Consider the following 144,179-nt stretch of genomic DNA (forward strand, 5'->3'; position numbering starts at 1 on the left):
TTTCCAAGATGTGATTGTTTGAACCCCTGGTCTGGTTCTGAAATGGAAGATAAAAACAAAGACATATGTTAAATAGTGTCATAGTTAGCCACATCTCACCCCCTATCCTTGTGTTCTCTAGTGTGCTCTCCTCTCCCTGTGTTCCATGTCAGTCCTCTGTTCGTCGCTGTGTGTGTGTGTGTGTGTGTACTGGCCTGGGTGGGGCTACACCTAATTCGCCCGCTCTGGAAGAGTGCTCATCGACCAGTGATTGTTTGCTGTATTACAATAAAGATAAAGATAAAAAACTACAATCCAGTTCTCCACCTCGCTGTGTTCTGCTTTTGGGTCCTTAGATCATGAACTACGACATAAACAGCCAAATGAGGAGGAGATTTACATTGTATTCACAACCATCAGCAAGTAATGAAACATTATGTGCCAAAAGGAATTTGTAGCAGTTGTGCCATAATTGCCTACTCAAAGATGTTTGTTTCTTGTACTTTCCATATAAATAATGATGAAACGACCATAATATTTGTTTTATTTTGTGAATGTTTTTGTTTATTGACATTTGATTTGATATAACTCTCTGAAGAGTTTAATATGACCTAATGTTACCATGTATTGCTGAGGAAGTTTACACTGTTCAGGATACCTGTTTTGCATTCTAACAAAAATCAAACAAATGTTTATACTGAAATTATGACTGCATAAATTCAAATGTAGTAACTTTTAAGGCCTTATATTTGCAAAGTTTTATCTAAGATATTTCAAGACTCAACAATGACTGTTATTTATTTGACTCAAAAGAAATATATGTCAAAGAAAACTCCAGGCCTTGAAAAATGCCAGAATGTATTATTATTTCAGGTTTCCTGTCCCACCCTTGGGCCCAGTAAATAATCAAAGTCACATCTACCTGTGCCAGCATGCACCTCATCGCTGCCACTGTGTCCCCTCGAAATTACGTTCATATACAACTAACCAACATACTAGTAGTGCTAATTGCATAAGCTGCTGATATTGACAACGTATTTCATGTGTATTTTTGTGGGTGGCTGTGGCTTGGTGGTACAGCAGGTTGTCCACCAATCAGAAGGTCAGTGTTTCAATCTCGGCTTCCCCCAGCCCACATGTCGAAGTGTCCTTGGGCAAGACACTGAACCTCAAATTGCTCCTGAGGGCTGTGCCTTTGGTGTGTGAGTGTGAATGATTAGTTAGTTACTTGGGAAGTTAGCATCTTCCATCAGCGCTATGTAGTGTGAAGCATACTGGTTTACCACCATGTTCTGAACAGTAATAATGGGAAAAGCAGGTCTTTTCAGTGTAATAGAATCATTAGAATCGTTCATTAAAAAGATTTGTTCAAAGGATTTGTTCTCCAAATGGTTCAGTGCTTGACCGAAGCATACATCACACGTCAGCATTAAGTTTTTACAGTCAAAATGCTGCTTGCCAATATGAATAAGGATGAACATGATGAAAACAGCGTGGATGTATGTTTACTTGCAGCCAGCTCGCAACAGCAAACATGGAAGCAACAAGGTTGCAGGGTTAATGCTTGTTTGAATGGCGAAATGGTCTGTAGGAGGTGGTGAACTGGTGTGTGTGTGTGTGTGCCTCAACAGACCCAATGTCTTACAATCCCTAAACAATAATGATTGCGTCATCTAGTGTTGTTTTAGATTTTTTTTAAATTTAATTTTATAACTATGATTTTTTTGTGTCATTTTGAGATTGTTTCCTTGTAATTAGGAGATAGTTTTCTCTTAGTTATGAGATGTTAACATGTGTTAGTTAAAATGATAAGAGATGGAAGTCGTAATTACAGTATTTTTCACCTCTCTGTGTAAAAGCACGTTTTTAAGTATACACATTAAATAAATTGACATGACTTCTTAGCCGATGCAGCCAAAACTAAAGGGTCAGATCTCTTACCCAAAGTTCAGCGAGTTGTCTAACTCGATGTTCTGTCTCAGCTCTCCTTCATCGGTCGCCAGCGGGTTGTCCGTTGGGACGAGGCTCGTTAAATATCTAATATTGAAAAATGTAAGTGATTCTTGCAAATAAATCAAATTGGCACCTGTGTGCTTTTGTAGGTCTTCAAGAGCAATAATGAGGACTTTGGTACTCACCTTAAATATAAGGAAGTGAAGCCGGAAACAAGCAACACAAGACAGCAGAAGATTCCAGCACCTCTTGCCTTATGAATAATCCCACTGGAGCAATGCAAAAGCAGACAAACAAAATAGAGAACACTTCTGTTCAACCTATATAAAATAGGGTTATAAATGACATTCAGTGTGTGATGTTATACTAAGCATGCAGCGCTGTGGCTAAGCTGTATGGGGGAGGAAGACTAAAGTGGCTGGTGACTGAAGAACATGGTGAAAGTGATGGTCTTTGATTTAGTTAAATTTACTGTAACTGAAATACCTTAACCTGAAAACTCTCATTTTAATGTACACAGCGTCCATGTTTTGGAGGAGGGCTATTCTACTGATTTATTATTATCTCCTCATCCAATTTACAAATAAAAACAAAACCAAAAAAGAAATCCACTTGTCCCTAGTGGTATCATACCGACAGATACAGAGCATTTAAAATTTAAATTTGAAAAACTGAGCATGCCCAGAAACAATGACCCCAGTCACTCTGGATAATCCACTGACCTCATGATTGATGAAATATTTTTTTTCCAGTACATTTACATGTACCAGTATTCAGTATTTGTTTATTAATTTGCATAAATTACTTCACCAGATCTAAAAAAAAGAAGATTATCTTTGCAAACATCACTGAGCTACTTTTTTCATGAATGTGGCTAATATTATATATTAATATTATAATATTATTGAAAATATTCGGAAACTCCCTGGAAGATGAGTGACAGGATACCTCATAGCTGCGAAAAACTGCCTCCTCTTTTTTCCAGTAAACAAACTCTTGTAGGAAGTGAAGGTATCTGTTGGCTGGTGGATTAAAATGGCACCTTGGAGAAAACAACATTCAGTTTACACACAGCAATGAGACCACAGAAGCCAACCAGTACTCTTTAACCACTGTCAATTATGTTGTTATTAGTTTTCTTTATCAACCACCTATCCGCTTAACTTAGCCAATAGGAGTAAGTATGATGAAAAAGAAAAACTGCATCTCTACAAAAACATTGTCATTGGCTATGATAGATAGATAGATAGATAGATAGATAGATAGATAGATAGATAGATAGATAGATAGATAGATAGATAGATAGATAGATAGATAGATAGATAAACCATCTGTATATAATGTCCATAGTACCTATTGCTCTATCCTGCACACACTTTATATCCTGCACTTGCTTATTGCACTTCTGGTTCGACCTAAACTGAATTTCGTTGCCTTGTACTTGTACATGTGTAATGACAATAAAGTTGAATCGAAGACAGAGTATTAGGAAGTGGGCACATTTTTAAAACTCATATAGATACCTTATAGCAGTGCCATGGACCTGTGCAGCTGATTCTGTATATATTAATCTCAGCACTGTTTTTCCTGCTCTTCACACTGTCAGGCTGGTGCAAGCAGGGTAAGGGGAAGATGAAGGACTGAAATGCAGATGACTGAGGCAGAGCAAGTGCAGTTCAGTGAATTTATTGACACACAAAAGGTACACAAGCTTCGGGAAGGTGAGGCAGGCATAAATCAAATCCAAAGAGCAGTCCAACACAAGCTAACAAATCCAGTAAGGAGCAGGCTTGTATCCACAGTCCAGTAAACAAGCAACAGGTCGGTGAATCCGATGTGTTGTGTATAAATTAAAATCATCACCACTACATTTTCATTCTGATTATGGAAATGATGCAAGTGAGCATATGTTTTGTTGACATTCTATTAAGTTTATTGTGCAATTATTACTTACAGTATTTTCCACCTCTCTGTAAAAGAAATCCACTTGTCCCTAGTGGTATCATACCGACAGATACAGAGCATTTAAAATTTAAATTCGAAAACTGAGCATGCCCAGAAACAATGACCCCAGTCACTCTGGATAATCCACTGACCTCATGATTGATGAAATATTTTTTACCAGTACATTTACATGTACCAGTATTCAGTATTTGTTTATTAATTTGCATGAATTACTTCACCAGATCTAAAAAAAAAGATTATCTTTGCAAACATCATAGCTTTTTTCAGTTGGGATTAAAAATTGGCACCTTGGATGAAACAGGATAACATTCAGTTTACACACAGCAATGGGTTGTGGAGACCACAGAAGCCAACAAACAGTACTCTTTAACCACTGTCAATTATGTTGTTATTAGTTTTCTTTATCAACCACCTATCCGCTTAACTTAGCCAATAGGAGTAAGTATGATGAAAAAGAAAAGGAAAACTCAAATTGAGGTGCAGACAGAAACACGGGATGTGTCCAAAATGACAGCCTATTTAACTTATTCACTACTCCCAGCATAATAGACACTCAAAAGTTTACTCAATAGTGATTTGAGATTTTGGACACTTCTCCACACCGCTGCTACAATTATTTCTCTCTCTGCCCACCCGCCTACCCTGAGCCTATAGGTTCTGCTCGAGGTTTCTGCCTGTTAAGGTAGTTTTTCCTCACCAAGTGCTCTTGGTGTGTGTATATCTATATCTATATATAATATTATAAAGAGTACGGTCTAGACCTGCTCTATACGAGAAGTGCAGTTAGATAACTTCTGTTGTGAATTGGCGCTATATAAATAAAATAGCATTTTCATTTTCCGTCTTCCCTGACAGGTATGAGGTTGCCTGTTCCTGGTTGCCATAGTGAGCTTGTTGGCCCAAAGCTGTGTACTTGTCATGGACATATATTTTTTTCATTCCATCATGAGAATCATTACATCGCTATATCGTGCATACATTTTATAATTCTGAAACCTAATAAAATGGCGGACAGCAAGTACACTGCGCTATTATAGTACATAGGAAGTGATAAAGACTAGTAGGCTATAATTTTCAAAATAAGAGATGGAAAAAGAAATTTTGTCAAACAACAAAAAGTCATTGGGAAAAAGATGTCATATTTATCACAAAGAAGTAAAAATTGTGTTGTTACATGTTTATCGATAAACTGCAACGTATTTCTAAACAGTCAAAGTGAGAGACATTATTTCTGACTTACCTGCGTGCAGGTTGTTCTCAGAGGTATAAATTCACAATACGCCCAGAAAAATAACAGGTTTGACTCACCTCAGTTTCCTTGTTTGGATTTTGCTCTGGTGTAGGTTACTGTTCCAACTTGGCTCACCCTGCTTTTTCCTTCTTCTTTCGTGTGAATTAAAAAATGGAAATCTACGTGCTTCTCCCGTTTTCAAAGCAGTAATTGGAATATAAGTTAAACCACAACCAGAAAAACGTGTTTTCACTTTTATTACTATATTATCTGTCCCTACTGCATCTCTACAAAAGCATTGTCATTGGCTATGATAGATAGATAGATAGATAGATAGATAGATAGATAGATAGATAGATAGATAGATAGATAGATAGATAGATAGATAGATAGATAGATAGATAGATAGATAGATAGATAGATAGATAGATAGATAAACCATCTGTATATAATGTCCATAGTACCTATTGCTCTATCCTGCACACACTTTATATCCTGCACTTGCTTATTGCACTTCTGATTCGACCTAAACTGTATTTCGTTTGCCTTGTACTTGTACATGTGTAATGACAATAAAGTTGAATCGAAGACAGAGTATTAGGAAGTGGGCACATTTTAAAACTCATATAGATACCTTATAGCAGTGCCATGGACCTGTGCAGCTGATTCTGTATATATTAATCTCAGCACTGTTTTCCTGCTCTTCACACTGTCAGGGCTGGTGCAAGCAGGGTAAGGGGAAGATGAAGGACTGAAATGCAGATGACTGAGGCAGAGCAAGTGCAGTTCAGTGAATTTATTGACACACAAAAAGGTACACAAGCTTCGGGAAGGTGAGGCAGGCATAAATCAAATCCAAAGAGCAGTCCAACACAAGCTAACAAATCCAGTAAGGAGCAGGCTTGTATCCACAGTCCAGTAAACAAGCAACAGGTCGGTGAATCCGATGTGTTGTGTATAAATTAAAATCATCACCACTACATTTTCATTCTGATTATGGAAATGATGCAAGTGAGGCATATGTTTTGTTGACATTCTATTAAGTTTATTGTGCAATTATTACTTACAGTATTTTCCACCTCTCTGTAAAAGAAATCCACTTGTCCCTAGTGGTATCATACCGACAGATACAGAGCATTTAAAATTTAAATTCGAAAAACTGAGCATGCCCAGAAACAATGACCCCAGTCACTCTGGATAATCCACTGACCTCATGATTGAAGAAATATTTTTTCCCAGTACATTTACATGTACCAGTATTCAGTATTTGTTTATTAATTTGCATGAATTACTTCACCAGATCTAAAAAAAAGAAGATTATCTTTGCAAACATCACTGAGCTACTTTTTTCATGAATTTGGCTACTGAAAATATTTGGAAACTCCCTGGAAGATGAGTGACAGGATACCTCATAGCTGCGAAAAACTGCCTCCTCTTTTTCCAGTAAACAAACTCTTGTGGGGTGCACGGTGGCAGAGCGGCTAAAGCTCCTGCCTCCCAATAAGGAGATCTTGGGTTCGTGGGATCGATTCCCCGGACCAGACCAACATCACACAATCTCTCTGGGTGGAGTCTGCATGTCCTCCCACTGTGTTACCGTGGGTTCTCTCCGGGTTCTCCGGCTTCCTCCCACCGTCCAAAGACATGCATGTGTAGGTTAATTGATAACTCTAAAATTTTTGCCCGTATTGAATGAATGTGAGAGTGAATGGTTGTCTGTCCTTGTGTCTGTGTCTGTGTTAGCCCTGGCACGAGTTGGCCACTGTCCAGGGTGTACCCTGCCTAAGGCCCAAAGTCACTGGGATAGGCTCCAGTCACCCGCGACCCCTAACGGGACCCGCCAAGCGGTAGAAAATGGATGGATGGATGGATGGACAAACTCTTGTAGGAAGTGAAGGTATCTGTTGGCTGGTGGATTAAAATGGCACCTTGGAGAAAACAACATTCAGTTTACACACAGCAATGAGACCACAGAAGCCAACCAGTACTCTTTAACCACTGTCAATTATGTTGTTATTAGTTTTCTTTATCAACCACCTATCCGCTTAACTTAGCCAATAGGAGTAAGTATGATGAAAAGAAAAGGAAAACTCAAATTGAGGTGCAGACAGAAACACGGGATGTGTCCAAAATGACAGCCTATTTAACTTATTCACTACTCCCAGCATAATAGACACTCAAAAGTTTACTCAATAGTGATTTGAGATTTTGGACACTTCTCCACACCGCTGCTACAATTATTTCTCTCTCTGCCCACCCGCCTACCCTGAGCCTATAGGTTCTGCTCGAGGTTTCTGCCTGTTAAGGTAGTTTTTCCTCACCAAGTGCTCTTGGTGTGTGTATATCTATATCTATATATAATATTATAAAGAGTACGGTCTAGACCTGCTCTATACGAAGAAGTGCAGTTAGATAACTTCTGTTGTGAATTGGCGCTATATAAATAAAATAGCATTTTCATTTTCCGTCTTCCTGACAGGTATGAGGTTGCCTGTTCCTGGTTGCCATAGTGAGCTTGTTGGCCCAAAGCTGTGTACTTGTCATGGACATATATTTTTTTCATTCCATCATGAGAATCATTACATCGCTATATCGTGCATACATTTTATAATTCTGAAACCTAATAAAATGGCGGACAGCAAGTACACTGCGCTATTATAGTACATAGGAAGTGATAAAGACTAGTAGGCTATAATTTTCAAAATAAGAGATGGAAAAAGAAATTTTGTCAAACAACAAAGTCATTGGGGGGAAAAAGATGTCATATTTATCACAAAGAAGTAAAAATTGTGTTGTTACATGTTTATCGATAAACTGCAACGTATTTCTAAACAGTCAAAGTGAGAGACATTATTTCTGACTTACCTGCGTGCAGGTTGTTCTCAGAGGTATAAATTCACAATACGCCCAGAAAAATAACAGGTTTGACTCACCTCAGTTTCCTTGTTTGGATTTTGCTCTGGTGTGAGTTACTGTTCCAACTTGGCTCACCCTGCTTTTTTCCTTCTTCTTTTTCGTGTGAATTAAAAAATGGAAATCTACGTGCTTCTCCCGTTTTCAAAGCAGTAATTGGAATATAAGTTAAACTTCACAACCAGAAAAACGTGTTTTTCACTTTTATTACTATATTATCTAAAACCATAACCAGAAAATGTCCTCTACTGCATCTCTACAAAAAGCATTGTTGTCATTGGCTATGATAGATAGATAGATAGATAGATAGATAGATAGATAGATAGATAGATAGATAGATAGATAGATAGATAGATGATAGATAGATAGATAGATAGATAGATAGATAGATAGATAGATAGATAGATAGATAGATAGATAGATAAACCATCTGTATATAATGTCCATAGTACCTATTGCTCTATCCTGCACACACTTTATATCCTGCACTTGCTTATTGCACTTCTGATTCGACCTAAACTGTATTTCGTTGCCTTGTACTTGTACATGTGTAATGACAATAAAGTTGAATCGAAGACAGAGTATTAGGAAGTGGGCACATTTTTAAAACTCATATAGATACCTTATAGCAGTGCCATGGACCTGTGCAGCTGATTCTGTATATATTAATCTCAGCACTGTTTTCCTGCTCTTCACACTGTCAGGGCTGGTGCAAGCAGGGTAAGGGAAGATGAAGGACTGAAATGCAGATGACTGAGGCAGAGCAAGTGCAGTTCAGTGAATTTATTGACACACAAAAGGTAAGCTGCAAGGTCAGTGCATAAATCAAATCAAAAGAGCAGTCCAACACAAGCTACAAATCAGTAAGGAGCAGGCTTCCACAGTCCAGTAAACAAGCAACAGGTCAGGCCATATGTTGTGTAATTAAAATCCACCCACTACATTTTCATTCTGAGTGCAATGATGCAAGTGAGCATATGTTTTGTTGACATTCTAAAGTTTATTGTGCAAAACTAACAGTAGTAAAAGAAATCCACTTGTCCCTAGTGGTATCACACAGACCAGAGCATTTAAAATTTAAATTCGAAAAACTGAGGCCCAGAAACAATGACCCCAGTCACTCTGGATAATCCACTGACCTCATGATTGAAGAAATATTTTTTCCCAGTACATTTACATGTGTATTCAGTATGTTTATTAATTTGCATAAAATACTTCACCAGATCTAAAAAAAGAAGATTATCTTTGCAAACATCACTGAGCTACTATGGGGCTACTGAAAATATTTGGGTTGGCTGGTGGATTAAAAATGGCACCTTGAGAAAAACAACATTCAGTTTACACACAGCAATGAGACCACAGAAGCCAACCAGTACTCTTTAACCACTGTCAATTATGTTGTTATTAGTTTTCTTTATCAACCACCTATCCGCTTAACTTAGCCAATAGGAGTAAGTATGATGAAAAAGAAAAAGAAAACTCAAATTGAGGTGCAGACAGAAACACGGGATGTGTCCAAAATGACAGCCTATTTAACTTATTCACTACTCCCAGCATAATAGACACTCAAAAGTTTACTCAATAGTGATTTGAGATTTTGGACACTTCTCCACACCGCTGCTACAATTATTTCTCTCTCTGCCCATCCGCCTACCCTGAGCCTATAGGTTCTGCTCGAGGTTTCTGCCTGTTAAGGTAGTTTTTCCTCACCAAGTGCTCTTGGTGTGTGTATATCTATATCTATATATAATATTATAAAGAGTACGGTCTAGACCTGCTCTATACGAGAAGTGCAGTTAGATAACTTCTGTTGTGAATTGGCGCTATATAAATAAAATAGCATTTTCATTTTCCGTCTTCCCTGACAGGTATGAGGTTGCCTGTTCCTGGTTGCCATAGTGAGCTTGTTGGCCCAAAGCTGTGTACTTGTCATGGACATATATTTTTTTCATTCCATCATGAGAATCATTACATCGCTATATTGTGCATACATTTTATAATTCTGAAACCTAATAAAATGGCGGACAGCAAGTACACTGCGCTATTATAGTACATAGGAAGTGATAAAGACTAGTATAATTTTCAAAATAAGAGATGGAAAAAGAAATTTTGTCAAACAACAAAATCATTGGTGTGATATTTATCACAATGAAGTAAAAATTGTGTTGTTACATGTTTATCGATAAACTGCAACGTATTTCTAAACAGTCAAAGTGAGAGACATTATTTCTGACTTACCTGCGTGCAGGTTGTTCTCACAGGTATAAATTCACAATACGCCCAGAACAATAACAGGTTTGACTCACCTCAGTTTCCTTTTTTGGACTTTGCTCTGGTGTAGGTTACTGTTCCAACTGGCCAAATAAATTCCACTGTTGCATAAATTTCCCTTCATGTGCCACACTGACACTACTGGGAGGGGACGAACAGAGAGCAGCTCAGTTGTGATTGGGGTGGGGGTAGTATATTTGTCTGTTTAAATATTATATATAATCCTTGATAGAAGACATTATTGGGCTACATTACCCTATTTCTAGTAGGTTATTTCTTATTTCACCATTTTGGTTTTCTCATAAACTACTTTAATCTGCTCACCCTGCTTTCCCCTTCTTCTTTTGTGTGAATTAAAAAAACGGAAATCTACGTGCTTTTCCCGTTTTCAAATCAGTAATATAATAATAATAAAACTTTATTTATAGAGCACTTATCAAAACAAAGTACAAAGTGCTTCACAACAAGAGAAATAAAATACCACAGTGAATGACAAAATATTAAGAAATAAAATACATAAAAAACACAAAAGCAATAAAATAAACAGCCAGTTCAGGTTAAATCAGGATATGCTTTCAGATAAAAATGTGTTTCGAGAAGAGACTTAAACGAAGACACTGACTCAGACAACCTAATTTTTTCAGGCAGGTTGTTCCAGAGCCTCGGGGCCCTGATAGCAAAAGCTCTGTCCCCCTTAGTTTTCATCCTGGACTCAGGAACAGCCAGAAGACCCCTGCCTGAAGATCTCAAACTACGTGAAGGTTCATAAGGGATTACAAGGTCTAAAATATAGTCTGGAGCCAGGCCATGAAGAGCCTTAAAAGTAATCAACAAGATCTTAAAATCCATCCTAAAACAAACAGGGAGCCGATGTAAAGAGGCTGAAACAGGTGTGATGTGGTCGTACCTCTTGGTCCTGGTTAACAGCCGAGCAGCTGAGTTTTGTACATTCTGCAGTCCTGTCAAAGTTTTTTGATTAAGACAAGTGAAGAGGCTGTTACAATAATCAAGGCGTGAGGAGATAGTAATTGGAATAGCAGTAAAACCATAACCAGAAAATTCAATTTTTCGCTTTTATTACTATATTATCTGTCCCTACTGCATCTCTACAAAAACATTGTCATTGGCTATGATAGATAGATAGATAGATAGATAGATAGATAGATAGATAGATAGATAGATAGATAGATAGATAGATAGATAGATAGATAGATAGATAGATAGATAGATAGATAGATAGATAGATAGATAGATAGATAAACCATCTGTATATAATGTCCATAGTACCTATTGCTCTATCCTGCACACACTTTATATCCTGCACTTGCTTATTGCACTTCTGGTTCGACCTAAACTGAATTTCGTTGCCTTGTACTTGTACATGTGTAATGACAATAAAGTTGAATCGAAGACAGAGTATTAGGAAGTGGGCACATTTTTAAAACTCATATAGATACCTTATAGCAGTGCCATGGACCTGTGCAGCTGATTCTGTATATATTAATCTCAGCACTGTTTTCCTGCTCTTCACACTGTCAGGGCTGGTGCAAGCAGGGTAAGGGGAAGATGAAGGACTGAAATGCAGATGACTGAGGCAGAGCAAGTGCAGTTCAGTGAATTTATTGACACACAAAAGGTACACAAGCTTCGGGAAGGTGAGGCAGGCATAAATCAAATCCAAAGAGCAGTCCAACACAAGCTAACAAATCCAGTAAGGAGCAGGCTTGTATCCACAGTCCAGTAAACAAGCAACAGGTCGGTGAATCCGATGTGTTGTGTATAAATTAAAATCATCACCACTACATTTTCATTCTGATTATGGAAATGATGCAAGTGAGGCATATGTTTTGTTGACATTCTATTAAGTTTATTGTGCAATTATTACTTACAGTATTTTCCACCTCTCTGTAAAAGAAATCCACTTGTCCCTAGTGGTATCATACCGACAGATACAGAGCATTTAAAATTTAAATTCGAAAAACTGAGCATGCCCAGAAACAATGACCCCAGTCACTCTGGATAATCCACTGACCTCATGATTGATGAAATATTTTTTTACCAGTACATTTACATGTACCAGTATTCAGTATTTGTTTATTAATTTGCATGAATTACTTCACCAGATCTAAAAAAAAGAAGATTATCTTTGCAAACATCACTGAGCTACTTTTTTCATGAATTTGGCTACTGAAAAAATTCGGAGACTCCCTGGAAGATGAGTGACAGGATACCTCATAGCTGCGAAAAACTGCCTCCTCTTTTTTTCCAGTAAACAAACTCTTGTGGGGTGCACGGTGGCAGAGCGGCTAAAGCTCCTGCCTCCCAATAAGGAGATCTTGGGTTCGTGGGATCGATTCCCGGACCAGACCAACATCACACAATCTCTCTGGGTGGAGTCTGCATGTCCTCCCGTGTTACCGTGGGTTCTCTCCGGGTTCTCCGGCTTCCTCCCACCGTCCAAAGACATGCATGTGTAGGTTAATTGATAACTCTAAAATTTTTGCCCGTATTGAATGAATGTGAGAGTGAATGGTTGTCTGTCCTTGTCTGTGTCTGTGTTAGCCCTGCGACGAGTTGGCCACTGTCAAGGGTGTACCCTGCCTAAGGCCCAAAGTCACTGGGATAGGCTCCAGTCACCCGCGACCCCTAACGGGACCAAGCGGTAGAAAATGGATGGATGGATGGATGGACAAACTCTTGTAGGAAGTGAAGGTATCTGTTGGCTGGTGGATTAAAATGGCACCTTGGAGAAAACAACATTCAGTTTACACACAGCAATGAGACCACAGAAGCCAACCAGTACTCTTTAACCACTGTCAATTATGTTGTTATTAGTTTTCTTTATCAACCACCTATCCGCTTAACTTAGCCAATAGGAGTAAGTATGATGAAAAAGAAAAGGAAAACTCAAATTGAGGTGCAGACAGAAACACGGGATGTGTCCAAAATGACAGCCTATTTAACTTATTCACTACTCCCAGCATAATAGACACTCAAAAGTTTACTCAATAGTGATTTGAGATTTTGGACACTTCTCCACACCGCTGCTACAATTATTTCTCTCTCTGCCCACCCGCCTACCCTGAGCCTATAGGTTCTGCTCGAGGTTTCTGCCTGTTAAGGTAGTTTTTCCTCACCAAGTGCTCTTGGTGTGTGTATATCTATATCTATATATAATATTATAAAGAGTACGGTCTAGACCTGCTCTATACGAGAAGTGCAGTTAGATAACTTCTGTTGTGAATTGGCGCTATATAAATAAAATAGCATTTTCATTTTCCGTCTTCCTGACAGGTATGAGGTTGCCTGTTCCTGGTTGCCATAGTGAGCTTGTTGGCCCAAAGCTGTGTACTTGTCATGGACATATATTTTTTCATTCCATCATGAGAATCATTACATCGCTATATTGTGCATACATTTTATAATTCTGAAACCTAATAAAATGGCGGACAGCAAGTACACTGCGCTATTATAGTACATAGGAAGTGATAAAGACTAGTAGGCTATAATTTTCAAAATAAGAGATGGAAAAAGAAATTTTGTCAAACAACAAAGTCATTGGGGGGAAAAAGATGTCATATTTATCACAAAGAAGTAAAAATTGTGTTGTTACATGTTTATCGATAAACTGCAACGTATTTCTAAACAGTCAAAGTGAGAGACATTATTTCTGACTTACCTGCGTGCAGGTTGTTCTCAGAGGTATAAATTCACAATACGCCCAGAAAAATAACAGGTTTGACTCACCTCAGTTTCCTTGTTTGGATTTTGCTCTGGTGTAGGTTACTGTTCCAACTTGGCTCACCCTGCTTTTTCCTTCTTCTTTCGTGTGAATTAAAAAAATGGAAATCTACGTGCTTCTCCCGTTTTCAAAGCAGTAATTGGAATATAAGTTAAACCACAACCAGAAAAACGTGTTTTTCACTTTTATTACTATATTATCTGTCCCTACTGCATCTCTACAAAAGCATTGTCATTGGCTATGATAGATAGATAGATAGATAGATAGATAGATAGATAGATAGATAGATAGATAGATAGATAGATAGATAGATAGATAGATAGATAGATAGATAGATAGATAGATAGATAGATAGATAGATAGATAGATAGATAAACCATCTGTATATAATGTCCATAGTACCTATTGCTCTATCCTGCACACACTTTATATCCTGCACTTGCTTATTGCACTTCTGATTCGACCTAAACTGTATTTCGTTGCCTTGTACTTGTACATGTGTAATGACAATAAAGTTGAATCGAAGACAGAGTATTAGGAAGTGGGCACATTTTTAAAACTCATATAGATACCTTATAGCAGTGCCATGGACCTGTGCAGCTGATTCTGTATATATTAATCTCAGCACTGTTTTCCTGCTCTTCACACTGTCAGGGCTGGTGCAAGCAGGGTAAGGGGAAGATGAAGGACTGAAATGCAGATGACTGAGGCAGAGCAAGTGCAGTTCAGTGAATTTATTGACACACAAAAGGTACACAAGCTTCGGGAAGGTGAGGCAGGCATAAATCAAATCCAAAGAGCAGTCCAACACAAGCTAACAAATCCAGTAAGGAGCAGGCTTGTATCCACAGTCCAGTAAACAAGCAACAGGTCGTAACGCTCACAGTAATCGTATTTTCGGCATATAGCTGTTAATTTCATATGGATGAATAATTTTTCAACAAAAAATCATTGTGTATTTTATAATAAAAATTTCTGAATCTTATCGAAAATCGAGATCTAACATAAGTGAAGATATTACTACTTAATTCGTTTCAGAGGTAAAAATTCATTGCCAAGAAAACGGTTTATCACAATAATTGTTGTTGTCGTGGTTACTGTCAACTGCCAATAAATCCATGTGAAATTTTCTCTTCCGCTGCAGATTTGGTCAGGAATCACATATCCGAGTGTAGGTTGATATCAGTTTTTAATTGATATAATCCTTGATAGATACTTTGCTCTACCATTCATGGTATTTATTATTCACCTTTGTTTCTCTACACTACTTAACGCCACTCTTCCTGTTCTGTGGGAATTAATAGATCTATGTTTTCATTTCAATAGAAATATAAGATAAAATTTTTTGAGATTATAAAAATTACAATGTTACAACAAAATTAACCAATGCAAAATTAAATAATATAAAACACAAAACAATAGATAACAGCTTTCAGTAAAGATCCTTAATAAAAATTTTTAAGTTAAAAAGAAAATGTCAACAACAATTTAAGCAGGTGTTCCAAACTGGGCCTATACAAACCTGCCAACATTTTACCTGACTCTAGTAAAAGACCTCTAAGATTCAAATATTGAAGTTAAAGGATTAAAGCTAAAAGCCTACCAGGCCATGAGCCTTCAGAATCAGGTTAAAATCCACCAACAAAGGTTCTTAAAAGGTAAACAGGGAGGTCTATCTGCGTAAAGCTAGAGGATTTTTATTGAATCTAAGTTTTTGATAAACATGAAGAGGCTTTAAATAATCAAGCGTAGAATTAATTGGAACCGAGTAAAGCTAGCCAAAAGTTATGTTCTTTTTCTATTGTTCCTCGCACTATATACATTTCTTGCTTAAGTTTGATAAGAAATAAAGGTGTAATAATAATGTAGTAGATAGAAGAATAGATAATAATAAAAAAATAAACCATTTTATAATTCATGCCTATTGCTCTTCAACATTTATTGCTATTGTTATCATTTGGTTGACTAAAATTTTTGTTAATGAAGTTAGAATAATGAAGAAGAAGATATAGAAGTGGGACATTTTAAAATCAATACCTATTGCTCCTGACCTTACGATTGTTATTATCTCACAGTTTTCCTAACTACTTGTCGGCTTGGTCATGGTAAGAAATAAGTGAAAGAAGAGAGAGAGAGTCATTAGGAATTATGAACCTAAAGGTACCAAGCTTCGGAGGTGGTAAATCAATCTAATTTCCACTCTAACATTCGTAAGGAGCAGCTTGGTCCAGCGTAAACTAAATAGTGTGACCGTGTTTGTATAATAATTATCACACAATTTCATTCGTTTGGAAATGATGCAATGAGAATATTTTTTTTTAATTATAAATTATATCAGTTTTCCACATCGAAAGAAACATCCGTGAATCATACAGAAAACATTTAAAATTAAATAAAACTAATCCAGAAAAAGGATACTCATAGTTTCATGGCTGTGAATTAAAATGACTTATACAAATTCATTCAAGCAAACCACAGTCCCTCAGGACTCTTTACCACTGTCAATTATTTTTTATTTTTTACGAACCCAGAACATGCAAGGATAAGTTCAGTGAGGATAAAAATGAAATTAGGGAACAAACAGATTCCAAAATGAACCATAACTTATCACTACTCAACAATGACATAAGTTTATATGTATTTAACTTTGCTTCACACGGAATATTTTCTGAATACCGCACCTGAGTTAGTTACAGGTTTCTCAAGAGCTTTTACTACAAGGCCTGATTGAACTAACTTATAAATATTTTGAGATTTTGACTCTCATACGTGCTAATACTTCTTTGTATTGGCCTAAAATAAAATAGATTTTATTTCCGCTTCTAAGGTATTAGTGCCGTTCTGGTGCTAGTAATTGTAGTCATAGTATATTAGATGGTAACTTTTTCATTCCATAGCATTAATACTTTTGTGCATACACTTTATAAATGAAATGCATTTGTCGACTCTAACGGATTTGTCTGGTTGCAAGTAGTAATTCAAAATTGATGGAAAATTTTGTCAAAATAAATCATTGTTATATTATCCATGAAGTAAAATTTGTTTAATTTTACATAAATGCAAGATTTAACATAAGGCATTATTCTGGTTAAACGGAGTTTTCAAGGATAAATTAAATTCTCAAAAAACAGGTTGATCTATTTCCTTAGATTAATCGGTGTAGGTTACTGTTCAATGGCAAATAAACATCAAAATCTCATGTATACAACACTACGGGAGGTTAACAAGGAAATGATTGGGTGGGAGAATTTGTTTTAATATATTATTTTGATATAGACATTATTGGTAATTATCCATTTTCTATATTTCTATTTCACATTTGTTTCATAACTACTTAATCTTGCGATTTCCTCTTCTTTGTGAATTAGAAGGAAATACGTTTTCCGTTTTAAATCAAATACTAAAAACTTTATTCACTTTCATAAGTAAAATCTTATACAAAATTAGATTACCAAAATGACAAATATAAGATCAAATCATATTTAAACAATAAATAAACACAGTTCGGTTAAATCAGGATACTTAAAAATATTAATATTAAGACTATACCAAACATTTTTCAGAGTTTTCAACCTCAGGCTGATAATACTTCCCTTATTTTACTTGACCAGAAAGCAAAAACCGCCTGAAATAATCTTTCAGGTTATAAGGGTTAAAGGTTAAAATATATCTGAGCAGCAAAACTTAAGAAAAGATCAACATCATCCATATAACAGAGCCATTAAAGGTAAAAGAGTAGAAGCACCTTTGTCCTGGTAACACAAAGTGAGTTTTTAATTAAGTCTAAAATTTTTTTAGCAGTAGAGGCTTAAAATATAACAGAGTAATCATTGGAAACATTAACACATTAAATGCTGTATTTGTTTTATACTAATTCTTCCCTGCTTACTAAAAACTGTTTGCTTCATAGAGATTTGATTATAATAGACTATAAATATAGTGAGAAATAATGAAAGTATCCAACAAACATTGTATTAATGTCATATACCTATGTTATCCTGCCACATTATATCACATTGTCATTGACTGTATAAAATGATTTTGTATGAAGATAGTAATAAATAGATAATGAAAAGATAGAAATGAATTTAAAACTATATAATACCTATAGCTATGACTCTGCACTGATTTATATTATCTATGTTTTCCTGTCTCAACTGTATCGTGCAGATGTAAGGAATAAGACTAATGATATGAGATAGCAAGTGCGTTTAATTATTGACAAAGTACAGTTCGGAACTGGCAGATTAAATCAATAGCACTATACACTAAAACAGTGAGCAGGTGATCAGGTCCGTAAAAAGACAGGAGGAATCATGGTGGAAGTAGTAAGTATATCATATCAAGAAGAAATGATGCAAGTGAGGCATATACTTTGTTTTAAAATTTAAATTCGAAAAACTGAGCATGCCCAGAAACAATGACCCCAGTCACTCTGGATAATCCACTGACCTCATGATTGATGAAATATTTTTTTACCAGTACATTTACATGTACCAGTATTCAGTATTTGTTTATTAATTTGCATGAATTACTTCACCAGATCTAAAAAAAAGAAGATTATCTTTGCAAACATCACTGAGCTACTTTTTTCATGAATTTGGCTACTGAAAAAATTCGGAGACTCCCTGGAAGATGAGTGACAGGATACCTCATAGCTGCGAAAAACTGCCTCCTCTTTTTTTCCAGTAAACAAACTCTTGTGGGGTGCACGGTGGCAGAGCGGCTAAAGCTCCTGCCTCCCAATAAGGAGATCTTGGGTTCGTGGGATCGATTCCCGGACCAGACCAACATCACACAATCTCTCTGGGTGGAGTCTGCATGTCCTCCCCGTGTTACCGTGGGTTCTCTCCGGGTTCTCCGGCTTCCTCCCACCGTCCAAAGACATGCATGTGTAGGTTAATTGATAACTCTAAAATTTTTGCCCGTATTGAATGAATGTGAGAGTGAATGGTTGTCTGTCCTTGTCTGTGTCTGTGTTAGCCCTGCGACGAGTTGGCCACTGTCCAGGGTGTACCCTGCCTAAGGCCCAAAGTCACTGGGATAGGCTCCAGTCACCCGCGACCCCTAACGGGACCAAGCGGTAGAAAATGGATGGATGGATGGATGGACAAACTCTTGTAGGAAGTGAAGGTATCTGTTGGCTGGTGGATTAAAATGGCACCTTGGAGAAAACAACATTCAGTTTACACACAGCAATGAGACCACAGAAGCCAACCAGTACTCTTTAACCACTGTCAATTATGTTGTTATTAGTTTTCTTTATCAACCACCTATCCGCTTAACTTAGCCAATAGGAGTAAGTATGATGAAAAGAAAAAGAAAACTCAAATTGAGGTGCAGACAGAAACACGGGATGTGTCCAAAATGACAGCCTATTTAACTTATTCACTACTCCCAGCATAATAGACACTCAAAAGTTTACTCAATAGTGATTTGAGATTTTGGACACTTCTCCACACCGCTGCTACAATTATTTCTCTCTCTGCCCACCCGCCTACCCTGAGCCTATAGGTTCTGCTCGAGGTTTCTGCCTGTTAAGGTAGTTTTTCCTCACCAAGTGCTCTTGGTGTGTGTATATCTATATCTATATATAATATTATAAAGAGTACGGTCTAGACCTGCTCTATACGAGAAGTGCAGTTAGATAACTTCTGTTGTGAATTGGCGCTATATAAATAAAATAGCATTTTCATTTTCCGTCTTCCCTGACAGGTATGAGGTTGCCTGTTCCTGGTTGCCATAGTGAGCTTGTTGGCCCAAAGCTGTGTACTTGTCATGGACATATATTTTTTTCATTCCATCATGAGAATCATTACATCGCTATATTGTGCATACATTTTATAATTCTGAAACCTAATAAAATGGCGGACAGCAAGTACACTGCGCTATTATAGTACATAGGGAGTGATAAAGACTAGTATAATTTTCAAAATAAGAGATGGAAAAAGAAATTTTGTCAAACAACAAAATCATTGGTGTGATATTTATCACAAAGAAGTAAAAATTGTGTTGTTACATGTTTATCGATAAACTGCAACGTATTTCTAAACAGTCAAAGTGAGAGACATTATTTCTGACTTACCTGCGTGCAGGTTGTTCTCAGAGGTATAAATTCACAATACGCCCAGAGCAATAACAGGTTTGACTCACCTCAGTTTCCTTGTTTGGATTTTGCTCTGGTGTAGGTTACTGTTCCAACTTGGCTCACCCTGCTTTTTCCTTCTTCTTTCGTGTGAATTAAAAAAATGGAAATCTACGTGCTTCTCCCGTTTTCAAAGCAGTAATTGGAATATAAGTTAAACCACAACCAGAAAAACGTGTTTTTCACTTTTATTACTATATTATCTGTCCCTACTGCATCTCTACAAAAGCATTGTCATTGGCTATGATAGATAGATAGATAGATAGATAGATAGATAGATAGATAGATAGATAGATATAGATAGATAGACCATCTGTATATAATGTCCATAGTACCTATTGCTCTATCCTGCACACACTTTATATCCTGCACTTGCTTATTGCACTTCTGATTCGACCTAAACTGTATTTCATTGCCTTGTACTTGTACATGTGTAATGACAATAAAGTTGAATCGAAGACAGAGTATTAGGAAGTGGGCACATTTTTAAAACTCATATAGATACCTTATAGCAGTGCCATGGACCTGTGCAGCTGATTCTGTATATATTAATCTCAGCACTGTTTTCCTGCTCTTCACACTGTCAGGGCTGGTGCAAGCAGGGTAAGGGGAAGATGAAGGACTGAAATGCAGATGACTGAGGCAGAGCAAGTGCAGTTCAGTGAATTTATTGACACACAAAAGGTACACAAGCTTCGGGAAGATGAGGCAGGCATAAATCAAATCCAAAGAGCAGTCCAACACAAGCTAACAAATCCAGTAAGGAGCAGGCTTGTATCCACAGTCCAGTAAACAAGCAACAGGTCAAACACACAGGTAAGGCAGGCAGAAGCAGGGACCCAAGACAAGAAGCACACGGCAACATAACGAACTGGTCAAAAACAAAGGAAGTGAACTCTTTATACGGCTGAGGAGGGGATTAGATGCAGGTGGGGAGAGTGACTGGTAAGCTCAGGTGACTGCAGGCCTGACTAGAACTGAGAACAAGTGAGTGAATGGGTGGGGCAGTCAGGTGATGAGGAGAGGAGGGAAAGTCTGAGGACATCTGGTGGAAGGCAAGAAGATGGCAGTAGTTTTCTCTTAGTTATGAGATGTTAACATGTGTTAGTTAAAATGATAAGAGATGGAAGTCGTAATTACAAGGTAATGTCTTCTTTTTTTTGTTTTGGTGAATCCAATGTGTTGTGTATAAATTAAAATCATCACCACTACATTTTCATTCTGATTATGGAAATGATGCAAGTGAGGCACATGTTTTGTTGACATTCTATTAAGTTTATTGTGCAATTATTACTTACAGTATTTTCACCTCTCTGTAAAAACACTTTGGTCAACATTTTTAAGTATACACAGTATAAACTGACTTGACTTCTGAACCGATGCAGCCAAAACTAAAGGGTCAGATTTTGGTAGTTTAAGGTTTTTTCATTTCCTGTTTTATTTTGTAGTATTCTCCTTCCCTTGTGTGTCTTGTGGTTTTACTTCCTGGCTTTGTTTTCCCTCCAGTGTTGATTGTTGGCCCTTCCTTAATTGTTTGCACCTGTCTCATTGTCTCGCCTCCCCTAGGGTATTTAGTCCGCGTCTCTGTGTTTGGTCATTGTTGTTATCTCTCATTTTAATGTACACAGCGTCCATGTTTTGGAGGGCTATTCTACTGTTTTATTATTATCTCCTCATCCAATTTACAAATAAAAACAAAACCAAAAAAGAAATCTACTTGTCCCCAGTGACTTTGACAGGACTGCAGAATGTACAAAACTCAGCTGCTCGGCTGTTAACCAGGACCAAGAAGTACGACCACATCACACCTGTTTCAGCCTCTTTACATCGGCTCCCTGTTTGTTTTAGGATGGATTTTAAGATCTTGTTGATTACTTTTAAAGCTCTTCATGGCCTGGCTCCAGACTATATTTTAGACCTTGTAATCCCTTATGAACCTTCACGTAGTTTGAGATCTTCAGGCAGGGGTCTTCTGGCTGTTCCTGAGTCCAGGATGAAAACTAAGGGGGACAGAGCTTTTGCTATCAGGGCCCCGAGGCTCTGGAACAACCTGCCTGAAAAAATGAGGTTGTCTGAGTCAGTGTCTTCGTTTAAGTCTCTTCTCGAAACACATTTTTATCTGAAAGCAGATCCTGATTTAACCTGAACTGGCTGTTTATTTTATTGTTTATTTCTTTTCTTTTGTGGTATTTTATTTCTCTTGTTGTGAAGCACTTTGTACTTTGTTTTGAGAAGTACTCTATAAATAAAGTTTTATTATTATTATATAGTGGTATCATACCGACAGATACAGAGCTTTTAAAATTCAAATTAGAAAACTGAGCATGCCCAGAAACAATGAGCCACTCTGGATAATCCACTGACCTTTAGAATTATTATATATTAATATATTTTTCCACTTTCACCATGTTGTTTTTTTAACCAACATCACTCCTGAACATTACCTTATTTTGTTCTAGAAATAAAACTAAAATACAACTTTACTTTGAACAAGAACAAGATATATTTAATAAAATTCAAGAACATTCTGAACAGAAATAGTAGGTGTGTGTGAGTGTGTGTGCCTGAAAGAGAGAGAGAGAGAGAGAGAGAGAGAGAGAGAGGAGGAGGAGAGTTCAGTTCAGGTGCAGCGGGAGCTGCAAATTGGAAAGGTATGCTCCAAAGAAAAAAATTAATAATTACAAAATATTCTTCCTCATCATACACAATCATTTATTCCTTATAGAAAGGCCATGTGTCCACTTCTCCCAGATGGTCCGTAAGGCAGCGCGCTTGTCTTCCCTATGACGCGGAGGTCGTGTCATCAAACCGCAGGTTGGAGCTGAATAATCTATAGTGTGGCATGGTGGCTCGGAAGATGGCCCGTCCGATGTGGTCATCCCACAGGCTGCGCGTACTCATTCCGTGACCCGTACACACCGATGTACGCCTGCAAGTCAGTTGCATCCATGTCTCTCCAGTCTGCGAAAGAACGTCTCCCAGAACAATCTGGATGATTTCTTCTGTCAAAAACAGATCGAAGCTGGACCCCAGGGTGCTGATCTGGGCAGTGGCATACTGTGTGTGGGTCGTGCAGGAAAATAGCGCAGGAAATTTACTAGACCTGAGGTTTCATTTATTATATTCTATTGCGTTTGAAGGATTGCGAGTGCATGTGTGCGCGCGTGTGCATGTGTGTGTGTGAGTCGGTGGTTGGGTTGTGGTGTGCGTGTGTGTGAGAGAATCAGAGGGAGTGAGAGTGGGAGGGAGTAATTGTCACTGCTCGCAATATAATTGCTATCTCTGGATATTGTCATAGCTGGACATATGCACACACACATTTATTTAAAAAAAACATTTTTACACACACCACTCTCTGACATCCATATCAACACCCACAGCAATTCCATTTCAAACATTTGCTTTATGGGTCCCATTGTACAGGATCAGTGTCCCTACAGGAAACTCGGAAAATAGCATGCATTTTCCCCATAGGCCATATATGGGAAAATGGCGCCATCTGGTGGAAAATAGTAGACTGCATAATGAAAGCCCAACTTAATGGGATGCATTATTTTATATTAAAATGGCCATGGGATCAGCGCTAGGGGTAGTGTTTTGTATACACAGTGTATTATAGACATACTATGGGATCTGAGGTTGAAATATCAAAATTCAAAGAAAAACTCACTCCCTTGCCAAAGTTTAAGCCATATGCATTAACACAGCCAAAATGATCAAAAAATAAAACATGAAAAAGCAATAAAATGTCACTATCAAGCCCTAAGGGTTTTAATTATGGCTATCAGATTTTAAATCCATTTCGATTGATACAGGTCAAATTTGACCCAGAACAGCCTCAATGTACAAACATTTGTAGCACCTGTACAAAAGTTAACACGTACAACACTTTAGGAAAACTCAAATTTCAGGCTAAAAGGCTACTCTAAGAAGAGAGCAAAGTATCCTGTGGATCTTACCTACTGTGGGAGGAAGTGCGTCAGTCGAACCGAGATTAAAGAGAAAGTTACATCCTTTTTTCTTCAAGATGTCAGTCGAATGACGACCAGCCGCAAACAAACAGTCACACGGCTGAAGAAAAAGATGTGGAAGAGGTTGCTTACCGAAACAATGAGGAACTTAGGAAGTTTCTCTCTGAGAACCTTAGCCAGGTGTCATACACATCCTTTTGCTTACACCCTTTTGGGTGGTAACCTCCTCCTCCTCTGACCGTGACACATGTCTATGCAAAATACATGAAAACAATTTATGGCCAATGCCTTGCAGAATCACGGGTTGCTGTCTTCAAGAAATATTAAGGAAATGTTAGAAGCAACCTTGTACAACCCCAAAGCCAAGGTCGGTGCTTATGGTGAGTGCAGGGAATGCCTCCACACTTTTAGGTAGATAGGTAGCTCTTTATTTAACCCAAAGGGGAAATTTGACCCTGAAATTTAAAACTGAAGTCATTATGGCAGGTGTCATTGTGTAATCGAATGGTTGTTAGTACAACACCTTAAACACCTCAGTATGATGAGACGGTTACTGAAGGTGCGTCTTAGGCCGTTCATCTCCTCATGAAGGGGATGAGATGGGTTCTCCAGTATGTTCCTGATTTTGGACCTCATCCTCTCCTCAGCCACCTCCTCCAGGCTGTCAAGGTGCACAACAGAGTCAAACCTGTTCAAGAACTGATTAAACTCATTTGCCGTCTTTACTCCCCACCACACCCAGCCCTTGTTGTTTGAGGCAAGCCATCTTCCTCAGCCCACTCCACACCTCTTTCGAGTTATTCTGCTGAAGTTGACTCTCAGCCTTCTCCCAGTATGCATTCTTTGCCTCCTTAATCTTGCTCTTTAGCCCTCTCTGGATGTGTCGTGCTTCCTCTCTGCTAACAGTGTCTATCAATATGTGGACTACACATCCTAGATTTCATGGTAACATGTCAAGAGTAACACCATCTCGAGTTGATAATGATGCTGAAAACCCCTGGGCAAGAGAGCATTTGTTTATCTCAGTGGATGACAGAGAAGATCGTGAAGGATGACAGTCACAGCAATCACAGTAAGAAAGGAAAATATCAAATAATTCCAGGAGGGGCTTCTCCATTTTAAGTGCCATGTTTTCAACATTAAATGGCAGTTTGATGTCTACAGGGAGCTCAGGAGGAACCTGAAGGGCAATGAGTGCCTCTTGCATGTGGATTTTAGTTAAAATTACTCATGCAAGTACAGTGAAGAAAATCCAGTCTGTGCAATTTGGAGGCTCACACCAGCAGGCCAGTCTGCACACTGGAGTGCTCTACATCGCAGGTGAACAGGCGCCACACACCTTCTGCTCCATATCATGCTCCAGAAGACACAACCCTGTGGCCATCTGGGCCCGCCTTGATACAATTCTAAAGGTCGTGAGAGAAAGACACCCTTAAGTCAGCATACTTAATTTTTTTAGCAACAGGCCAGCGACGCATTTCCTCTCAATGGAACCCTACAAGTATGGCTTCAAAGAAATAACGTGGGATTTCTTTGAGGCTAGTCATGGGAAGGGGGCACCAGACGGCGTGGGTGTGGCCCTCAAGAAGTCAGCAGACTAGATTATGGCCCATGGAGGAGTCATCCCTGATGCCCAGTGCTTATATGACTAACTGAAAAGCCTGGACGCATCTGTCGAGCTGTCCTTCGTCCCAGAGAGGGATATTGAATCAAAGCCTGAGGTAATAGTCAGTTAAAAATACAGTCTGTAATCTGATGTGCCCCCTAGTTCATCTGCCCTGGTTTATTTTGGTTATTGTTTTGGCTGGGAGAGGGGAGCGGGGGGTTGACTCTGATTGGCTTTGCAGAGTCTGGATTACTGACTGTAATTTGTCAAATCTGATCCCTTTTCTTGTGTTGTGGTTAAAAGTAAAGTGTATTAATGTTTTTTTTTATTCTCACTATAGGTAGCTGCAATAGCCGCCATAAAAGGCACTATGAGATCCATCAAGCCAGCAGTTTGACACCTGGCCAGATGAAGTACATTTCATGTCTGTGTAAAAGAAAGGTGGAAAGACACCAGATAACCCTATATTACCAGAAACGATTGAGTTAAACTATGTTGGAGAGTGGTGCATTGTTAATTACGACAATGAAGGCTACCCAGGTGTCATTGTCAGTGTGAAAAATAAATGTTCGCACCGCAATAGCACAAACAAGTTCTTTTGGCCAGGTCCCTGGGAGGACATCCATTGGTACCATGATGGGTAGATACTTTGCCTAATGCCAGAACCACAAGCTCTGAACAGGCGCTCTCTACAGGTTGACCCTTCTATTTGGAAGTATGTGGAAGAGCAATTACAGTGATGTAGAGAATTGATTCTACCCCCAACTTGAAATTGAAAACCACAATGTTTTTTTTTCATCTACTGTTTAGTGACTACTAGTTTGACTTTGTCCATGACAGGGTGGACGTATTTTGCGGTTCGCCCGTACATTGTCTGCTTGTAGTTAATTTATAAAAAGTGCGGGAGCTTGACCAACATGCATTTCTAACAGCCTTAGGTCTAGTTAATACAATGAATATTAACTTAAATGAAAAATCTCAGCTTTGTTTTGAAAATTGTCTCAAAGGCACTTTATGGTGATTTTGACCCATTTGCTAGATCATGGGTCAAACAATTTGTTTTGTGTATTTGTCCCAGTGTTTCTCACTCGTAGACTTTACTTGGGCAGGCCGTCCAGGTATATTAACGGCCGCCAAAGTATATTTGGCGACCCATTTTAGCATTTTTTATTTTTACTTTTTTTATCCGTCTGAGAGAATGAAACCATCCACAATCGTTTAGCTAGTGGACAATCTTCCCTTGCTCTACCCCTCCCGGGCGGTCTGCTGACAATCACACGCTTAAGTTAAAACTATATGTAATGTAACCTGATAGATCCAGACTTGTGCCGATGCTCTGCCATGCGAAAGTCCTGTTTATATCCAGATCCTGAAAATATCCAGATAATATATATATAGTATATATATATATATATATATATATATATATATATATATATATATATATATATATATATATATATATATCGCCACAGGCGACAGTGGTGCCCGTGGTCATCGGAGCACTCGGGGCAGTGACCCCCAAACTGGAGGAGTGGCTACAGCAGATCCCTGGAAGAACACCAGACATCTCGGTCCAGAAGAGTACAGTACTGGGAACAGCAAAGATACTGCGCAGAACCCTCAAGCTCCCAGGCCTCTGGTAGAGGACCCGAGCTCGAAGGATGAGACCACCCGCGGAGGGTGAAGGACAAAGTTTTTTATATATATATATACATATATATTTTAATAGCACATTTCTTCTGTTTATGTACAGTGAGGAAAATAAGTATTTGAACACCCTGCTATTTTGCAAGTTCTCCCACTTAGAAATCATGGAGGGGTCTGAAATTGTCATCGTAGGTGCATGTCCACTGTGAGAGAAAAAAAAAAAAAAAAATCCAGAAATCACAATGTATGATTTTTTAACTATTTATTTGTATGATACAGCTGCAAATAAGTATTCGAACACCTGAGAAAATCAATGTTAATATTTGGTACAGTAGCCTTTGTTTGCAATTACAGAGGTCAAACGTTTCCTGTAGTTTTCCCACCAGGTTTGCACACACTGCAGGAGGGATTTTGGCCCACTCCTCCACACAGATCTTCTCTAGATCAGTCGGGTTTCTGGCCTGTCGCTGAGAAACACGGAGTTTGAGCTCCCTCCAAAGATTCTCTATTGGGTTTAGGTCTGGAGACTGGCTAGGCCACGCCAGAACCTTGATATGCTTCTTACAGAACCACTCCTTGGTTATCCTGGCTGTGTGCTTCAGGTCATTGTCATGTTGGAAGACCCGGCCTCAACCCATCTTCAGTGCTCTAACTGAGGGAAGGAGGTTGTTCCCCAAAATCTCGCAATCCATGGCCCCGGTCATCCTCTCCTTAATACAGTGCAGTCGCCCTGTCCCATGTGCAGAAAAACACCCCCAAAGCATGATGCTACCACCCCCATGCTTCACAGTAGGGATGGTACTCATCATTCTTCTTCCTCCAAACACGTTTAGTGGAATTATGATCAAAAAGTTCTATTTTGGTCTCATCTGACCACATGACTTTCTCCCATGACTCCTCTGGATCATCCAAATGGTCATTGGCAAACTTAAGACGGGCCTGGACATGTGCTGGTTTAAGCAGGGGAACCTTCCGTGCCATGCATGATTTCAAACCATGACATCTTAGTGTATTACCAACAGTAACCTTGGAAACGGTGGTCCCAGCTCTTTTCAGGTCATTGACCAGCTCCTCCCGTGTAGTTCTGGGCTGATTTGTCACCTTTGTTAGGATCATTGAGACCCCACGAGGTGAGATCTTGCATGGAGCCCCAGTCCGAGGGAGATTGACAGTCCTGTTTAGCTTCTTCCATTTTCTAATGATTGCTCCAACAGTGGACCTTTTTTCACCAAGTTGCTTGGCAATTTCCCCGTAGCCCTTTCCAGCCTTGTGGAGGTGTACAATTTTGTCTCTAGTGTCTTTGGACAGCTCTTTGGTCTTGGCCATGTTAGGAGTTGGATTCTTGCTGATTGTATGGGGTGGACAGGTGTTTTTATGCAGCTAACGACCTCAAACAGGTGCATCTAATTTAGGATAATAAATGGAGTGAAGGTGGACATTTTAAAGGCAGACTAACAGGTCTTTGAGGGTCAGAATGCTAGCTGATAGACAGGTGTTCAAATACTTATTTGCAGCTGTATCATACAAATAAATAGTTAAAAAAATCATACATTGTGATTTCTGAATTTTTTGTTTTTTTAGATTATGTCTCTCACAGTGGACATGCACCTACGATGACAATTTCAGACCCCTCCATGATTTCTAAGTGGGAGAACTTGCAAAATAGCAGGGTGTTCAAATACTTATTTTCCTCACTGTATATGTTTTTATTTCACACTTGCTTTGTCAATGTTACTGTCTGTTTCCCATGCCAATAAAACCCATTAAATTGAAATTATTTCAGGGAACTCAAACGGCAAAGATTAGTCTCTCATCCATTGATTTGTGCTGTGTGTAGGGTAGAAAAAAGTTCAAGACAATTAAACTCTGGCAGCTGGCGGGCGTGTGAGCATGACTGTTTCATGGGATTGCGACCACTTGTCGCTCCGCCTGTAAGATTGCCTCTCAGATCACCTCTCTGATGATGCACCTCTTTCCTCTCTCCTTCTCTCCCTCTCCATCTGTATGCATTTTTATCCTATTACTGCATGTTACTTACTCGACATCTTTTCTCTCCCATAGTTCTGTGCTTTCTCGTTTCTCTCTTCTCTCCTTTTGAAAAAATTTAATTGAATTGAATCTTTGAAAATGAATTAATAGGTGCGTCAATTGCTCCCCCTCTGAAAAGACCCTTAAAGCAATGAGCAATGTATTTATTTTGAATGTAAACTATTGGGGTGATGACTGTTTGGTATGCTTCTCTGTAAGGCAAAGGGGTGAATGTAGCTGCTTGCCTTATGGTCCTTTCAGGCAGTCTTACATTGTCTGGCATTAAATTAAATGGTAACACCAAATTACATCTGGTACTAACATACTGTCTGTAAAAAAAAATCATATTAAAAAAAAGATTCACAAATGTATTTCTGATGCACACACAAATATTTCTTCTTTTAAAATAAACAGTAATAGAAATCCACAAATATAAGTATTTAAAAGTATTTGCAGTTTTTATCAAAAACACATTTGGATTTACATTTATATAGTAGGCCTTGTAGACTTTTTGTAGGTTATGCATATAGAAAAGCGTGTGTAAGTCATGTATTTGATACATGCATTGATACTTTTTGATGGGAACATACACTTAGATCTGTGAACGTTTTTAGTGTTCAGTCTTTTTTTTATTCAGTACTGATCTGTACCTATATGCTCAATATGTATTGGGTTTTTTTTTTTTGGATGCGAATATAAATCTGTTGTCTAAACGTTTACTGATTGAATAATATATTACACCACAATATAACAATATTATAAGTTGTTAACTTTGTTGGTAAAATGACACATTGCTTTACTTTATACCTTATTTCTTTAGATGACCTACATAATTAACAACATCATTTCAGAGTTAATTTGACTGGCCCCTCTAAAACAGCCAGCCCCATTCTGACTCCTGTGATTTAAATGGGCTAGAATGGCCACTGATGCTTTCAGATTGGCTTGACCAATCCGGAAGTGGGCCGGCTTACATTGTGATCGGATCTCAGTCAGTTGTAAAAGCAATCTGTTCTCCAAAAAACAAAACACCTTTCATATATGGGATGAGTTCTGCCTCTTTCACTTAGCTCTGCAATTTCCCATCTGTCACACAGGCTATTGTAATGTCTGTCAAAATACAACTACTATGTGATTAAAGCAATGTCTGACTCAGTCACGTATCAGTGAATGTAATCCAGGGTTTTGCAGAAACATTACTAGTGAAGTTGTGCTTTGAGTTCATTAACCACCTGTAGTTGTCATAACAGCAGGATCGATTTTGTTTTTCTCCAAACTGAGAGGTGCTGTGTGCAGTTTCTGTGTTCTGTTCACAATACAGTCAGATAGGATCAATAATCACAATGCGGTCAGACAGGATCAGTAAACACATTATAGCCCTCCTCATTCTTGTCTCTCTTGTGATTAGTGGAGGTTTGTCCACATCTTTGCTGAGCAGGTAGGTCTCCTTTGCTTACTACTTCGTCAGTGTTACATGCATTTTATGGCCCGCAGCACACATAAGCTACCATTCAACTGTCAGGAGCCACACAAGCATGTATGATAATTTTTGATTGTGTTTTGTATTGACGTTTCAGTGGGGAAGAGGAGGGGGGTTCCTTGAAAAATCAAAAACAACAAGTCCCTATTGTTAAGATAAGGGCATGTTTTAAAAGAAAATAATCATGTCAACATGTTGAGGCAGCAGTTGAGACCTCTGACAGTTTGCTGTGCTATTGTGATTTAACTTGGTTTTCTGGAACTTGATGTATTAAGTACACCCTCAAATTCTGCTAGAACCCCCTCTCCCAGCATATTTAAAAAAATGCAACAGAGAAGTGAGGAAGCAACAACTTGTTCTCAGTTTTACATAGATTCCAAAGCACATGACTAGTGATAACCAAGCTGGTGTGTTCATCAGTTTCATCAGTTCATCAGAGTGACATTTGCATCTACAGTCTATCAAATCTTGATCAATGAAGATAGTAACTTGCCACGGTGTGTATGTTGTTTGGTGTGGTGGTAGTCATCGTGACTATCTGTGAAAGTGACAAATCCTTCCTGCAGGCATCTTGTCAGTCGACATGGAAGCGGCAGTAGCGGTTGCTAGCAGTTTATCAAGTCTTGACCATTGAAGATAGTAACTTGCCACAGTGTGTATGTTGTATCTTGCATTACTTTACATTTATTTGGCAGATGCTTCTGTCTAAAGCAACAAATTCTGCTAGAATTCTGCTGCATTTTTTGAAATATGCCGGAAGGGAGAGTCCTAGCAAATTTTGAATGTGTTTCTTATTTGAATCACAACTAAGTGTCTTTAAAAGTTGGATTTTCCCAATATACATTTGTTAATCTAAACACACCTGCTAAACTGTACCTTTTTTCACGGTTTTGCATAAATTCCAGTATAGCAACTTTTCTTCAGTTGCTCCATCTTTTTTGATGACTTAAACTACTTTGTCTATTATTAATAGTTACAAAAGTCAAAACAAAAGCTGGCAAAAGTCTGTAAACTAGGTCCACAAGAAATAGAGCATAAATCCAAAACACAGAAGAGGGTCAGGAAGCTTAACACAAGTACAACGACGATCTGACCCAGAACAAAGGAAGCACACAGACTAAATACACTCAGGTAGGGGAGACAATGAGACACAGGTGGAACCAAATGGCAAAGGTGAAAACAATGAAAGCAATCAAAAACAGGAAGTTCCTTTCTAAGATTATTGTCCATAAGTAAATTATTATTTGCATGTAAACGTACGCATTAGTTTGACTTCCTGATAATGGCCACATATGCAGTGTGATGTATTGTCATTCTATCTAGTGTTGTGTCTTCCTCTAGCAGAGCTGATGAAGGTACAGCAGAGTTAGAGCTGCTCTTTGACCCCGGACTCCTCAAACAGCATGTTAGCCTTACTGATGGTAAGACAGCCACATATCAGTTTACTAAGGTTGTTGATCAACTCATCTTTAAGTATGTGGTGCTTTTCCAAACACAAGTGCTTGTTCATGACAAACTATGAACAATAGCAACACTGATAAAACAGAGAGGACAATGTGGTATTTTACCGGTAAGAGGAAACAGTTCCTGGATACATTCCATCCATTGTGGTAATGTGTTTCTGCAGATTACGGTGAGAGGCCCCTCCCTCCTCCTCTGCCACCCGACACTGAAGATCCGTATCAACCCAACCTGGAGGGTGAATACTACTAACATAAACACTAAACTGATCTGCCCTGCATGGATGATCACCTTCAGCAAAACCAACAGCATGTTCAAATAAAAACATGAAAAAACAATCTTCTTGTTTGTACACGTCTGCTTGTATTTGAACCTGTACTTGAACCTTTTGAGGACAATACAAAAACAAAACAGGCAGCGCTGCCCCTTCTCATACACACATAACGCACTGTGGGCCCCAACCCTTCCAAAGGGCCCTACTGCTGCTGTGCCATGGATATAATTTATAAATAACAACAATAATGTAATTTATAAATGTTGTTGATAATGATAATTTGATGTTATCCCCAACCTGGCGGTATGTGTGTGTGTGTGTTTTTTTTAATGCTACTCGAAGTTCTTCGTATTGTTACATATTTCCCTGAATTTTCCCAGTAAAATGTTCTTTGTTCTTCTGGCAGTCACAATGATTTGATGGAAAAAGAGGCACTACTAGTAAAGATAATAGTATTAATAATAGTAAAAGCAAATATGCACAAGACACAATTCATAGTTGTAAATGCATGAACGCAAGTTTGTTTTTGTATTTCTTTGACGACCATGCAGTGAGTTTTGGTCATACAGTTATATGATCTACACCGTTGGAATCTCTGGAGTCTCGGTGTTAATTTGAGGGACTGTTTGTGTCGATAGCGTGAAATGAAAGATATTAATAGCTATGTTTTCAGACAGACAGAGAATGCTTTTTGCTACATGCTCAGTCAGTTGCTTGCTGTTTGACTTGTGTTTCATTTAGGTAAAAATGGTTAGCTCCTTCCAGTTATGTGGGAGCAGCATGAATAAACATGTTTCTTCATGTTTATCATGCCGTTATATGGTGCTTGTTGTGAGATGTGCTGCTGCCCCCTGGTCCCGGGGGCGCTCTGGTTTATTAAGAGGTTTTAAACATGGTGACCTATAGGGGTCTAATATGCTGAACATGTAAGTGCAACAACCCCAGTATGAGTCCGGCTGGTGACCTGTGGTGCACGTCATCCATCCTCCCTCTTCCCTAATTTCTTGCCACCTCTATACTGTCCACTTCTAAATAAAGGCATAAATGCACAAAAATACTTCATAAAAGTCAGGCGTACACTGCAACACAACCCAAACAAATAAGTGTATCCTAAAATCCTTAACAGAGGAGGTTTGAGTCACCAACTACTGTACAGTAGGCCTTTATCAGTAAGTAACTAGTACTCGTTGAGAAGTACAAATTGTCATAATAACTACAAAAGAGTAATAATGTAACTAAGTAGTGAAAACACAGTGTCAGTAGTGAGTTACTTCATTAACCATACTCACAAGAAAGTCAGATGCCTGTACATTTTACTCACCAACTTAATCGCTGAGATCCAGAGATAACATTACTAGAGTTGGAGTCGGGCAGCAGCATGGCCAGTCAGATGATCCAATGAGAATAAACTCCAAGACCTCGGTACAGTGATATATAAGTGTTTGTGGATATATTTGTGCAAGTGATGCCAAACTTAATGACAGGACACCATGAGTTCTGCATTAAAATTTTTAAATAAAGAATAATTCACACCTAAAAAAAATCCAAAATAAAAGAGAAATTTCACATACTATGTGTTGAATCAATACAATGTAATATTTATAATTACAGATATTAAATTATGTATTTATATCTGGCATGTCTATACACCCTTTGTATAGCCCCCACTACTTTACATTTTCTTCTGTCTGCCTAATTGGCTGTTGAGAAGGGAACTCATATAAAAGTCAGTGTTGATCTCTTGATGTGAACACGATGGCTTTGATCAGCAACAGCAGACGACTCGTTGTTTTTTGAAAGGAACAAACCGTGGGGACAAGTGAGATGGCGGAATTGACAATTTCCACATCCTTCATTAATTAAAATTTGTTTTACAGAAACTTTATCTTCTGATAAATATAGATCACATAAAACAATCTGTCACACATTAGTGTTAGTGATAAATTATGTAGGAAGCTCACTTTCTGTTTGTTTTTTCACTACAGAACAACTGTGCTGTACCCGTGCTGGACCCAGGATGATTTAAAAAAATATGGCAGTCCGTTGGTTTTGTCTAATTGACAAACCCTGAAACCTGAAAATGTTCACTATAAAGTTAACTATAGCACATGACAAAGAAAAGCAGCAAATATCCTTAACTGAGAAGCTGGAACTGGGGAATGTTTGCCATTTTTACTTGAAAAATAACTCAAATGAATGATCGATTATAAAAAGAGTTGCTAATTTCGATCGATTAATCGACTAATTGTTTCAGCTCTACTCAAGTCTCTAGTCAAGTCACAAGTATTCATAAGCAAACTGCAAGTCTTTCAGGTATCTGAATGCTGACCAATAAAATGTCGTTATGGCCTTTAATGGCATTTAACATTTTTCTTTCAAAGCTATGTGTATAGTATTTTACATAGCTGAGACCAAGTCCTTACAATGCCTGGGCTGATTAATAACATATTCATGGTGTGTGGCTTTGCAAAGCCTGCCTGCTTCCCAGGGGCCAGATGTATAAACAATGTGAATGCACAAAAAACATGCATATGCCATTTCCCACACAAACTGGCATTTATAAAAGAAGAATGTGCAGTGAGAATGTGTGCACCTCAAACATGCTTCAGAGCAGGCGTACACATGGTTTTCTAGAGCCTGCTGCCAGTGAATGGATAAGGTGGACATGAAATATAAGGTGAGAGACGTAATCTTATAGTAAAGCAGTTTGTTTAGGTTGTTTGCCAATTTCACTTACTGAAATTTACTGCTGTGTAGACTGCAAAAATAATAAAACAATCAAAAGGTATCGTACATGTATTAAGAGAATGGAATTTGATGTATATATTTTGGACCCATAGCACATGAGCATTATTACCTCCGACATACTTTTATCGTGTTGATTACAGAATTTTCTTGCCTGTTCTGAAACAAATATGACCTGTTACAGCAAAGGTACAGCACAGCACATTTAGTGCAGTGGAAAAATTCACAAGTCACATCAAACATACCCCTACATCACAATTTGCATTCAAACTCTTAAACTCAATATACACTCAATTGCAATCACAATGATTTGATGGAAAAAGAGGCACTACTAGTAAAGATATGAAGACACCAGGGGTTTGATTTTGCTCTCTTATCAGCACCTGTACCTACTGTACTGAGGATCAGCCTTATTATTTTATCACCGCCACACTGAGAGCATTTCATATTTCTGATGCGGAAACTTTGAGGAGCAAATTTCTAGAACACCACAAGAAGAAATTGTGTATGTCGGACCTCGTCTTGCACCACCATATGTACCATGTAGTTGTTTTTTCTGGTATTAAACCTCTTGTCACTGATTTCATACCTAGGTAGTACACACAGTAAAGAAGCACAGTGTGTCTGACATTAGACTAGGATTTAAGTACTAAGGCTTTACTGGGCAAATGGTGGGGGCTGTTTAGCTTAGCACTACAGTACCAAAAGAAGCCGCTAAAAGGTTTGAAAGGAAAAACCCACACTCAGACACCCTCACACTGTTTTTTTTTTATCACGGACAAGTGATGCTGAGTGCATTTCAGGAGTTATTTGTGATTCAGTGTTAAAATGTTTTAGTCTACCCCGCCTTGTTTACTCCTACTAAAGTTAGCAATTACCCTATGATTCTAAGGACCTCTACACATGATTGGCAGCAGAATTGCTTTGCATCTGCGTTAGCTATTGTTTGCCAATGGAGAAAGTTAAGATGCCAGACCTCGCAGCTGTGCTAACTTGGGCATTGTGTGCCACTTATATGTTATGCCTTGCCGCTGCGGTAGACATTCAACCAGTTTCAACTTTGACCTTGTTTGAAAGCATGAAGGAAGAAAAGGTTTCATTCACTCAAATACTTCTTAATCACTGGGTCTAAGGCTAATGATTATTTTCATTAACAATTAATCATTTGTTCCACAAAAAGTCACAAAAAAGCAAAAAATGCCTATAACAATGTATCAAAGCCTAAGTTGACATATTCAACACATTCAACAAATATTCACATTTGAAAAGCAGAGACCAGTGGATTTTTGCCATTTTTGTTTAAAAATGATAGACTCTTTGCTAGACTTGTTTAGTAATTTTTTAATGTCCTGGCACATTCCTGCTACTTGGCGCATTTTGGTGAAAGGCAACACTAACCCATGCTACACTTGTGCCCCTGCACTGTACTCTGAGCCCGACCTTGCAGTGTGCACAGCCCATACCGCAGATCATGTGTAGAGAGCCTTATGGACACCAAACCCTGATGTTTTCTGTTGATGTTCTAGATGGCTACAACATTTTCTGCTGTCAAACAGCTGATGAAATTGTCTGGATTTGACAACAAGGTTTGTCCTTGGGACCCAAAAATGCAAAGAACATCACCTGTAGCTGGTTTTACAACAGTGTTTTAGGGTGGATTTTTTGTTGCCACTGAACAATGTGGATATCAGCTTCATGGTGTGCTTAAAGGGATAAAATGTACTGTTCCTACATTTGTTTCACTTACATTTTCAGTGTGAGGATGTTATTTAGTAAGTATACACCTCCCTCCAGAGCCTAAATATTTAGAGCCAAAGCAAACTTGTGTTCATTTTTCCAAGCCGCTGTTTTTAGTTTGTGAAGTGCAAGAACAAGTTGGTGCAGTTCAGTTCGGCTCCTGGGGTGCTGAGACAACACTGCAGGCTAACTAGCGCTGCCAAGACTGCGGTGATACAATGTTTGTGCTTTCCATGGACAGCCTGTGATCACCACCTCATCACTGACTCCATTTTGCATATTTTCTGTTCTCAAGACATGCCTCCTTTGGCTCATTTTCATCTCTTCTCACTGCACAAAGATTTCACCACAGTTTCAATACTTGATCCTTCTTCTCCTTCTTGTTTGTCAGATGTGGTAATTTTTAAATTTTAAATGTTTATTTTAGATATGTCTGTCCTTCATGCAACATTATGTTATGATACAGTGTGCTGTACAGGGCTGTGGTTGAAGGCAGGGCAGGGCTATTCCAGGTAGATGTCCTCTGTAGGGCACGAGACCTCCACAAACTGTTTATAGTACAACTGGAAGGCTTTCCTGAAAGAGAAAGAACTTATTTATTGTTATTTCTAGACCTCACTAAATAGTACGCACCCTGATTTTCTTATAACGCCCAATTGAGAGCCAAAGTTACACCCCATCTCAAGGTTAGCTTCGGTCCCACTAGCTTACAATTCTCAGTGTATTTTCACATAGATGGCACACAAAACCTGATTGGTGCTGTAGTTTTTGAAGAGCAATTAAAAAGAAACTGAGTGTCTTTACAGTTGGGGCACTTTTGGATGCTATAAGAAAATTGGAGCAGATCTTTGACATTGAAAATAGGGATGCTTCAATTGACCAGATGCCAATCAGAATTGGCCAAAAGTCTTTACAAATTCCTTGAACAGTGATGCTTAAATTTGCTCTTCACAAAAATAATTAAATAAAAAAATGTATTTGGCAAATATATCTTTTGTTCAGTGTTTTTACTACCTGATTCATCATGGTCTGCAAAGGTGTATTAGCATGCTACAAGCTAACAATCAAGTCCATAGAGAAAACCAACATTTGTAGAATTAGATTTAAACACATCTTTCCTTACAGCATCTCATCCAGTTTTGTGACCTCAAAAATGACCGACCACAGCTGCGTTACCATAAATTAGTTGCTAGTCAACAGGATTTCGCATTATCTAACAAACCAAAAATCATGACCTGCTTGGCAGTGTAATGAATCACTATTCCCAGTAATTACTTATCAAATAAGGCGCATTGAGCATAGCATAGCAGCACAGAGGAAAAGTGAGTCTTACTTGGGACAGACAAACCATTTATAGTGATAGTGAAATACTTAGCTTACTTTTATTGTTAGCAAAGTTGTTAACATTGGCCATAAACAATAGATGACATTTGTGAATCCAAGCTAATTATAGCTGCTGTCTCCTTCAAGCCTGCAGGCCATATGTTAAACACTCAAAACAAAGGTTTTCAGTGTCAGCTTTTTATAGAAAAGAAACCTTGTGTTCATCCTTGAGTTTATCTAACAAGGTCTGAAATGGTTTCATAAGTCAGAGACTCACAGATATTCAACTTCTAATATTTCAGCTGAATGTAAAACATGAAACAAGGAACCTAGCTAACCAGCCTGATGCTGGCCAGTCAGATGTGACGCTAACAGCTATAGAAGCACTACAAAAATATAGAATATTATACACATATGGAACACTGTAACAAGCCCCCTGCTTTCGGCTATGCATGGATAATGTGCCGCACCATCACATGATCTGTCAGTGCACAGAGATGCTGCTATTCACATGACTGCATTGCTGTTGTTTTTGTTCCCCTCCCCTTTGCATTTATCAGCCTGAGGTCTTCAACAGCAGCTGTAACTCTACATTGCCAACTGGAGTGTGACTGTTACTGGGGAAACATGAAGAAATGAAGCGTTCTCTGCTCCAACAGCTACAAAAACAAAGAAAAATGACTGATGGGGATGAGCGCGTTAAAGGGTAACTGCACCCTCAAATTCTGCTAGAACCCTCCCTCCCTGCATATTTAAAAAATGCAACACAGTAGTGAGGGAGCAATGACTGTAGGAGGCGTGGCTACATAGTGTGTGACACAGGGGTCAGGGGACACGGGGGACATTGACTGACTGATCACTGTTCAACATATGTAATAAACCTCAGTCACAGTTAGGAAGGGGTGAAATTATTATTAAGTGTTGGGTTTTACAGTGATTTTTTAACACGGGACTTTAGTTTCCAAGAACAAATCTGTGATCTGTAACAGATCAGCTGTTTCTAATCAGCAGAAAAATTCAGATTGGAACAACCAGAGTATGCATCTGTATATGTCAACAGAGATGAAGCAAATGCACAAACCTCATCCATGCAAAGAGTTAATATCTAAGAACTAATGCAAAAGAAAGTCCAACTCACCCTACTGACTCTGCAAGAGGTTTGGTGGAGTTTTCAGACACAAACACATGGCAGGCAAATCTCTGGTCTGCTGGGTGCTTCGTAATGAAACCAAAATACCTGCAGAGAAGAAAGCAGATAAGTCACTCCAAAGAGGGTATTCAGTATTGCCATCATCTTTATTTATTGAATACTTAATTGTTTCTGTCATGTATTAATAATATACTGCTGTTTCACATTTGATCGTTTCACATTTGAACAGTTAGCAGTCAAGAGGTCCAGTCTATGTCTGAAGTCGGGTACATTTGTAGATTTCTAGCGATACCTTGTGGTTAAGTTATTGTTTGGTCTCTGCAGATGAACACAAGCAGAGGGTGAAAACGATACAGTGTTTCTTTTTTTCTAGCCAGACAGTGCAAAAAATAAATGGACTTGGTTCTGTAGTCCTTAATTGAAAGCCCTGCTTTGGGTTTTCTGCCTTTGCTTACTTGCTGTTTTTGGGGTGATAGCCGCAGAAGGAGACATTCTTTAACTGGAAGAAGTGATTGCACTCGTTACTCTGTGAACAAGACACAGAAAAAAGATGAACATCAATTAGGCTGCTTGCTCTACATTTATAACAGGTGACAGTTTTACTCTTCTCAAAATGATACAAAATAAACTTGTTGCATTTGCCCTACTATATACAGTCTGTCTGTAAGGAATGAATGTTAATGTCATTTATAATTATAATATAAGAGAAAGTCCTGCATTCAAAATGCTCCTTGACTAGAAATACAAAATTATTGACAGCACAATGTACAAAAGTATCTCAAGTAAATGTTGAATGTAGAATTGCCCCTTTCTGAGTGTAATATTGTACTATCGTATTATTATTATGCTATTATTAAGCAGTATGCAGCATTGTAAAGTTGTAGATTGTACAGGTAGTGCTACATCAAACTACTATATGATTATGGAGTCAATTTTATGTTTTATTGGTCTTATATATAATTATTTAAGGGTTATACTTTAAATGTCTTTCATCTTGTTTGAGTTTGGGATTGGAGACAAAGTTCTTTGTTTGGAATGTAACTTTTTATATAAAAATCTCTTTTCTGACAAATGTTGCTTCACTAAAACAATACATTTTGTGTCTTATAAGCCTAATGTATGTGGAGTGGGGACTTGCATGTGTGTACATTACATGTTTAGCAGATGTTCAGCATGTAAAACTTTCATCTGCTGTCAAATAAATGTAGTGGAGAAAAGAATAGAATGATTCTCTCTGAAATGTTAAGGAATAGAAGTTTAAAGTTGCTCAAAATGGAAATACTGAAGTAAGATCACCTCCTTTAAGAAAACACTTTTCTTGCGCCCCCTGCCTGCAGTCTCTATTGGCAGCCACATGGGGGAGACATGCCTCAACTGTTTAATGGGATTCTGGTGTGGAGGTGAGCTTTTATTTGACAAACCCTCATGAAGCTGCACTTAATATATTTTACATTAGGCAGACAAAGGCATGGTAAGAGTCTTACTCTGTCACAGGCATAATAATCCTCTTGAACTGCAAGCTTGATGCCTTTCACACTGATCTCCAGGTTGCAGGAGGAAGGTGGGTTGTATTTGACTGTCATCCTTCTGTTGGTGGCAATCTGGAAAACAAATGTAAAAGATGACTCCTAAAATGTAAAAAACTCAAAACCCTTGAAAAATGACCTGTAACCTGTAACCCAATACTACACTAGATGATATTACAAAAGTAATACTAAAGTTTTCACTATGTTGACAGTGCTCTATATTGGAAACAGTCAAACTATGAATTCAAAGTTTGAAAACCTCACAGGAAGCTAGTATAATACTGTTTATCCTATGAGATATTACATTAATTGCTCATTTGAGATGTTGCCAACTGCAAGTACAGTAGCACCCTTATTTTTGTTGTGTGTTGACTGTGGGACAATAACACCAAATTCTTAAAATGCTTTCTGCATTTTTATGCGCTAGATATTAAGTCATTTTGTAATTTTCCCAGTGTAGACACACTTTACACTCTAAAGATAGTTGGAAATGGTTTGTAACATACAAATGGGATACATAACACACTATAGTTCCTCTGTTATTTTTTGCATTATGCCATGTTTTTTACCAAGGTTTTCTGGGACAATAGCTAATGTGTTCCTTAATGTTGCTTTACTATAGTAGTCAAATGCTATGCAAACTCAAACACACACAAATGTGAACAACATGGGCCTTGTACCTTCTGCATAGCTGCACACAGAACATCGTTTCCTTTGTGGAAGGGCACTTGAACTGAGCCCAGGAACTTCAGCCGGTATCTGTCCATCCATTCACTGCTCTTCACTGCACAGTAAGTAAAGAAAGAAAAATGTGAAATAAGAGCAAATACCCAGGAAATAATAATAATAGTAGGCAACAAACAGGTGGCAGTAATTTATTTAAGCACTAAAATCCTGGTGAGATCGTAGTAGCTCCTTTAAAGAGACAAAATAAGTAGTTTTCTTTTGTTTTCCACAACAAGATAAGGATAATAATATCTATTTTAATATCTGTCGGGGGTTGATAGGTTTGTTGATCTGTGCCAATGACTCAGTACTTGGCCACTTGTTTCCTCTCCACTATGACTATCTACATATGCATATTACAATCTGTTATAACTCTGCCTTTGTTTTTTTATCTTTACTCTTATTTACCATTTCATATTTTTACCTTTGTAACCAGCTGCTTAAACCTGACAGAGAGGAGTTTCAGCAGCAGGGCATAATGCTCCCTGGGATTCATGTTTAACCCACAGATCACAGCCCCTTCCGAAAGTGATCCCTCACAGGTGTCTCACCCACAAACATTACTTACTCTGTTTGTGGGAAAGCACAACAAAGTCCAAGGCATTAAGTTTTTGATTGATCAATTAATTTTGAGGTCTATAAAATATCAGAAAATGGTGAAAAATACCCAATTCCTTAAAGCCCAAGATGACTTTTTTTTTCTCTCTTTACTATCACATTGGACAAAGAAAAGCAGCAAATCCTCACGACTGAAATACTTGACAAATGACTGTTTAGTTGCCTATTAATTTTCTGTCACTTGACTAATCGATTAAACAACTGTTTCAACTCTACATCATATCAACCTGCAAGACAATCAGCTTTAGTTCTACCAGATGGAACAGTTGACTTACAAGCATTTCCATTCTTCCTATTCCTTCCCTGTGTCTTGTTTACTCATCATAGCAGATGCATCTCTAAATACAACTGGATGAACAAACAGACGTACACCAGGACTCTTAACTCTCTCTCTCTCTGTTTCCTCTTGTCCTGTATGACTTCTCCTTCTCTCTTTTAAAAAAAATGTTCTGAATATAAATAACTTCTAAATTTAGATTGCTTTCAGCTACACTGGCATGCCATGACTCAAATAAGCATCACTGCATTTGTGTGTAAAGGCTAAAAAAACCTTATTGTCAAACCAAGAAATGAAAAAAATGGCATACCATGTTTACTATTTCAGCATTTAGCCAATACCAATGTTTCCATTGGATCTGTTACAGTGAGCTAGCTTACTTGTGTTCATTCTTTATCTTTTTGTCAATTAAATGCCACTGCAACTCAAACAGTTAAGGGAAGTTCTGCCACACTTCCAGGTGAACGTATGTTCCACTAGATTTCCAAAAATCATAAAAAAAAAAAATCTAAAGAAAAAAGCTAAAACACGATACTGGAGTTTTCTGTCCAAATTGAAAGATAAATGAGAAGCTACGGCTGTAATGATAATTACATTTTTAACACCATTATTTTAACAAATATAAAATATTGTTTTGTTAGCATTCAGTGGGAGCTGTAGTTGTTGAATACTAACAAAAGAAGGCTAGAGGAACACATGCTAGCTTAAATGGAGCAGCACTTTAGCTCTCTTCATAAAAAATTATTAAATTCATTTAAAAAGAAAATACTTGGATTTACTGACTCATTCAATGGTCTTGTGTGCAGTTTCAGTTAGTGTACCCTAAAGAAGGCATTTCAGCATCTTTACTAACACATCCACAGTCAGCCTTCTATTATTAATAAGTGTGGCAGTGGCAGTACCTTTGTAGTTCTCGGGGTCCTTGGTCACCTCTATTGCGTAGTAAGCTGGGAAGATCCCACGAGCACCAGTTCGCATGTTGTAGCCCTCGTACCAGTAATCCTCTGACTGGACCTCCACCAGCAACGGATCGTCCACCTCCAGCTCCAACTCATCGTCATGTCGAGGGACAAACCTGTCGAGACAGATGTAGTCATGTAAAGGATCTGAGGAGACCGTCCTCACCAGAAAAACGTCCATATGAGGGACCTCACAGGCTGGATGACCACCTTATACAGTATCTGCACCACTCATATTTCTGTCTACCTGGACATTTGGTTCATTTTAAAGGAATACTTCTCTTAAAGCCTATGTTTTTAAGTATCAAACATTCACCCAAGTGTTTCTCAAAAATGTGTTGCTTCTTCACGGAGGACACAACTGTAGTTAGATTTGATTCACAAAGTTACAATAGATTCCAATGGCAAACCAGATCATGCCAAATAAAGTATCACCACACACAAACACAAGACACTTCTCAAATGACTCTTTCTCCTCTTTGTTTACTGTCCATTTGCACATTGAGGATGTTCCAAATGCTTACATTTTCACCAAAATATGGCAAAATTCTTAGCTTACTTTTGTTGTTAGCAAAGTTGTTAACATTGGCCATAAACAATAGATGACATTTGTGAATCCAAGCTAATTATACAGTAGCTGCTCGCCTGCAGGCCATATGTTAAACACTCAAAACAAAGGTTTTCAGTGTCAGCTTTTTATAGAAAAGAAACCTCATGTTCAGGTTGACCAATATGCATCCTTGAGTTTATCTAACAAGGTCTGAAATGGTTTCATAAGTCAGAGACTCACAGATATTCTTCTTCTTTTCCTTTCGGCTGTTCCCTTTCAGGGGTCGCCACAGCGAATCATGTGCCTCCATTTAACCCTGTCCTCTGCATCCTCTTCACTCACACCAATTAACTTCATAGAGACTCACAGATATTCAACTTCTAATATTTCAGCTGAATGTAAAACATGAAACAATGAACCTAGCTAACCAGCCTGATGCTGGCCAGTCAGATGTGATGCTAACAGCTATAGAAGCACTACAAAAATATAGAATATTATACACATATGGAACACTGTAACAAGCCCCCTGCTTTCGGTTATGCATGGATAATGTGCCGCACCATCACATGATCTGTCAGTGCACAGAGATGCTGCTATTCACATGACTGCATTGCTGTTGTTTTTGTTCCCCTCCCCTTTGCATTTATCAGCCTGAGGTCTTCAACAGCAGCTGTAACTCTACATTGCCAACTGGAGAGTGACTGTTACTGGGGAAACATGAAGAAATGGAGCGTTTTCTGCTCCAACAGCTACAAAAACAAAGAAAAATGACTGATGGGGATGAGCGCGTTAAAGGGTAACTGCACCCTCAAATTCTGCTAGTGTGTGACACGGGGGTCAGGGGACACAGGGAACATTGACTGACTGATCACTGTTCAACATATGTAATAAACCTCAGTCACGGTTAGGAAGGGGTGATAGAATTCAGCTGAACCAAACTTTTAATCCAAGCAGACAGATACAAGCTCATTTTGAGCAGAAAAGGTTTAAAAATGTAAACAGTTTTTAAATCACCTGTATTAACATATGCCAACAAGAATCTAGAAGATTATGTGTACAGCACAAAAAAAATATAAAACTACACGCCTGTTATTATTGTACTTCTTTTGGCTATCATTCCTGTCAGTTATGGGAAGGCTTTGCTCACTGACTTCATTGCTGAGATCTGGGAAGTTTCCACATCGGCTGTCAGATGATTGGCAGCAACTTTGTAAAAACCTATTCTTAAATTTCTATTGATGATCTATCGCTAATAACATATTGAAATAAAACTTTTCTCTGCCGCATTTCCCCATTAAATGTCTTTAAAGCAGAGCTATTATCCCTGGCAGGTTGGTAGTTAAAAACCTGTGCTGTGTGTAACATCATGGGTCATGCTAAGAAAACAACCTTACAGAAGTTGGTCTATAATTTTAGCATTGTTTGACTGCTGAGTTTTCAACTGATTTCTGCAGATCAGTAACCAAATACAAGACCAACAACATGAAGCATAGCTGTGCGTACAAGATTATAAAGAGGCAGACTTATAGTGATTTTGAGTTGAATGACGAAGAAAAAAAATGGTTGCTTGTGTTGGGTGTAATGACCGCTTTTAGGAGATAACTTAAGGCCAAATTTAATGGTGGTGGAGTTAATTGCTGAGATCTGAGGATGTGGCAACATCCCTAAAAAGAAGACTGGCAGGGCTAGAAAAATGAGCATTCAGACAAACCTTTATGACTTCAGAGACATTATTTGAAGTAGTTATTTGAAAATCCATTATTAAACATGAACACTTAACATTATAATGGACATTTCAGGTGCCCTGACCTTCGTTTTCACATCTAAATAGCTATGTTTAGGCAATATGTCTGAACTGTGTATTTGTTTACAAATATCTGATGGAAGATATAAAGGCCTGGATAGGAATCACAGAGTCTGTAACTTTTGTAATGACAACGGCCTGGAAAATGAGTGTCACATTTCATTTGAATATAAGAATGTAAGTATTATTTAAACCATCCATCTTTAAACTAATTTTATTTATTTAATTATTACAGTTGAATAAGCCAAAATCTATGTGTGAACTAGGTGCCTTTCTGACTAATGTTACCTAATGTCTACCTTTGTGTAAGTAATTTATGTTGTACTTCATTCCTGCCGGGGTCTGTTATGATTGTGTTGTATACGAGCCAGGGGCAGACTGAGATCCGCTGGTATGGCATTGCTAGCCATTCCAAGGTCTAGGCTGAAAACCAAAGGAGACAGGGCCTTTGCTGTCAGGGCCCCTACACTCTGGGACAATATGACAGAGGAGATCGGGCTTGCAGAGTCAATCCCCCTGTTTTATCTCACTTCTATTAAGCTTCTATTGTGTGATGCCTATTTATATTTTTTATTTTGATTTAGTTTGTGTGTTTTATATTGATTGTTGTAAAGCACTTTGTTACCTGTATTGAAAAGTGCTATACAAATAAAGCTATGATTATTATTATTATTTTGTTTGTACTCTATACGAACCATAGTCTTCAGTCAATAAATTGATTCCCTGACTGCTTGTGTGACGAAAATGTTTTCATATTCAATAAGAATGATGCCTAAAACTACATATGTTTTCAGTCATGGTGCAACATTTAGTATGGATGTACTATAGGGATGATGATGTTGATGTTAGTGATGGCGATGATAATGATGATGAAGATGGTGTAGTTCTTCCTCACCTGTAGACGGCTCTGTGGCTCTGATCCCTCTCCTCTCCATTTATGACACAAGAGTATAAGCCAAAGGACTCGGCACCTTGAAAACCAGAGGAGAAGAAAATAGATAAGAAAATGAAATAAGGCCATTATACAGTGTGGAGTGCCGGTCTCTGTATTCGGCTGGCAAAAAGATGAATGACATCGACTTCAAATTGCAACAAAAGTCCATCACACACAAACAGAAAACACAATTAGTGCACAATGTGTTTACTGTAAAGCACATGCGCATTCTTTAGGATCAATGAATCACACTTTAATTAGGCGTGAAACAGATGAGCATTGCGTATTTCTACCTACATCCCCCTGAGAGATCCGTTAGCCCCTCCTGCACTACTCAGATAAACTGCTGTGGTGTTTCTAATGAGCCTGCAAAACATATGGACGGCATCCAAGAGGACAGTGAGGACTAGCGAGGAAATGACCACACATACATTAGAGACGAAACTCTCGCTCTCTGTCTGTCTCTTTCATATGAGTCCTACCTCCTGCCCATTATGGCTGGCAGTTTTACACACACACATACACACACAGTGATCTGGGTCAATATATGACTGATGATATTTCCCATTGATTTCCCCAGGTGAGCCCAGCCTAATGAAGGTAAATCCTACAATCCTCTCCCTCCTCGGCCTTGTTCTTTCTTTTTCTCTTAAGATACAGTCTGGGAAAGCAGCAAATCTTAGAAGAAAACTGACAGAAGCTGTTGCTCTAAGAACATGGACACCAGCGACAGGATATTCAAGGTCCCCAGATGATCTCTAATTTTGGTGACTTGCTGATCTTTCATCTAGCACACACATTAGTCCAAACCTTGCACATCTCTCAAATCTCAAAGCTTATTAGACAGATTTTAATGAAATTCACTGAGAAGCCCCATACCTGTAAGGCTCTTAGGCAATGTTCAGACCGAAATTTGCACTGTACGAAAACTCAGCCCCCTCATGAATGGCATATTTCTGCCGATTCCCCAAAAATTGTCAAGAAGGTGGATAAAATGATTTGCGCTGTGATAACTTTCCTTTGTAAAATCCTGTCTCTTAGTATTACAAACTGCTGTTCAGCATTTAGGCATCTGACAAGCCTGCAAACTACTTAAACTGGACTTCTTGGATCGTATTTTATCTTCTTAACCACATTTTTAGCACGCACACACCAACAAAGCCGCTTGCATATTTTAACTATTTTCCATCTGAACGCCTTCAGTCCTGGTTGATTTGGCGACACCTGTGGTGACTGGTGGTAACAGCAAGTGTGTGTTAAAGGGGGACTCCACAGATTTTACACAGTTGCTTTACATGTCATGGGGACTACCACTGCATTTGTGAAAAAAGTTTGTGGCTTCAGAGGGAGCTGTGCAAAATTTGATTAAGTGCTTCAAGTGACGTCCCTTGAGGCAGCTTCAGTTAGGGATGAGTAGTACAAGTTTGAAAATGAAAAAAAGTGTAGTGTGGAGTTAGAAAGAATTGAGCTTAACAGACCCCTGTAGCCCACTCCTCAGCTCTGCTTGAGGCTAGGGGGTCGAGGCTACATTAGCTGCTACTACTATAACACACCCAAATCTATGACCAAACTGTCGGTGGTCGAGTTGCATTGTGGGTAGGTTTAATAAACACTGTGGGCAGCAAACGCACCTTGAGCTGCTACTCTGTCAAAAATGCAACAGAAGATGAGCAACTTATGTGTCTGTTTACACTACAGTTTTTGAGGATTCATTGGGTCACATTGTTTTAATACAAAATACTAAAGAAGACTAACAAAATGGGGTCTGAAAATCTTCAGGATTACAACTTGAGGCAGCCATGATAGACATGGTGGTGACAAAATATTTAGAAGATTCAGCTGAATACAAATACATGAAAATATAATTTATAAAGCCACTCACTGCTTATGTCATTGCTTATTTTCTTCCTCAGTGCTTTCAAACACCTTCTCTATGACTGCCATTGTTTTAATTCCTAGAAAAAGACTTGTTTTTGAATGTGTGATCGGTCTGGGGGCAAATCCAGCAAACTGCAAGCTGCTTTTGCTCAGTGTCCCTTCACCCAGCAGGCCATCTAATGTCCAGCTGGGTTTCTGCCCTGGACGTGCTGTTGTCAGAATGCTGATAATGATATCAACAAAGCAGCAAAAACTGCAGCTTTCATTTATAAGACTTATAAGCTGAGCTGGGTAATGTGGCCTAAATTAGTATACCTTTCATATAAATCACATGTTCAAACTGTTTATCTTGGCTTGTGGTATAACAAAACAAAATTTTCAAATACTGTTTCTTGACCAGTTTCAGATGTGATTCTACATGATATTTCAACTATACAGTATAGTGCTATGTATTTGGACAAAGGTACCACAAAATCTCTAGTCACAATCATCAATTCCGCCATTTTCAGCATTATCATGAAGTTCAATCAAACTCAGTGCAGACACAGTCACATTATCCAGAGTTACATGTCATGTGGATGATGATCTGTGCTGCACGAGAAAATTCCAGTTCCTGAATATCTCTGTGGCTTTGCTTTATCAGCCACATCGCTTTAAGCCTTTTTCACCATGCTGCCAATTCGGCTAGACAGCATTTACTGCTGTGTTGCTCTATGTTTAAAGGGAACTACACAGAACAACAGCCTGCTGTGCTGATGTTCTTCCTGGTTGTTTCACATCTATCTGGTAAATGGATGAAGGAGGAAATACTGATGTTAAAAGAAACTGTGACGTCACACTGGCATTGTGAGGCTACCCTATATGAAAACAAGGAGTGTCTTAGTTATGCATGTCTCTGCATACTGTATGTTTGTATGGAGTTAAAGAACAAAAACCAAACCAAACCCAAACATTCCATTCTCATCACTTACACTATTGATTATTCTCTCGACCCTGCAAACAAACACAGACAATTTAAATGTACAACTGTCTTATTTAGTTTAATAATTATGGCTAAAAACAAAAATATACCAAATCACAAAAATCATTATAACCAAAAATGTTTTTGTTTTTTTGCATTACACAAAACTTAATACATGAAAGAAAAGCTTCAATTATGCATTTTGTTAACTGCTAATTACAGTTAGGATATAATTATAAATGTAAACAACTGAATTTTGTAAAATGATAACACAATATGAGCATGCCATCATTTCCACTAAAAATCGATACATTATAATATTTAACTATCTGCCAGCTCTAAACATGTGACAGTCCGCACTTAAGAAAATCTAAATTCCTGCGTACATATGCTCATCTTCTCTTATGTGATAATGTTTAATGTGTGTATCCAGATGACAAACCCACAAGTAAACATTGAAGAAAAATAAAACAGAGCATGGATCTTTTCAAAGGGTGTTGAGACTTCCTGCTGATAGGATTAGTATTTACTCCTCTTGGCGAAGCTAAAAAGCACCTACACACTTACGAAAATAAATCACTCTATGTACTGAACATTAAATATTATTGAAAAAACGTTACCATGGCAATGACTTACTGGAGGAGCGAGAGCGTCCATTCATGAAGACGTTGAGGAACTTCTTGGAGAAGTGCAGGTCGACCTCTGGAGTGGAGTCTTCAGACAGACAAGCTGTGGCCTCTCTCCTCACTCCTCCTATCCGAGCGCTGTCCTCCTCCTCCTCCTCCTCCTCATCTTCCTCCTCGTACTCCTCTCCGATGGCCGACTCGTAGGGAGAAGAGACGCAGTTGTCATAGACCGTGGCCGAGTCGCTGTCGTCACTGTAGCCTTGGTAACACTGCCGGAGACTGACCAGTTCTAGCTGAGCATGCTCATCCACCACCAGTGTGTATTTGACAGAGTCATATGAAAGGCCGCTGGCCTCCGAGCTCATGGAAGTCCTTAGTGGGACTCTGCTGCCACCGCCATCCCCCTTTCCACCCCCATTCCTCATCCTTCCGTCCATTATTATCCTGTCCACATCCTCATCCTCCCCGCAGTAGCTTTCATCTGTGGCGTCCACGTACTCCACTGATGATCCAGCTCTCAGCATGACCCCGGCCCCCGTTCCTGCCCCCTTCAGGCTTAGGTCCACCGCGAGGGAGGAGCGAGCTGAGACAGCTATGCTGGGCGGCGTGATGAGGGACTCTACGCAGGAAGCATATGAAGGCGGGGGGACATAGACCTCGTCCTCCTCATAGATGGAGGGGTTTGTCCGGTCTGGGAGGGGCTGGTAGGGAGGCGGGCCCTCTGTGTCGGAGCTGATGGACATGCGGCCCTGCTCAGTCTGCTGAGAGAGGAAAGGCCGGTCCTGTACGTTGCTGGGCTCCAGGGGGTCGGCGGAACGCTGCACAGGAGTCAGATAGATCTCCTCTGTGGGCTCTAGATGAACGTCTGTGTGGTAGCGGATCCTCTCCCGGTGGTGCCCGCCTCCATCCGCCTTCCCTGCCGGGTATAGAGGAGCTGGTGTATAGTTCTGTGGAGGCGGTGGCGCGGGTGGCTTTTCCTGAAGCTTGGAGCGCGTTGCAGCCGCTGTAGATGAGCAATGCGAGTGTCCAGAGGTGTGGCTGTGTCTGCAGGGGGCATCGGTGGAAGTCCCGCGGTCTTTTGTCTGCGCTCCCCCACCCTGCACCTTGTCCTCGTCGCTCAGGCAGCTGTGCTCACGTGGAGGGGTGAGCTCACCTGGAGGAAGAGCAGACGCAAAAAACACGCAGACAGCCGCACAAACACACACGCAGACACACAAGCATGCACAAAGGCCAGACACAGGCACAGAGTTAATATACATGATGCAGAAATGCAAACATAAAGGCAGAGATGGCAGTGAATGCACAGATAGATACAGTAAAGCACAAACAGGAAGAGAGAAAAGTAGAAATAGTTAGGTAACAGATGTCAGGATTACGCAGCTAAATCCGCATTACTCATCAGTGCAGCCAGGAGAAGGTGATTGATGTGTTATGTCATAATCCATTGCCAGGAAATCCAGGCATGATATTTTCACTGTGGATGATGGACCACTGATGTCGGACGCCACAGAGAGCAAACGACAGGTGAGTTCTGAGCGAGTATTTAAATAAACTTAAATTTATAAAGCATTTATGGAGCAGGGAGGCCAATTAAGGACAATACTGAGACACTTCAGTCTTGTCTCTCCTTGAAAGGAATTAAGGTCTGTGATTTTGTCAAATTGTTACTTAGCAATGCATCATCACAGATGGTGTTTTTTGCAAAATTTACTTTACAACAATTAACCATCTTATATTCAAAAAGAAAAAAACAGAAATTCCTTGTGGGGCCGCATAGACCTGTTCTGCACTGATTCACTTTGATCTGCAAATCAAATATAAAACAAACTTCTCTTAACTCAAAATTAGTCTTTGGTGCTTGTGAGGCCATGTGATGTCATTTGCTAGTTTGCATATGAATGGCACCAGTTGTGTTCATTAACAATGAACAATTAACATGTTCTTTCCCATCTCAGCTTTCTTTTATTCCATAGGTATCTCAGTTGGATTTTGAAATGTTGTAGAATGGATATGTCATTAATCCATGACCAGGATAAATATATTGCAGTTGGGACAACTAATGTAATCTGAGATGTGTGGCAGATTGCCATGTCCAAGGTCAATAATATTTTTTTCCCTCTTACTTTCATTCTTGTATTTCATTTTATTGTCATTACATAATGACATACAGATTTACACCACACATGTTAGGGAGGGCTATGTTGTCCTTATATATGGAGGTTGAGAAACAGAAATGTTTAACCTGATGATCAAATGATTAAATAAAATATAATATAAAAATATGATGAATAAGATATATATATATAATATAAAAGCTTTTTCATTGCATTGTTGACATCCTTTAATTTTATTAAAAATATTAACTTTCCCATCTAAATTTTTCTTCATGTTTCAGTTTGACTCTAGCAAACACTAAAGTAGCTTTCTTTAGAAAAAAGGCCAAAGCTTTTCATGGTGGAGCAACATTAGACATTAATGCTATTCAGTTTCCCAGATCATTCTAGTGCAACCTCCATGTTATATTGTACAGACTATAATCACGAGTGGCCAAATGGACAAAACAGTTTACGTCAGCCTCCTAGTTGTAATTCTGAGTCTGAGATATCAAATGGCAAAATGGCTGGCAGTTACATTTAAATAAAATCCAAAATTAATCTATTTAATTTAAATAAAAAATAGCTACACACTGTTTGTATCCTGTTTTATTTTGTTACCAAAGAGAGACAAACATTACAACATAGTAAAAATAGCTCATTTCGGCTAGGCATTCGACTCAATGTCAGTTTATTTGGTGTGAATACAAGGCTAGCAATGGGATAACCATCTCAGAATAATGCATGAACACTTTTATCCTGATTTGTGAAGGTGTTTCTTTAGGTGTGTGTGATTAAGATAACAAGTAATATACTGTATCACTTTGTCCAACAGTGGTGAGTTGTTGGTTAGTCTCGCCTCACATGGTGCTCTGAAAAGAGCTGTAGCAATGAGCTATGACAGCTCCCAGCTAGCTAAGCCTCGAGCTGGCTAACACACACACACACACACACAATCACAGTATATAGCATTGCCTCAGCTAGCTACACTTAGCTCAGCAAAGCTAATCCAAGCCTTAACAACTCCCCTGAGGATCAGAGAGACACACAGCCTGCCAGACTCAATGCAAATCACCCGTTCAGCTGCTGTGTTAGTAGCACAAGGGTGAATAATATCAGACAGCATTCAGGGCTGCACAACCCAGTTATCATCAATGAAATGAGAAAATTCAGACAATTAAACTAAAATATGAGATCCATGGTGTGAAGATCTGGTGGGAAAGAAAAGCTCACCTGTTTTAAGAGGTGAGGACGAGCCTGAAACCTTCTCCTGCCAACTGTATTTCTTCCCAAATGAGTTGTTGTTTAATGTGTCCTGTGGAAATGCAGAAAAAGAGGAAGAGAAGAAGAAGGAGGTGGTGAGAAAGAAAAACAGATGGAGAGTACATAGAGAAGAGAGGGGAAGAGAGAGAGAGAGGTTTGATCACTGAGTTCTGGATCCTGACACTCAATGTACACAACTTTTTGTCTCTCTCTCTCTCTGTCTCTCTCTCTCTCTCTCTCTCTCTCATGCTCTCACTTCACACACGCACACACACACACACACACACACACACACACACACACACACACAAACCTTTTATTCTGTTGAATGAGCAGGGATTCTTTTGTCTGTTCTCCGTGGTGTGCATTTAAAGGGAACCAGACCTTTTACCAACGCTACTGGGAACACACACATGAATACGTGTGCACACACACACACACACAAACAGTGGGAGTCTCATTAGGTTGTCTTGGGGGAGTTGTTGATAGACAGGAGAGAGCCTTTTCTAGAAACCATGATACTTCTCAGGTGCCTTTTTCCTTCTTTCAAATTCTACTTAAAGGGTCAGTTCACCCAACTCACATGCTGAGTGCTGCATCTGTCCTATTCTTATTTTTACAAATACAGATAAGAGAGAAGAAAAATTGCAAATGTTTTCCAGGAATGGATAACAATGGAAAAGACAATAGCTGAATAACATCATTAATGAAAAGAGTGGAATCATTAAATAATGTTATTTAAAGAGCAACTCAGAGTTGAAAAACGAGTTGTTTTTTCCGACCTTCATTGGTTTAACTTTTTACCTTGCTGCATCGATGCAGAAGAGTACTACAGGGTGTGGTCAGTACACAGTGATATAACTGTTGAGTGTGGTTACAGATGCAACCGAGCACACTTCTGACCACACCCAGACTTGAAACTTTCAGCCAGAGAGGGCAGTGAAAAACGTCTTTTCAGCCTGGTGTTAAGTTACTGTTTGATCTTGTACCTTATGATAAAGATCTATTTAATGTTGTGTGTGAGCGACTTACAATCGTCACTTGCAAGGAACAGAAAAATACAACAACTATTAGCACAACACAGCAAACCCTGTCTCATACAAATTACACTTATATAATACTAATTTCAAGTGCTTTGAGGTGCCAAAACATTCTCGTCACTGATTCTCAGAGTGGTAGAATGTTACCTAATGGAGATGCAAAAGGGCCAAAATGCTCAGTAAAGTCACAATTTGAGTAAAAGACTAGGGCTGGATATCGTCTGAAATGATTCCATACTAGTGCCGATACGATATAAGAGTTTAGGTAATACCAAAACATGTACCTTACTTTAAGAAATATATACGTTTTTCTATAAAACAACCAAAGCGGCTATAATTGATATATTCTAATAATGTATCAAATGACAATGTGAATGGGGTTGCTCAGAGTGATGAACCGACTAATCACTCAAATCTGCAACTTCCATCGGCTACGTTCATGTTTTTTCGAATTTTGCCATTACTATCAACCTTTTCTAATGGGATACTTCTAAATGCGCAAAAAAGTACGTTGATGGAAACAAGGCTACTGACTATGAGACCAGAAGAGTATTGAGATTTGATACCGAGCCCTGAATAAGAGAAGACACGGAGTTGGTAGAGGGAGATTTTAACAGATGGAAGGAGAACTGGAAACTCCTGTGACGAAGACATGTCTCCCAAAATAAGATCACGTCCTCCTCCTCTGTCCACCCACCACCATGCATGACTCACTTCCCATCTACGTGTACCAGGCGGAGACAGAGCCGTTGCCGTGGTAACGAGTGAATCAGCAGGTGGGAGACAGCAGCATCGATCTGAGGAGCAAAGGTTTGTTTTACCATAGTTACAAAAAGACCAGCGGTCAGGGCAGTGACTCAGATATCGTGTGAGTGTGTGTAATAATAACTACATGGAAGCGACTCTGATAACACATGACGCTGTCAACTAGACATGTGAGTTGGGCTGTGTGCAAGCACACACACACACACACACACCACACTACACGTACTTAACGAAGCAAACAACAGACTGACAATGAATTTAGAGAAAAAATTTTGCAGAAGATTTTTAAAACCAATATTTAAAAAAAACAAAAAGCTATAAAGAGTTAGTTGTTTCCCTCATGCACCATATTTAATCTAGATGTTTTGGAAATTGTCCTTTTTTAGCTTATGTCCAACAGTTTATTACAACTTGTTATATTCGTAATTTTGGCCATTTCTATCGCTAATGATAACATTATACTAACCAAATAATTGCTGAAATCTGGGAACATGGTGACATTGCTACAGTGAAGTCCAGCAGGGCAATAAACGCGAGCCGTCAGACGATCAGACAGGTTGTAGCCAACAGTTTGTTGGCTGGTTTACTGATGAACGTCAGGAAGTCAATCTGTAAACTGTGATGAATTTCCACCTCAGCTCCACCCTTTGACCAAATTTGGATTTTCATTCTGCAGTAACTGAGAGATGGAGGTGAATGATAAACCCAGACTGAAACTCCCTTCCCTTATTTCTCTGCTCTTTTCCAAAGATAAGGCTAAATGCCCAACAAATAATGTAGAAAAAGCAAATCTGCTGCTTTGAAAGAGCAGATAGAACTTTATATATTTTAAAAGAAATATAAACCAAATGTTACTTATTTATGCATCAAATTCTTGATACTGTCTTCACCCATGTGCATTGCTATATTTGGAGTGTACTTAGAGTGTAGTATGTAGGTACACCTTCCAAATCTCATACTCATATACACACACAGCTGCTTTTGTTCAATCACAGAACTCTGTCACTTCCTGCCAAATGATGCAGGGCCAAATGTATATTTTGCATTTTTACCGATCAGCACTCATCTACCTCATCTCATTTGAGTTTCGTCTGTGCTGCCTGACAAGACCTCAGTTTTCACTGTCAGCTGGAGCTGGTAGAGCTGTTGTAGTGTCTCAATTATAGGTGTGCTGGAGGAAAATTATCCACCATAAAACACAACACTATCTTTGCTGTACATTTCAGGCTCTGTGAGAGGGTGAGTTATTTGGTTATTTTATATTACCATAAGGTCTTCCAAATCTGTGCATTTTGTTTGTATATTTTAGACATGAAGTCGTGGCTTTTTGCACAAAGCAGGTAAAACATCGGGGAAAGTGTGAGGCTGAAAGAAAAAAATCACTTCCTTTGCTTATGTGAGAAAACCATGGAAGAAGAGTAAACAGAGAGACCATTTTCTACACCCACAGGAGCAAGAAATTGACCGGAATACAATGCAGACGTATTGTGTGGATCAGGTGTGTGTTTAGTACAAAGGCTTTGTCAACAGCTTTTTTGTAACGTTTTTTTCTCACTCGTCTTATCTTGACTTACTAAGCTTTGTGTATGTCATCCGCAGCAGAGCGACTTTATGCCCCAGCCATTGGGGTTGTCAAAATGCATTCTGGGAAATGTAGGAAACCACTAACTGAATCACTAACTGAAGTAGCCAAGTCTGGTTGAGAGAAAGCTGGTTCAATATAAAGCAAACTATAACTCTCCATCAGCTGGACTGGGCTGAATCTGCTCGGTACTTTATTTGATTGATTTTATTTGATTATAATACACTATAACTCTGCATTGTGGTCCTCCAACATACCTGATTAACACACATACATACAAAGGTGGAGTGGCTAGGCTTACGTGTTCCAAGTTCTTCATGATAACAGTTTACAGAGCAAACGGCTTTTCTGTCCACCAGGTAGTTCAGTTAGTTTCGGCTTTTGAGCCTGTGAGTGAAAAATTGAAGCTAATGTTTTATAAATGAAGCCATAACACATAGCATACAGCTAGATCCTCACATTAAACAGACAAATTCATTATGAACACTAAATCACCTGTAAATATGGCCAAGTGACACCAGAAGCATTAAAGAACCAGTGTGTAAGATTTAGGGGCATCTATTGGCAGAATATGTCAGAAATGGAATATAATATTCATAGGTATGTTTTTATTAGTGTTTAGTCACCTGAAAATAAGAATTGCTGTGTTTTCCTTATCTTAGAATGAGCCCTTTAGTATTTCATGGCCTTCCAACATGCTTGGAAAGGGAGGGTGAGGCGAACGGTATTCAAATGGTTGCGATCTCCAACCTCACCGCTAGATGCAACTAAATCCTATACACTGGACCTTTAAAGTCCAGAAATCAAAATGACTGCTGCTGATGGATGTTATGTTAATGAGATGTGGTCTGTTGCTTCATGTCTTCACAGTTCATGCAAAGGTCGCTTTCAGGAAAACTTCATCCATTTAACATTGAAATACTTTAAATCTTTTTTTTTCCCTAGTTGAAGAGCGTGAACAATGTCCCAGGAGACAAGAAGCCTTCCCAAGAATAAAAACGTTTCAGAGCAATTATTTTCTTTTATACTTTCCAGTTCTGACAGCTCGAACACACACACACACACACACACACACACACACACACACACACACACACACACACACACACACACACACACACACAAAAACGGCATAGCAGCAAGTATAGTAGGCTTGTTTCCACCTCATGGAAATGGGGCAAAGAACAAAGCACAGACACATATAGAGCTACTTGGTTGATCATGTTGACAGCCTGCACTGTGGAGGAGTGTGTGTATATAGAGACAAAGGCAAACTCACTAACATATACATTACTGTATACATTGCATAACAAGAGTGTCACCATACAGGTGATTACATTTATACAGAATGGGGCATCAAAGAGTACATTTTTTGAAAATTTAAGTACAGAAATGATTATCAAATTTATAATATATACCTGAAAATCACAGTGATGAACTCACAGAGAATTATCACCATCTCTGCAGCTCTACAGAGCTTTTTTAGCCTCTTTTAGAGCATAGTTTTGGTTTTACGGCACATTTACTGTATGGTTTACTCTCACTTCTCTCATGAGTCTAATTTCCAGCAGCTGCAGGCAGCTGTTTTGATCTAACAATTCTGATAAACACACTGCATACCACCTGCCCAGCACCAAACGGCAGACAGACAAAGGTAGCGACTAGCTGGCACTGAAAGTTGAAAATCTAGCTGCTAAGGAGCCAGATATTTTTCTCAGGAGTTGGTGGAGCCCACACCAGGGCTGAGAGTGAATATCTGACTCCAAAAGAATGCTAACGTTGCTCTGTGACTGCTGAATGTGTATGCTTTAAAGTGCAGTTACAAACGACGTGTTTTGTTGTTTAATTTGGAGGACTTGTTGGAACTTGTAGTAGTCTGGGTTTAATACAGACACAGATGCACATACTAGTAGTGTGTCCATTTAGTAAAGGAAAACATGTACCAGAGCCCTGCTGCATTAACAGGAGGTGGACATATGAGATCAACAGACAGTGATCAACATTCACGCATACCTACACTGTCACACGCACACAGCCTCACCCAAACACACATGCTTATGTTTGTATGTCTATACTTCTGAAGACCCTTATTGATACTGTACATTCTGCAGCCCCTAACCTAAACTTCAACCTAATTCTAACCTTAAGCCTTACAGTAAAACCTCAAGCAGCCCTTTGAAGAAAAAAATGTCTTCTCTCGTGAGGTTTAAAGCGTAAATTGGTCCTCACAAAGACTGAAGTACAAGAACACACACACACAGTCACAAGCTCTAGCAGCATTCAAACACAAATAGAGACGGCACCAAGGGAAAAAAAAATCTCTCTGTCAATGTCTCTGTGTCTTGACAATTGAGACTATTGTTCAGTCCAGTAAACACATGCTCTCAGAGAAACAACTGTCGTGAATCCAATGGTGTAGTCACACAGGTTGTCCATTCATATTTCCATTTTTAAATGCCATATTTGTATGTGAGGAGGATACCAGACACGCAGATATACAGACAGACAGAAAAAAATCTTCTCCACTGAAACTCCACTCCTCCTGCTGATCAATCTGATCAATATTCAGTCATGTGCCACGAACTGTGTGTGTGTGTGTGTATGTGTGTCTGTGTGTGTGTGTGGATATGGTTATTTCAGGCTCTACCTGTGTGCGCGGCACAATCGGGAAGAGGTTAAGGGTCGTGGGTCTCTTGGGCCTGTAAGTATCCATGGTAACAGGTGCTGCAGGGTCCTTGGTGACTGGTGGGGGAGCGATGGCAGATGCCTTCGAGGACTCTTTGTCACCGCGGTAACTGTCAGCACCGTCGATGAGTTCCAAATGCAGCATCTCTGCCTGGAGCTGGCCGACGGCGCCCAGCTCCACCCTCCCCGACATGCTATTGGTTCCTCGCCTCACATGGCCCTGCAGGGATTGGAGGAAACACACCGTCAGTCGAGGCGGAGAAAGAGAGAGAGAGAGAGAGAGAGAGAGAGAGAGAGAGAGAGAGAGAGAGAGAGAGAGAGGGGATGGGATGAGGAGACTGAGCCGGCCAATTAGAAGCTGCTCTGTCTTCAGCCTGTAACACTCTCACTGCCAACACTGAGCTGAGACAGAGACTGTTCCAAGCATCAGCTTCTCCACATGACAGCATTTAACTACAGTAATGAAGTGAGAATGAAAACTCCCTGCGCTCTGCTAACTAGTGTTCAGTTTCACAGATTTTTTAATTTAAATTTTTTTCTTTTAATAGACAGCTGTCAAATTTCATTTTGTTTGAGTTCTCACCTAGCCTGATAATCAGACTGAACTGCCATTTCATTTTCACTTCATTGGTCAATCTGACATTGGGTTATTGTTAACCATTTTTCTCTCTTTTCTCTGATTTGTCTCATCAATTCGTTAGACTAGCTTGGCAAGGTTAGACGCATAATTTAAGTGAAGTCAATTTCTCAGCTTTAGGATAACACTAGTCGCCAACAATCACTTAACAAAATGTTATAATGTGCTACAGTAACTTGTGAGCATGTATTCCAGTCAGGGCTAAGATACAAAGAAATTATTTTAGATGACAATCCTCTCTTCAAATATTCCACGAGGCGACTTGTTGGTCAAAAACTAATACAAATCAGAGCAACTGTTTCTTTTTGTGATGAGATTCACTTTGACTGTCTTTTACATTACTGCGGAAATCAAAGCAAGTAACAGACACAAGCGTCATCTGAGAGGCAGTAAGTCAAAGGGCACTGGGACAGTACAGTCTGCTTCACTCACCATCACTATCCCTGCAGCTACACACACACACACACACACACACAGCATATGGTAACTCCTTCTGTCGGCCGATGTAGATGCTTTGGCATGGACACCAGAGTCACTGTTAAGCCTATTAGAGTCTTTAGCTCCCTCTTTGGTCCATATGTATAAACAGACCCATACAAAAACACAAACGTGCAGATACAGTAATGCTTACACACATACAACACCAAAGTCTTAAACTGTCAACCTAATAAGAACTACAACACAAGCAGAATGTAAAATGAAATACAATCTGAGAGAATTATGCATCAGGTTAGAGTCGCTTTGACTTAATAAGCTTCTAAAGCTGAAATGTTTTCACCAGTTTGATTTTAGTGTCACATGACAGTTTATTACTGGTATTACAATAGTAACATTTGCACAAAAATGGTCAAGTATAATCCAAATGTATCAGCATTCCAAAATCCATAACCCAGTATCCAAAACCCAGTACAGATGGGTGGCATACACTAAACCAATTATGTTACATTAGGTAGCATTATCTCTATATCAATATGTTATGATATTAAGTAATGTAATTGAGTAATTAATCACATAGTAAACTTATATTTATCCAATTTTGCCACATCAGTTTTATCATCTTTTCTATAATCCAATAAACACAACCAAAATAACCCCTAAAGAAACCAAAATATACTGTATATGAATAATGTATATAAATCAATAGAAAATATGTATTAATAATATGCAGTATATGTTCCTGAGCCATTTCAAATCTCACACTGGGATATATTGTAGTCAAATTTAGCTTGTTATCATTAATTTAAATATGAGAACTGTGAGCCACAACTTCTTGATATGAGAATTTTGTCCTACACAATTACAAATACAAGGATACAAAATCCTACTTGGGAAATGAATTAGCAATGCTAATGTTTAGCAAAACCTCCATACACAGGAGCTCCAAATCAGTGATGATCAGAGATCAAAGTAATGTTGGAAAAGAAAACCAAAAAGAAAACCAGAGCTGATCCAGAGGCAGGAGGATACACTGTAACAGCTGTGTTAACACTCAGCCGCCATGATAACAACATTCACCATGGTCTATTTCAGGAGAAAGATCAGAGCAGAGCTAGGAGGTAAACTAAACTCCTTTGACATTAAACCACATTTTACATTCATTCACTTAACAGCATTCATATCCTGAGAAATAATAATTTCCAGGAATGAAGCCAAAGTCACATCTACAGTATTTAAACCTTGGTTATAATAGACAGCATGTGTGTTTATTTAAACATGTAATACCCCCATACTGGCTGTACATTGGTGAATGACTCATTAAATGACTTAATAATTATCTGTGTTTTCCTTTGTAAATGAAGCAGAGCGTGTAGTAACGTATGTGTGAGCAGCTGCAGACAGTAAGCTAGCTCACAGTTGGTGAATGGAATGGAGGTTAATCCAATTCCATTGGCTAAGTGTTGCCTTCAAGCACATTTGTATGCAGCGATCACAGATATCCAGAGGTCTCTCTCTCCAAAGAAATAAAGAGGCTTGTGTGTATTTGAGAGAGGCCTGCTGTAATGATTTGCTAAAAAGCCAGAAACCTTTGAATTGGGACTAAAATGGGAAGTGTTTGTGTAGCTGCATTCCTATTCAGGGACGGCCTCCTTGAAAGTCTACATTTTTATACTTAATACAATACAAAACCTGTTCCCTTTCAAATGTTTCTTCAAATGTAGCCAGGAAATGCTGCTGTCTTTTAATGATGCATTCAGGCAGTCTTGTATTTACCAGTTTTCACTGAGATGGTCATTAGTCACAGGTAATAGGGTTGGGCCGATGAACGATGCCATCGCCCATCACGACGGCTAACCGCCATCGACCACTGAGCCCTCTACCATTGTGATTTAAACTCATATGATCTGCTTAATGAGGTAACTTAAGGATAGTGTTAACCGTTCCTGCTGCAGCTTTCGTGGTCGGGAAGCACAGGAAAGACTTTGTTTTCCTCCAGGGCTGAAGTTGATGCTAACCTCGGGGCTAACCACCTTCACTTTTACCCAGCAGCCGGGAATTAAGACATGGGAATGTCTTGGGTATTGAGGAGCTGCAGCCCTGTCCCTTAAAGGTGCCACGCTACTCTTATAACAAATAGGGAGGAAGTAAAGAAAGACCGGGTGAGTAGGTGAGAATGGGCTGTGAATGGGTTCCAATGCCCCCTAGCTACGCATAAACCTAAATGTTTGATTTGAAAGAAAATGTAGCAGAGAAAAGCGCTCTTAAAAATACAGACATAAGCAAAAGTCAATAATTATCCATCCTTCCATCAATTCATCCATCCATTTATTAATCGTCCATTTATCATCATCTATCTATTCTACCTGTCCACTATCTATCCATCCATCTGTCCACCAATCTATCCATCGGTCCAATTATCAATCATCTATCCATCCGTTCTTCCATCCGTCCACCTGTACACCCAGCAATCATCCATCCATCCTATAAGTACACATAAATCATGCTCACATAAAGATGCTCCTGTCACACCTCCTCCTGTATTTTCAGCTCAGTCACATCACACCACTGTCTGTCTCTGTGCCTATAACCATAGCGCAGCCACTCTCCCGCTGTCATTTTCCTCATTTTTTTCTCTCCCCTCTCTCTTTCTGTTCACCTTTTCACCTGCTGAAGATCGATAACTGCTAATGCAGTGGGCTTCTACTCTTACTCTCATGTTTTATTATCTCAAATTATGACTGGTCCCTTTAATAGAGCCCTGGCCCCTGTTGCTAGGATACAAGGGGCTCAATAACGATGAGGAGGCTGTGGAGATACTGCTACCCCGAATATGCTATGATGCTCGGCTCTCGTCCAATCACAGCAGCCTGAGCAGGGCAATAACACAAGACTGAGAATGCTAAATCACTCAAAACCTGCTGCTGAGCTCTGTCCGGTGGTAAAAATTGAAAAACCAGTACAATGAATAAAAAGAAAATTCCAAAAAGACAACATTTGTAGCCAAGATCTGGTGTAGATTTGTTGCAAACAGGACATCAGTATCCAATACGTGAATCATAAATACTTACTTAACTTTGAAAGGAACTGAAAAAATAAATCTTGCTATCATTTGAAGTTTGGTTTTACTCTGCTGTAAAATAAATAATTGGACTTGTTGCTCCAAAATGATTACTAAAATCTAGTGATTCTTATCTTTGCTTTCTGGGACTATGTGCTTTTACTTTGAATATCTAAAACACATCACAAAAATCCAGGTGAAAATCATATTTAAAAATTATAATTTGCAGTGCCAACATTCTGTAGTTTTACTACATAAAATCCAATTTAAAATCAAGTTAAATGCACCTTTTTTTAAAAAGGGTAACCAATCAGCCTTTTTAGAAAGCAAACAACATGGTGACCCACTGCATCTGAAATGACTCTTAAAGCTGCACTAATCACTATTTTTAGTAGATAGCATGACTAGATTTATAGATAAAATGACTATGCGTAATATGAAATGGGCCACTCATAGTGACAAACCCACACAGAATCATCACAAATACTGCAGTTCCCCTCAGTTCTACAGAGTATTTAGCCCATTTCAGCTCAGTGTTTTGATTTCCACATACGCCGGTCTCATCAACATCGTTTCAAGCAGCAACAGGCAGCATTGAAAAAGCTTTGATAAACCCTCTGTATACCCGTCCTGCACCAAACGCCAGACAGACAGAGTTAGCGACTAGCTCGAGAAGAAAGGGAACATCTAGATTTGGTTTCAACTTGTTCTGCTGCCTCCAAGTGGCCACAGAGAAAAAACTCCCTTCACACCAAATCATATAACTAGCGGACAATATTGCGGCTGATCAAACTGATCACTCCAAGTAAACAGGTTGCTGGTGTACATGGAAAGCATGAATATCAGTAAACAACAACATATAGATAGTGGATGATTCTCTAAACAGGACCAGAGACACAAAGGGCTTCTCTTGTTTCTGTTTGTGCAGCTTCCTCTCTGCTGTTACATTGTGTGGAGAAGATGACGTGAGCAGTATCCATGGGGGCAGTGTGTGTGTGTGTGTGTGTGTGTGTGTGTGTGCGTGTGCATGCCAACATTGTATTGCATGTATTTTCAGCTCTGACACATGCAGTAGGTTAGAGAAACACTGTTGCCATGGCAATAGGTCTCCTTCTCCTCTTGTAAGTGTTTTGCTGGACCCTCTCTCTCGCTATGTCTCCCTCTGTCTGTGTCTCAGCTGTCTGTTTCTCATCTCTCTCTCTTTGCTCTCTCTTGCTCTATTGCTTCCCTTCCCTCTTACTTGCTCACTCTCTCTGTATATCCCTCTCCCTCTTCCTCTCTGGGTTAATGAGATCTGTTTTTACTGATGTTAATAAAGTGTTTTAAAGAGTTAAATACAACCAATCATCTTTATTGGCACACATGTTTTAAAACAATATTCTCAAAGCCATAGAGTACATCATCAATAATTTAAGTACCAATAAAACTGACACAAAAAGACCCCCTTCTCCTCAACTTTGAATTCAAATATGATGGCATGACTGTTAAAATATAAAGTTTACATTGGTAAAAACATTAGTCCTGATAAAATTTCTTAATCAAGCTGTATCAATATATCAATATGTACTGACCATATTTTTGTTGGTTTCTACACCTTTTTCAGAATCAGAAGAAATGTTAATGTTTTCAAATGTTTACATATGCCTTTATATTCTGGGCAATAAATTAAAAAGTGTGTTCAATCTTGGACAAAGTTCAGACTGCGCAACGTTGTTTTCTTAACGTTGTTTTGAATGACTTGTATTTATGGCGATATATAACTAAGTCAAACTAAAACTAAATGGTGGACTACAAAAAAAGCAGGAAACAACCTGATATCAGCTTGATCAGCTTGCAAGACAACCGGAAACATTCAGGGAATAAAGCATGGTATGTTGGAGAAGAATTGTGTAATGTGTTTGATTTAAATGGACTCAGACTGCACAGTCAACGAAAAGTCATGCTGGGTTTTATAATCCCCCACACACCTTCATCCAGCGACTGAACATTTGCACAATGACTGTCTCTGCCTCACTGCCTGCTGGCTCATACTTACTTACTACTGCCACTCTACACACACTTAGCTGCACTTTATATGCTTTCACATACTACATACTTAAACTACTGTCCATACTGTATATATCTGTTCTATAGTGTATACACTGCACTCATCATACCTCCAGCTGTCTATTCTGTAAATAATACACTATTTCCATTTTTGTATTTCCACTATATATTTTGCCTACTGTAACTGCACATATTCATACTGTTTATATCTTAATGTATTTAACTACCTCTAACTATCTCTGTATGTAGATACAGCATTGGGGTTATGTGTGTATTTCTCATGTCACTTGTTGCCCATTCTATCTGACCCCATCCCCACAAATGACTTTTTCAACCTTCTGCACATGACAAAATGACTGCTAATCAAATCGATTGACCCTTGCACACATGCATGGAAGCACTCTCCTCTCTCTCCCTCACGCTCACACACACGCACACACACACACACACACACACACACACACACACACACACAGAGACACACATACACACACAGAGTGGTGGTAATGCATGTTGTCATTTCATGTCTCTGAGGAATATCAAATCTCTTATCGTTTCATTCTGGACTTGAGCTGCTCCACATTAACCCTTCATAACTACCGCCATGTGCACACTAATTCAGATACATTTGGAAATCCATCTTTTTCTTTCTGTTTGGAGCTTTTGTCCACAACAAATGAGCCTATTCAAACAGGAACTAAACTCTGGAACTAAAAGTCCCTTTCATGTTTGTGTTTACACCACATCTGAGGATTTGCAAAGATCAGGTAAATTAGACTGATACCGGATCAAAAAACAACAGCTTTGTTTGAGAAGCAAGGTAACATAGAATCAATGTTTAATTTGTTTAGTTTTCATGTTATATTATAATAGATGTTGTACATGGGATTTAAATAGATGGAACTGGAAAAGGAAAATGCCAGAAAGACATTTGTCTGCATAAGTGGTGCTAAGTGTTTTCAGGCTATTTTTCTGCTTAAGTCTATAACATACATTAAACAATTAGCAAATAAAGTTACATTTCATTTCAGTCAATCTTTCTTGCTATTTTTTACTCTTTGGGGGAAGTCTACAACATATCTTCAATAGGCATTGCAAGAAATTCCCATTCCTAGTCCTAATATTGACACTACTGGCAACACGTGCTTGCTAACTTTGTGAATGAATCCTGTACATAAGCTGTTGCATCACTGAGGTTTGTGATCGACCACCCAGTGAAGTGAATTAGCACTGCTAACTCTGTCCCAATAGTTCTTTGGTATAGGACAGTGCTATCCTCGGAGAAGGGACTTTCTTGGGACTACAAACAAAGTTCCCCCATTTGAGATGCAGGTTATGTTCCTTATGTCCTCAAATTATAGTTGTGTTATAGTTTGTACAACATTTAAAACAATCTGAAAATGCTAATATGATTTGAACGTTAACAGCGTTTTCAAATGTCTGCATCAGTTTGAACACGCCCTCTGATCCCCCCCCTGGAGGCAGACACCACGCCTGTCTGGGGTCAATGATGCTCCTTCCATGTGACCGTCCATTATTGATGAGACAAGATGCATCCCAGCTCCCCTGAGATGATGAGCTCACTGATGAGATCACCACTCTTTGTGAGTACATACAGTGAGGGGATCAACAATGAAGAGATCAACAGTTCACAATCCCTTCCACCCCACCCACCCCATTCTGCAGCTGCACCCCCTCCTCCTACATCCTACACACTACAACAGGCCAGGGCGTCCATCAAACACTGTGCACTTTTAAATAGAAAGGAAAGATTAAGCTGTCTCTCTAGGGTCTGTGATGACAAGTGATATATGACAGAGAAGCAGAAAGAACATCCGTCTGTCTGACATTTGCTGGTCCTCACCTGTTTTCCATTTCTAAACAATCTGAGAGTAACTGTGTTTCACATCTTGAATTTGCAAGACAAGACTCAGCCAAGAACCAAGAAAAGAAAAAGAAAAAGAAACTCACAGACACATGTGTTACCAAATACCTGTCTATTTACACATCCAACAGACAGAGAACAATATTGACATCCCACTGATGTTGTGTTTGTGTCCACCTGATGAATTTAAGTCCAATGTTCACTCTCCTTTTAGCTCTGGTTTGATCTCCACCAACTCCTGAGAAAAATATCTAACTATTTTGTCCCAGTCTGCCATTCGGTGCTGAGCAGGGAGCAAACAGTGGGTTTATCAGCTTTATGTGGCAGGGTCCATGAGAAGACAGAACCAGCTATGTGCAGCTAGAGAACCAAACGTACGAGTTAAAAGAGGCTAAAAGCTGAGTACAGCTGCAGAGGATGGTGTAGACCTGCAAATGATACTTTCATGTGACGGGAAATTATTTGATTAAATGTTAATATCTAATATATTGCTAAGTTCAGTGGATGTCAAAATGAATGAAATGGATGGAAATAGCAGCAATTAAAAAATTAACACTGTGATGTAATTTGTTGTGGCCTTTGACTCTTTTACTACAAACTCCACCATCTGGTATGGATTAAATGCTAATCAAACAGTCCTCAGTCCTCATCCTCTTCTATAAAAACAACACAGCCACAATCAATCTCACACACTACTCAGAAATTTATATATTAGATTAAAAGAGCAGCAACACCTTGCAGGAGTGCAGGGGGAACTCACAATCTCGACATTGTTAAAGAACTTCATCACCAATTACAAACAGACAAGAACAAACTAACCTTTATTGTAAATGTGTTTTGCTCGCAGCATGCATAGCTGTGCACCCTCATGCATAGTCAGGGCAGAAGAGATATTGTCTGTGTCTGATGGGAAACAAAACCAACAGAAGGAGACAATCCACAATCAACAAACATGGAAAATGACATGAGTCTGAGAGATGGAGGGAAAACACATAATTGAGACCAACCAGCAGAGCCTGCTCTTTCCCAACAACACAATGCTACAAAAAAAAACCTTAGCTGAAACATTCCCAGCACTCTACATACACAGAAGCCAAACAGTTAGTTTCATGTCCCAAGAGTGATGACACTCAATGACACATGTGGTTTGTTGTTGTTGCCACTGTCAGAACTGTCTCAGGTTTTCCAATCAAGGAGCCATTTTGGATTCTGATCTTTGTGAGGCCCCTGCAAGGGGATGAGTCATCAATGTCCATACACACACATACACACCTCCAGCAGTGAGCTCTCACATTCAGTAATCTGGGCTATAATTAGCTCCCTGGATAGGAAGACAAGAAAAAGCAGAGAGAGAGAAGTGGCTTTTCAACCTAAAAATATTCCCAACACTCTGTAACATTGGAGCGATTTTCTCATCTGTCAGTTCACCAGCTCACTAAAACAATCAAATACTAGTCTCAGAAGAACCAAATCTTTTATCTGCTCATATAAATTACACACACAAAAAAAAAATCCCCTCGACCCTCCTGTTGCCTTGGTTACGATAGCAGAGCTGAATGGAGGAGGAGGAGGTGAAGATGGTTTCACTGGGAACAGAGCTGGAGAGATCTGACAGAATAATAAATTTACCTCTGTTTATTTTCTCCCTCTGTACCACTCCATATCTCTCTCTCTCTCTCATAGTAGCATTTCACATTCGCTCCAGTTTTCATTAATGACCCACTCATTTCTATGTCAATAAACATTGAGAAAACCAGGGTGCTAGTGGGCCAATGTTGCCCTAAACTTTCTTCACAAAAAAAAGTTTCAGAGGACTGGAACAAACAGCTCAGAGTGAATTATTTAGACAACCAGGATGCAGCGGGGCAATCATATGTGATCAGACTCAAGGTTTTTACAGAGCGTCGCTGTCGCCGTCTGTCAGGCCTCTCTGTCTCTGGCCTCTTTCCTCTGCTGGCAGAAAGCTGAATGCAGCAGCTGTTCAGGACAAAATGCCACAGAGAGGAGAGTCCGACCCCTCGCTGAGCTCAAACTTTGTGTGTCGCTGAACGGTGGCGAGACAATCTCATGAAATTTTATGAAATGCATTTGCATTAAGAATGGAGATTATGTCTATGCCTAATTATTTTTTGCTTTTTATTTTTTAAATCGGGGGAATTCATTGATTTTTATTTTAACTATTAACAAATGGGATGAAAAAAATAAAAATGTGTGAAATTGAATTTCAAAAATACCTTCTGCAGCAACACTATAATCTGGTTTTGTTTTTTAAATATTTAAAGGGACTTTGGTGCATAATCAGCAGCTCCTCTGTGTTTTTTCCCTGTTCTCCCACTTTCTATTACTGAAAGTATTTTCTGAGCTGTCAATGAATTGTAAACTGTCGACAGTGTCCTCTTACAGCTGGGAAAAAAAACAATTGTGTGTGTGGGGACATAAAATCTAAGTAAAAATTTGTTTAAAGGGTTCTTTTAAAAAAATCCGACTACTAATGGGTTTAAATTGTGTGTTTTGGACAGGAATTCTTTTGACTTTGAGCAGGAATTGCATGACATTTTAGGGTGAATGGTATAATGTCCATTTTAACCATTTGTGTCCCTCCGAGAGCCATATTATATATTTCCTTTTCATTCATGTGGGCCAGCAGTCAGCCCAGCAGAGCCACAGACAGACACTATGTCCCCATTCACGTGACATGAGTCAAGACCAGCAGCAGCTTTGTGCTGCTGTGAAACACTGTCTTCCTATGGAAAGAGCAAAGATGCTAAACCTTGCTGCAGCACAACCTGGGTTGTTCTGTACCTCTTGCTCCTTACACTTCCCTGCTGCGCTCAACATCAGTATCAGCTTTGAGCCTGTTTGTCAGTGACCTTTCCAAGTGCAACCAATGAGATGACAGCTGTCCGTGACATTACCTGAAAGCAACCCATGAGACTCTGAGACTCAAAACTATACACCACCACCTTAAAATCATACCATAATATCGGTAGGAGGGCTACAGTATGTTTGAATGTCAGCAGTGAAATGGGGCTACCAGATTTGTGAATAGGCAGGTTGTAAACAATGGCACTACCTGGCACACTTTGATGATGTAAACCTATGCTACACCTCTGTGTCTAGACACATTTTAAAAAGAATGAGCCGTCATGTTTGGATACCTCCAGTGTTTAATAGATCCAAGGACACAATCCTTCCTGATAAGGGAAACTATCTGCTCTCCCCTGTCCAGCATGTGAGTGTGCGCTGCACTCTAAAGGGTGTGACAATGTCTAACATTACTGGTGATTTTAGTACACTGAGGTGTGAAATAATATGAGGAATGGATAAGATGGATAAGATGACACCAAATACACTGACTAAAAACACTCAATGTTAAAGTAAACTATGCAGATGTTGCACTTACTTATGTGAAATCAATCAGCTCTAACTGAACTCTCCTTTAGTATTGCTCCCAATCAGAGCAGCAGGTAATTTTGAGAAGCTGCAGATTTTTTCTTTGTTCACAGAAAGAAAAAGCAGTGCGAAATCTACACTAAATCTATATTTGAAGAACTGTTGATTGAAAGAAACTTCACAGATACACACCAGGTCATTAGTTACATGAAACTTCTTGAAAAGTGTAAAACTTCCTTGTAAGAGTATAAAGCTTATTACATGAAATCTGGTGAGAAACAGTTCTTTGTGGAGGCAGCTTACCTTTATATCTGGGCCATTGCAGTTGAGGCTCATCCCGCACTCGTCTGTGATCTCTGTAATCTCTGACAGGTCGTCATCTTCAAACTCATCCAGGCTGATGTCATGGGTCAACCTGGTTGAAGGGGAGGATTATGGTGAGAAGAGGAAGGGGAAAATCAATGTTAATCCCACATTTAATGTAGTTATGCCACTGAATATTTTGGTAACACTTTACTTAAACACCCCTTTGGCTTTTAACATTTTTAGGCAGTATATACACATTTAATGGTTTATTACACCTATAAGGTAGTTGTAAGCAGATTTAAGTGTTTAACAATGGATTAGTCAAAAATATAACTCCTCTTGTGGGTACCCATAAGTGGAGGCTGGTAGCAGATAACAGCATAAATTCCAAAAGTTATTTAATCCATAATTCAAGACTAAATTAGCAGCCTGTAGATGTTACAATGTTCATTCATTCAGAATATAATGCATGGAATAACTCAATAAACATACTGTTGATTTTGCTGCTTTTGGAGCTCTGCATAATGGAACCAAACATAAAGTTTGGCACTAGAAGAAAAGGTCATGGGGTGATTAACATGATCAAAAGTTGGCCATCCTCTGAGGAGCATGAATGTTCAGCAATCTTGCCTAGATTGTGAACTACAGTATCTTGTGGGTAAAGATGATATTTTGTCCTGAGAGTGGCTCTATAGCAAAGCTCATAGCATCCAAAATCAGAGAGGTTCATTCTCTGGGGAGCATGAATGTGCTCAGTAAATTTCAGGGTATGATTCAGTTATTTATTGTGTAAAAGTGGAAATGTTGGCCAGGGTGACCAAAATTTTTGGATTCATTCATCTGGGGACCAGGAGTATCCACTGTAAATGTAATAGCAATTAGGCCCATTGTTGTTGATATATCTGACAAAGTGACTGACCCTATTGGGACTTTTAAGTCAACAAAACAGCTAATCATAAAATTACAAGATACTCAGTATTATGCAAACAAACCTCTCATTACAAAGCATCAGCCTCTGCATCAGTTTCCTACCTATGTCACAATGGGGCAGGCTGTCAAGTGAACATGGAGGCATACATCTGAATATCCATAGACATTAAAAACTATCGGATCAGGAAGAAAACATTTGTATTTTGCAGGGAAGAACATAAGGTCTTGATCGCTCTTACAGCAACCCCGGGGCATCACTCCACTGTCAGGCAGGGAAATGTAAGCTAGTAAGTAAAGCTTTATTTGTAAAGCACTTTTTAAAAACACACAGTTCCAAAGTGCTTCACACACACAAAAAATACAAATGAACAAATAAATAAAGATATATTACAATGCAAAACAAAGCACAATGTCCTGATGTCTGTGGCAGGATTCAATTAGCTTCCAGTAAACAATGCTTCAGTTTTCCCCATCTGTAATTATGTCCGCCTTTTATCTCTTTACCCTGCAGCCTCCTGGGCATAACAGACAGAGTTAGAGAGCAGGGAAATGTTATTAGAGGGAGGAAAGAGAAGATGACAGCTATCACAAGGTGCTGTCAGAGAGACCTGGTGAATTTGGAGAGCTATGACCCCCCTGTTGCTGCATAATGCTAATGTCACTTTGGGCTACATCGACACTGTAGCTGTCTCCTATTGCAAAAGTACGCACAGCTGTGGCCGTCTTTAGCCGTCACATGTCGGAGGATGGGTATGGGAGAGTTAAATAGCCCATGCAGAAGCATCTGTTTGCCTCTATAATGAGGCCCTGAAGGAGGCAGAAGAGAAGGGCTGAAGGATGGAAAGGGAGAAAGAAAAAGAAAGAGAGGAAGGGAGAGAGAGAGAGAGAGAGAGAGAGATTATAGGAATCCAGCAATCTATTGTTAGGGAGTAAAGGATCTCAGATGGGAATATATGTACACATATATGTACACCTGAAAGAAAGAAAGAGACAGAGGCAGAAAGAGATGCTAAGAAATATCCCAGTGGAATCATCCACCTTCACGGAACAATTATCCAATTGGCAAACCTGCTGCATCAGTAACATTTTAGATTTGTTTTTAGTCATCCAGGGTTGATTTTCTAAAATGGCACCTAAATGCAAAGTTGTTAACTTGTGAGGTGGACACATCTGATTACATTTGCTCCTGCTACTCGAATTAAATGGCTTTGTAGTTTCATGAAAGGATAAAGTCATCAATATTCTGTATTTTTCTTGTTGTCAATAATTCCCATAAAAAAAACAACAATTAATTGATCCTACTAAAAAGTATTATCTGTGTTGCCAAATCCTGATGTAGCTGAATTCTCTTTGCCATAGACCTCTCTTGTTGACCAAAAAAATCAGTGAGTCACACTTTTGTACTGGGTGTAATGTTCCTTCATTACCATGAACACAGCTACTGTAGTTTATTTTGGGTCAATGCTACATACTGCATACCATCCTGTTGCTGTAAATATTCACTAGAGTATCAAATGTGTATTAATCCGCAGCTGAAATTAGTTCCCAAAAACGGCTGTATTTACTCCTGATTGACTAGTGTGCTAAAAACTACAGGGCCCAGCTGTTTTAGAAAACTGTATATGTTTGAGTAATGTTTGCTGAGGTCAAAACTCCAGCAACACTTTTAGTATAAAGAACAACTTTATTGTAGGAACAACGTGTTTCAGCTTGGATGACCCTAAGGAGGGCCACTGATTAAGTTTTTTTTATAAATTAAAGTACATTTGTAAGCTATTTTTTTAAATGTATGTCTTCACTAAGAATAGGTGCCACAGACAGGTTAAGGAAGTCAGAAAGAATTTTTAGACAGACTGATGCATTGTTGGTTTTTGCCTTTTTATGGGATTTCTTGTTGGGCAAAATATAGAATGACACCAGCATTATCCTATTTAATATCGCATTTATTTTAAGATGCACTAAATATGTTTGACCACCAGAGGGGGATCAGACTCAGAAATGAGCTAAAACACAACTGATACACTTATATAATAACATGTTATATGTTAGAAAACTTGTTGGGGTTGGTGAGAGCCACAAGACTCAACCATACAGTCCATGTGCAGCCGGAGAACAATTAGCTACAAGAAGCTTAAAGCTGCGTGGAGCTGCAAAGTTGGTGTTAATTTTGATTTCAATCATTTCACATTAGTGTCATTTGACTCAGCGTTAACAATTAAAATATCACTTGATACACGTTTAAGTCGGTTAAATAGATTACTTTGCAATAACATTACAAGTGCTGTTACCTCAATAAATATAATTAACTGAAGCATTAACAGACAGACTCATTGGGGTTCTTTATTTCAATTTTTTCAATTAGAAAATTCATTTTTTTATTCTACAGCACAAGCTACTTATTGTACTTAGGTGAACGTATAATGAAGTGAGTAGGATCCTATAATACTACATGAGATGTGATATTTTTCCAGCAGCACAGAAATGCCTCACACTGAATGATAGCATGGTTATCATTCAAGTAAATCAGTTCTGCCAATATGTCTCCAGCTCTTCTTGTCTTTACCCACTAGACATGATAAGCACTGTGCAACAACGTGTGCCATATGAACTTTTCTTGTCCCAGCCGAATTGCATTGACAGGCTTCGGTCTAGGGACACTGCTCTGCTTTTGAATAACAAAACCTGTAAGCTTATCAGTTCACTACAAATGTAATTTATTACAATACAGACAGATGCCTGGGAAAGGAACAAAAGCATTATGCTCCTGAGTGTCCCTCTGTTACCAGCATCACTTACAGGAAGGTGGAGGAGAGAAAAGGAGAGTAAAGGAAAGAAAAGACTGCAAATATGATGCATGAATGCCAATAAGAGCCGATCAGCCATAAGTATGTCATGTTATTTTGACCCTGAATTGCAGGTTTTGATCTATAATTGGGGCTTTACAAGGACAAAAAGAAGAGGGGAGTCTAAACAGTGGTGAACAAGAGGTGAGAGGAAATGATGTCGTGACTGTAGATCAAACCCAGAGGAAATGTGCAAATAGAGGCAGTGGACAGTGAGAGGATGGAGAGAGTCATCGGGACAAAAATAAATGGAGGGTGGAGAAAATTAAGTGCTGGGAGACAAACCACCTGGACAGGACAGGGTGACCCCTTTGCTGCACTGAATTGTGGGTAAGGAGGGATGCAGACAGCAGAGAAAACCAACAGAGTGTATAATACAGAGCAAATTACATTGTCACACTCAGACATTACAGCGTAGCATGCAGGGCGTACAATGTCGAGCACGCTCACATCAAACAGGCTGAACAGTCACATCATAGTTGCGGTGTGAAAACCGCCACACGGATTTTGGTGATATTTTTCTTCTCAATTTACATAAATTATTACAGGGTTCCTCTGAGGGTCTGATCTCTCAGGTCCATAATAGCAAAAAATTATAGAACATGAAGTAGTAACAACATAGTCAAGCAATACATGTGTATGTGACAAAATTAAAGATGACTTTGTTAGATGATGTCCATATCATAGCAAACACCTGTTTAATAGTAATTGCTACTTAAAATGCTAAATTTATATTTCTTATATTTTCTTTTCAAAAGAAAGACAAAAAAATAAAGTCACAAAGGGCATGTTAATTTGTACAAATCTGAAACATGCAAACTAGCCAACCCTCGTTGTATAAATGGGGTGGACAAAATAATGGAAATACCGGTCAATATATGTCCACTATTTTGATAGTAAACTGACTATCTTTGGACTCCAGGGGTAACAGGGAGTTTAACAGTAGCATCCATACCTATACAAAAGTTCCAAACTCTCAGGAGAAACAGCCTCAGGTGGAAGTGTGAAGATGGATGCCATACATTTCTTTTGAGACTTTACCATTGAAAGGGTATCCTCCTAAAACTCAATTAGTTTTTGGACATTTTCCCTTTATTTGTGGTAGTATACAGTAAAGATATGAACAGGAAATGTGGGAAAAATGCATCTCCCTTGTTAACCTGCCATCCCCCTCTCCATCCCCTAGTAGCAGAGAGAGTGCATGGGGGGGTCACGCACGTCATGAGTCGGTTCGCTAGCCGTGGGTGAACAAAACAAACCAGGAAACCCTCTGTACCCCTTAATTAACAAATCGCCTACTGTGTATACCCATCATTTCACTCATACACTCACAACACCCTCAGTGATCAATGCAGGCTGACTCAGAAGACAGTCAGAAATCCCTGTGACACATCTACTTGGTCATCATCACTAAACGTGAGACGCAGCAAATCATTTGGATCATAGTAACAACAGGCTGACATCGACATCACCACTGTGACACTGTTACCTCACAGGACGCTAAAGACCATCTAGGCACCAGACTTGTGTGACAAAAGTGTTTTGTTATGGCTTGTTGAAATTATGTAATTGAAATTATGTGAAATCCGTAGGACCAGCTAAGTCTTTTTTATTTTTATACTATTAATTTGCTCTGCCAAAAAAATTCTAGAGGAAACTTAGTTGCTGCCTAGATTATCTTCAATGGCAACTTTTTTTCCTGACGGTCTGACGTTCTTATACAGCACAAATGTTACTGGAAGAAGGTTGGAGCAGATGTTTGGGCGCACAAGCTCAGGACCACGTGTTACCTTAACATTGGACACAGGACTAGTGATGCTACATGCTATTGTGCTCTGCTGTTGTACAGCATATAGCTCCAATTTGGAAACTAACAATGCCTCATTTTCTATTTTTTTTTTTTACATCTGTTTAAAACACACATACAGTAAATAAGACAACATAAACCAGTACTGCAGATTATAGTTTTAAAAGTGTTCTAGCAAAGGTTTACACTCAAAGTGACTTTTAATGCAGCATGCATGTGTGCCATAGCTCAATGCTGAAGGCACTGCAGATGTAACTTAGGATGTAGTTCCCTAATAGACACTCAGTACAAGCTCCAGGAAATCTGAGTCAACTGAGAAGACCCCAAACATCTCTTAAAATATAAATTATTTTCAACAAGATGTCTTATTGTTAATTTTACTTCTAAAAGTAAGCCTTGAGTTCACCTCTCCAGGGGTGATTTTAATATTTCATGTACTCATCAGTGATTCTGATCTCATTCTCAGCATGTATGATCTTTCTCCCACTACCCCAGAATAACAGTAACTTTGATTTTTAATTGGGCTCTGTGATCCCCTGATTATGTAAACTCCTGTTCAGGTAGACATCCTGTGTTTTGAGGTGTATCACAGACTTACACTCGGTTTCCTGTATAAAATGGATATAATGATATAAAGGCTTAAAGAGGGGTAAGTATGAGAGTTGATTGTTTGCCTTGAGAGACATGTGTCTTGGGTTTTAAAACTCTGCTGTGGCCATTGCTGCTTGGTCATTTCTCACCTACAATCTGCTGCCCAAATTCAGATTTTCTGGATCCACATAACTAACAAAATAGCAGCAGGTGGATAAAGTCCAGGTTTCAAAACGTCCCTTCATAAACATGACATCACAGAAACAATGTCCACAGCTTATGTTGTAAAATGACATCAGAAGGCAACAACACTGAAGGATTGATTTTTCAGTATATTTTGCAAAGGATTCAGGATAAAATCCTGCATTATTCTGCCAGTGGGGGGAGACGGGGCAGCCTACTGGGGCGTTTGTTCCTCTTCGTTCTCTCTGCTTGTGTTAACGAAGGACAGCATGACCTCACGCTCAGGCCATGATGGGCCCGACCAGCTCATTAGTCTTTATCTGAATCCAGCTATGACCCTGATACCAACTGCACTGTATTTACCTACTGCTTGCTTGCAAATGTTAACTGCGGTTTTTCTTCACAAGTAGCACGCAAGGTCAAATACAGATCATTGTTTTTTGTTTAAACAGATTTTCACAGTAAATTACTAACATTTTCTAAAAAGGAGTAGATTAGTTAATCCTGAATTTCACCAGTATTTTAGATCCCTACAAAACCAAAAGTTGTTATATTTCCTGCAATGGAAAAAGGTCATGCTGTGGTGAATACAGATCAGAAAAATGCTGCCGGTATTAGAAAGTAAAGAGGAAATGTGGAGAAAATGCAAATGTGCTGCTAATCATGGACCAAAATTCCCTTAGTAAAAGGAAGAAATTAATGAAAAATAAAATTGAAACTGAATCTGGTTTCCCAAATATTTGTATTATTTATTTATTACAATATTTGCTAATGCATCAGTGGCAGCAGGACAGTCATGTTACCCATACAACTATGGACATTTTACACTTGCATCTCTTGCAACAGTCTCATAGGACTAGCATCCCTGTTCTGCTTTTATGATTCAATCACCTCACACTCCATACACATTAAGCCCAATGTTTAGTTGTCACAGCAGATGCATGTATACCCTCGCCTGTGTCTTTTTTCCTCAACCCAATGATTCACACGTTTATGCTCCCACTGAGAGATTACAAGGCTGCACGCTGTCAGTCATTCATCAGCTTTGTCCTCTTACAAGGACAGGACCAGGACAAGGATCAGGACCATCCCGTCAGATTCACCACATCCAGATAACCCCCCGCCATCCGCTGTATGAAAACAAACTCTGAAGACACAAATTCATCCACACAGTGCTTCTTCTACATTGCGGTCATAACAGACACACACCAACATAAAGTGTGATGTGTGCTCTCCTCTGTGACTTCTCAGGTCCTATTTTTGGTTAACATAAACCAGCAACCTCTGCTGCACGCTCTACCTCTCTTCTTTAGACACAAACATACACACAGCCATATGCATCCACTCTCCCTCAAGGGCATGCCTGCCCTGAGCTTTAAGATGCAAGGAGATGGCATATAGCAAGAGAAAGGCATATTAGCAGTTACACACTCACAAGGTCACACACAGCCATGTTGCTGCATGCCAGTAAAAAAAAACACACACAGAGAAGGAGAGAGATGCCCTACCATTTCTCCCATTGGTCCTCCATCCAACCCTCTTCTCCTTCCCCTCCCGAGTCCATACTGTAAGTGAGGAGGGCATCCACAGCCGAGAAGAGAGGAGGAGGAGAAGGAGCAAGAGGGTTAGAAAGTGAAGGAAGGAGGGCGGGAGAGAGGGAGGAGCGAGCAAGAAGAGAGCCGGAGGAGAGGGAGGGGTGCAGCTCGTCCGGGTCGATGAGAGAGGCGTCCAATTCAGAGCCCTGCTGCTGCTGCTCCTCCGGAGGGGAGAGAGAGATAGAGGGGGGAATTATTTAAAGCAGAGGAGCTGAATCTGCCACAGAGGAGTAGTGTTATATAATCTACTCCTCTCTCTCTCTCTCTCTCTCTCTCTCTCTCTCTGATGTTTACTCTGTCCTGTGTGCATCAGATTTACTACGCCACAGCAGGAAAGTGCTGGTGTTAGCAGAACATCCAACGCCACAGCAAGCCCAAACAGGAGAAACATCAGCACAAGAGGACACTCTCTCTCTCTCTCTCTCTCTCTCTCTCTCTCTCTCTCTCTCTCTCTGTAAAACACTGTTGTGCTCAATTATTCATGAGGCCCATTGATCATTAGACTTCTTATTTTTTCCTTATCTCTCTTTTTCTCCATTCATCCTCTTAAAAGGACAATTCAGGTTCATTACAACTTGGGTCTTATTCTTGTGCTCACTTGTCATCACTATCAGTCTAAAATAGTATTGCACTCTCCCAACATAATTGCTGAGGTCTGGCAACACAGCGACATTGATAAAAAGATACAATCCAACAGTTCATCCAGATTATGTAAACCACTTATTTTAAGGTAAAACTGAAAATAAATCCACTCAGAATGTAATAATCCGTCATTATGCAGGAAAACTGAATGCTCACAACTACGGTAACTGTGGTGGGTCAAAGTTGAACCAGAAAGTTAGTTGTACACTGTGATGGTAGTAACAGTAACATACACTGTCAGTAATAATTTTCCTGTTTGCCTTTGTTTTCTTTTACAAATAAATTTGGCTTACCTAGGGGTTTGTTTACAACCTGCCTGATCCTCTAACCGCTCATGTTCCTTGCAGTCCAACAGGGCACTGTGTTCCCAGATTTCAGCCATTAACTGGCCAAACCTACAAAAATAAGGTAAAAGTTGTAATAAACCCAAATTATCCTTTAACCTGTGCTGGTCTTTGCTTGTTTGGGCAGGTGGATAAGCTCTCAAAATCAATGTGTGTGTGTGTGTGTGTGGAATTGTGCGCATGCCCACGTGCAGTGAACTGTACAGTCCATTAACCCTGTCAACCCTGCTGACCTTAAAACCTTCTGCCAGTATCTCATAGGCCAAAGCACATGCACTGTATGTCTGCAATAACACTGTATATAGGAGAATCGTGCTGATTTTAACAACCAGAGACTTCAATAAATATATGAAGCAAGGAGGTGTATCTCAGTTTGCTAACGTAGCTGAGCAAGAGAGAGATTACGTTAATAACACTAACACAGCCAATGGGCTTTAAACACAAGGTGCATATTGGCAAAAGTAAGAGGAGGCTTCAAGCATGCCTTCAGAAAAGTCAAAGACACTAAATCCTTGTTTTTCTACAGTCTGAGCTACAAACACGCAGCCATATGGCCATACAGCACGACTTCAGCAGCTGGCCAGAACCAGCCTATGGAGTTCACACACACACACACACACACACCAGAAGAGCTTCAAACATTTCCTACTATACATGTGACATCCCAGTTTAAAAAAAAAAAACACTTGCGGGAGCAACAAGAAAAATATGCTATAAAACATACCCAGACAGAAAGAGAGGTATTCCAGGATTGTGAGTGTGTGTGTGTGACGTTTAATCCCTGTTCAGCTCGTCAGTAGAGGCAAATTAACCCTGTATTGGCCACAAGTGTCAAGAACAAGCTTAATTCATCTCATCTCTCATCAATAAGTTAATAACAAAAGTGCTGAAATTTGTTAATTTTTATCAATTGGTCAGAATTTTTTTTAAATGAAAAAATATTGTTATGAAGAAAATCTAAAGTGAAATTTGAAGGTGACACCTTAGAAACTTTGACCATTTGTCCTCACATTGTGAAACTGATTTGATTAATTGAATGATTAAAGAAAAATCAATAGATTAACCAATAATGAAAATAATCATTGGTTGCAGTCCCACATAATAAAATTACCTTCAAATCAAATGAACAAATGACCCACCACATTTAGATCTTTGTTTTCCTTTACTGTAAATTCTCAAAATCTGGTGCTGATACTTTAGGTATTTCAACTGCCGGGAGAACCAGCCCTATATTTTTAAACAGGCTTATATTAGAGACAGGCCTGTATTCCTAATGTTCCCTATTTTATTTATTTTTTAAATCCTATTTTAGTAGCAAATTAAAATGAGAGTAGATCAGAATATAGGGAAGTGTCTTACAAAAAATATATACCATAATATTAAAAATATTTGTAACAACAAGAAAAAATAGGAATAATGGCCTGTCTCTAATATAGGCCTGTTTCAAATAAAGGCCTGGTAAATGAAGCTAATTTTAGAGAATTAAGGTAAAAATCATAATTCTGTTAAGGCTGGAAATGTACAACTGCTCCATTTTTGGGTTTCAGATTTTACTCTGTACTCTGCAGAGAGAGAAAGAGAGAGAGATTAACTATATAAGCAGAGGAAAGGTGCCATTATGTGGAACGTGCCATGTCAGCAGAACTGAGCGACAGCAGTAAATAATCACAGTGGGGGGAATTGCAACCAGAGCAATAACTGTCCACTCTGTCAGCTTCTACTGTGGGTGAAATTCAAATCTGCTTAATTTAAATTCTCCCCCTGTCTGCTGAAAAAATACAAGCTAATCCTGTTTAAGAACCCTGAAATCAAGTGTTTTCTTTTTCGCAAGAAAACATCAAAGTCCATGAAAGATGGATGCAGTGAATCAGGGAAACTGACACTTCAAAATCTGCTTAACCTCCCTAGTCTCCTCTCTCTCTCTGTTTCTCTATCACATCCCTTTCACATCCCACACCCTGTGAATCCATCTGCCTGAGCAGATCTTGTCTGCAGAGTCACGTCAGTGTGGAAGCTGCAGAGAAAAGATGAAAGAAAAGGAAAAAGGATATGCCAATGAATAAGTGAGTGTAAGAGAGGGAGCGATCATGGACAATTCTGCGCTTTAACTTAGATTATTCAGTGATCTGTATATTTACTGTGACGCCCTCTCGTGCCACAGATGATCAATGCAGTGCGGGAGAATTTAAAAGGTACAGTTCACCTACATATAAATAATAATCAATAATATAACTTTATTTATAGAGCACTTATCAAAACAAAGTACAAAGTGCTTCACAGAGAGAGAAATATAATGCCAGAGTGAAAGATGAAATACATAAAAAACAATAAAATAAACAGACAGCTCAGGTAAAATCAGAATATGCTTTCCGATAAAAATGTGTTTTGAGAAGAGACTCAGTTTTCATCTTGGACTCAGGAACGTGAAACCATGAAACCATGGACTCAGGAACCATGAAATTAGCAAACCACCAAAAACACAGCTCATAGGTTTCAAACTACTGGTTTCAAACACTTACATAAAAAAGCATACAGCAGGGATGTCCTGACCTGAGTCCTTTGATACTAAACATCTGCTGGTACTGAGTCTTTGTCTCATATTAAATATTATAGGATAGCTGCACTGTACACCCCATTTAGTTAAAATTGGTAAAGCTGATCAGTTGAGATATTTTTTTATATATTATATTATTATAATATCTGTGAGGAAATGATTGTCAGTGAGGATCTGTTGTTGTCTGAAGGTTTGAACAGCCTCTCTCCACCATGAACTAAATACTTTTGTTCAAATGCAGTTTTCAGCCTACAGCAGCCCTTTAAAGGTGTGATGAACCTGAGAAATGTCATTAACACAGTATTTTTAACTTTGCTGTCAGTGTGAATATTAACTGCACACTGGCTGCTGTTTGTGCTGCTGTGTGTTCAATGGGTTCAGTGACCAAATGATGAGAGATGAATGAGCATGAGTTATTCAAAGTCCCCCTCCACTCAAAAATGTGTTTTGCTTACTGTTATTTTCTTTGGATGTTTTCAGCTGCAGCCGGCAGCTGTTTTTAGCAAATGGAGCATTTTGCCAGATATTTCCCTCAGGAATTGGTGAAGACTAAAACAGAGCTAAAAGAGAGTGAATATTAGACTTTTGCCAGATGGACACAAACATGCCACCAAATGAATGGTAATGTTTCTCTGTAACTGCTGGATGCTTAAATACAGTACACAATTGTTTGCTAAGTTTGTCATATCAACTTAAAGGGTGATATACGTCAATGTTGTCTTCCCCCCAAGTGACTGGGAAAAAAAGGTTATTACAGGTCAGGACATCGCCAATAAAATACTGATATTTGAGCAACATGACCAAAGTGTTTAATCACTGGTTGAACTGAGGATCAAAATGTGTCACATGTGGTCATTGTTTAACGGAAGAGGACAGAGGAAAAACAGCAGCCATATTGTTTTATTTTCTTTGTTTGTTTGTTTTTTTTTTTAAGTTTTGGACCCTCAGTGCTTCTTACTAAAGAGCAACTTGTGTTATCCTTCATGAGCCGTTTGTAGAAGTCTGATAAAATATAATAGATGTCTTTGCTTTAGATTTAAATAATCTATCACAATGTCTGTAAAATCTTCTGTTTGTTGTTACGTCCAGACTGTTGAAAACAATATAGAAATATGTTTTACTCAGACTCATATGACAACTTGACAACTCTCTATTGACGAGTCATAAATATTTTAGGGGCCTCAAAATGGGGTCACAGGCTTGAAAAGCTAAAGAAACCGTGGACTGAATGCAGATTTGAAGGTGAGCTGCTCCTGTAGCTCCGTCACTGAATATCTCCACACAAATAGCTACACAGACGGTCTGACTGTCCGTTCGCTAACAGCAGCAGGTTGGAGGAGGATTCGACCACAGTGCGTGGAGGCAGGGAGGGTGACGGAGGAAAACATGCCAACATATGGCTGCTCTGGGACTGGGCCAACCCCGAGGTTGTGGATTATCTGGCTTCCTTGCTCTAGTCAACTACAACTATGAAATATCAATGAATACAATTCAGTCTCCTGTAACATGTGATGAGAAAAAACATGTTGTTTAAAGCAAGGAATTTATTATTTTCTTTTAAACAGCTGACATTTTTTTAAAAGGTTTTTATTGCTTTTGTCATCTATAAAACTATAAAACAGTAGCTAAGACAGTTTTTTGTTTTGTTTCCAAACATCCATTCATGAGTAGCCCTTTCAAAAAAGAACTACAGATTTGCTATGATGTAGGCCTTTTATAAAAATATGATTTAAAATGTTTCTGGTAAACTTCAAAGCTCCCTGTTAATAGGCTAAATATAAACAAAGCAGCCTCTATCAGAAAAAAACTAAATAGTGATGAGGTACAACAGCCCTGATAAGGTTGCTGTAAACTCACCAGTGAGTCCTGCACACACAATAACACACAATTAGACTATTAGTTCCTCTAATAGTCTAATTGTGTAGTGATAGCGGATTAATGTGCTGTTAGAATGCTGTTAGAATGCTGTCAATAAAATTAATGTGTGCCACAAACACATTAAGTCACTGCTTGGGTTGCAACGAGTAACTACAGGGATACCACAAACAGTATTTCTGTGGCAAATCAAGCCCACAGTACCATAAAGCAGTCAGTAAGGCTAATATAAATCCATTACTCAAGCTGGAAGTCGTAAAGCCGCTGTACAGGTATTACAGGGTTTTTGGCTGGAGCAGATTACTAAAAAGTATGCGACATGACGTTATTTAAAAATGTATGGTTCCAGTAGATGCAGGGAGTACACAGCTCGCCTCGGTCCTCCGGGAGCAGACACGCCCAAACACAAAACATGCAACTCAACAACACATTGCGACTTCAATCCGCAAAACTGAGCGGGGCCAAACGCAGCTGCAGCGGGTCCGATCAGCCAGCATCAGCACCTTCAGCTCTGCAGCGCTGGCTCATCGCTCATTCACAGCGTAAAGGGGGGCAGCTCGGCCCCCCTCCCCAGGCTCTCTCCGCCGGGGCTCTTACCTAAAGCTTGCCGAGGAGTTCACCTGGATGTTGCGGCCAGATGGCGGGCTGGTTTTCCTCTTCTCTCTGTCCGCCATGCCGCCACGTTATATTTCCTCCATTGACTCCGCTGTGCGGCCGCCCAGCAGAGACACCTGAGAGGTCCGGCGATGCTGCGATAGGGTGTTGCCTTCGGTGACTGTAGGAGAAACGGATACTCAGCTGAACTGTGCAGGAATGACTAAATGATATTGACAACTTTGCAGGATTTGGAAAATGTGTTTTATTTTTGAGTCCCCATGTATGTAATGTATTGGCCCTTCTAAGCAACAACAGGTCCGCCTACACTACATAGCCTAGCTAAGATGATTTAAATTAGCCTACACTAAAAGAGCCCATAGAGCATTTTAATTAAAAAAACATATTAAACATTGCTAATAGGACTAAGTATTTAGCAGCAGGTCATGTATGTGTTGCTTGAATGGCCAAGCAATAGATTATTTACAGTGTTTGTGTCAAAGACCAGCATAGGAAGGCTATAATAGGCCTGCTATATGCACAGTCACAGTTCAGTCAGAATTTGTAAATATGGTTCTTTAGGATCTAAATCGTTTTATTGGATGGCGGCCACAGTTTGGAATAGCTTACAAGATCACATGAGATAATCAGTTACAGTTTTTAAAAATAGATGTGGAAATTTGACATTAAAAGACATAGAAAGAGGAGACATGGGTGAATGCAATATTTTTTCTACTGTTTGCATAGTGAGTAATACCTCAGTTAAATCTGCATGTTATAACTGTAATACAGCAGATTTGGGGCGGCCAGGACCACAACAAGTTATATTAACTTTTATTGTTTTATGTCATGTTTCAATTTTAAACATAACTCACCTTGTTTGTAGCACTACTACATGCCATTTATAGTTTGCTTTACTTTATTTCATTCTTTCATTCTTTTGTGTATATTTGGACAAGTATGTTGTTTGTGACAGATTCAAAGCAAGTCCTTTGTTGCCAAAATGTGACATTTAGGGGTGAAGAGGGACGCTATGGTTTATGTGTGACTAGTTTTAAGGTTGTTAATGTTGTTAATATTTACGGTGCCTAGAAATAAATATATATAGGCCTAATAATGGGCAGGTTCAAACCTTTTTCGCTCAAAGGAAGGAAGCGACTCGATGGGCCAAAAATTTAGCCTCAGGCTGCAACGAGCAAAGTCACTTCAGCTTGCTTAATTATGTTTCAAAGGAGTGAGATCAATCACACACTTGTTCCGTCACTACAAAGCCTGCAGTGTTTCAATTATTGCGCACTCAGAGTCCCGCCATTCGTCCCCCCCTTCATCGGATTTGAACAAAACTCTGTGTGTATGTGCAGGAGATGGCGGGGGATGTCTCCGGTGAGTTTAATCAGGATTGCTCAAAGGCATCTTGAGTTACGGGCAAATATGTGATAGGCCACGCCCCCTCTCCCCAATCAATGCAAAACTTCAGATTTTAGTTAATGCTTGCCCTCAGAGCATGCACACCAAATTTGGTGAAATTCTGTCCACCAAGTTTTGAGGTACAGTTTTTTGGCATTTGTGGTGCCCCCTATGGGTCGAACTCAAAATACTGTGGCGCGCCTAGGCCTGAAGATATCTCCCAACATTTATGATGATTGGACAAATCGTTAATGAGTTATGGCCAATTTTGTGCTAAGCCCCTCCCTTTGCGAAGATATTTTGGTTGATGGCAGCCATGGTTTTTGACCGATCTTTATCATTTATAATAGAAAAGTGAATCTCAGTCCTGCGATTCTGTATCAAATATTTGGTGTCGATAGAGTCAAAATTCAAAAAGTTCTATTGATTTTATTGTTTTTCACATTATGCAAATTAGCAAAAAATCCATCATGGCAGACTTTAATGGTCCCAGAGGCTTTTTGTAGAGCACATTGAGCTTGACTTGGGTGAAAAATTTCAAGTCAATCAGAGTCACGGTGTGAGGGGCGTGGCCTTTCCAAAATTGCATTTTTGGGCCTTAATTACAGCGCCACCATGTGGCAGATTGGGCTCAAATTTCTGTGGAAGCATTTGCACATTAGTTACCAGTTATCGGGCCAAGTTTCATGTTTCTAGCTCATTTCAGCTCACAGCAAGACAAATAATAATATTACCGCTATGTGGTGCAAGAGAAAACCCACTAATTATATGTTATGTTCCAGTATATGAAGTGATGACCAAACCCTGAAAATTTCGTCTAAATCAAATGATGATTGTCACACAAGGCTTACTTCATTTTGCCAATGAGTATAACTCCTAATTGGCATGTAGATGTCCTCAGGCCGGAACTCTTATCAAACATGTGAGATTTGGGGCAGATTGGACAATGTATACTTAAATTGCAACTTCCAGATTTACGGCGAATAATGCGTTGCCAGGACAACAGTGTTTGATGGAAACTCACAAACTTCACAATGAAGCATCATCAAGATCTGAAGACTTTGCTGAACAAATTTGAGGTGGATCTGGTTAATGTGCTAGGAGTAGTTTGTAGGAGTATAGGGAAAGTAACTTCCTGTTGCCAGTAGGTGGCTCCATGACCATGACTGACTACTCCCATGTAGAGGTCTTCAGCCCAGGACTGTTATTAATCATGTGAAATTTGGAGCAGATTTGACCATGTACACTCAGGTTACAACAACTTCCTCCTTTGTTGCGAAACATCGAAGTTCGACTCCACGCCACAGACACGCCCTTCAACGAAAACATCAGCTTTTCATGACGAAGGTGTTTAGATTGCACTGCGAAAATTTGAAGTCGATCTGATGAATTCCCTAGGAGGAGTTCGTTAAAGTACGGATCCTGTAAATCGCAACAAATGACCACTAAATTCAAAATGGCTGACTTCCTGTTGAGTTAAGGGCATGGGTTTTTTACGTCTGGACATGAAACAGGTGGCCCCCAAATTTTGTTGATTTGGGTGTTGCAGGGGCTGGTCTTTAGGGGGTGCTAGCGACCCATTTTGCCATGCCCATGCGCAAGACCTACTGTATATTAAATGTAAATTTTCACCACGTCTGAATTTTGTGCAGATTTTCGTGAGTTTTCGAGTACCTTCAGCACCTCAAAAATGCGATTCTTGCTCGGGCCCAAATAATAAGAAACCGGCACTAACTCAATAGGGTTCTACCGCTTCCTGGTTTGAACCCTCATAATAAATTATATAAGTAAATAGCCTTCCAACAAGAAACTCACCTTTTCTTTATTGGAGCACAATATATATTCCTTTACACCACTGGACATTATCTTGGCTTTGAATGTCAAATAACAATGACATTTCCAGTTTATTCTTTTTAGTGATGTTTTAGTTCAGATTTTGGGGGTTAAAGATAGACTGAAAACAACCAGAGTGAGTCTGCTTAGTCTGCCATATTTTGTACATCAGACAAAAAATGTTTTTACAGTAAGTATTCATTTCACATAAGATCAAAAGGATCACCAAACATCATAACAAACATCAAAACATCATATTTTCTCAAGAATGCACCATCACAATACTTAAAACAATGCTGTTTTTATTAGTTCAAGATAAGCTAACATGTTGGAGATACATGTTTTTTTTTCAGAAAGTTTTGTTACTGTGTCTAATTAGTATTTTGTCATGTTTTCTAATTAATAGAGCACTCGAAAACACAACACATTGCGTGCATGACTATTACCTCCAAACGTGGAATTTACGAGGAGACCATGAAGGCAGCAGGAGCTCCTACAGACAGGAGCGGGCTAGGATCTGGATGAAAAACACAGACGAGAAAAACAGACGTGGACTTATACTAGGTGGATATCAGTAGTCAGTGTCAGATAGGAATAATTTTAAATATTTGACCCAATATATTTAACAAATCTGTGTGACTGGTCTGCATGTCACAGGTGTAATTTATCCTGCAGATCTACATACTAACGGTAGCTTGTTAATCCAGAAAGAAAATCCTTTACAGTGTTGAGAATGAAAGTTGTTAGATTTGTCCTTACACTGTGAAACAAGCAAACAAACATCGGAGACACACAGTATGTTGCCATGTTCCTTTTAACAAGAACTGAGAATATTTGGAGTCATGTCAGAGAGAAACCAGCAGAGGGCGATACAGTACACAGAAACCACAGAAACACTGCATATGTGTTCAGAAATACAAGATGTTTGTGAGCAGCCAAGATATTAACAGTATAAACAAAAGACAGATTATTTCTTCATTATTCCTGCTTTGCTGCTCTTCTGGTCTTTGCCTTTTCCCCCCCTGCCCATCTTCCCTTTTTGATGCAGCACTGCTGTAGCCTAAGTGCGCCCTTCAGATCTTCATTTAGCTTTTGGAAAAATCAGCTCTGTCTGTCGTGGATGTCCTCCCCGGCAAACTAATTTCTCCTCCTTCACGCTGTCAAAAAAGACAAAAAAAAAGTATGAAAGGTGGGACCATGCCGTCTCTGCTTGAGACACAAGTCAATCGGAGTCATAAATGCTACCTGTAAGCAGCTAACAGCAAATTCTCAACTGTTAACAATACAAATGTGATTTGATTGATGGTATCAATGCTGGCAACAGAAACAGAAGGATATGATTATGACAACACCTGGAGTTTGATGGTATTAAAACTCAAAACATTAAAAAAGCAATCATAGTGGGAGTTGGAGGCCACAGAAAGTTGGATTCTTATCATTGCTGGCAAGTGGAAATATATCAGACAATTTTCATAAAAAGTATATCACAAGACTATCATACATTAATATTTTCAAAGACCTGCATGATCCATGTGGATACAGCTTTTCAGCATTTTAAATGTGTCAACTTTGGAAAGAATTTTTGAAAAGCCCCAGTTTCTGGCTCTCATCTATTATCAATACATTCAAGTCACAGAAAAAAGCCTCCTGGCCACCTTTCAAAAACCTAGAGGGTTGTTATCACTGCTTTGAAGGTATTTCCAGAATCCAAGATGCCTCTGGCCATCTAGATTAAAAACATTGTATTCCCTCCAAAATCCAAAATATTTGGTATAAGGTATTGCTGCTTGCAGCGTTGTTGGGGGCGTGCCCGTTCGGAGCGCATTCCCGTTTGGAGCGTGTCAATTGCTTGGCTGCGTTATCGAGAACCTCGGTATGGCTGCTTGAACCATCCATCCGATCACTTCACACTCGACACTGCACTCCCTTGGGGTCTCAGCAATACAGTCGCCAAGTGTGAAGTCGATCGGATGAATGGTTCCCGAGATATGCAAAGGACAGTCATAAACACATACATGCAGACAGACAGATGGAGATTCCTTCTTTTATAGTTAGATGATGCTGCTACAGCGCCACCTATCCGCCAAAAGGTACCAAATTTGTCATGGTCACTCAGACATCATATCCACACGTCCACCAAATATGGTTGCAATAGCACAAAGTATTCAGGAGATCTGACATTTTTTGTGACATAAGCCCTGTCCACAGCATTTGAGCAAACTTTGAGGGCCAGTTATAGCAAAATTGTATGGAATATCAAAAATCCCAAAAACGTTTTTCAGCCTGGTTCAGAGATGTTCTGTACCAAATTTGGTGGCGATTGCTCAAAATTTGTTTGTCTAGACCCACAGAATCTAGGAAAAAAATGTTTTGTCCATTTTGTTTGAAGTCCATTGGATGAATGGTTCTCGAGAAAATTGAAGGACAGAAATGCAGACAGAGATTCCATCCATGAGAGAGACAAATGGGGGGTTACCCTGACTGATGCAACACTTACAGGTTGTAGAAGTCAGTGTTGTTGAGCTCCTGCAAGTCCCTCCAGGTGAAGTAGTGTGGACAGCCTCTCTCTGGACAGGGTGTGTATACAGCTTGGACATTACTGCCAATATCAGACTGCCCAAACTCTGAGGAGAGAAAACAGCTGTACTGTGGCTGTGCAGAGCATTTGGTCTCATTATGAAAGAGTGATCAGAGAGTTTAACCCTCATCGTTCTCAGGTCTCCTGCAGCGTTTCTCTATGAACGGATCTCCATCTGTATTCTTCTGTCTCACCAGAGCCAGTCTGTTTCCGCAGCAGAGGAGGAACTGCTCTCCCCCCACCCAGTGAGTCGGCTACAGGGAGCACGTCTTGATGATCACTCTGATAGTTACATACAGTAGACACAGGCAATTTATGGAAGTTTATTAGTGACAAAATAATTGAAAAACACAATTTAAATGTTTTTTTCAAAACAAAAATTAAAACATTGGCAACTAAAGCGAATTTCATCTGTAAGTCCAGAGTTCAGAGTGTGCAGGGATAGATTGGTAAGTGCAGAACAAGTGAGGAAAGAACCTCTGCTCTGTAATACCATTGTACAATCTCGGGTGGACAGGTACAGTCAGTTACTTTAAACTGAAACTTTAAATTGAACTAAATGAAACAAGTGATTCATAATTTCCAACTCTAATTCAATGGTAAACGTTTGGCTTTGACACGTGTTTATTCCATTCATTGTGGAGAAATTAAAATGGAATGTTAAATGTGGGGCAGAGAGCATTTTGGTTGGACATCAGCTACAAAGCATGGTCAGTGGTAATACAGCACCATATGGCCATATTTAGTATTTGAGTCTATCTGTTGCTCATAAAGCTCCCTTAATATTGTTTCATGGTATGAAATAAGGTTTTCCAAGGCACACCTAACTGCAAGTTCCTTACCTCGAGCGTGATGACGTTATGCTAGCATTATGAAACACTGCCCCCATTAAGAAATCTCTCAATATAATATTCCTGTACCACAGACATGTCAAGAATAATCACAGACCTCTAACAATACTTAAAGCACATGTTAGGTTGCTTACCATTTACAGAGGCCATCTTCTTTAAAATCTAATAGGCCTTTCTCACAGAAGACATGTTGACTAGTAATTCTCATACCATTCTATCATTAACTCCTCTCACGCACTTATATTTCCTGCTGTCATTATCAGGACATCAGCTGTTCCATCAGCTGGTCTCATCTATCCAATAGCACAGTGACACACCTTCATTGTCAACCTATCATCCTACTACCGTCTGCTTAAATATAATTCTCTCTTTGCCTACACTATGTTCATGCAACAGTTGCGAGCCCCTCCACCTCCCCATCACCGCCCAGTCTTCACACATCCATCAGCTCATCATTCCATCAACCCCTTCAGCCTCAGCAGAGTCATCAGCTGCCACCACCAGTGTCTGGACTCCATGGGGGGATTTTTTTTCCCCTCCGCCACCAAAATCTCCCCGCGGAGTCAAAGTGCCAAAGACTCTATCAAGATTAACATCTCACATCATCTGTTTATATAAGCTCTATTTTTTACTTTTTTTCACTTGTCTCTCCTGAGTGAAGTAGTGTCTGCTGTGTAAAAGGCCTATTGTGAAAAGTACTACTTCTCATTTGTACTCTCAAAATGATTTACCACAAAATCTAAATGTACAAAGTCCAAATTAACCTTCCCAACATCACTGCAATTTGTCTGTATTGGAAAATATTAAGCACACAAAAGAAAACAAATATCTCTGTGTCCCACCCTATCAGGATCTTACCTTGGCCAGTTATACTGAGTTAATTCACCTGTGTAAAAGATATAGAGTAAATAAAAAGTTAATCTGCTTCTAATGAGTATAGTGTCTACATCTTTGTACAAGTGCTGATAGGAGCTGATTGGGTGACAGTCAAAAACAAGTAACAATGATGAATAAATAGTTATTCTGGGAATATATTTTACATAATATTTTTCCACTTTATTGTGATATTCTGTTAATGGTGTAAGGTACAGGTAACATGAGTAAATACTGGGCAGGAGTTGTATACCTGAGTTTCTGTTGAAATATTACACTACCCACAATATGTTGTTACCTTAGAATAGTTTATTCCTTGAATGCTGTGAACAGTGGGGTCATTTTAGTTGAATGGAAACTTGTATTACTTCTTTAGGGATGAGAAGAAGTGTGTACTGCTACTGTTAAGTGAGTAAGTAATAGCACTGTCAGTGTAGAACTGCTTTACTGCATTGCACTACTTCACATCACTATGAAAATGAGGGCAAAGGACTGGAGTAAATAACCTTTAATGCATTATGACATTAATCAGTGGCATTATACACATATTACACAGGGTGTTGTGTTTGTGCCATAATTAAATGCGAGCACCAATTCATGGGTACATTTAAATATATGCTACCATGCACAATAAATCCCATAGCAAACATGATGGTGTGTCATCATAGATCTGCAGCAACAGAAGACACACGATTTAAAGACTGAAATCTAGTCAAATACAATTAACCATAATTGAGTGTCACACAGTTGTGCTGAGAAAGGCAATGAGGCTTATTTTTAGCCAACATCTTTGTCAAGCTGGTTTTAAAGCAGTAATCCTTATGCTTGATCCCATCTTAAACCTTTAGTGTCCTAAGGTTGCCTAACCTACTTGTCAAAACTAGTACACTTTACACTACTACTTAATAAAATTATAACTTATATATATACAACTTATATTATAACTCATAATACTGAGTAGAGGTAATTTTCCTGTGTGTGGATATATGTACGGTATAAATTAAATCTCTGCAGGTAAATTGTTCTGTAGCTGTTAAGGCTGTCTGGTTACTAGTCTAGTGGCTATTCACTTGTACACCTAAATAAAAAAAATATCTTTAATTATCTTTCCTCTATTTTGTCAGATGCTCACTATATTATACATCTTTATAGGTCAGGTCTTGGTATAGTTATGGCATGCTGTAATAAGTGCTTCACCTTAACCCCTTTGTTTGTTTGCTTCTGCTTAAAGGAATTCAGCCATCATTAGTTTTACTATTTAAACCTGTGCTGTGGTGTGTCTTCTGTAAAAAAGGCCTATGTAATCACTTGTTCCAAAACGGTCTCCTAGAAATTAAGTTTGCATACATCTAATTCTAATCTTGTTCTTACTGTGTAATTAAAAAAGTATGTACATATTTTATTGGTACCTGATTCATGCAACAAAATTAAACTGCAAATCACAGGGTGTATTATAAAGTGTTGCCCACTTTTTATTTCATCTTCAATTTTGACTCAAGGTGTGACTTGATGTTGGGGCCACAGTTTGCCTATAGATGGAGTCAGTCAGCCTTACTACAGTATGACTGTCAGTATGACATGGTGACACTCAGGTAAACCTGTAGAGCTAGAATAACTCCTTATGTGGTTCTAGATGGGAACACAAAGTATAACACTTCTAATAAAGAGTTGAGTGTGCGTTTCATTTCTATGCCAGTGGAAAACGAAGAGAAATATTAGCACACATGTGTTTAGCTGGGAAGCAGGACATGACAATGACTTATGTTTTTTATTGAGCTTGAATTCATAGGTCTTAAAACCTGCCTTTAACAACAGTAATCAGGTAAAACAATATTAATTAAGAGTATGGACTTTAATTCAATATGCACAATAAGAATGTAATTGTGTCCCAGTAATGTTATTATTTGCTTAAAGACAAAATTAAAAACATAAAAAAACCCCACAACAATAGAAAAGTATTATAATCGTTTGCTATTTACATATTTAAACTTTATAACAAGAAGGCTGTGAACTTGAGTTAGCAAGCAATATATACATACATGCACTTAAAATTATAGGAAATTGTTACTTGACTCGTATCTGAAGACAATATAATTAAGCTTAAGCATTATTATAGTTTTAACAGTGAAAAGAGAGAATAATGCATACAAAGGAAGAAGTAGTAATTAGACATTTTTCTGTGTATTCATACTGTTCGTTACAGTCCTTGCTGAGATTTTATGCTATTGTTCCTTTACTAAAACCCAAACTAGAGCCTGAACAACTTCTTTCACAGTCTGTGAAAATGAAACTGTATATACCGAGTATCCAAAGCATACTAATTTTAGTTGTAAGATGTGTGTTTAATACATTTTGTAGATATAATTTAAAGCCTGGATTTTATCCATGATTGTTCTCCCTTTGTACACATGGGAAAGGCCTGTGTGCTTTGACATTTCAAAAGTGTGCACTCCTTCTCCTCTGCTCCAGCACCCATCCAGCAGGGTTCATGTCCAACTTCAACATGGTGAGCACCCAGGGGTCCTGCTGTGCACCTCTAATGAACTCTTCCATGTTAATAGTACCTGTGGAACAAAAAAGTCAAAGCAGGATTAATATTCTCTGCTGAGACAACAAAGTATTCCCTTCACTGTCTATTGTCACTCCAAAAGTGCTTTCACTGCATTATAAAAGTGACATGTGGCTAAAGGCTCACCATCTCCATCACTATCAACGCTCTGTAATATTCGATCCACAACCTCATCCACTGTCAGCTGTGAATCACTCATGTCTGTCTTTGTGCCTTTCTTTATCCGATAGAGGCTCTAGATGGAAGAAAGTGTTATATTTCATGTTAATAATACAGAAAATGCCACATCAACCACCTTTTTAGCATAAGCAGCTGCACTCTGGGATGATGCATGATATACACAATAACTGACCAAGATTGAAATTCATTTAGAACAGCGATGTAACTGGATAACTGAACGTCTTTACTGCAGCATTATGTTCACTTTGGCTTTATATCTATTGGTGCCTATAAACACTTGAGCACTCTGTTATTAATAAATTATCACATATTTTTGAAAAAAGTTTATCTTGTTTGATTTAACTGTTACACTGCATGATTTCACTTACTGTAAACTACGTGTTGACAGTCTTCAAACCAGTTTGCATTTGTGGCTTTGCATTGTGTTTTGCTTTAAATGAAGAATAACTGCTTCAGTTTCGGGGTTCTGGTAGATGAAGATGTTGAAAATATGCAGATACACTGACACTGTCATTTGCTGCTTAAGTTTGGATTTGAAACTAAATACCATGCTGTAAAAGGGGAACTAACTGTAAGGGAATCCCTTTTTTCAAGTTTAGTAATTTATTGTAGTTGCACCAGTTTAGCTGCAACACCCACAAGACATTTTGTTGTAGTTGACTTATAGGTACACTTACATCAATTATTGACCGTAGTTCGTCTCTGTCCACAAAGCCATTGTTGTCTTTGTCATACACCTTGAATGACCAGCGCAGTTTATGTTCCAGGTCTCCCCGGAAAACAAGATTCAGTGCTGCCACAAACTCAAGGAAATCAATTGTGTTGTCCTGAAAGGTAGGTTGAATAAGAACAACTTGGTCACATTGTCACATTTTGGTAAAGATGTACAGTATGCCAGGCTGTAACAGCTTTTACTCGCTCACCCCATTTCTGTCAAAAGCTCGAAACATGTTCTCTGCATAATCAGACGCTTCCCCTGTTGGGTCCACACCAAAGAAGCGCTTGAACTCATGCAGAAAAAGCAGTCCACTTGGGCACTCCATGACAAACCTTTTATACATATCCTGAAGCGCTTTGACATCAATCTCCTCACTGTTCTCGGTTTGCTGTGTCTGCCCCATGGCTGGCTTGTAATTTAACAGTCCATAGTCCTGTAGCCTTTGGGTATATACTCCAAGATGGAGTGGCCAAACTTGAAATGGGCATCTCCAGCTCTTGGGTGTTTTTTTATAACCCTGTAGAATCCCAAAGCTCAGGACAGGTGATTAGAGCGGCCTCAGGATTAGTATGGTATTACATTGATGGGGTTTCCTCTGTCTGAGTTAATTAGGTTTGCAACTAAATGTGGGTCTAAGCCAAACTTGTAGGAGTGGCAGTCATTTTTCCAACATGCAAATGAAAGGTATGTACATTCCAATAGTATGGCACACAGTATATTATTGCCACTGCTGATAAAAAAGTACTAGATCACCAATGAAGTCAAGGCAGGCAATACATATGTAAGACTAGAAAAAACCCAGTTTGGGGAGAGTGTGAATCAAATGGAGACTTGGATGTAATGTATGTCAGCATAAATGACTGTTGCTTTCAGTATAATCGCATTGCTTTTAACACACATTAAGTAAAATGTTAAAATATATGGTTAGCCCTGTTTATCTGTTGACTACTACAGCAGCATTCACTGATTATTTTAGCGTGAACACGCTAAAAACACATGTGACATATTATTACCTTATAAAGTGTTTATTGGGACTAGTTAGGGACAGTTTCATACTTACCTATCCAGCAGGCACGGAGCAACATTAGTATTCATTTGGAGTCCTGTTTCTGCACATGTGATGAATGTAAGTCCAAACTACACTTTCCTTTTAGCTGTAGTCGTCTCCACCAACTCCTCAGAAAATACCCCTTTCACATTACACAGGAGCATGGCTTTAGGGAATGGCAATTTCTGTTGGCCTGTTGGTTGGTCCACCGCTTTGGTCCAGACTATAATAATAACTACTGGATGGATTTCTATGAAAATTCACAATGCCACCAGCAGGTCAGTGTTTTTCGAGTAAAATATCTTAACTCTTTAGATGAATTGGCAAACAATTTCGTACATACATTCATGCTTCCCACACAATGAATATGAATGATCCTTTGACTTTTCCAGTAGCGCCACCATCTGGTTGACAGTTATGGTTTTGAGTTAAATGTCTCAATAACTACTGGACAAAATGCCATGTAATCTGGCACATCCGTGTCCCTCTTGATCCTTTAGAGCCATCATTAGGTCAATATTTCGAATTGGTGGTTTATGACCAAATACCTACAAAACTAATGACATTCCTATCAGCCTCAGCCATATTTAGTATTGCTGCTAATTATCAAATATTAGCATGCTAACATGCTAAACTAAGCTGGTGAATGTGGTAAACATTATACCTGCTTAGCATTGGCATGTTAGCATTATCACTGGTTAGTATGATTGGCAACATTTTACAATACTGGTCCACAAATATGCATTCATTAAAGCTTAACTCATGCACAGATCATCGCGAGTTAATGTATGACTCATGAAGAATAAGCCATGCATTCATGTTTACCGCATCAGCAACTAATAAAGAATCTATATGATTGACGGACTGACTCACATATGAATTGCTATAATTGAGTCTGCCATCATGGATTCATTCCCTATCAACATCTAGCATTTATTGATGCAGTAATTCATGTGTAAATTAATACAATGGGTTGAAGCCATGGTTTCAACTTCCAGCCCTCTGCAACCAGGATGCCACTGTACCAGATGAACTGGTGCATTTTTAAGGCATTAAGCTCTTTAATGCCTTGCTGCTCATGGAACATTCCTGGTTGAGGCCTGTGGTCCGGGATTCAAAGTCGGAACGCTGTGACCACGTGGCCGGGTACTGCTATTTTAGTAGTAGTAGTATCAGCCGTAAATCATTCCGATTCTGGTGCTTTTTCAAACTGATTGTGTAACATTGTATTCACTGGGCAAATGTCCACACTAACCCTAATCCACACATTGAGTCAGTACAGCCAACAATTCACAATAAAACTAATTATGAGTTTTCAGTCACTTTCATTTTTGGGAGCTCTTCCATGCGCCGAGTGTAAAAAAGAGCCATAGCAATCTAACGTTAGCTAGCTAAGCTGTAAAAATCAGGCTAACATTGGGGCTACACTGAGTGATAAGCTAATGTCGGTTAAGATATTGAGGTGATTAACTATATGCACAAAGCTAACTGTGAAAAGTGAAGTAACTAACTTAAAGATGAAAAAGCACTGTAAGGTGATGAGGTTGGCAGCGAAGGTAAAGGCACTGTATTGATATAGCCTACGTCACACACTTTGACGTCTGTTTTTTTTCTTTGATGAGAGCATGTGTTTGGAAATGTGAACAAATAATGTTGAGTAAAAGGTGCTACAGTATTATTCTTATACAAAACAACTAAAACAAAATGATGAAATCATCCTGGCAAAAAACAACTTGGCAACATCAAATGACTGAGAGTGAGTGCTCTATTCACTCAACACATTTAAGCACAGGGCCATCATCAGGCTTCTTTTACTTTGGCTGGAGCAGAAAGGAAGGGGGCAATCCTATAAACACAAAAGTCTGTGACATACTGAGTGTGTGAGTGAGTGATGAATCGTAGAAAAGGTTTCAGTCTATCACAGTGTTTTAACACCTTGGTCATGCCGATCACATGCTAATCAGGTTCTTAACAGTGATGAGGTAGGTGCAGCCAGAAAACAATTGGCCTGATTACTGATTACTGGGCCATCTTGGAAACAATTAGGTCAGTTTCAGGTGAAACTAGCTATTAACAGATACTCAGGTAGACTCCTTCCTGAGGGCAGGGCTTATGTAACACAGAGTAGCTTAAATTTCTAGTTCCCGTCCCATTTTTTCACAATTGAGAATGACTTCCGGATGGGAGCCGAAACGTCTTGATTCTGAAAACAGTGTCCAGATGACTACGACTGAAACCTTTTCTACGATAGAACACTCCTGGACGAATGAGGGACTACACCGTCTTAGTGAGTGATGAAGTTACACCATTGGTCGGTCGAGTGTTGGAGTTTCCCCATTGGCTGTTGCTCTTTCAAAATGAATAGGCGCGAATGTTAGTTACAGTACATACTGTAACTCCAGATGCAATGAGTATAGGCAGCCCTCTAAGGGCTTTTTCACACCGAAAAGTCCGAAACAAGGTTAGCGTTTTTGTTACATTGTTACGTTTGATCCGGTAAATTTTGGTTTCACATTGCAATTATGCCAGCGCACTAAAGAACATACCTATTTCCTGTTGTCATCACCTAAGTGAGCTGCGTCTCCCTCTACTTGCAATTGATTGGTTTGTCGACCGCCGTGCGTCTGATATCGCTGTGTTGTCAATTCAGCAGGTAGCCTCCTATCACAGTTTGAATGAATGGAGAAAAATGAATGAACAGATTAATTTCACATAATTATATTATTATGGAATTACTACGAGACCAGAGCAAATGTCTATTAAACATTTGGTCTCCTCCTCTCCCCATGTGCTACCATGGATCATTTAGTTTTGTTGAGTTGTTTTTCCTTTTCTGTCTCTGACGATAGCCTGCTTGAACTTCCTGTAATTGATCCAAAAGTCTGAACTATCAAAAAAAAAAAAATTTTCACACTGGAAACGAACCAACCCATAGCTTAGAGGGCTGTGCCTTTACTCATAGAACCTGGAGCGGTCTATTTCGTAAAGGCTTTGCCCTCTAAGGTTATCGCTAGTGGGATAAGGGTGAAGCAGGATGAGGACCATGCCCCACTGGGTCCATCCCACAAGAACAAACACACACCCACTTCAGGAGAAATCAATAACCAGTCCATACCTTGCGTCACAGCACATAGACAGTAAATGGTGGCAGGTCCCAACTGCTCTTCAGTTCAAAGACACACCCCAAAGGCACAGCAATGTGGGATTCAGTGTCTTGCCCAAGGACGCTTGGACATCTGTACAATTCCTGATATTCACCATGAGGGAATGAAACTGTAAAACAACATAGAATCTACTGCTGTGAGAAATGAAGACGATGGTTACACACTGTAACAGTCCAGCATAGAGCAGAGTAGGAGAGAAAACAGCTCAGCACCACAAATAACAGTCACTGTGACAAAGCACTCAATACAGAGTGAGTCATAGAAAAACCAAGAGACATCCCGCAGAAATGAATGAAAGAGCAAGGGGAGTTAATAGATAATTACAATAGTTATAATTATCATTAGAATAAGTTCTCTTTCAAATCAATCTTATTAAGATATGAGTGGAAAGTGTTGTTCCTGCAACATTTTTTTTGACTCAAACGTAGCTTAGTCATGTCATGTGATATTCAACTTCAGTACAGAACAAATATTACTGAGACACTACAGAAAATTGCAGATGAACATTTAATAGCCAGGAATTCACACAATAGACACTACCATTGACAATCTGTGTAACAATTTGGCCACAATATAGCACATTGACCATACATGGTCCAGCCATACACTAGGTTTCGACCTGGTCTTGTTTTACCTTAAGATCTTAAAAGTTGACTTTTTTCCCCAGAAGAGTGAGCTCTTATACAGACATGTGGCTTCTTGTACATGAATTTATCTGCCAAATGGCTGATGCCTAAATCTACTGCTGTCCTTAATCTGTCATACTGTTGTCTTTCTATTTAGAAAAAAGCAGCTAAGAGACTAAGACACTCCAGGTCATGCTAAATTTGGAATTGGTATATCAGTCTCTTTTAATTAGATTGCATCAGCTCTGCGGATAGGCTAAGAAAACAAATCCTACAGAAGGTATGGATTAAGAGCTAAGTTTTTCTCAATTAAAAAAGTCAACGCTCCTAATCCTGAGATCTTGGTGAAAGGAGAAAGGGTAGAAGTTGTTAACCATTTTAAGTATTTAGGCTTCTTTATCAATTCTAACTTAAATTTTAAAAAACATACCAAGAATACCTCAGGGAAAATCAAACATAGTTTAATAAATGTCAAATTTCTTTGTGATTACTTAAATACAGGTGCAGCTATGATGTACATGCATGCTATGATATTATCACATCTGTCTTATAGTGCCACCTCCTGGTCACAGGCCTGTACAACAACAATCCAAACACTTTATAAACTGTTTAAACAAGCTCTTAAAGCACTGGACAAAAAAAACGAACTCATACCACTATTGCAATCTTATCAAAAAATACAACTTTTTCAAATTTTTTTGTTCATGATATGTTTGCTTACTTTGTAAGATACTGCAAGGTTTAGCGCCTCCGCCCCTTAAACAATTAATTCTAACAGCTCATGGTGAAATAAGACAAACAAGATCATCAAGGGCCAGCTACCTGCACAGCTTTTAACAAAAAAAAGTGGAATAGTGGACCATCTGTGGCAACAACCTGCTGCTCATACTTATACACATTTTGAGTTCATAGTTCACCCCTTTCTTTGGTGCTGTAACTTTTGTTGATCGGATTATGTGGCTCTGTCAGGCTTGAGCTGTAAATCTTATTACACTGAGATTGGTGGAGCAGCAGAAACAGACTCTGGCAGCTAGGTGCAAGTACATTTTAGGATCCCCACCTACCCAAGAATGGCTCCTTTCCACCAACATACCCATGTCACAAAATGGACATAAAGCTCAAAAATTTGAATTAGATTTACTGGACATATGATGTTGTCTTTGTCCACTGGGTGGGAAGTGAAATTATTTGTTACACTTAATATTATGCACATTACAGCCTGTCAAAAAACACAGCAAAAAGCAAGACAAACTTCCTGGTCTTGAATAGATACAAGGCCAACCTTTAAGGTGAATCTTAAATCAGCAGCTCCATCGTGGCCAAGGTTAGAGAAGGTTTTACTCAGTGCAACCCTAAGAGGATTTAATGAAAGGCATCATGGGTTTTTCTATTCATGTTTTTATTCAGTTGCAAAGAAAAAACAGAAAATAAGGAGAAAGAAAACAAGATTGCTAGTTAATTGCAATGCTATATGGTTTAATAATGCATGTATATTTTCACAGCACTCTGTAGATTTAGTTTAATTTTGTAGATATTTTTTTTATGTATACTATGAACTAATGTAACATACCACAGCATTTTATGCAGTTTATGGTTTGTTGGTACTCTTCCTCAATTATGTTTAACCTAACATGGTCAAACAAGCCTAACAAGATTAGGATCTTAACGGAGGGATTTTCCTCACTGAGGTCTGACTTCTACTTCCTCTGCTGTTCTCATACGAACTCTGTCCATAATACATACATAATGTGTTATCAATTTTCACCTTTTACATAACATGTGAAGTCTATTTAAATATTATTTTGCTGCATGATATCAACCTAACATAGTTGCAAAAGTCAAATAATTTTTACCTTTGCTGACATAGAAAAGCACGTACATGTGTCCATTACAAGCAGATTTACTAATATAATTTTGGCTGCCATGCTACGTAGTGATTTCTATAAGCACATGCTGTGTCCAAAAAATTGGAAATAAAGAGATCAAGATAGAAATGAAGGAATAGAATAGACAACATTTATGTGGGAATGTGACAAAGGTTATTCAGGTATGTACTAGAGTATACCAGTATTTATAGCATCAGTATTGGGCAGTAACGCATTATGTAACTACACTCAGTGGATACTTTAGTAGTTACACCTGTACAATAAAATCAGTTTTTGGTGACATTCTTGGAAATGTGTAAAAACATATAATTTAATTAACACCTCTATGACAGTGTCAACAGAAACTGAATATTATAGTCATAATTAAAGTAGCCTATGTCAGAACAGTTGCCACAAAGTGGATTGCATTAAACTGTACAGGTGTACCTAATACAGTGGCCGCTGAGTGTATGTGTTACAGTAATGTGATACATTTTTCTATATCAACCAGTGTAAGGGAATACAATTTTAATTTCAGTAATTACAGTATATTTCAGTTCAGGACAAGCGCCAGACAGACTATAGATAGAATTTAAGCCCTCCTTGAGATTTTGTTTTTTAAAGTATTATATTATATTATTTCTGACATCAACCACGGCTCTCATTATAGCCTATAACTTGTATTCTACAAAACTGAGCTATCCAGATAATACAATCATGAAGATGTGGTGATATGTGTGGGGGCATGAAGATCAACTGATGATTAAAAAACAATGTTTCAGGTTGAACCGCTACAGAAATACTGTATATTTACCATGTCAGATTATGTCCACTAGATGGTAACGTTGGTTCACTGTTGGAGCTTTTGGGCTGCACACTGTGGGCAAGGTATGATTTACATGATACAGGTTATTGGGAAACTATTTTAATCCAGAAATGAATTAATCACAACTATCCATTACTTAATAATACAAGCATTCCAAGAGTCACCACAATTAATGCTGAAATGTGTAAAGAGAATGTAGGGGATGTAGATGGTCAGCGTTGCTCTGAAAATACTCACCAGCATCAGTAGCACATAATAAAGTATATCTTTCTCATTGCTTCAAACAAAATGAATCTTAAACGGAATACATTCTAATGGATCTTATTACCAGATGCATTTATCGGCATGCTCATTGCAAAATATTGGAGCTGCCATAAACTTTTCTCTGTTACTTAGCAATATTATGCATAATATATACATAATATTCTCTTACTTAGCATTAGCATAATGCCAAAGGAACTGATACATTCTATAGTGCAACCTATCATGACAAATTAATTTAAAAAGTAAATTTACTGAGGTACAGTAAGGACTGTCATTGCTGTCTCACTGCATTGTTTTCAGTCATTGATGAGGATAAAACCTTTTTAAAAAAACACCTAAGATGCCTTTTTGTACATGGTATCAAGGAGTGTAAAAATGTGTGTATTATTCATGTCTGCCTTCCACTTGCACCGAAATGACATACACAATGTACTGTACAGTTTATTCTAGGCGTGCCCAATTTTTACATTTTAGATCCAGTGGTGGAAAGCAACTAAGTACATTTACTACAGTACAATTTTAAGGTACTTGTACTTTGCTGGAGTATTTCCATTTTATGCTACTTGATACTTCTACTCCACTACATTTATTTGATAACTTTAGTTACGTTGCAGATTCAGATTAATAATACAAAACATAGTCAACAAATACCAGCTGCAACATTAAAGTGATGTACATATTAATGCATCAATAATTATAATCCAGTAATATTATATATATTATTCTGATTCATAATAAGTAGTCTACTTTTACTTTTGGTAGTTCATTTTGATGCTAATGCTTTTGTGCTTTTACTTAAGTAAAATTTTAAATGCTTGTAACAGAGTATTTACTGTGGTATTACTACTTTCACTTAAGTAAAAGATCTGAGTACGTCTTCCACCACCGTTCAGATCTACTGCCAATGTCCTGTATACTAACTCTGTTTGAAATATATTTAAAACTGCTTTCTCAGCGGATGAGATTGCTGAGTTGCCATCACTTTTCATTAATATAGAACTTCGGTCACGTGATAACAGGGATGTTTGACAAATCTTACATCTTAAAAACGACATTTTCTTGTGTGCTGGAACTGCAGAGATATAAAGACAAAGTGAAAATGCTGAAAGCATGCCAGCATTTGCTTGGGTCCAGACCTTTGAATCCGTCCACGAGTTGACAATTCTGTCAGTGAAAAACACCTACAAAGACAAAGTTGAACACTTGAATGGCTTGTTGCATAATGCTGTTGTTAAATTCCAGACTGTGACCCCAGATTATGAATCAGTGTGCTGGCCAATATTTTCATGCTATTTCATGTTGTCTGCATTTGAATGTCTGCTGGGTGGTGAAAAAAGATCACATCAACAGCAGCACCTAAACTCCATTAATCATACCATTTTCAGCTATCATCATCCATTTTATTATTATATCTATCTATTATCTATCTTATAAGAGCTTTCTGTACTTGCTAGTGTTACTTCCTCCATCTATTACCTTCTGTCAATATAGGGGAAGTTACAGAGCTTCATATGCATATCATGAGATTGTCAGAGGTATTGGTTGTTGTTACAAGGTTTGGGTCAAAAAGATGGTTAGAGACAAAGCCATCTCTTTGACTTTATGGGGATAGGCTGATAGAACTGCCAATTATCGGTAAATTGTCTTATTCAGCATACATGCTATATATATATAAGAGTTTCCTCTTTGAAGCGTATAGTTAGGGCTGGCTTGGGTGAGCCCTGAACCATCCCTTAGTTATGCTGCTATAGGCCTACACTGCCGGGAAACTTCCCATGGTGCTCTGAGCTCCTCTCTCCTCCTCTCCCTCTCCATCTGTATGCATTTTTATTCCATTAACTAACTTGACATCTTCTCTTTCTGTAGTTTTGTGTTCTCTCCTCTTTCCTTCTGTCGCTTTCTGTTGCAGGTAATTCTGCCTCCGGAGCTGCAGAGTCTGGATCTGTGATTGTGGGCCACCTGCTGCCCCCGTGTTCCTGCTAAACAACCACTGCTACAATTGTTATTATTAGTTTCATTACTATAATTATAATTTTTATTCTTATTACTATCATTCCTATTATTATTACTTAATATTAATATTACCACTACCATTACATTATTGCTATTTTAAAATTTTAGGTGGAATTTGCATTGTGCTTCCCCCACCCCCACACCCCTTCTCTCTCTCTCCACCCCCCCAACCCACCCCAACACAAGGGATGGTTCTGCTCGAGGTTTCTGCCTCTTAAAAGTAAGTTTATCTTTGCCACTGTCGCCAAATGCTTGCTCATGGTGGGATTTGTTGGGTCTGTAAATAATATTATAATATGTACGGTCTAAACCTGCTCTACAGGAAAAGTGCAATGAGACAACTTCTGTTATGAATTGGGGCTATATAAATACAATTGAATTGAATTGAACATATTTCTTTCAGCCACCTTTTATTCACCTCTGAACTGGAGCATCTGATTCCAAATCTTTCTTTGCTCCCTGAAAAGCAACAATAATCATTTATTTACTCTTTTTTTTTTTCATTGCAAGAAGCAGTGCATGAAGTTTGGAGAATGGAGAAACCTTTTTTGGGAGGTTTATTTGTAGACTTTGAGAGGCTTTTCATATTTTCTCAGCTCATATCCTCTACAGTGTGAGAGACAACATTCAGAGAAGCATCCTCCTCAGATGTACTCCAACCAGAGAGACCCTGAAATCCTCTATTTCTGAAAGCCTTATATTTTATGAAATCTATAAACAAGCATTAAGGTATTGCATAAATCATGTAAACACATTCAGCGACCTAACTCTATCAAAGAAAACTGAGAAAATTGTTGGTGTGTTGGTTAGTGTTTGTCAGTATAATAGAGAAGCAAGAGTGCCTTAGTGTCAATGAATAAATAAAGGATATGAGTGATCAACCACAGACAATAGGCAAACTAGTTTCGTTCTTCATTTTTAGAGAAAGTGAGAAAGAAAATGATTTGAATTCCAAATGACATTTAATATTTTATACATACATATGCAGGTGTTCTGAATACAATAAAACAGTAAACTAAAAACAAAATCCTGCCCAAAACTTAACTTAACATGTCTTAACTCCATTTTGACCAAATATGTACTTAATGCGTTTTGACCTTTGGCAGAATAGGCCAACGTTACTCAAACACGTCCATCAAGTCTCCCAGTTAATTTCAATGGGCAACTATTAGAGCTATATAAACAGTATATGCACCAATTTTAACATTACTCTGTCACCTGAGACACATTATGCCCACTCAGGCTTATGGACACAGACAAGAATCTACCTTTCAGAATAAAATCCCCAGACACACCTGGATAACATTACACTTCTGTATAAAACATTCTATGAAAGCTCCACTAACATATGTTTTTTTTAATTTTTTTTTTAGCTTTAAGCTTTTTTGGAACAAAATTTAAATGTTTTGTTGGGTCTCACTTCTCTTATGAATCCTGTTTTCAGCAACATCAGTCAGATTTGAGCAAAAAAGCTCTGATAAACCCACTGTATGCTACCTGCACAGCACAAAACATCAGACAGTCAAAGTTAGCAACTAGCTGGTGAACATCTAGCAGCAATAGAGCCAGAAAACAGAGCTAAAAATAGAGTTCATAATGGACTTACAGTCGTCAGGGGGCCAGAAACATGAATTCTAATGAATAATCATGTTGTTCGGGTGTGCTGGATGTGTAAACATCTGATTGTTTGCACAATGTTGGTCATAACAACTCTGTAAAGCCATAATTATATTTCAGATCTTAGTGAGTTTGTCAGTTTGTTGTGGAGTTCTTCTGCCCCCAAGTACCTGCATTATCATACTGTATTGTCAGAAAGTTTCCATTGTTCCACAGTGGGAAACGGACAACCCAAATCCTTTTCTATAATATATAACTGTATAGAAGAGAGTTATAATCCCCTTTACACTAATTGTCCTTGAAACGCACATCCTGAAATGAGGAAAGGAAGGGTGTTTAAATCTCCCTGGTTCAAACTTGAAAGGATGACACTTTATTATTTTTATGATTTGGTTTCTATAGAGATTAATGTTGATTTCTCAGTTTCGTCAGTCGTTTAATGGATAAAATCAAGGTCGATGCAGTGTTTCTTGGGACTCTCTCCCCCCCCCCCGGCATCTCATGATGAACAGTCTGTAGAGGTCAATGGTCACCACTGCTTGTGATGAAAGAGAAGAATAGTACAGATGATAGAACAACAACATTGATTTTTAATTTCTCTCTGCACGACGCTCTGTCAACATGTGGTCCCAATGCTTCCTTATTCCTATTCCTTTTCTTAGTGACACACACACACACACCACACACCACACACCACACACACACACACACACACACACACACACACACACAATCTAAAAGTATCCCAAGGACAGGGAACATGAATTCTCTTGCTGGTTTCACAACTGAGGTCCCTTGGTCCTTCCTCCATTCTATCACATCCCCATTTCTCATGTGTAATGAACAGCAGTCAGAATGGGTGACACTGAACAATATACTTAATAAACTTCAGACTTTATGGAGACTTGTGTTCGCCTGAGATAGATCTTTAACTTTTCTTGGTTAAAAAATTCAATATTTGACTGTATAAATGATAGGCTCAGAGTTAATAAGTGCTCAGTGAATGAAATGGCCAACTGGGGAGATTATTAGACTCTACTGTCAACTTTGTCTGGGCATATGACAAAATAGTTGAACCGAGATAGTCATCAAATTGTGGCCTGATGGTGGAAGAAAGGTTATGGGGTTTCAAGAATCACTGGGTTTCTTTCTCAAGGGAGAATGAATGTACACACAATGGTTTTTGTAATTATGAGTAATGGATCGGGGAGATATGTTCATTAGAAAACATTCAGTGGGAGAAGAGGAAAGGTCATAAGGTCACCAAAATCAATTGATGTTTTCCTCTAGTTCCATATATATATATATATATACATTTACATTTATAGAGCTTTGAGGTCAGGTAAAAGTTTGGTGCTCCATGTTGAAATATGTACTTAAAGGGACTATTGGCCCAAATTACAAAAACAAACACATTTCTCACTTAACCCTGGTGGTGTCTGGCCAAGGTTTTGAGATACCTGCCTTCAAAACTTATGACGCCTCCCCAATACAATGAGGAAGAATGGCATCCTGAACAATGATTGTCCAATCATAGCTTAGCAACAGTAGGCACGGCAGGCTAGCCAAGCTTTGAACTTCTCCACATGGTGAAATGGTTTGCATGGGGCTGCAGTGAGAGTGATACTCAGTAGATGGCCAGAACATAAACGACAACAATAAAAATAGATTAAGATTGTAAAGTTTACTGCACATTCTTGCTTTACAGCCACTTCCATTTTAGGTTAATATTTCATTTTCTACATAGGTCTGCGAGCACCTTTGATACCTTCTAAATTGTGAATGCAGTTATTTTGAGGTGTTTGTGAGTGCCTGTGTGTTTATGTGGCTCTTTTTTGTGCAAAGGCTGTTGTGAGGATAAGAGGCATGGTTTGGGTTGAGAGCTATAGGAAATTTTGAATCATTTATACAGTTTGATCCTAGCAGCACTGTTGAGCTAAAGCAGGGAAAACACCCATAGGTGCGTGGAGGAGGCTACAGAGAAACAATTAAAACTAAAAAGCACTAGAGCAGAGACTTCGGCCAGCACTGAACAATATCGTAACATGCTGTTATATTCAAAGACAACATTTCAATCCCTTACATTTGAGTTAAATTTATTTCATCTCATGAAATGCCTCCTCAGAATTTGGAATCATCTTTATCTGTGTTAATCACTCATAGCCACATGTACTTTTGTCTAATGACAGAAATCCCAGATTAACACCAAACTTTAATGAGTTGTTTCTGACCCTTAGGCCAAATTTCACTGAAATACAGTCAGATATTTGGGAGATATTATATTGATAGATGGTGACTAATTAAATTGGTAGAAGCATAACCTCCTTGCCAGAGGTAAATCTTAGATCTGAAAATGTAGGATTGTGCTCAAACCCTCAAGATAATAATCTGGGAGTTTAAAAGTTTACTTAGAAACAACAACAAATCGTGGAAATATTAAAATTCTGTAGCAATGTGAAGTGGAGAAGCCTATGATTGTTTCCTGTATATCACCTCAGTGTCGCTGTGTGTATTTATTTAAATCAGGAGAGACTTGATTGCAGAGATACTTAATAATAAAATAAATTTACTGACATAGTGCACAATAGGAAGGTTGAAGAAAGTGAGTTGAAGAGTGTTTGGCGATTAGACCCCGTCAATAACGTCATATTTTAAGGGGGTAATGATGCTGCGAGCTGTGCAGGAATATCCCCCTGATAGAGTCTAGACACTGGTGGTGGTAGCGGTGGTGAAGGGGTGAACAGCAATGGCTAAAGATCCCGATGAAGGAGATGTAGAGCGGACTTCTGATGGGCTCGCTGGAAGTATCAATCTGACAATGAAATGAGAAGAGAAAGGAACAGTTTTTAAACTTTGACAGAAATGAGATGATTGGTTTCCTGGGAAAAATACATGCGGGGACCTGAGGTTTTTAGCATGTATATGCATCAGTGTGTTTGTGTAATGAAAATTTTACTGAAAATGCCCTCTCTAAACCTGATTAACACTTCCACGTAACTGTTGCTATATTCCGACTTTAAAATACTGGTATTATGGTAATATAACTGGATCAACTTGCAGGTTTCAGCTGACAGCTCACAGCTCACAGACCAGCTGTGTCATTAAATATTGTTTAGAATCCAGGGCTGCCAACTCTCCTGCTTTTGGCGTCAGACACCAGCTTTCTGGCTCTGTCTGATGAGGTCACGCTGCTTAGACAAATCTCACGTCACATAAGAGGATGCAACAAAAGCCACTCTTTAATGAGAAATAATAATGTTATATAGGCTTCCTCCGCACACAGGACAACATGTGAACATCAGGCTTTTTTCCACATTTGAGCGCCAAAATTGTTCCATAAACATTACAATGCACACACACATTCTTCTCAAAAATTAGAAAAGCTTTTATGTATGTTGAGTTGTGCCTCGTTCCTTCTTTTTTACTTCTCTATTACTGATTGAAATGTACAACTTTTAAGTCTTACTAATAATGTTGTTTGTCACCGAGTGTAATCTGGGCTTTGCAGAAACATGATGACCACCTGATGTTCCGTTTGATGCCCACAACTGGGTGTGCATAGGATTCTGTCCTCTGAGTTTACTTGTTACCTGTAACCATCACACAGCAGCAGGAACGATATGTCCGTCTTCATAAATTTTTAAATCAGATGATACAGCGACATGATCAGTCAGGATCTAACTTCTGAACAGCAAACAATGATAACATTTGTAATATTGTAGCCGTCCTCAGGAGTGTTGAGCTCCAACAAAGCTGTCAGGATATTAGCAGATTGGCAATGTGTTTTACCACCTTAAAGATGCTGTACTTTTAAGAGGAGTTGTTCTCCTACCACATAAACTAATAAATATGGAAGGAAAAACACCAAAAAATTATAATTTATAATTTATTTTTTAAATTAATGATCCACAAAAAACAATTTAAATTATGGTGAGGAATCCTGGGTATTCCTAGGAAAAGAGTGACATTTTTCAGGGCAGTAACAATTTAAAATCACGTGAAATCCTTTTTTATCCAAAGCGACTTACAATAAGTGTATTTCAACCATGTGGATGCAACCCAAAAATTGCAAGAATCATGGAAGTACATCAACTTCATCAAATGTGCTGAACTGCTTCAAGTGCTACATTTAGAATCAATAAGATTTTTTCCCTTCGACTCCCTGATGTCGCATTCAAACCGATATTAGCACTGTGTGAAATGCAGCCCACTCATTAATTTCAATGAATCCACTGTGTTGTCGCAGTGGGGTGAAGAATCCGGACTTGCCACAACATAGTTCAACATCATCTGGCAACACACGGACTAATTAAAGGCAGAATCTGACTTTACAAGGAAAGAATGTGTAAAAGATGTGGATTTATGGAATTTCCTTTGCAAAAACCTTTTAGGCCTGTGCTGAAATCTGTCTCACAAGTGGTCACTTGAGAGTTGAGAAATCAGTCACTGTCATTACTTTCACCATGGGGCACCCAGTGCAGGGATGTTAAGGTCAAGTTCAGCTAATTACCTAGTAGTGGATTTTCCTTCATTAGGATTGAAAAATTACTTTGACTTTAAGTGTGGCCATGTCACCCTGTTTTTTTGTGACCAGCTGTCGATGTGTTATTTTCTCTCTTACTCTCTATCTTGCTAATTTACGCTCTCCATGAGTAAATTGCGCAAAGCCATAAGCCAAATGTAAGCCTTTGTTGACGGGCTGTGGAGCAGAAAAAAAGATTTTCTGCTGCTACAGTAGATTCTCTTTGGTGAGCAGGGTGCGGTTAAAGAGGATTAAAGGAATCAGGGCTTCCAACTGGAGTCTGCTTTCACTGTAGCCCTGGAGTCATTAATGTAGAACAGAGATATCACAGGTATACCTATCTAGTAGCTATCCAGTATCTACACTGCAAAAAACACGATTAGCAACTAAAAATTTCCTCTGAAGCTTAGCAACCTTGGAAAATTGTGTATGGTCAACAACTATGTCACATGTCAAAAGTTGGCTAAAGATGAACTTTACGTGTCAACAATCCCGTTTTTAGTCATTTCCACAGTGTGATTTATAGTTTGATTACAGTAATTCTACATGGCAAGTACATTTTAATTTGAAAGACTGGAGGGATAAATGTCTCAAAATTATGCTTGAAGAACTGTTGCATCCTTTTGTTAGATTTAAAAGCTGGGCTGGCTTGCTAGCTAAATTTATACAATTAAAAGGAATCATAATTTTTCTTTACATATAAGGACAGTTATTTTTTTTTTTTTAATCTGTGTCACTGTTGGAATCTTTTGTAATGTAACATTTCACATATGGAATACATTCAACCACAAGTAGTCAGTCTTTGATACTCAAAAGTTTCAGTATTCATTTAATTCTGACAGCTTCTGACTTTTTGTTGTGTTGGCCATCGTTTCCATCGATTATGACAACATTGTAGTCACCAAAGCAATTGCTAAGAACTGAGAACATGGTGACATCGCAACACATCAGTATGACAGTCTGACAAAAGAAGAAAGAAAAGAAGATAAGATAATCAAAAAGATTGTGTTCTCACATCTCACAGTCAATTGTTCCGCCACTCACAGAGAATCTTCTGATTCTTCTGAATCTTCTGATTCAGTGTACTAAATAACACTCCAAAATATGTTTATTATGTTACTTAATAGTATATAGACAGTAGGAAAACTGTAGTAGAAATAGCTTCATTGTAGCAAGCTACTTTTTCTGAGTAGCTTGTAGTGTAACTTGCTACTTTAAACAAGTGTAGCTTCACTTCTTCCAAATAAAGAATCGTTTGTGGCTTCATTAGCTACAGTTTAAAAGTAGCTTTCCCAACACTCCCAACAGATCTCAGCAACGAACTTTGTGTGTACATTGTTATTGGCACAGATAGGAATGATGGGAAAAACTAGCAAAATAACATCCAAGTTGTAATTAATAATTACCATTTAACACTTGGCTTAACCAATATAAAGACCGACTTTTGTAGATTTCATTCATGAAAAAGCTTTGTATTCAAATTTCTATCATGAACACATTTTTTAAAGAACAATGAAAACTCTCCATGATAAAAAAAAAAAAATTGTATGCGTTCCAAGTTTAACACAGACAAGATAGAGGACAAGCAAGTCAAACAGCCCAGATACGGTTTGCCTAATGAGGAATTATATGGTCCAAGCTACAGTTTATCACAGATATTTTAGGGAAATCCACACACACACAAACAAACGCACTGTACATCAATTATTGTCCCTTTTTAGCTCTCTGTGGCGTGTTGCCTGTTTTCCTCTCCAGTCAGAATGGGCTCAATCTGCAAGCAGGGGAGGGAGGTTTTGCCCTTTACCCCATCATTAACCTTTGTCTCCCTTCCCCAGACACAATGACATGCACCAGTGAATATCGACCACATGGCTAAGCAGACAGGGAGGGCAGTAGTATGGGCATGTGTGTGTGTGTGTGTGTGTGCGCCCATGGTGGATATCTGTAAATCTTGTCCTTTGTCTCTAGAAACAGTCCCTGGGTCAGTGATCAAGGTCACAGACACAGTCCTGCTTCAGTTTCCTGGAAATACTGACCGTTCTCCAAATTTTTTTATCATCTCCCTCACTACAGTTGCTGTACAGGACATATTAAGTAGAAATGTTGGTATTTTCCATGATATATATATATAGCAAAAGACTATGGTGTCTTGCATATACTCTTTAGTTACTGATATTTTTTCACATATTTTGCTGATATGTTTTTTTTAGTTATTTACTAATATTTTATTAATATTTTTCAGATATTGTACTGATACTTTTCAGATATTTTACTAATGTTTGTCAGTTATTTTACTGATATTTTTTGGGGGATATCTTTTTACGAATTTTTGTTAGACCCTTCACTGATATTTTTTCTGATATTTTATTGATATTTCAAGCATATTTTATTGATATTTTTCTGATATTTTACTGATTTTATTTCAGATATCTTACTTATATTTTTCAGATATTTTATTGATGCTTTTACTAATATTTATTGGTTATGTAACTGATCATTTTTTAGGATATTTTACAAATTCTTGTTGAATATTTTTTGTGATTTTTGTACGATATTTTACTAATAACTGTCAGACATTTTACTGTTTTTTTGTGATATTTTACTAATATTTGTAATATTCACTGTTACTTATATACTGTATGTCAGACATTCTACAACTGTTTGTCAGATATTTGACTGATATTTCTATAGATGTTTTACAAATATATGTTAATTATGTTACTGATGTTTTTTGAGATATTCTACTAATGTTTGTTAGATATTTTTCTATTATGCTTTCAACTTTTAACTTTATTAATGGAATTATTTGACATCGACTTTTATTTGGCTTTCTGTATTTTTAATGAATTTATTATTAGTTATATGATTTTACAAAGGCTTTCATAAGGTCTTTGTCAATTACAAGTTGTGTCCACAGTCTCAAACAAAAACATTGTGTCTGATGTGGTTAGACTCAATAATCATCTCCATTGACTTTGTTGGCTTCTTTTTTGCATTTTACTGTTCATAAAAAGGTGCATTTTATTTACCAAGCAGGAAAAATGTCCAGGAATCTGACTGGTGTCATTTGGGATTGAAGAAAGACTATTTGTGTGATTTAATATCCATACCAAGTGATTATTTTTTTTGTTTAGGTCATTCTGTTCCTGTAAACTGCCTTGCTTTTAGGGAAAGCCAGGGTGTAAGGGAGGTTAATCCTGACCATTACGCAGTCCAGAACCATTCCCTTATCTGCTGCTGTCCAGAAGCTTTGAGGTTCCAAAAGCATTCTGTTTTTGTAATTACTGCCATGTGAAATTGGTCCAGAAGGAGCTAAGGAGGGGAGGATAAAAAGGTAACAAAGAGCAGAGAGGCTAGAGGGCTGGTGCATACAGAGATGAAAATGGCTCTTTTATTGCAACTTCTTTTCTCTTTATAAAACTCAATCCTAAACAATAGCTGATACAGATCTTATTTTTGTTACTGCGTGTGAATGTACAGTATGTGCATCTGTGTCTCTTTGGCACTGTTAAACAGTGTGTGAGGGAGATTAGGAAAGTGAAACACAAAATGTGAAAATCTTGCTGCAACTCACTTTAAATGCCTGAGCTTGTGAAAAAAACATCTTAGCAAATGTTCCATTAGGAGTCATCATAAAATGGCTGTGCTAAATGTTAATGATCACATTACACACATACAGTAAATTATCCATGACCTTTGTCAAACTTACTACAAAGCACATAGAGGAGAGTATATCAAAAATGCATAGAGTAAATTCAAATGTCTTCTCCTCAGCAATGTGACACACACAGATGCACTCGGTGACTAAGCATTGCACACATGAAAATACGCACACTCGGTCTAAGCAGGTACTGGCTCGGGTACTGGCTCGGGTGTACACGTGCACTCACAGCATCAAACTTGGTGCAGTGCACAGGCAGACTCCTGTTGCATTCCTAATCCTGCAGTATTCAGGATATTCAAGTATTCAAGTATTTATGTAAGCACATTCCATTTAAACGAACCTAGATAAGCTCCTATTCCAAGTGTGTGAAACACAAATATACTGTACCTCCCTCCCATTTACTGCTGTCTTTGTCTTCAGCAAAAGCTTGGATTCTATTGTAGTATTTGAACAAGTATTTGTTCCATTCATGCGTGAATACATGCTGTTCTTCAAAGTCTTACAGCCTTTTTGAAGATGTCATATTACTTCCACACATAATCACTTCTGTCCCGTGGACACTATAATTAAAGCCAGACTGGATTGCCAGTGACAGTTATGCTTTTGCTACATTACACTTGTAGATGATCAGAGCCATTGAAGCTGTCTTGTTTAGGAGATGGGTTTGTTATGATGTCAGATTTAAAGGTTGAAGGCCATATTCCCTGTAATTTCTGTATCAAGATGAGGTATAATAAGTTGCGTGTGGTTGTGGAAAGATGTGTTGTCTGTTGTGTATTAATGTTCATCAATCTCTGATGTCTTTGCACAAAAAGGTTTTACAGCTTCAATGCTATTTTAATATGCAGTGGGAGATTAGCCCTTTAATGAGCAATGAAGTTAAAAGCCCCATTTGTCCTCTTAATTGGTGCCCAGCTGCTGCTGTCAGTAGGGGACGTTTAAAATAGTCTTTCACTATTTTTGTTCAAATTGAAACATCTGATTATGAATATACATATAATATATAATTAATATCAGAAATAACATACACATCCTTGAGGGGAGCTTCACCAGAGGTGTGAAAAATAACGAGCATGCCGAATGTTCTCCAGAGACGGTGGAGTGAGAAGGATGTCAAACTTGTCACATTGAAAGAAATTGTAAGGGGGAAAAATCTCTGTTTTTGAATCAGATCCTGCCTGTTTTCATAGCCAATCAGGATCATTGTCAAAGTCTAAGAAGACAGCAGAATAAAAACAAGCACATCTCAAACCTAACGAGGTGCCGGACTGAATACAGAGTCAATAACAAAAGTAAAGTCCACACACTGAAAGTTGCCCTCAAGGCATATCACTGAACGAACACCTTCACAATATATCAGGCTCGAGGCTCATTATCACACAAAGGACAAACGAATACCATAGTGCTACTGAATGGCCAAATCACTTCCCTGAGAATCCAGGTATTCTGACTCACTGCCGGATGCCAAGGAGGTTCTGATGCGGGGCACAGAGCTCCGAAACCCCACATGTTTTAGGAGGACAGTGCTCTATTACCCCCCCCCCATATATACCCAACCTAGGCTGGGTCTCTCCTCCTCTCTGACAAAGCCGGCAGCGCAGGCCGAAGGTCACTGGAGGCCGGCGGCGAAGGCGGAACCCTGCTGGAGGCAGGCGAACCAGATCTGGGCCCGGCGACAGGGCAGCAGGACAGGAAGCCAGCGACGGGGAGACTGGTAGAGGAGCTGGCGGAACCAATGATGCCAGGGAACCCGGAGCCCGCCGCTCCGGCAGAACAGGAGGGTGCTGCTGCTGCGATCCAGCAGCTCGATTTGTGGGCAGTGGTGAAGATGAGCAGCTGGGCAGCGGTGAAGACGAACAGCTGGGCACATATGACACAATGTGAGACATCAGAAATTTCAACAATACAATGGAGGTTAATGGAATTTACTTTGTGGTACAACATTAAAAAAATGACATAATGACATCTATTTCCAGAAACAGTGACATTGTTACTCTGGACAATTCACATCCATAGAACACAATGTCTACAATTTTCATGGGAACAACTTTCTACTGAAGAAATAGTTTATGAACACTGTCGACAGTATGGTCTGTGGAAACCACCGCAACCACACCCAACCCCACAAACTCATTGGTCAAGGGCTCCCCGTCCGCACAAATCTCAATTTAACCCCTGAGTGGTAGTACCAGTAATATTTCTACTAATGTAGTATTTATACAAGTACTACTCTCTGTTGTACACTCTTCCATACTCCATACTGTCCGCACTGCTGATGGTTGAGTACTGATCAAATCAAACCCAGTTTTAGATACTATTCATGGTCTGCATTTTTCTGCAATTACCATTCAATATATTTTGATTCTGTAATTGCCTTCACACACGTGAGGGATTGAAAGAAAACAACACAGCATGTAATCCAGCCTTACTGTTCGTAATTCTCGTTGATTTCACCCTCGCTGTTTACTGTTCACTCTTCTAGCCATGTCAGAGCTGTTGTGAGTTACTGCTGCTAGTTCATATTTAAGCATTCAACTGGTGAAACTTGGGGTGGCTTTTATTGTGAAGCAGCTATAGGAACTGCAGTGTATTTGTCACCAAAGTCCAATCTTCATCAAAATGTATCTACAAAACTAGACATGGTCATTTTCTGTATTTCTTCGCAACAGATTAATAATATATTATAGGGAGTAATGGAAGAAGAAAAAGCAGCCACAGTAAGATGTTAGATGAAGAGGTGCAGGCGAGAGGTTGCACACCTCCAACTCCTCAGTAAGATAACCAATTACAGTTCCCTGCTGTTGGGTTGAAAATACTTGAGTTTGTTTGGCTAGGCTACACCAGTTGCTCTTCTGCTGTATTTCTGCTCAGTGACTGTTTTCTTTAGTATTAACTGCACTTACTGTTACCACAAGTAACCATGCGTGTCACAAAATCAACCAGGTTTGAAATCTTAAAGAGTACTTCACCAATTTACCATTGCACTCTTATAACATAGTGGGATTCACGATGGACAGTTAAAAAAAGGATCAAAAACAATGTAGCAGAAAAAGAGATCTCATTCTTCTTCGTCAAAACCTGGTGCCTACATTCAAAGGCGTAGCACAAAATTCTGGACCATGTACACAGGCATTCTCTATGGGCCCTTCCCTGCATCCGTGGCTATACAACATTTTTCACATATGCAGTAGTACTCCCCAAGACCTGTAAACAAACTTTGATGTGTAAAATCAGTGGAGTTCCTCTTTAAGGATTACAACTTTGGGGTCTGATTAAGTTGGCTGGCATCTGAGAGTAATTTGTTAGAAAGATTAGAAAAAGACTGTGGTTGTGGTTAGATAAAGGTTGCTTTCATGGATAAAAGGAACCAACCCTGCCTGTTGGTAGGGGACAGGATGCGAACTGCAGTTTCCAAATGTGTAGAAAAGTGTGTACTTTATAAGGGTTGTGGTTAAACATTGACTAGTAAGGGTTGTTGGCTTGTTTAAAACATTCCATAGATACTAATACTGTCATGGTAAATACCAGGCTTGTGGTGCACTGGGTGTTTGTCATCATGTATGCATCTCCCTGTTTGTCAACAGATAAGCATAGGCACTTTTGATTGGTAACTGAGCCATCTTTGGTAACAGTTCCCCTGTACTGTAATTACCTTATCTGTAGTATGCAGTATAGATGTTGTGTTGTGTTAGTAATACAAGTTATGTTTGTTCATTCCACAAAATATATTGCAAATTAAATAGCACACTAGTAAGTAGTCGAACTGTAGTCAAGAGCAGACTCTAGGTCTTGAGAAAAGTAGCTAGTATATTAAATTTCATTATTAATGTTAGTATCTGTTTTAACTTCTCAGGTCAGCCAACAGCATGAGAAAACAAGCATCCAACACAGCAATCAGCAGTAGTAATACAATTCAGAAAAATGGATTTTCTGGTCCCAACAGCGGCCCAACAACTGATGGTAGTAAGCAGCAAACCCAAACTCCAGGCTTCAAAAAAGACCTGTTGTCACAGCATTACATCCACGTTCCTCAGTGTTTTATTTCTAAATAGTACGTTCAAAGACACAGAGCAGTGTTTGTGCAATTTCAACTTCTGTTTTTAATATTGTATTTTAGTACTGATCCTTTCACTGAAGGCCTGCATTTCTATAAGTTTAAAAACCTTGAAAAATAGAGACAGTTTTGACATTTTCCTGCATAAAAAAACAACCTAATTAGAGCCAGAAAAACATGCTGCAGGGGATCAGTCACCAATCAAGTGTGACTGTCTCCTCCTCGAACACACTAGTCAACATTTGAATATCTCCTGCTTTAGCCCACTGAGACAGTGGGTGCCATCAAAACCCTGTGAAAACTGATTTTCCACAAATGATTACTCACGTACCCTCCTGATCCAATCTAATAATTGCATCTGAAAATGAGCCTGAGCCAACACCTGCGGCACCTCCATTCATTTTAAATTAGCAAAATTAATTTCTTTTGCACATTGTGCAATTTCTATGGACTTTTTAATGCTCATGAACAAAAAGACAGCTGAACTAGTTGAGAGATCTCGTCCTTGTTATTGTTAACATGTAACATGCGTGTGTCCTGGACACCAAGTATATTATCAGGGGTCCTTTTAGACAAAAATCAAGGCTTTCTTTAAAAGATTACTCCTGCTCAGGTGAATGCAGGACGCAGGTCACATGCATCCCACAGCTCTTGGAGGCCATTAAGACACATAGCAGCTGTGAATCAGGCAGCTGTAGATCATCCTTGGGGAGCAGCTGATCCCTCGCCTTGGGACCTACAGTAAACGCATGACATTCTGATTCATCAGCAAGAGTCCCGCTAATGCAGCACAGGCTGAACAGAGACCTTCATAATGGTTCCATAAAATCGTCATAAAAGACACTGATTTCTTTGCAATACCAGAAGATTTTCTCTAACATGGATAAGAATAAACACTTTTCAGGGCTTATCATTTTTGGATAGCAATGTCGATGGCCAAACTGAAATATGTCAATAACTATTACATTTATTTTATATAGATTTTGTAGACGTTCGTGAGGTCCTAGAGGATGAATGAGGTTGACATTTTTGGCTTTAACTGTCTTGTTTAAATGTTGGTATAGCTATTTGTGGTTCCCAGACAATGTATCCTAATGACTTTGGTGATTCCCTAACCTTTTCTCTAGAGCCAGCATGAGGTTGACATTTGTGGCTTTCTGTGAAATGTGTCAACAACTACTGGATGGACTGCCATGAAATTTGGTACGCACATTCATGCCCCTCTCAAGATGAATTGTAATCATTTTGGTGATCCCCTTATGTTTCCTCTAGGGCCATTATCAGGTGAAATTTCAATTTGTCCAATACTAGACTAGAAACGAAATGCCATTATCAGCCTTAACTATACTTTGGTTAGGATTAATTAGTGTTAATTAGCATGTTAGCATGCATGCAACTAAGATGATAAAGGATTTTACACCAGAGTGATGAAACCATCACAGCTCTGTGATCCAAGTCTTATTTCACTGCATGGACTCAAGTGGTGCAAAGTCCTGATTAACAGGTTTGCATGTAATTGATGTTCATTCCGATGTTGCTTACTCTCCCTTACCAATCCTTACCTGCATTTCTGTGCCTGCTTTCCCTCTCCGGTCTTGTATTTTAATGGATTTGCTTGGATCTCCTCTTTTACATTATTCATAAAAATCCCTGTTTTATATTTTTTGTCTTACACTTCCCACGTTACATTTATCTCTACAAACAACCAATTTTCTCCTTTAATTTCTACAGATCAGAGATCACAAATAAACACACTATCTAGTCATACATGGTGTAGTCTGTGCTTATACATCCATCTATTGTAGAGCTCCATCTTGCCAAACTTTTTTTTTCTAGTTGTCCTCGTTTTCATGCAATAACAAGCACAACAGCCAGGTTTTATCATCTTAAATGTATTAATTTTCACAGTGAGTCAACCCCCTTTTTCTCTCTCTCTCTCTCTCACACACACACACACACAGTTATGTATCACAGGTTTTCTACCTTAAAGCTACAGAAAGTCAGCAACAGAAAGGGCTATGAATGATGTATAATATTGTGTAATTGTCCCATGAAGCAGGATGAGCTAATGAGATGGTAAGATTAAATTGGTATGATAAGGATAAATAGGAAAATAGGTTGTACATTTCATAATTAGGCTGTTAGGCTTTAATAAATAATTTACATAAGGTATGCAAAGGGAAATACCACAAGATTTCTGCTTTGAAGTATTTGCTGTAGGACTGTTTTGTTGGCATTAAATGACATTCTGTATTACTTTCAATAGACAGTAACAATGATAATTACCAAAGAAAACCTTGCAACATGTCATAATAACAAGCAATTGAAATGACACTTTTAAGTAAGTTACTTTTATGTATCAATTACAAAATTCAGCTATCAATGAACATTAAGAATCTAAGTTTATAAACTGATTTGAATGATTGCTTGTTAAACTGGTGGTTCCAAGAACTGATGAGTTAGCTTATGTTGCACCCTGCACCCAAATATGGTATGTCAGTAAATAAAGAGATAAAGAGAAATTAATGTAAAATAACCTTAAGGTCTGGTACCTTCTTCAGATAAACTGTGTTTAGACACAACTCATTTGATGTGTCCTCTCTGTGCACCAATACAACTGTTTGAAATTAAGCTTTTGTATTTAACACTATACAAATGAGCTGGGTATACTTTTCTTACTGTAGATTGTGCATTCTTTGCAATGGCTATAAAGACTGCAGTCTGATTTGATGATGGCTCATTTATTTTAGAGAGAACTGTTGGCAAATATATCTTAGAGTATAAATTCAACATATGGACATACTTAAGATAGTCTGCCTTTAAACAGCAGAATTTGTTTGGTTTTCTCACATACTCCTACCTTCCTCACTATTTGTTCTGGCTCACTCCCTTTTCCAATTTAATCTCTTTTTCTCACTCTGTTTCTAGTGTGCCACCCACCCCTCCCTCTCCGCCTGCGCTCTCTTCCCTGCTGTCAGTGTGTGACAGATCGATGCTGTATCCTTTTGGCTTCCCTTTGCAACTGTATTCTCCTGGTAATTGAGCTCAGCTGGTCTCCCAGGGGGCCACTGATTTTCACAGGCTCTTCTAGGAGCTCACTCCCTCCTCTGCCATCTACATCATCACTTGGTCCCTCCATCCAGCCTCTTTTTTTTCTCTGCCATCTTTTCCCCACTCGTTGCCACCACCTGTAAACCCCCTGAAACCACTACCCCAAAGCTGTAATTGCTTTTGATTTCTACCTTTAAGTTCTCTCTCACCGTCTTGTGCCTGCTGAGTGTGGCCATGCCACAATCAAACACATTTTCCCCTTTATAAATTCAAACTTTGGAATTTCAAACAGTGAGGAAAAGTGGAGAACTGTAAGTCAATTTGCTAAAGTATTGTAGCTTTGTGGGACACCCCAATAAGCCTTATACTGGAAATAGATGGGAATTCGTAGTGACTCTGGTGGCCAGATCGCAGGTAGAAATGCCATTTCATTTTAATGTTTAGTTTGTTATTAGACCTCACCAAAGTATCTCTTGTACAGTGTCAAGCTCGTTCAGCCATCTCACTTTGCTTATATTGATTACCTTTTGATATTGGAATTGGCTGGTGTTGGATACAGTGTCAGTAATGTCAAAGAGTCTTTCAATGAGTTGTATCGATTTGTGACTAGCAGAGAAGGTAACTGATAAATTATAATTCAAAACAAGGCACATCAGCCCTCAGCCTCGCCGGTGCAACAGAAGCATGAAGATGGATTGTATTGGAGTCTGTGCAGCTACGGAGACAAGATGTGGCTGTTTCAAAATGTATACAAAGCCACAGTAACTGCTCAGTATGTGTACAAGATGGCTTTATAAACTTGAAACCTCATGTAAGCTGTACTGTGTTCTTTCAGAGTGAATTCTGGGAACCACATATCGTGAAGGTGTTATGCTTTCTATGTTAATTTGCAAGTGTGAAAAATAGGCCCCCTTTCTATTAATTAAATATTTGTGTCAACAGCAGATATATTGAATGTTTATGAACCTTATTGTGCAACAATTTCATGTGTGTAATTCTGGCTATATTAATCTACAGTATGTGTTTGTTTCGATCTGAAAGTTTTCCAGGATAAGAGTCCTCCACAATTTCTATTCAGACTACTAGGTTTGGGAATTAAAAGGATAAAATAAATAAATAATCACAGTGCGTCCAAAATCTTTTTCTCAAGTGTCAGATTGGAGGGGGGGAAAAAACTACCTTTGCTTCCTTTTTTATTGCCTTGTTGTATACTGCATCTTTGTTGCAGTAATGTGTATGCATTTATGGGTGTGCGAAGGATGGAGCATAAAATTGAGGGAGGGAAATATGGAAATTGATGGTGGATTTGATTTGTTAGCACCAGAGGCTCCCAATTAACTTTTGATTGCACATGCTAAAGTGTGTGTAGGAAAGCTGGGCTGTGTTTTGAGTAGCTCAGTGGATTCATTAATGAGTCTAGTGGAAATATCCTAAATATGTTATATATAACATTTGATATCATTTTGGTTTGGGATGCTATAACTGTTCAGCCCCTCTTTCAAAAGTCTATATTTGTGCACATAGGAGAAAAAGTAAAACGTCTTGTCATCTCACTTTACTCATCCCACGGTCTTTTACTGAAGAGCTTAACAAGATAGGGAATGCTTCTTCTTTAAGTCTAAAAAACAAAAAGGAAAACATTACAAATGAGAGGGATTAAAAGTTGCACACACAAATGATTTGTAATCACATTCATTCATAACTGCAAGTGGCTTAAGATATTTAATCATGCGACCCACCAATTTTCATTGTACTTTATTATGTGTGCTCTTGCATGAGGTAATCTATCTAAACTTGTCTGACTTCTGTAAACCCAAATAATCCAATTTAGTGATAGTTTAGATATTCTGTATCTGGACCAGAACCCACAAGCAGGAGCAGTACGTTAGGTCAAAACTTTAATTTGTCAATAGGCAGAACACAGTTTGGCATCAGATAGGTCAACAGAGCCAAACAATATCAAAAGGCATCAGGCAGGCAAAGACTGGGATACACTGCGGACTGGTGGGCTGGAGAGGCACGGCAAGGCCTGAAAAAGCAGATCTTAGTGGACAGATAAACAAGATGATTTACACAAATGATTAATCAGATGATTGCAAAGATGAAGTAGCAATCATGAAATGTTTAAATATTGTCAATGTAGAGGGAAAAAGAGGGAAAAAAATCCAAACCGACAACTTTTCCAAGCCAGGCTGTGCCAATAATCCACTTTTTTGGCAAGTCATATTTACAAAAGTATCTATTTCTAATATAATCTGATGCATGACGTCCTGAAATATACAGTATGTGACATATGTATGTCATTTTATGGAAATATGTATGTCATCATCTTACCGCTTGTTGTACCCAGTCAATTACAAAATCATGTTTCCATGTTAAAACAGAGGAAGCAGTTCTCTGAGATAACAGGGACACTAGAAAGCTGAGGGGAGTAGTTTATGCAGCTGCTGTACTATTGATAGTTTCGTCAGAACAAATTAATGGCACCTGGCGTTGCTTGTTCCTCATCTACAATCCAGGCCAACCATATTTCATGAGTTTCAATTTACAACTCTCCAAACACGTTTATAGCTACTTTACACCTGATATCTTTGCGTGCAGTAACTTCAGTGTATCTTGGATGCATTTAAATTAACCCTGCATTTTTGGCCAGTTTAGTTTTATGCAAACGCAATGTGAAAACCAACAATGTATGCTGATGTCAGATGTAAAGGTAGTGTAAGTTTCATTAAAGATTATAGTAATGTACACTCCAGTGGTAAAACCAAAAATGACTAATACTAATATTTGAATTAACCAAAAGGCATTCTTTTTACCTTAGTCACCCAACTATTCATTATGACACAACAAACCTTGAAGTAATGCTCCAGCCATATGCTCTTGAGTATCCCTTATAGACAAGTGAGGCAGCTGTGAAAAGTTTCTTATTTGCTGCTGCACAGAAGAGCAAGGTTTAGCTTGGGTTCGTGTCAGTTACAAAGGAGACTTCACAGTAGTTTTTACATAAATTTATCAAAGAACTCCTGCATGCATAATCCCCTTCTCCATCTCAGTATGAGACACTATGGCTAAAGTAAGCTAGGTATTGCTAAAGATCCTTCTGTCTCTGTCCTCTCTGAAAAGTCTGCATTCATAAAAAGGGGCAAGATGTGATGAACTGGAAAAAAATGGAGATAACAGTGCACACTTTCGGACAGTTTCTCCTTAAAGGTGTTCATTGTGTTGCTTTTGCCACATGTTTGTGGGTGTGTACGGACCCTCTCAGACTTGGGCAAATGACATAATTCACGTCACGTGGACCCTTGCAGCTAAATGGACACGTAAAGTATATAGATCCATTAAGAAACCGTTCAGACAAAATAGATACATGCTGAATTAATTGAACTATTAATTGAAATAGTTACATATATACTAAAATTATACATTCTGTCAATGCTGTAGTCGCAGTGCAGGCATTTGTGACATTTGCAAGCATGGGAAAGCATTAAATTATCATGAGCCAACATTTAAAGGGAAACTTCGGTATTTTTCAACCTGGATTATTCCATGTTTTTGTGTCAAAGTCGGAGGTCGGAATTTCGGAGTTGAAATTTCCAGCTCCGCTCCAAGCGATCCAGACGCACAATGCCAAACGTAAATGAAAAACAACCGTGATGAAGTGATTCTTTGGCAAGTGTACACACAATTGAACTCTCAGCAGTGTCCTTGGTGTTAATTAAAAAGATAACCGTTTTAGTGAAAACGAGTGACAAAAATATAAGTTACTTGTTGTTGAACTGTGTTCCCAACTAGCTACACCAGTAGGTAATCTGCAAAATTCAGTAAATGTTATATATTTCCTACGTTTCATGTTTTTTGGGGGCATTTTTAACATTTTCCCGAATAACTTTTGTGTGGAGAAGATGACTTTCAGAGATTGTTTACCGTAACCAGCTATCTAATAATATTGGCGACACACGCAGAACAGGTTTTACTATATGATAGTATGTATTATTTTAATTAAATACAGGCAAACAAACTTTATGTTGTCGTTTAGCTGATGGTTTACCATTTACAATGTGTGCTTCCATGGGTGCTGCCATTGTTGTGTGACGTCAGACAAATGCTTCTTCATGAAGTTGGGGTAGAAGGATTTGCCCCAAGTTTACAAGTAGGAACTCCGACTTTGATTATACCAAAGTTTCCCTTTAAGTACAAATGTAACTAAAGGTCTAATTTGGCCAAGTTTTCAGCCCAAAGATGTGACAGTGATGTTGACATGAGGCCTTGGACGAGGTGAGTGTTGAGTCAGCAGTCTGCTGCCTGGAAACAAAACCGAAGTACATTTCTGAGAACCAGACTATTCACGTAATTTAGTGACATTTCCCACACTGAGTGATTTAGGGAAAACATGCAATTGTGATTTTTCAGATCAGTGATTCTCTTCTATACATAGGATCGAACATTGGATAAAATGATACAGTTACAAGTATAGCTGTGTGAGGTTTGTGCCAGTTCTTCCAGGGTCTTTTTCAATCCACTGGAAGAATAAGCTCAGGTATTCATTCAGTTTACAAAAAAAATGTCATGAATTTCAAAAAATATTTCTGTTATGGCAATATATGCAAGCTGCTGGTAAGACATTTCTGACAATGTGCAAGCATCAACTTCACAGAAAGACAGTCCTCCAATCCTGGAGGTCCCACGTTTTCAAGCTTAAAACACTATGATGTACTCACAACTTAAAATCACACATTTTGACTGTTCAGTATCCGTTTACTAATTGTTGGTCATTTACGATCGACAAGTACATAATATTATATGACTGCTCACTTACTGCCTGAAAATGACATGATGCGATAAGACAGTCTGACGGCAGTTTGTGAAAAAGTCACGAAATTTAATCTATAGGATTTGTGGACATGGACACAAATTGTCCATTTTTTTCCCCGTGACACTCAGCACGACTTTCAAACTAATGTATTTCAATTGGAAGTATCTTTCGTGCTGGCACCACAGTTTTTTTCCCGGTCAAGTTAGAAAAAATAAATATGCAACGTCCGGTTAGACTTTCAAAATAAAGCTTGCTGAGACACATGTCAGGTGACGGTTGCAGTTTAGTTAGGTTTAGGCACCAAAACTACTTGGTTAGGTTTAGAAAAAAATCATGGCTTGGGTTAGAATAAATACTTCTTTAAAATAATCAGTGTTGACTAATTCGGTTAGGTTTAGACACCAAAACTGCTTGGTTTGGGTTACAATAAATGGGCTACTTTCTTAATTACTTTCTTGATTATTGGTTTCACACCAGAATCAAACCCCAACCTCCTCCTTATGCGGACTTTGTCGCACTTCGTCCTTACTAGTTTGAACGTCTGTAATGTGATTAAGCTGTTCTTGAACACTCTATCTTTGCTGGTCTGTTTTCAGTGTGTGGCTATTGCATGCGCAGACTACTTTCAGAGCATCAATCACATCCCTATATTTTAGACCTTGTAATCCCTTATGAACCTTCACGTAGTTTGAGATCTTCAGGCAGGGGTCTTCTGTCTGCTCCTGAGTGCAGGATGAAAACTAAGGGGGACAGACCTTTTGCTATCAGGGCCCCGAGGCTCTGGAACAACCTGCCTGAAAAAGTGAGGTTGTCTGAGTCAAGTCTCCTCTCAAAGCTCTTTTATCGGAAAGCATATCCAGATTTTACCTGAACTGGCTGTTTATTTTATTGCTTTTATGTATTTTTTGTATTTAATTTCTTTATATTTTATCATTCACTGTGGTATTTTATTTCTCTTGTTGTGAAGCACGATGTACTTTGTTTTGATAAGTGCTCTATAAATAAAGTTTTATTATTATTATTATCATTAATGGAAGCCTTTAGAACCCCAAGGGTTACTAACTTCTCATTAAGTAAATGTGACATTTTCATTGACTAACATCATGTATATGTTTTGACTGCAGATCACACGTATGCACTAACACCATCCTGTTGACCTACGTTAGCCTACCCAGGTGTTTAAGCAGATTTCAGAGCAGTTTTTTAGTTGAACAAAGTGGGCCAATCTAAATAAGACAGCTAGCCAATTATGAGTTATCCTGAACTAAGACGAAACTAACTACATAATTAATTGATACAATAACTAAATTGCTGCTGTTATCAAATAGGTCCATAAGCAAGTAGTTGGGTTAGGTAATGTTAGCAAATTAGTTAGCTAGCAAACGTTAAGGATATTTTCACTGAGACTGATAATCAGAAATTGCTTATCTATAAATGAAAACTATACAGTATAGAAATTAATTATTGTTTTATAATTAATAAAATTATAAGTAACCTGTGTAAAAGATTAATAAACAGAACCAAATTCCATATGTTTTCCTTACTTTGCAGTAACACTGTTAACAACTTGGAAGGTCTGAGCCTTACACACACAGCTTGAAACAACCCTGTGCAAATAAGACACATTCGGTGACAAGCAAAATTGGACTTCAGCGTATACATTTGAAAGTGTAAAATGTGTTATTTAGGTGAGGGTGTTGTATTATAGACATATCTGCTAGTCACCGTAATACTGTGTAGGCTGGAGAGTCTCTATAAAGGAGACTAGGAAGGTAGAAATTACTTTAAACCTCATGTCAAGAGACATTTAATGCAACAGATGCATTTAATTTGCTCATGCTTAACTGTCTGGGTTTATGAGATACAGCAGACTGTAGCAAAGTGTCTGCAAGTTTACAGAGGGATTTTTTTTAAGCAATTGCTGTAATAACAGCTTAAAGAATTAATATTTCATTCCAACATAAGAGGTAACCTTGCCAAATAAAAGCAATTAAATTGACAAAATTAAACTGATAGTAGGCTGTGTGACAGCTAATCATAAGTCTAAAATGAGTTTGGAGCAACATTTTTTAAAGGAATCATAAGTTATTAACATTGAGAAGATTACATTAGGTTGTTAAAACACTTTACTGTGCAGTTTTGTTACATTGACAGTGAAGACTACATTAAATATTTGGCAACTATGGTACTTGACCTCTTACAATCAGCTTTGGCTCTCTTTGCAGAACCACAGTTGTAGTGGTCTTATATTCTAGCCAGCTTCTAACCTTAGTAAACATTCACCTGGTATCCCAGATATCAATCAGTCTTATCTCCAAGGCTATAGTGTGAAAATTAAGAGAACTCCAGGAAGAGAATCACTGGATTAGCACAACCTGAAGTACACTGGTAAATGTGGTAAATTGAAGGGCAGGAAAACCCTTTGTCCTCCACTGCTTATAATTGGACACCAGTGCCCTAACATGAAAAGAGATTAGAAGATTTTAGCCCTGCTAGTAGTGAAATAGTCGCTCTGTCAGTTGGTCCCCCACTTTAGTCCAGACTGAAATATCTCAACAACTATCAGATTAATTGCCATGAATCTTGGTACAGATATCCATGGTGCCCAGCGGATCAATGCTAATGATTTTGGTAATCCTCTGACTTTCCCTAGCGCCACCAGCAGGTCAAGGTTTTCACATATCCAGTGAAATATCTCAACATCTACTAGATGGATTGAAAAAAAAATGAACAGACATTCCTGATTACCAGATGAATGCCACCATGAGGTTGATATTTTTGGTTTTAAGTGAAAGGTCCCGACAACTATTAGATGGATTGCCATGAAAATTACATTCATGTCCCCCTCAGGATGAATTGTAATGACTTGGTCCCTTAACTTTTCATATACTGCAGCACCTTCTTCAGGTCAAAATTTCAAAACCTTAAACTAATGACATTCTCATTAGCCTCCGCTGTACATACATCCTCCGCAAACATGCAAAACTAAGATGGTAAACATGGTATTATACCTGCTAAACATCAGCAGTTTTGTGACAAATTCCCCCAATAATAATGTTTAAAAAAAATGCAATTGGTTATGGCGGTGGCATTTGTTTTGCTTCCATTGGTGGCAGACAACAAATTTTGAGAACCACTAAAATAAAAATACCTGACACCACACGCTCATCTTCTTTATTAGGACTTCACCCTTCAGCTGGATTTGTCTTAAATAGTCAATTTGTGGTGTTAAAAAGAGCCATTCTTTCTCTGATCTGAAATTCAGCCAACTTTAAAATGCACACTGGTAATTTGATTTGAGTTCTGGCCCTTCTAAGCCTTCATTTCACATAGATGGACATCTTGTTTTGAAATGAAGCACTTGGAACAAATGAGAAGGGAACATTGAATGGCAAAAGTATGCCTGAGGTGACTAATGGCAGCTTTACACACTAACTTATCAGAAAGCTGAGGTCCCTCTGAATGACAAGTGTTGGCAAGCATTGCATGCCATGTGACAGCGGCTGTAACTCTATTTTTGGTTTGACTGAAGACAATTTGTGACATAGCTCAGCTCACACATCCAGTCACAGCTAATGAGTTCAGATACAGGTATCAAATGTGTGTTTTGTGATTGGATCAAACATGTCACACTGCCATATCAAGCTAGGGTTTGATAACAAAAAAATGGACATTGAGTTGGATTCAAGCATGATATGACTGGCAATGATAGTCCAAAGTCATTAGCAAATAGAGCATCTCACACTATGGTGACATAAATAAAAAAGAAAAAACATGCTGACAGCTGTCATATTATGATTCTTGACAACTCATCAAGCCTGATGGTGTCTGGCTGTACTTGCCCTGAAATCAAACTATCTGAGTTTATATTGCATAAATAACAGTAATAATGCACTATAAACGCAGGTTAGCTAAGTAAGGTGTGTGTGTGTGTGTCCTTTGTTAGCAACATTGTAGATCAGGTCTGGGTTATGATCATGGTTGTAGGCCCTCTCTTCCATGTTTTGACAGGTATGTTGTCTAATAAAGATTTAGTATTAACAAAAACAAGCAAGATTGGAACATAGTCACTGGTGTATTAATGCAGCACTGGTTCAGAATTATTTGAATCAAATCTAAATCAAATCTAATTAGCAAGCAGAGTAAAAAGTTATGTGGTATGGTCAATGCCCATGTGTATAAATATACACAAACACACATGCAAACACAAGTTTGTATCTATATACTTCTGAGGACCCACTCTAACCCTTACCAAAAAAACATAACCTTAACCTTGCAATTTAATGGTTTACCTAGTAGAGACCAGATTTGTATGCCCAAATGAGGAATGAATACTAATAATGTAACTGTTTATGAATTATCTGTAACAGTTTTATGTTCCCACAACAAGTACACACACATACACACACAGCAAAATAGTAAGACACAGGGACATTTGCAAAGGTCAGAAACTGGGAAAGCAGTGCTTCTCATCAGTACAAAGCCACAGTTTCACAAATGAAATTTCTTGGCTACCCTACATGACATTTTACTTTGTTTCCAAAATTCAGCAATACCAAGTAAATTAGCATAATGTTTTAAACACCACAAAAGAGAACATAGTGAACTGTGATTTTAAACACACAGAGTACAAATTGTGTCCATCATGCATCAATAAGCACACGCATAGACAAATAGCTACATCTTGCTTGCCAATAATCATGAAACATCAAAAATTAATAGCTCCAAAAAACAGTGCTGACTCATAATTTTAAGATTTTATAAAAACAAAGCTACTTTGTTGCCATTGCTTTACTTTCAGGGTTAGATGATGGTGTAGTGCAAATGCAATGGGTGTCCAGATAAGTGTTTCATCAGAAGATGAATACATGTTTTTCAAAAACAAACCCCCAAAGAAAAATGCATACGCCATGACATAACTCAAAGGGATCCATTATAAAGCTGAGAGGATGTGAGGAAAGACTGAATTTCAAGTTGACATTTATGAAATCACAATAAAGAACTACTCTGTACCCAGTCTAAATGTGGTTCAAACATTTTTCCATAGTGGGATTCAGGGGGCTTGCTGATGTAGTGAACCAACCTAAATCCTATTACAACTTAAGTCCACTCTGTGTGTTCATCTACATTTAACCTTTTAAGCAGACATGCTACCATATAATTGATATGCTGCTGGTTTGATCTGACACCAATGGTTGGTCACGACCACACTTCTACATGATTTTGTGGTCTTTATGAAGAACTAGCAGGTATATACCAACTCACCCGAGAGAGAGAGATCCTTATGAGTAGTACATAAATTACATGACACCAACATCTGGAAGAAGGTACATCAGGCAGACATCAAACAAGACAAGAGTCTTGAGCCGTGCTAGCAGCTCTGTGAAAGTACTTAGGCCCAGTGGTGCTTTGAATGCTAACATGAGCATGCTAACATGTTCATAATGACAATGTTAACATGTTGATGCTACAGTAAGCAGGTATTACTCATAAACCAAGTATTGGACCAATTAAAATGTTGACCTGGTGCTAGCTGAAAAGTCAGAGGATCACCAAAATGACTACAATTTAAAAAGCCTTACTTACTTAGTTGTTGAGATATTTTAGTCTTAAAGTGGTGGACTGACTGACAGACCAACAATTGGCATCCCTTGAACCATGCTGCTAACATGGCTTAAAAATAGGGATCCTGAACTAAAGTGTAAAATCCATCTGCATTTCCTAAGATGTCCTTTGATTTTGCCCATGATTTGCAACAACATCACATTCCCCAGAAACACTCCCACACATTTTATCCCTCTATTATTTTGAAGTCAAATCCTCAGGTAAACTGAGCCTCTATGCAACCCCAGTTAACCTTTGGTGAGGACACTAAACCAAAATATGGCCACAAGAACTAGTTTGACAGTGCAGAATTTTACTGCGAGAAGGAAATGCAGCAGGTCTGACTGTACAGTTCAGAGGAACCTGCCAAAACCTGAGAAACAGCAAGGTCTTTAGATAAGGTCAAGACAACAACAAGGACACAATGACATTTCTTTGACAACAACACAACAGTCTTGCAACTAACAGACACTAGCGCTGGGAGCAGATTCTATTGAATGTTTCCAGATGTAGATACATGGAGCTTTGTGTAAAAGAGTTGTTTACTTCCACATCAGCAACCAACTCTGGTTTTCTGAGAACCTTGTGGGACTGTGAATACTCTTGACACATGTACACACAGCTTTTTCCTGTAACTGCAAAACTGGTAGAAAGTATTAGAAAGAGCAAGTCCTGTTGCGGCATACTCGTGATCCCTGTCAGACGCTCTCAGCGTCTCATTTCAGACTGCTAAACTTGCTCTCTTGACCAGGCCAAATCAGCCAATCAGAGGAGGGATGGAGTGACCTCCTATGCTCTAGCAAGGCACTTTGTGATGGCAGGCACAGAAGCAGTAATTGAATGTCACAATAGTTGACAGCCCTTGTGACAACTTGGAAAAGCACCTGCTGGTAGGACATGTCTTGAAATGAGGATTTCTGGGAGTGAAAGGAGCACGGAGAGTGTTCAGAATGAATCACACAATCCATGTCAGGTTGTGGTGTTAGGTGGTAATTCCCACGTCAAAATACATGGATGTAGTCCAAGACCGAACCATGAAGTGAGTAAAACATACATCAAAATACATAAATCCAATTGTTGGAAATGGTCATACCATGGTATCATAATGAGGACAGGCTGAATAATTAATAGTTCAGAACATCAATCATTTATCAACTGGAAAGAACAAAATCTTTAACTATGCAAAATACAAAATGCCAGTATCAACATCAAAGTATAATGTATTGTACCAAGGGCTCCCTGGAAAGCAGTTGCTTGGAGAGTATGGTTAAAAGTGGATTACCCTGGTTAAGAAAAGATAATAAATTTATGAGTGAAGGCTTGACATGAGCTATGTGACTTGAGTACAGCTCATATATGCAGAAATTCTGACACTCCCCTCGTGAGCAAGAAAATACCAGTTGGCTGGGGGACTGAAAGATACACATCTGCTATCATTTACATGCTTAGACATATTTCCCTAATTGAGATTTAATCAGTGGTATTTTAACAAAGACTGTCTCACTTACATAAAGACTTTCTTAACAAAGGATATGTGCCTAGCTGTAATTTAGCACAAATGCCAGCTAATGCAAATTATGGTTTGTTCTACTGCACCTTAGCTTTTTGTTGTTGTTTTTCTTTTTAGGTCTTGGCTGCATATTTACAATATAATTTCTTCCCCCCCTATCCTCATGAACAATCAATAACTGGCAACAGTGAATGAATCCCATTTAATCACTCATGGGATCTCTGGGCTCTCTCCACCTGGTTTGACATGCTTGTCCTGTGTGTGCCTGGCCAGTTATTGCCTTGCTCTGTCAACACACCAGAGGCCCTAAATAAACAAGCATGGAAAGGTTCTGTAGAGCAGAATTGCGATCAATACAGAGTAGTGGTATGTGCTGCTTGTTTAGTGCCACCTTCTAGTCAAAGGCCATTTAACTAGAATCGATTGCTGTATGGCACGCTTACAACAGGAACATAAGTACTAACAGGGAGACACGGGAGATGATCTAAATGACAACATTCTTTCAGCTTTAGCTTGGGATGTGTGATACAACCAGTTACCAGCTCAAAAGGCAAAATTATTTTATAAAAAACTGGTTGTAGTCATTTAAGTTTCAGAAAATTGTGCATTATAACTGTTGGTGTGCAAAAATATCTGTCTCCAAATACTCCACAGAAAGAACCCTCATACGTTAAAGTCTCTCTCCCCCCCCCCATTTATTCATAGTCGAGGCACGAGCAGCAATTAAGTAGCCTAAAGTGGGGAAGTCAAGGTGATGCAATGGCAGTAACACAGCCAGCCAGCAGTGTTTTGTAGCCCTCTCGAGCTAAATATGATGAGTGTGTTTTCTGCCTGGTTCAAAGGAGACAATCTGAAGACCATCTCAAAGATGCTGACATACAGTATGCAGAAAAACAGCATGTCCCATACTTAATGAAGAGAAACCTGAAGACTTGATCTGATGAAACACACAGGAAAGAGTGGCAAGTATATGGGACATAACCCTTTTGAAGTTTATGAGTGCTAAAACACTCTTGTTACTGACTTATACAGAAGGGAGTCCGGGCTACTCAATGTATATTCATGATTTAAAATCCCTTTTCAATTATAGTGCTGATCTTTATCAACCAAGGCGTTTCTTGGTTCTTTTGAGAACTTCAAACAGACTGCTGGCTCATTCACAAACTTCCTTACTTGTAATTACTTAGTGCCAAGTGTTTTGATTTCAAGGCAGGCCCTCCTTCCTTTGCTTTTTACTATATGCAGCAGGCTGCTAAAATGTTACTATAATGCTGACGAGGTGGACGCAGCCCCTTCATTCTGCCTTGTTAAGCTGTGGGAGGAGTGATTGGCCGCAATAATGGACACACACACTGCAGGAAGAATTAAGAGTCAACAAGGTCAAGATGTGTTAGGGAGAGAGGAATTCTCAGAATGACACTAAATAAAACACACTACTGTATATGTGGTATGGAGTCTTTGTGGCAGCTTGATAAGGATTAAATAACAAGTCATGCAACACTTGTACTATGTTGGACGGTCAATATTATTTGTTAATATAAGTTAAAAATGATGGAAAGAGATTATGATATATAACCTCCAAACCACAACATGCTTATAATGATACAATTAAATAATACATTTAATACCAATAGGATTCCTCATCCATTGTTCACAATATGAATTTGGGTGAGATTCAAAGCCATATGACAAAACGATCTCACCTCAAGGACGACTTTAACTGAAACCGAAGGGGGCGTATACGCTCCCAAATATCATGTTGTCTTTAGAGCGTCATTACTCTTCAACGGTTTGTGCTAGAGACATGCCGTTTTCCTTAAACTGAGAACAGAAATTAAGCTCTTTGTGCATGTGAGTAATTTACTTCCGCTAGTAAAACTAATACGAAAAGTTGTAAAAATCTGGATAATCATGGATAATCTCACCCTCTGTCCAGCGTTTTGCTCATTCTTTTTGTGTGTATATTGATCAGTTCCCATCTACCATTTTTGTTGGTGATGTAAGAGTCACATGTCTGAATCGGACACTTCTATTGGCTACAGTAGATGTTACAATCGGAATGTCCAATTCTGAGGCTTGGCTGTGTGTTGTGTGTGTTGTAACACAGGACCAAAGGAAGGAAGAAAAGTTTGTACAGAAACAAAGACACACAGACAGATACAAAGACATGGCAAAAAAGACATTTAGTGCAGCTGACGCATTGGAGCTTATTTTTCAAGGAGATGTCGTAGAAACTGACAATGACGACTCAGCGCCCAAGTCGTGCTTTTCAGAGGATGAGAGGAATTTTGCCAATGTATAAATCCTTGCGACGACGAGTAAGTAATGCTATTATGAAGTAAATACTTGATGTATTATGAGGCTACAGAATAGCATAGGTGGATGTAAACACTTTTAGCTCAACCCAAACAAATGTCTGCAACTTTCTATGTTGAGTTTGTATTTTGTTATTATGGTTTTCAGTGCTGTTGTTCATAAAATAAGTTAAACTTCAAGTTCCACTTTTTTTTTTGATGGAAGTCTAATATGAAATTTAATTTAACATGTCCATGTGATTGTTTTAAGACCAGACATTGCATTGTGTGTCCGTTCTAAAAGAGTTTTGAATGTAGTCAACTAATGATTAGAAAAGATATAATGGCTGTGAGAAAATGTTCCTTAAACTTTATAACAAATGGGAGAAGATGTTCTTAAAAAATTCCTAATCAGTCGAACTGCTCTTAACACAATTCTAATCACAGCTAAACCTAATGATGGTGTACCCAGAAGCACACCATCCACATGAAACTATAAAACGATTGTCTGATGCGCTGCAGGAACTGAGAGAATAATTACCCAGCGGTCTCTCCTTCACAGTTGGAAGAAGAGGTGGTGTAATGACAGGTAATTTAACCTCTCTCCCGTAAAGCTGAAATCTGAAAGTCATGAAAATTACCATACTATAAAAACTTGTCTCGCACAAATGTTCCAAAAAAACATTATTAATGTAGGTTTCATGTTTTCTTCTGCTTTATTTTAAAATGACATTTTACAATGCCCAGAGAACAGGTGTGAATGTTTCATGTGTAGGTGGAGAGAAAATTTGCTATGCTGAATGGGATCCTAAGCTCATGACAATGTTTTGGGGGTGTGATGTGTGTACATGACAAAAATCCTGCTTCCTAATTACAAAATGATGTGTAAAATCCCACAAATCAAGCCTTTTGTCTCTTCTACAATGATTAATTGCCAGTATGTTTTTTAAACAATGGTTCAATATAGTAGCCATTTGGGACTGGGACTGACACAAAAGCCTGATTATTAAAATGGAATGTTGTAGATAACAGAAAATATTGCTCTTTTTATCAAATTGTCTCTGTTTGTAGAAACATTTCACAGATAACTGGAAAGTGATTTGCAGATGATTAATTTCAGTAGAGTTCTCACTCTACTGTTGTGCTTTAGCTCCAGCAAAAGTTTCCAATTTCCCACTTGTGTGTTTCTTACTTTCCCATACATGTGCATAGGGACATGTACCGATGCCATTAATCCCCCACATACACCTCTGTGGAACACTTCTGGTTTTAGCAAAGATAACTCTACTAACTTGTATCAAAGCAAAGAACCCTAATAATTCACATCTTACTAATCTTGGAACAAATATACCAAAGACCACCTGCTATCAGCTTCCATACTATTTTGCTAGAACCTTCTTCATTCATTTTCCAATCCCAGCAATGTTTATGTTGATTTTTGTTTTCCATTTGAAATCTACATTGATACATTTACACAATATTATGCTAGTGAAAATACATACCTAACTGAGCTGAGTATTAACTCTCCAGATTTTTTCAACCACTGGAAAGAATTTTGGAATACCTTTTGTCTAAACACTAGATATCAATTAAGCATAGTCATGTAGTGAGTTAACATCTATATTCATTCTTATACAATTAATGCATGTTACTAACTCGACATCTCTTGCTAGTAGTTTTGTGCTTTCTCGTCTCTCTCCTCTCTCCTGACGCTTTCAGCAGGTGTTTCTGCCTCCGGAGCTGCAGAGTCTGGATCTATGACTCCAAGCCACCTACTGCCCCCATGTTGCTGCTCGACACCCGCTGCTACAGGCTGATGGGAGTGTCATTACTTTTCACGTATTTAGTCATAAACTAAAGTTTTGGACAAATTTCAATTTTGACCTGATGATGGCACTAGATGAAAACTTGTATCTGTCTGGATCAAAGTGGTGTACTGACTGAACTCAGATAGTGTGACTAAAAACTTCAATATATTTATTTAGCCATCTCAGCAGATGGAACCTTTTGTTGAAGTTGTCCCTGGCTTCATTATCAGGGGGATATTTTTGAATGGTGTGGGTGCGTTGGATTCCATCCTGCTCTGTTTGCTCTTATACCGTTACATACACTCTCAACTTTCATTTTAGCTACTACATCGTGGGTGAGACAGAGAAGCCTCACCAGAAATGACAAAACTCAACTATAAGTGATTGGTAGAGGAGCATACAGCAGCATTCAGTACATCGCTGTTGTTAAGGAACTTGTGGTATTTGTACACTAAACCTGTAAACTATTCTGGCACATACTTCACTTTCATTGGTGTTCAGTTTATATGCTGTAATTTGACAGAAATGCAGTTAAACAAAAAGAATTATTTAAGCATTGGCCAACAGTAAATGTACTGGTTCACTAAAGGATGAACAAGTGCCAAGTGCCTCTTCAATTGTTTCTTTCATGAAAGTAGATCATTTTATTTTTTATAAAACTGTTATTTTTTTGCTTCAGTCTTTCATCAGTCTTCATCAGTTTGTCCTTGTCCTTTACTTACTTATGCATACATATTGTATCTACATCATGTTTAAAACCAGCACAATATATTCTGCAGAATATCTAAAATCCACAAAAGGTGTCGATGAGGATATGATAATGTAAACTGAAATGATCAGCAGCTTATTTTGTGCTGGCTTGCTTGTAAAAGCCTGCTGTGCTTGTAAAGACAGAATCATTACAGCTAAACACAGGACAGATCCTTTGTCTTATGAGGAGAAGATAAGCTAAATGCTACCCTCCCCCTCTTCCTCTGTCCCCATCTCCCTCTCCCTTCATCGCACGCTGTTATTTTTGCAGGTGCATCTGCAGTGATCTATTTTTCTCTTCACATCTTTTAATGATTCATGTTTTGGGGTTTCTCGCCCCCTCATTCTAAAAGCTTAGTGAACAGAGAGAGAGAGAATGAGGGGAGGACTGATCAGAAGAATAAGTGAGCGATCGTAAGGGTATGAACAAAGCGTAGGATTAGAAACAGAATAAAGAGAAGCAAAATATTGTTTTAAAAAGAGTGGCAGAAAAGAGGCTCGTAAAAGAAATCATGAAATGTGTGTTTGATAGTGAGGTATTTGCTGGAAATAGTTGCTGAGCATTCATATCCAGCAAACTGCTGGATATGACCAGAGTCTCTGTGATCCATCGAGGGGAAAAAATGAAAATGACATTTCAGCACAAATTTTACTCAATATATACATTCTTTATGTCTGTATCATGGCACATCAATTACTGAAGGAAACAGGAAATTTCTTTGTCCAATGGCTTTGTGCTTTGAGGGTATAAAAAATTGTGGATGGAGCACATTTAATGTTATGTTTTAAAATAATGAGGAAATGTTGTCAATTAATGTATCTGGCAAGTCACAAAAACATTTCCACTCTTAGAAACAAGGCTGCAGCATTATTAAACTTTTATGGTTATATTTAGGCATTCACAGCACATGTTTAATGTTGGAAAGAGATCACGGTTAAAGTTTTTTTGTTTCCGAAACTTAACCACCTGTGGGACCCTGAAGGGGCTTTGTGCGACCACCATCCACCCTGACCTCTTCCACATGACTGCTATGCAGTACATAAATGTAGTGCTCTAGTGAGTTAATAAAAAAAATTGGTGTGGGGGCAGGGGTAGGTTTGGGTTATATGGACTCAATAACAGGAGCCCTAAAATGGACCCTTGTGGGACACCTTGCTGCATTTTGATGTAGTTGAGTCTTGATGTTGTATCCTGACACACTGGGCTCATACTTTATTAAATCTTGATTTTTTTTAAAGATATACTAAGTGACTGCATCGCACTACACACAGTATGGATAGACATAAGGAAACACAGTATTGTGTCACTGCATTATACTGAAATGCATTTCTCATATTTTGTCCATCTTAATTTACACACTCAAGCATTTCATTGATCAATAATGAAATGCTTTATGAAAGGAATACTCAATGACACACATTCAGCTTAGTAGACAATCATCTCATCTAATCTTTAAAAGACAGATAACGCTCTGTAATAAAACTATTTCAAGACCATGGACTATTCATTAGTATAGCAATTGTGATTACCATGAAAAAAAAAAGTATTTATTTTTTAAATATGACTGTTCACATACTGTATTGGCTTTTCTTCCCACTCTCTCTCCATTACAACAATATTAAAAACCAAAGCCTCAAAATTCCCCATATTTTAATCGCTTCTCTGACACCATGTTAAGAAAAACTGAATATTATGAGCTTCACAAAAGGTTTTCTTTACTGCAAGGCTTTTGTACGTGATTGGAGGACTGTAGACAGGTATGTCAAACAACTGGCAAATCACTGTACGGTAAATATATTATTCTCCATCCCCTACTGTTCCAAATGTTCATTACAATTGAGTGTTTCACTGATTTGAAGGTGCTATTGCAGCACCTTTAACACGATTGCCCAGATAATGGGCACTTTTATATTGTCATCTGGTGAGCCTGCATAGGCTCCTATCATGATTGTTTTTCCACCAGTACACCATCCATCACTGCACCACTTAATCTAACAACAATGTATCTTGAAAGTGTAAAGGAGCAGCAGGATGCTAGTGGATATGAAACATGACACAACAACCACTCCACAGAGAAATAAAAAAATGTATTTGCCCTTTTCACAACCAGTTGAGGAATTTGTGCCAGTTCCCTGGATGACATTCTGTGGTGATGTTTAACATAATTTGACAATTTCTTATTAATTTTGCAATAGTTACATAGTAGCAGTTACAAGTAATAGTTACATTGCAATAGTTATAGTTACATAGCACCTACACTTTTGAAGTCAAATTATTTGTTGCTATTTCTAGGGGATTTAATTACCACTTAGCCTTATGGCTGTACCAGCTACTAACAGGCCACGACATATACCGAGGGCTGGACTGAGACAAAAAATCGGCCCCCAACAATTGGTTGAACGCCACCCACTAGTACACCATCCTTGCAGTCCCCTTAAATATGCGTACTGTAGCCTACTATTCCCTCAAACCATTACAAAGCTGAATAGTAAGTGCCGTGCCAAATGTACCACTGTAAGTGGACCAGTGTACTCACTCGCTCTTCACTGACTCCCTGGTGATCAGAGGTGACAGTGGAGTACACAATATCCATACTCATTTAGAAGTACAAGTTGTCAAATAAAATTTAGTAAAAATTAAGAATACCCCACAGATAGTAATAACAATAATCCATACCATATGTATATCATAATAGTTACCACATACCTGAAAATAAACATAGGACAACTTTGTTGCCTGTTGTTGGAAATGAAAACATTTCCCCCCTGTACTAAGCTAATACATAAGCAGGCATACATTTTAGCAAAGTAGAGCTACAGTTGTAACCTTTTAGCCTTTTCATGCATCTGTTTCCCTGCATGCTACTCCCTGCTTACTGCTTCAACTACACTCTCCTCCTGCTCACTCCTTCCTCGGCTTCCCTGTCACACGCCTGCTCCTCTGCTTGGCAGTGGCCATGGCCAGCCACCTCTCCTCCTTCCACCTGTTGTCGCATAATGGCGAGTACTGCTGTCGCCGTAGATGTTGAAGCTACTGCTGCAGCCCCTGCAGCAAACATATCTGTGATTTTTGTACATTTGGCAAAATCTGAATCTAGATTCTTCATTTTTTCTGCCTTCTGACTGGTTCATATTAGGTAAGACCTGCCCTTTTCAGGTTTGGCAACCAATCAATCAAACTTGTGACTGTGACAGCCATCAATAACTGTTAATTGCTTGGATTTAATCAATTTTAATTCCTGGTTCAGATGCTGGTTTTTAAAAAGTGAAGTGTTCAGACAGAAAATGTCCAAATATGAAATACTGCTCCACTCTGGGTGTTTCCTTTGATTGAGATTGACAAGTAATTAACTAGAGTGGTGACTTTCTGTGTCTGTCTTCAATACAAAAACTATTAGAGGACAAACTTGCACAACTGGCTGATGTTTCACAATAAATATTTTTGCTTTACTTGGAGAGCATTTCAAGTAAAGTAAAATGATATTTGCACTTGCAATATTTCTGTGGTCTTCTTGATTTTATTTGTATGTAATAGAAACACTCCCACCATGGCTTCTGGTCCTCTGTGAAAAAAGTTAGAATAAACAATTTTTTTATACCTGTTATTTTGACTTAGCATAATGTTGTAATCTCACAACATCACAAATGCAAGTGACTGCTGACCCCCCTGCGGTTTCTCCGTTCAAAATCAGAAGTGTCTTCATTTTCATGAGATGCCTCAGATCTTTAACAGTCAATGAGCTGCAGATAGTCTCATTTAAATGGAAAAAAATGTAGTAGCAGTGATACTGTAGGTAAATGGTAATATACTATAAGCACTACCAATAATAATAAGGGGTAAGCTCACAAAAAGAAATATATTTCATAATTTATGATCTAGGGTAATGTGAATAGGCCTTAGATATCTCAGTTGGTAAGGGAGAACCTCATTATAGCTGTAAAATTGTTGAACGAAGTGGAGCACCTTGAATTGCAAGCCCACTGTACATATGGCTTCATAATCCTTTGAGAATATTGCCTTTTAAGGTTTTATTTTAAAGCAAGG

At 38.6% G+C, this 144,179-nt stretch overlaps 4 protein-coding genes and 2 long non-coding RNA genes across 14 annotated transcripts in view; 1 reads left to right on the top strand and 5 right to left on the bottom strand.

Moving 5' to 3' along the window:
• LOC122877865 (N-acetyllactosaminide alpha-1,3-galactosyltransferase-like) overlaps positions 1-10,318 on the bottom strand; it is a 13,414-nt gene extending 3,096 nt beyond the window's left edge. The window contains exons 1-5 of one of the 5 annotated variants that reach the window (XM_044200029.1): positions 10,280-10,318; positions 2,881-2,974; positions 2,118-2,201; positions 1,921-2,016; positions 1-37 (exon numbers count right to left, since the gene is read on the bottom strand). The exon at positions 1-37 is cut by the window's left edge and continues 101 nt beyond it. In XM_044200029.1, the coding sequence (XP_044055964.1) occupies positions 1-37; positions 1,921-2,016; positions 2,118-2,201; positions 2,881-2,885 (222 nt within the window). In that variant the 5' untranslated portion in view covers positions 2,886-2,974; positions 10,280-10,318. The other 4 variants (XM_044200048.1, XM_044200039.1, XM_044200020.1 and 1 more) reach the window with 4 other exon arrangements.
• A 1,839-nt stretch (positions 10,319-12,157) lies between these two features.
• Positions 12,158-14,358, bottom strand: LOC122877885. 2 transcript variants are annotated; one of them, XR_006378371.1, is made up of 2 exons: positions 14,060-14,358; positions 12,158-13,055 (listed from the first exon to the last, which is right to left on the bottom strand). It is a non-coding gene; the product is annotated as an uncharacterized LOC122877885 (long non-coding RNA). The 2 variants fall into 2 exon arrangements; XR_006378370.1 differs by lacking the exon at positions 14,060-14,358 and adding an exon at positions 13,992-14,037.
• A 15,601-nt stretch (positions 14,359-29,959) lies between these two features.
• Positions 29,960-32,733, top strand: LOC122877264. Of its 2 annotated transcripts, none has more exons than XR_006378218.1 (3): positions 29,960-30,892; positions 32,279-32,355; positions 32,562-32,733. It is a non-coding gene; the product is annotated as an uncharacterized LOC122877264 (long non-coding RNA). The 2 variants fall into 2 exon arrangements; XR_006378217.1 differs by having other exon boundaries at positions 29,962-30,892; positions 32,276-32,355.
• Positions 32,734-34,246: 1,513 nt separating this feature from the next.
• Positions 34,247-86,325, bottom strand: mapk8ip1b (mitogen-activated protein kinase 8 interacting protein 1b). Of its 3 annotated transcripts, XM_044198547.1 has the most exons (14): positions 85,636-86,325; positions 80,559-80,660; positions 79,537-79,593; positions 71,672-71,783; positions 59,874-60,131; positions 53,810-53,891; positions 50,494-51,636; positions 46,980-47,055; positions 43,674-43,846; positions 41,831-41,934; positions 41,109-41,225; positions 40,080-40,150; positions 39,613-39,711; positions 34,247-37,727 (listed from the first exon to the last, which is right to left on the bottom strand). In XM_044198547.1, the coding sequence occupies exons 1-14, from the start codon at positions 85,710-85,712 to the stop codon at positions 37,655-37,657; spliced, it is 2,544 nt and encodes an 847-aa protein (XP_044054482.1). In that variant the 5' UTR covers positions 85,713-86,325; the 3' UTR covers positions 34,247-37,654. The 3 variants fall into 3 exon arrangements, with proteins under 3 accessions (XP_044054482.1, XP_044054492.1, XP_044054502.1); XM_044198557.1 differs by lacking the exon at positions 79,537-79,593 and having other exon boundaries at positions 85,636-85,803; XM_044198567.1 differs by lacking the exons at positions 79,537-79,593; positions 80,559-80,660 and having other exon boundaries at positions 85,636-85,801.
• A 3,107-nt stretch (positions 86,326-89,432) lies between these two features.
• si:ch211-210p4.6 lies at positions 89,433-92,535 on the bottom strand. The gene is made up of 4 exons (XM_044198579.1): positions 92,436-92,535; positions 91,645-91,732; positions 91,370-91,496; positions 89,433-90,029 (listed from the first exon to the last, which is right to left on the bottom strand). Exons 1-4 carry the CDS (start codon positions 92,436-92,438, stop codon positions 89,954-89,956), a joined length of 294 nt encoding a protein of 97 aa, XP_044054514.1. The 5' UTR covers positions 92,439-92,535; the 3' UTR covers positions 89,433-89,953.
• Positions 92,536-94,923: 2,388 nt separating this feature from the next.
• LOC122880129 (guanylyl cyclase-activating protein 2-like) lies at positions 94,924-98,319 on the bottom strand. Its single transcript, XM_044204938.1, has 4 exons — positions 96,847-98,319; positions 96,601-96,750; positions 95,870-95,978; positions 94,924-95,738 (listed from the first exon to the last, which is right to left on the bottom strand). Exons 1-4 carry the CDS (start codon positions 97,042-97,044, stop codon positions 95,611-95,613), a joined length of 585 nt encoding a protein of 194 aa, XP_044060873.1. The 5' UTR covers positions 97,045-98,319; the 3' UTR covers positions 94,924-95,610.
• Between the last annotated feature and the right edge of the window lie 45,860 nt (positions 98,320-144,179).

This window comes from Siniperca chuatsi, linkage group LG1, assembly GCF_020085105.1.
Source record: "Siniperca chuatsi isolate FFG_IHB_CAS linkage group LG1, ASM2008510v1, whole genome shotgun sequence".
In the NCBI taxonomy this organism is placed as follows: domain Eukaryota; kingdom Metazoa; phylum Chordata; class Actinopteri; order Centrarchiformes; family Sinipercidae; genus Siniperca; species Siniperca chuatsi.

What these genes read in the sequence shown, in the direction of transcription:
- mapk8ip1b (XM_044198547.1), bottom strand. Translation starts at nt 85,712, where the DNA reads ATGGCGGACAGAGAGAAGAGGAAAACCAGCCCGCCATCTGGCCGCAAC. An exon ending in AACTCCTCGGCAAGCTTTAG is followed by an intron (nt 80,661 to 85,635) that starts GTAAGAGCCCCG and finishes TTATTTTTGTAG; the next exon opens with GTTTGGCCAGTTAATGGCTG. An exon ending in GGACCCCGAGAACTACAAAG is followed by an intron (nt 41,935 to 43,673) that starts GTACTGCCACTG and finishes CTTACTGTGCAG; the next exon opens with TGAAGAGCAGTGAATGGATG.
- LOC122880129 (XM_044204938.1), bottom strand. Translation starts at nt 97,044, where the DNA reads ATGGGGCAGACACAGCAAACCGAGAACAGTGAGGAGATTGATGTCAAA. An exon ending in GAGCTTTTGACAGAAATGGG is followed by an intron (nt 96,751 to 96,846) that starts GTGAGCGAGTAA and finishes CCTACCTTTCAG; the next exon opens with GACAACACAATTGATTTCCT. An exon ending in CGTTGATAGTGATGGAGATG is followed by an intron (nt 95,739 to 95,869) that starts GTGAGCCTTTAG and finishes TTTGTTCCACAG; the next exon opens with GTACTATTAACATGGAAGAG.
- si:ch211-210p4.6 (XM_044198579.1), bottom strand. An exon ending in GCGGAAACAGACTGGCTCTG is followed by an intron (nt 91,497 to 91,644) that starts GTGAGACAGAAG and finishes TTCTCTCCTCAG; the next exon opens with AGTTTGGGCAGTCTGATATT. An exon ending in AACACTGACTTCTACAACCT is followed by an intron (nt 90,030 to 91,369) that starts GTAAGTGTTGCA and finishes CTTTTTTGACAG; the next exon opens with CGTGAAGGAGGAGAAATTAG.